The sequence below is a fragment of the Gopherus evgoodei genome, chromosome 14 (assembly GCF_007399415.2).
Source record: "Gopherus evgoodei ecotype Sinaloan lineage chromosome 14, rGopEvg1_v1.p, whole genome shotgun sequence".
In the NCBI taxonomy this organism is placed as follows: Eukaryota; Metazoa; Chordata; order Testudines; family Testudinidae; genus Gopherus; species Gopherus evgoodei.
This window is the reverse complement of record NC_044335.1, coordinates 16,727,843-16,872,021: the sequence shown is the minus strand read 5'-3', so window position 1 is coordinate 16,872,021 and position 144,179 is coordinate 16,727,843. Positions and strand designations below refer to the sequence as shown.

The 144,179-nt window shown below is 44.0% G+C and overlaps 3 protein-coding genes and 1 long non-coding RNA gene across 5 annotated transcripts; 1 reads left to right on the top strand and 3 right to left on the bottom strand.

Moving 5' to 3' along the window:
• Positions 1-37,180: 37,180 nt before the first annotated feature.
• LOC115634865 (ubiquitin-conjugating enzyme E2 variant 1) lies at positions 37,181-59,977 on the bottom strand. 2 transcript variants are annotated; one of them, XM_030532808.1, is made up of 5 exons: positions 59,871-59,910; positions 44,983-45,030; positions 43,201-43,349; positions 39,338-39,463; positions 37,181-38,961 (listed from the first exon to the last, which is right to left on the bottom strand). In XM_030532808.1, the coding sequence occupies exons 3-5, from the start codon at positions 43,243-43,245 to the stop codon at positions 38,815-38,817; spliced, it is 318 nt and encodes a 105-aa protein (XP_030388668.1). In that variant the 5' UTR covers positions 43,246-43,349; positions 44,983-45,030; positions 59,871-59,910; the 3' UTR covers positions 37,181-38,814. The 2 variants fall into 2 exon arrangements, with proteins under 2 accessions (XP_030388668.1, XP_030388667.1); XM_030532807.1 differs by lacking the exon at positions 44,983-45,030 and having other exon boundaries at positions 59,871-59,977.
• A 14,585-nt stretch (positions 59,978-74,562) lies between these two features.
• Positions 74,563-108,041, bottom strand: LOC115634864 (transmembrane protein 189-like). Its single transcript, XM_030532806.1, has 7 exons — positions 107,840-108,041; positions 105,773-105,858; positions 98,411-98,530; positions 79,068-79,159; positions 78,230-78,374; positions 77,216-77,428; positions 74,563-75,768 (listed from the first exon to the last, which is right to left on the bottom strand). Exons 1-7 carry the CDS (start codon positions 107,923-107,925, stop codon positions 75,647-75,649), a joined length of 864 nt encoding a protein of 287 aa, XP_030388666.1. The 5' UTR covers positions 107,926-108,041; the 3' UTR covers positions 74,563-75,646.
• LOC115634866 lies at positions 83,873-93,669 on the bottom strand. Its single transcript, XR_003996464.1, has 3 exons — positions 93,569-93,669; positions 93,145-93,151; positions 83,873-83,885 (listed from the first exon to the last, which is right to left on the bottom strand). It is a non-coding gene; the product is annotated as an uncharacterized LOC115634866 (long non-coding RNA).
• Positions 108,042-121,089: 13,048 nt separating the features above from the next.
• CEBPB (CCAAT enhancer binding protein beta) lies at positions 121,090-124,708 on the top strand. Its single transcript, XM_030533434.1, has one exon. It carries the CDS (start codon positions 123,086-123,088, stop codon positions 124,079-124,081), a length of 996 nt encoding a protein of 331 aa, XP_030389294.1. The 5' UTR covers positions 121,090-123,085; the 3' UTR covers positions 124,082-124,708.
• Positions 124,709-144,179: the final 19,471 nt, after the last annotated feature.

The following is a 144,179-nucleotide window of genomic DNA, read 5'->3' as shown; positions in this document are numbered from 1 at the left end:
TACATTTCCAGGGCTGAGAGGTGGAACTCAGCCTCCGTGGCACATCCACTCCTTCACTTCTCCATTGAGACAGCCAGCAAGGGTGCCCCATTAGTGCCATTAGTTTTGGTGGCTTTGTGATGTGGACACTTGTCCACCAGGAGCTGCTCTGAGATCTATCAGCCAGAGGGTAGGGGGTCTATTTCACGAGTCGGTGGGTGAGACTTTGTGGCCTGCAATGTGTAGGGGGTTAGATTAGATGATCATGATGGTCCCTTCTGGCTTTAAAGTCTACGAGCTCCTCCAGGACTGGGCTAGATTTGAACCATCAGTCCCAAATCCCAGCTCTCTGTCATTTTAGATTTTACAAAATTTACAGAAATTTTCAGATTTTGTCCTCCCCCCCTCCTCCAAATTTTGGACTATTCTGCTTTATTTTCCACCCTAGTTCTAGACTTTGAGCTTATGGCTCATGTGCCACTGAAAGGCAAATTAATCTCCTGCCAGTTGGGTGGAAGCTGACATTTGGTACTGGGGGCTCCACAAACTAGCTCCTTAATACTAGTCACAGCAGTAATCCAGTAGCAGGCAGCATAGGAAGTGCCTGTTAAACTGGGACATCAGGCTAATATCTGACATCTGGTGCAGTCCTGCTCTCTGAATCCATGTGCTCTGGCAAGTATCTTGGGGCCCTGTACTGTAAAGCCTCAGGGATTCAAATGCCAGGGAGTACACGGAATATGTTCCAATGGCAGCAGGTTTGTAAAGTTGTGAGATTTCCCCAGTAACTCAGATTGACTGGGTAACACAATCCCGTTTGGGTGTTTGGACAGTCGAGGTTATGCTGTACTGTCCTTTATCCACAGCATTGATCTCATGGCGCTGCTATAAACACATCAGGCCAGCTCCTCAGCTGGTGTGAAATAGCATGGCTCCATTCTGGCCAATGGAGCTACACCGATTTACATCAGCCGCAGATTGGCCCATCACATTCTGCAGCTCCAAGCAGAAAGATAGGAGTTGGGGGTTGTCTTAACAGATACCTGGAAAACCAGCGTTTTCTACGACACTCAGACTGAACTGCACTTCACAGACAGGGCTATTTCACATTCACCTTACAGTGAAAGAGGATCTATGGGCCAAATCCTCATACAGAGAAGGTGGAGTTTTGGCTACAGGTTATAAAATGCCTGTGGGTGTAAATTAGAAAGCATACATTATGCACTGTTGCATACCAAGCCAAGTACTTGCTCATGTATGCAGCTGCTCATTTTAGACATCTAACAGCAGCGAGAGTAGTTTACTCATGCAATCTCCTGGGGTGAGACTGCATAGGTACAAGGCTTGAATTAAAAGAAATAAACACGAGGCCTGCAATCATGCATAAAAAGCCTTCACCTAACATTTATCCCAACAGTACACATCCGTTCACAAGTAAATGTGTCTAATTAGCCAGCTGTGCTTTCTGTTGCCACAACTGTGGTCATTTCAGATGCAAAATGAGCATGCAAGACATGCACACACTTTTTGAGCTTCTGCTCTAAATAACTGGACTATGGTATCTGCTGGCTGAACACTAAGCAACTATAGTTGAAACATTCCTAAGGGGCCTCAGCCAGCCCTCCAAGGGAGATATTTTCGAAAGTACCTTGGGGAGTTAGGCACCCAGACCCATATCCTCACAGACATGTAACTAAATACCTGTGAAGATCTGGGCCCCAGTTCCTACTGATGTTCAGTAGGAGTTAGGCACCCAGTACCCTTAGGCACTTTTGAAAATCTGTTTTGGTGATTTGCCCTCATAGATCTTCATTTTCCAGAAGTAGGTTAAAGCTCAATTAATCAGGATATTTGCCCATTCTCAGCCCTAACACTAACCTCTTTCTACAGACTACAGATTTTTTCCATAGAAAATAGTCCCCTTACGCCTAAAACACACTGACTCAGAAGAATGTAAGTCCCCCACTGTTAATTACACAATCCCGGAGTAAATATATCTCTGTCCCTTCCCTGTAATTTGTATAAATTGCTCACAATGTTGCAATTTAGTATTTAAGTCCAATTTATTTTGTGTTGATTAATGGAAAAGAGGCTTCCTCCTGTGACCAATAAAAAGCACTTGCAGGCAAAGAACCCCATATAAGGAGCCTGCAAGGGGGCTCTGCTCTGTCAAACTGCACACAATCCCACAAGCATGTCCTTCAAGGGTCTGCCAGCTGCTCCCAAAAGACAGCCAGTTTACCCAGTGGTTTGTGTGACAGAAGAATTTCCTTGCCTGTTATCACACGGAAACCTCCACCAGTGCAACAGCAGCAAAAATGGGAACGAAACATTCATTACTGAATGTATGTTTTTGTATATGCAATTTTCATGAGGCAGGGCAGCAATTGCACATCTAGTTTGCATACATAATCACCATGATTGCATGCACAAATCCACCGCATGTATAGGCAAATGGCCATTTGGGTCAATTTGTGTAAGGAACATACCCATGGGGGTGGGGAATGTATGTGCGTGTGTGTGAGAGAGAGAGAAACAGGCACAAAATAGGTAAATAGATTCACTTCTGCCACAGCTACATCTACGCACACACACAAAACCCCAAACAAACAAAAAGCTCCACCACAGCAACCAAACACAGGAAATCTATCTTGTCTGCTTCATTCAGAAATCTAGGGAATTTAGAACCTTATACTTTGCATTTTTGACGATCTCCTAAAATGGAAATTGTGAATTGTTGTACTTTAGGGTCTGGAAAGCTTTACTCTGGGAGTTATGCAGGAGAGCAAATCTGGAAACTCTCGAAGCTGGTGTGTTAGCTGTGGTGGATTCCTCTCTCTCCTTTCCCCCCAGCCTTTCACTTGCATTATTGGTTGTTTAGGATCCCCACTAGTGCCATGTCTGAATAGGTCCCAATCCTGGGAACACTTACACGCCTAACTTTACTCATGTGAGCAACCCATTTAAATCAAGGGTCCTACTCACATAAGTACAACTACATGTGTGTGTAAGCATTTGCAGGATCCAGGGATTTAGGTTGCTAGTTCATCATGGCAGAGAACAGGTCTCTACTTCTTTCTGTGCAGTACGTAGCACACTCAGAATAATAAATAAATACTTTGCATTCATAGATTATCTTATCCTCTGAACTTAAAGCACTTTACACAAGTATGTAAGCAAGTGAGCCACAAAGAGGTTAAGTGACTTGGCCAAGGTCACCCAGTGATTCAGTGGCAGAGTAAGGAATAGCCCCAAAGGTTACTATGCCCAACCTCTAGCCCCTGGACAGTTGAGAGTATTAACAAATAAAATCAGAGTTTGGTTTGCAGAGGAAGGGGCTCTCCTGGCTCCCCACATCCCTTCCCCTTTACAATGGTCATTTTAATGATCTCGAACTTTTCCCTGGCATAGAGAAGTCAGCTCTTGGCTCTCCGCAGCAATGGTAGTTCCACCACCTATTTGGGCATCTTATTCCACTGCCACAACTTTCTAATGGAGCCATAGAACGTTAACTAATATTTTATTGATGGGCTCCCTGCTGCAGCTTAAACCCTTGTTCTCACTTTAGGGCCACATCCAGGCACCACAGAACTCAATGGCAAAACTCCCCTTGACTTCATAAAACTAGGGCTTGGCCTAGTGAGAATAAATGCTGATCCCTGATCTTGCCACACCTGTAGGCAGTGTGAGCTATAATATCTGTATAGTTTTTGTCAACACTTCTGAAGTGTGAGCAGCTGTTGCCCCACATTCCACAACGGGAGCCCATAATGATTTCTTCTGTTACTGGCACTCATAACTCTCTGGGTCTTAACACCCAGAAAACACTAGTCTCTGGCAAATGCTATGTTCAGGCATAAAGGAATTGTTCATATAAAATCAGAGCATTTCTTTGGAAAGGTTCTGAAGCTACATAAATCAAGCTTCCCACGCAGCCCACAGCCACCACCACAAGGAGCTATCGGAAATGACACGTGGTAGATCTTTCTCCGCAACTGTGTCGGGTGGAAATTGCATCACTTGTGCAGAATGGACAGGAAAGTGGGCTCCAGTTTTTACGAAGATGCTGAATAAAAAGAACCTCCCTCACTAGAAATAAATGTGTTTCAATGACAGGTGGCTCCAGTACCTGTTACAGTGCATGGTAGTTGTGTATGTTGATATGGCAAAACAAAATGTGACATTCTGGCCCCACTGAAGTCTATGGCAAAATTCCCATTAACGTCAGTGGGGACAGCATGTCAACTAAACTCTCAAGAAAATGACCCACTGTCTCCTTGTTACCTCATGAGCTATTGGGAACCTCACATCTAATATGGGTGTGTATGAATGGATGCAGCACCATGCTGTGATGCCCGGACAAGGTTTTCAAAAGTGACTAGTGATATTAGGTGGTTCAATTTTTAGGTGCTCATCTTGAGATGCCTTAAAAGAGACCTGATCTTCAGAAACTGCTGAGTGCCCCCTCTCTGAAAATCAGACCTCTTCATGGCACCTCTCATTGGGCTTTGAAAAACGGAGCCACTCAAAATCACAGTCACTTTTGGAAATCTTGGCCAGCAGGGTCCACCCACCAGCTTCCCTTTGGAGAGGTGGAAATTCAGCCACTTGCCTTGCTACCTGATAGCAGACGGGATTTAGTACCTACATTTAACCCTTGAAATTTGAGCTCATAGATCTGACGTTGAGACAGATACTGAGGGCTCCCCCCAGGGAATGCCACTGGGAGGGGGGTGGTATGAATGAAACCGCACATGCTCTGGCTGCTTCTTCACGGCGGGTAGCAATCGATTACTTGGGGATCGATATATCGCGTCTCATCTAGACGCGATATATCAATCCCCGAACGCGCTTATATTGATTCCGGAACTCCACCAAACCGAATGGAGTTGCGGAGTCCACATGGGGAGCCGCGGACATCGATCCCGCGCCGTGAGGACGGTGAGTAATTCGATCTTAGATACTTCGACTTCAGCTACGTTATTCAGTGAAGTTGCGTATCTGAGATCGATTTTCCCCCGTAGTGTAGACCAGCCCTCAGTCTCAGCATTTGCACTTGCAGTGAATACAGAACCCATTCCCCCAGCCTAGTGAGGAGTGGTTTAGTAAAACTGAGATCCTGTCCTGAACTGTTGCATAGCATTACTGTGCACTGGAAAGCCCTCATTCAGGAAAGTGGGAAATACGTGCTTCATTTTAAGCATATAAAATCCCACTGACTTCAATAGAATGTATGAGTGTGCTTTAATGCTTTCCAAAATGGATGCTTTAAAGAGCTGGGATGTTTCACTCCAGAAGTGCAATACCTGGACACAGACACTATTTGGGGATTCCTTGGGGGTGAATGGCACAGTCAGCAATGACATATTGATCATTATTTTCTGCTAAGTCAATACACTGTTGAACTGAACATTGGAAAATATAAACATTGCTATGGACCTGGGTTTCTGACACCCCTAGCTTGGGTGACTGCTGCCACCGCAGCGCCTCACACCTGGAAATGTTACCTCGGATCACCTCCTCACTCTGATCCCTTCTTTCAAGGACCCTGTCCCCAAGAATAGGGGGCTCACTGACAAATACGGTAGATGCTCTTTGAAGGCCACTGCACTAAAAGCCAGTCACCACAGCTCCACTCCAGACTGTATTAAGAACTCTTACTTTATTAATTACAAGTGAGCCCATGAATGACCAAATTTAGAGTCCTCTCCTGAAACCGTCAGCCAGGCCCTGGAACAGCCCACCTGTAACTGGCAAACCTCAACACTCTATGCAAAGAATTCTTTTATGTAATACAATTATTATCGGGATGTGTGTGTGTGTGTGTGTGTGTGTGTCTACACTTCCCATTCCTCTAAGCTTAGCACTGAGAGTGGGAGAAATAGAGGCTGTTTCTTTTATTAGACAAAAAAAAAAATAATGAAGGATGGACATAGGAAGCCCACACATTAAGCTACCCTCTTGGAATATTCTACCAAGCTCTGTTCCCATGCTGCTTCTAGAGACTCAGGCTAGCATCCCTTATTGGTTGCACCTGGCTGCTATTAACAATTCAATCAAAAAGGGATCACAAGCCAGATATAACTAATTCAGAGGAACTTTTTTACACAACAAACGCTGTTAGTTTTTTGGTGTCTTTTTTTAAAGCTAACTCTGGCCTTTGTTAAAACGAGTAAGGTTTTTCTCTGCTTCAAAAAGCAGAAGGTGATGCAAACACATTTATAACAGGCTGAGAGGAGCCAGTTACAATACTATTAAAAAAAGATTACAATACAAACTAGCATCAATTGCTATCCCTGGGAAAAATCAGGAGATTGTTGGTTCGGAGGGGGGACCCAGCTCACATGAAATATTAGAACCAATCTACAACCTTCACCCAAACTGAACTTCAACTAAAACTTGAGGGGAGAGGTGGAAGAATAATTATAAATATATAATTGCTAACAGTGCCATTCACTCCCAAATACTGTCTGTGTCTAGGTTTCTAAAAACTTGGGCTATATTTTTTTCTACCCCATTTCTTTTTAATGTCTTGGGGTTTGGGGTTTCCTGGTTCTGGATCAGATGACATAAGAATTGCCATATTGGGTCAGACCAATGGTCCATCTAGCCCAGTATTCTGTCTTCCGACAGTGGCCAATGTCAGGGGCTTCAGAGAGAATGAACAGAACAGTGGAATTTTGAGTAATCTGTCACCTGTTGTCCAGTCTGAACTTCTAGCACTCAGAGGCTTAGGGACATCCAGAGCATGGGGTTCTGTCCCTGACCATCTTGGCTAACAGCCATTGATGGATCTATCCTTCATGAACTTATTGATTTCTTTTTTGAACTTCATTATACTTTTGGCCTTAACATCCCATGGCAATGAGTTCCACAGGTTGACTGTGTACAGTGTGAATCATTATATGTTGTATGGCATAATGAGAAAGCTTAGTCTTGTGAAATTTCCAGCCTAGCTTGGGAGCCTTGGAAAGTTCAGAGCTGAGATAAGTAGCCATCTGTGGGGCACTTATCTGAACCAAATAGAATTGCTGAACCTTTTTAGGTTCAACCATAATTAAGGGCCATATCAGCCCACATGTGAGAAATACTTGCACAAGATACAGGCCAGTCCATGTGCTCCCACTCATGGAGCTTTCACTTCATCCTTGCATTGATGGAGGTTCTCCCTATCCCTAGAAGAATGGGCAAAGAGGTTCACTCTAAACCCCTGGATGTCCTGAGATCCATACGTATCTTGGGAGAACTCCAATAGGCTTGATGCTTCCTGCCCCTCCCATCCCTCACTTATTATTTTTTTTTAACATTTATATTGTGATGGTGCTCAGAGGCCTCAAAAAAGTTGGGGCCTCATTGTGGTAGGTGCAGTGCAGAAATGCAATAAGAGACAGTCCCGTAGCAGTGACACTTCCTTGTGAACAAGAGAAATACACTTTTTGAATGAAAATGCCCTAACATCCCCAACCCCAGGTGTCAGTCAGAAATGCTAATTATTCTCTTTGCTGGCCAAAAGACAGAAACATTGATATATCCGTCAGCTTAGCTATGAATAGGGTTGTTGGTTACCCACAGCACATCCCAAACCCAATTCAACCAAAGCTGTTGCTGGGTTGATGCCTGATCTCTGTATTGCAGGATGGATGATGAAGGAGTGGGAGAGGAACTGAAGAAGGAATGAGGATGGTAAAGATCCATTGGACTGACATGTTCAGGGGTTTCACATACGTTAGAAGACCAGGGGCAAAGAGTTGACTGCAAAGATGGACATGATGGAATCCTTGTGCCTGCATGAATCCACATTTGCACATGCCTCATGTTCAGCTCAGTCCGTGTGTGCACTTACCTGCTTTGCAACATGTTGTGTGTTTTTTAAGGTCTGAGACAGGCACACTCACCTTTATTTATCCATTTTTCAATGTTATGTTGTTTGGATTGTCACTACCTGTAATGAAGCAGTGCCCCCTCACCCTCCAACACTCCAGGAACCTTGATGATCTTTGAAGAACACTAATAAATAAACAGACCCATCAGTTCCCCCAGATCAAATACAATAAACCAGACACAATGTAAATACAACACAAATGAATGGAGCTCCCTACATAATCCCTGGAGTCCTGCCATCCCCTAACCCTACTCAACACCCATCTCTGCACAAAGAGAGGAAAGACGTGCCTTGAAGTGTGCCCGTTAGGCCAATGCACCTGGGCTGTTAAGGACCTGGAAAAGAAATAAGTTTCCAAAGATGAGGTCCTAGCAGAGAGCACCCTGCCAGCCACCCTCTCTATGTTACACTGCCCAGGTGCCTTCACTGACCACAGCTCAGGCAGAATGTCATGGGTGAGGGATGTCTCTTAGATAGGTCCCAGACCATTTAGTGCTTTATAGGTCTAAACCAACATCTTAAAATCAATCCAAATACCAAGAGGTGACCAGGGCCGGTAGAGAGAAAGAGACTCTGCTTAACAAGCCAGGTGCCAAATTCTGCATCGGCCACACCACCATGTGGGTGAACCCATACTCTCTGACCCCCAAGACTCATTCCATTCACATTAAACTTCTTATCATCAGCCAGTGACAACACGGAGCCGTCACCATCCTTGCTGCCCTTCTCAGTACCTTTTTCATGCCTTCGCTATGTCCTCTGTTACACAGTGTTCAAAGCTGAGACCAGCACTCCAGGTGTAATGTGGTGGTAGGGGGCTCTGACTTGCAAAATGTGGCCCTCGGTCTTGCATTAAGTTAAATGGAAAGCATAAAACAGAGAGAAAGGGCAGCCTGAGGATTTCGTAGATAGTAATAGACTTAGTAGACTGGAGATTTCATAAGTAAGATTAACTGGCTAGTAAGATAGCCAGACTAGATACATAAGAAAGACTAAGCAGATTTCATAGATTTACTTAGATTGTACATTTTTGGGGGCAGGGCCTGTCTTTTTGTTCTGTGCTGGTCCCCTGCCTATGGGTCCTGCTCCACAACTGAAGCTCCCAGGTGCTACTGCAATCAACTGTCATCATAAATAAAATAAAATAAATAAACAAACAAACAGAATAAATCCTGCAATGGAAAAGATGCGTGTGAATGTGAAACATGCAGTGCTCTTCCAAATGTCCCTCCCAGGGATGGCTGCTCTCCGGAACTGTTATTTTCCAGAAATAAAAAAGAAATGGAGGACATAAAAATAATAATACTTCGCATTTTTTTACCTCCTGGCTTCAAAGCACTTTCCAGACACTAATGAATTAACCCTCACAGTCCTCCCCCCCTCCCTGTGCTTGAAGTGAGCATTATTATCCCTGTTTCCTGATGGGGAAACTGAGGCACAGAGGGGTGCAGTGACTTGCCCCAGGCCACCCAGTGAATCAATGACTGAGAGGGGAGGACACAGGAGTTGTGGCTCAAAGTCACTGACTTTAACTAGAGGACCACACTAGCGCTTCTCTATGTGAGACTGTCACTTGGGGCCACTTCCTATGGTAAGAATTCTGGTTTGTCCTGCTCTCCCATCATGAAATAAGAGAATTATCATAATATTCTGAAAATTGCTGATCAATTCCTGGGACTGTTTTGATTTCATGCTCTCTAAGAGTATTAAATCACCAGTTTCCTCCTCATTTCTCTCAGAACAGGCCAGTCTGAGAAACCCATTGAGTGAGTGAATGGCCTTGTATTTACTCAAACAGTAAGCAGAAACCAAGGAATTTTCACAGATTAGATTCTTCCCGTTCCGTCGATCCCAAGGAATTCTTTTTAAATACTCATTTATAAGGACCATACGCAACACATTCCTCAATGCTTTTCTCCACGCATAGACATTTTCAGATGCCTCTGAAATATGCTTGGTTTTAAGAAGGCTCCAAGGAGGTTTTGCTTTATTATTGTTGATTATCATAAGGCGAATTTTCATGCTAGATAGGAAATAGTGAATTCACTCAAGCCGGGGAGAAATTAGGAGACAAGGGGAACACACAAGCCTTCCATCTTAGTACTGCTTGTTTCATACCTGTTGTTGTTTTCTGATATTTACCTCATAATCACTGACACTGTCTTTCCTGACAAAAACGTCAGATGTTTTAAACATTTGGCTAGACTTGATGTTTGATTTACAGTAGATTTTTAGCTCCCATCCTACCGAGCTTGTTGCTGATAAGAAGAGTCTAAAACCCTTCAGAATGGAATGCAATGGCTTATCTTCATTGCTTGGGGGTGGGGCCTAGGAGTTCTTCTACACAGCCTGTAAACATAAGGCCTGGTCCAATGCCCACTGAAGTCAATGGAAAGACTCCCAGTGATCACAGTGAGCTTCAGATTAGGTCCATCCACAGCAGGGGAGTCCCACTGGAAGGGCTAGGGGAACTGGGGGCTTGTCTTCACTAGACTTTTGTCTTGAGTGTTCCTGTGAACTCGCCCCCTGTTCAGATACAAAAGCCTCTCAGAGCAAGGCAGCAACCTCACTTGGAGGTACGGCGGCTGGTTTATATCTCAAGGTGTCCCTAGAGAGAACTCTGGCCAATGCCACCAGATAACAATCAAGTAATGCTGGTCTTCTAGTCCCTTCTCACAACCCCTCAGGGTACACCCAGCTGGTGTCCTGTCTTGTAACCTCCCTATTCTCTGCTCCCTACTCTGTATGATACTGCTCAGCCTTACCTCACCCACCTTGTCTCTAATATCCTGGGACCTCCATGAACTACACTTCATACAGCCTCCTCCGTCACACACTGCTCGCAGAACTCTGAGCTTTGCTCGGCTCTAGAGGTCTTGCACACACAAGTTTAACTAAGGGGTGTTTTTAAATGGATGTAGATAAATACCCTTACGCATGCACTCTCAAATTGATTTAGAAATGGATTGATGCATTTAGCTTACTGCTGTTTCTACACCAGCTAAATTCAACCAGTGCAACTTCAGCCCTGAGAGAACAGCTCTTGCCATCAAAAGCAATGTTGAATCGTCTCCCCATTCTGCTAGTTCTCTCCCTTCTGCTTGCCCTAACGTTTAATGGCTGGCCACGTATGAAAAGCAAATTCTGCTAGAAGCAAATCCCCAGGTCCATTCGATGATGGAATAGCCTCCTGAGGAAAATAGGGAAAGACCCATTTAGAACTGGCCAGTGCATGACACTGGAGGACATAGCGTAACTAGGGAACCACAGTGCATTTGGGAGTGGCTCACACAGCAGCTGAGTCTTCTTTAGCCTCTCTCATTTCTATCATTTCAATGGCTTTGAATGGTACCTCTAGTTTTGCAGCGTTGTTGCTCAAGCCATTACTTGGGCTTAGCAAATTGGCTGTGTTTCATAGCCACATGTTATAGTCTCTGCTAGATAAGATAAGATGCCTAGAAGAAAGGATTTCAGAGTCCCTGACTCACTAGAGAATCTTTTCCTATATCTCAGCTACAGAGGCCTACAATATACTTAACTATTTGATAGGCTTATCAATGAAATTTAAATGCCCATCTTTTCCTCTGGAAGAGAGACTCTTATCGGGAAATAAGGTCATCCCACTCAGGTGTTAAGCACGGAGGGCCCTAGCATTGCGCAATCGTCAGCATTCAAATGCAGGTTTTCCCACTCCTGTCTCTGCAGCCAGTTGGCCAGTCCTGCTCCGTGGATTCCCCTGGAACAAAAAGCCCCTTCTTTCTGGCAATAATTACTGTTTCTTTATCAGAGCTTTGTGGGAGCATAGGGAGGTACAGGTGTGCCAACCAGGACTGACTCCCACACAAACCCCTCACTGAAACATTCTTTCCCCACCAATCTGCTGATGAAACCTGCTCTGAACCCCTTTCTGCTAGTTCGAGAAACACTGTTGCCTAAGGAATACTCTGATTTGTAACTAACAGGTTTATTGTATTTTTTTGACGGAATCTCACTTCTGATCACTTATTGTATATATGAGCCTAGTCCAGCAGCCACTTGGCACCTGTTCCCATTAGTTTTCACGACCAGGTGATTTAGCTTAGATTACATTACATGATTATTTTAGATTGTAAGGCCCTTGCCTCCTCCTGTGTTTTGTACACACTGAGAACAATGATCATACTCTGGACTCCCCTTTGCAAATAGGGAAATATTGTGCCAGATTATCCATTACGCTCTGGTCCCTTGGTAGAGAGAAATACTCTGCTGGCATAAAGCTGCCAAAGCCAATTTCTGTGCCAACTGCCCTATGTTCCCCAGCACAGGGAGCTGGAGGTGTGCCAGAGACAGGAGCATGGCAGAGCTCCACCTCACTACACTATGCTATGCTGATCTTCCATTAGCATAAATTAGAGCAACCCCAACAGTGCTCTAACTCATGCCAGGGCCAGGCCAGCCAAGAATCAGGGAGCTGTATCCTCTCCACTCTGCTCTGAGATGAGCTCAGTTGTAGGAGGGAACTGAGCCAGTATTTTTCAGATAAAATAAATTCCTGGATTAAAAATCAGACGAGAGCTAAAAAATGTTGATGGCAAACAGTCAGAAAAGACATGATCATTATTATTTTTCATCCACATTTCACGCATGAGAAAAGTGAGGCAAAGGCCACAGTGTAGAGCAGATAAAAGCTGGGGCAGAACCCAGGTTTCTTGATTCCCTGACCAGTGCTCTATCCACTGAATCATACTGCCTCACATTGAGATGAATGGCCCCACTTGTGTGAATAGAGTTAGGGGATCAGGCCCCATTGTAGTAACACTGCAATGAAAGACCACAGCATAGCCAGGGCTGGCCCAGGTCAGCTGACTGGAGCTTGTGGGCTCAGGTTGCAGGGCTATAAAATTGCAGCATAGTTATTCAGGCTTGGGCTGGAGCCCAGACTCTGAGATCCCACAAAGGGGAAGGATCTCAGAGCCTGGGCTCCAGCGTGAGCCCAACCAGCTACACTGCAATTTTTTACCTCACAGCCCGAGCCCCATGAGCCTGAGTCACCTGACCTGGCCCCTGCGAATCGGAGCCACTGGCTTTTTGTCACAGTGTAGATGTACCCTAAGAGCCCTCACACCCTAAGGGTGACAGGATAGAGCTCTGCACTCTCGCAGGTCCTTGGTTCTTCTACCGACTGCTCAGGGGATGCAATTAGCAAAGCCTCTTATTTCATTAAAATATCGTTTCTCCCTCTCCTGTATGTTTCCTGTTAGTGTCGCTTTCCCAGTGTCACTGAGGCTGGAATATCCTGTTCAGCTTGGGGTCTAAATGGAGTGTTAAACACATACAGGTGGGCAACCAATGAACCCCCTTCCCCTCAGCCTAGCTGTGTGTGAGGTGCAGTAATATCCTGGAGAGGCAGCAATAATGAAAGGATTAGATCCAGGAAGGGAAAGCCTCCTCCTCTGGGGAGACAGAATTATAGAATATCAGGGTTGGAAGAGACCTCAGGATGTCATCCAATCCAACCCCCTGCTTAAAGTAAGACCAATTCCCAGACCCCTAAATAGCCCCCTCAAGGATTGAGCTCACAACCCTAGGTTTAGCAGGCCAAGACTCAAACCACTGAGCTTTAGGTAAGGATTTAGCATTGAAGGCTCTGTACCTGCTCTTGTATTCTCAGCCCTGCATTGTCCTGTCCATAAAGCAGCTTCAGAAAGGAGCACACTAATTATAGCAGGAATTTCAAGGGGCCAGATGGTGTAGCTCTTACACAGGCAAGACTACCACTGAAGCTAATGAGAATTTTGCCTGAGTAAGAACTGAGACCAATTCTGTGCTAGTTACACCGGTGTGAATCAGGAGTAACTCCACTGAAGATGGAATTACTCCTGATTTACTCCAGCGTAAAGGAGGACAGAATTTGGCACTAAACTCTTCATGAGTTAACACCAGGAGCCTGATTCTCCTACCATTTACTCTGGTGCTGGCCCTTCCTTGATGTCAGTGGAGTCACTCCAAATTCACATATAGGAAAGCAGACCCAGTCCTAAAGGCATGATCCAATGTGAGTCTTTACACTGACTCCAAAGGGAGCTTGATCAGCCTCAAAATGCTTGGTTTGATTTGACTGCATGAGAATTCACCATCTTACTCTCCAGCCTGTGTTTTTCTTTTCCAAGTATCACATTCAAATCTCCCCTGGCTGATCTGGGATCTGAGGCTTCTCTGATTATATCAGCAGGGTTTCAACAGTGGCCTAAAAGGGATTGGGGGAAATTCTTTTTCTCAGGCAGTAAACAAACGGTCAAGCTTTGGAGCAGTTTTCATCTGCACGTGGCTTTCTCCTAGTTCTGTGGCTCATTTCAGATCTTTGTGCTTTTCTCTCCTTACTTACGCTGACACAAAAATAGCTCTGAGAATAATTTCAATATTTGCAACCTTCCAATAGCACCTCAAACCTGGAGATGATATTGAAGACGCCAAGAGAATGTCGTCAGATTTGACGAGGGTTTTTCTGACCATGTGTATAGTTTACTTTTGGCCACACAGCATTGGGCTCCTGAGACAGCACAGAGCTAAGCGTGCCATTAACTTATGCTGAAAAGCATTTGTTATTTCAGTGCAGTGTAAAATATTGCTCTGCAAAACTGGGTTGACACATGCAAAAAATCCAGAGAAACGACACAGTGACCCAAAATAGATTTTAACCGTGGCATGAAATGTAAGAGAAGGGTAAAGCACTACAAACACACCTGGTCACCCTATATCTATATCTATATCTATATCTATATATTTTTTTTAACAAGAAAAAATTAAACAGGAAACTGCCATCTGGATAACACAGAAAGGCTGATCTTATGGTTAAGACACTTGCCCAGGACCTAGTTGATCAGAGGCCAGTTCCTACCTCTGCCACAGACTTTGTATGTGAACTTGGGCAAATCATTTAATTTCTCTATGCGTTCTCAGACTTACAGTGTGAACTTCATGTCCTTGTGGACTAGGCCAGCATCATTAGCCTCCTTTTTGACAAGACACAGATGGACTAACTTCCCCCTTGTAGAAGACTAGCACAAGGTCCTCTCCACCACTTCAGCCCTGTATGACCAGCAGGGCTTGTGCGTCACAGATAGGGAGCATGGGCAGAGTGGCTACTGCCTTGCCCTGTGCAACACAGAGGTGAACTTCATGCCTGTTCTGTGTGAATGGAAACACTAGGAACAGAGTGAGCCGTTGACTAGGAACCCCTGAATAGGGTTGAATTAGCAGCGAAAGAATTTCGTGAGTAGGCTTGCCCTCCCCCTGCAAAGTCCATTTATTCTGACTTTCTGAAATTCACTCAGTAAGCTCACGAGTTACCCTGCTCCAGCAAATCTCTGCCAGCACTGGAAGCCAAGTCTCCAGAGTCCCAGGTCTATGCTTTAACTACCAGATCATTCCTCTAATACAGAGAGAGTGGGACAGGGAGCTGGCGTGGGGGAGGGAGCAGTATAGGGACCTGAGCATAGTCTCTCTCTGCTCAAACCTCAGCCTATAGCAAACCTGCCGTGCTCAGAACACAACAGGTTAAAATAAGTGCAGGACAACCGCAACTGATCAAATAATGGCTGATTTTCCTTAGCTCTGGAGGCAATTGTCAGGCCTGTTTTTAAAGACACTCTTGTAGGCAGCCTGGCTATGCTTTTTTGCTTTAGAGGAATTCCTCTGAAACAATAATAGTGACATTGTTCCTCACTTTGCTGGCGGTTTTATAGGGCTGGCTTTGGAGAAAGGTGACCATGGAAGACTTTTGGCCACATGTGTTTACATAAGGAAATGCATGTGGGTTCTGGGGTGGCGCCTGGTGTCAGCAGCCGCTCTCTGTACTCCTGACCCTTACAGAGCTGCTTTCTTGCTTCTGGGTACGTTTACTGCACTCCAGATGTGTGCTGGCTCCAGCATGGCTGCTGAGCTTCAGGGATCTGGCATCCCCAGGCTCATCAGTCCGTGGGGTAGAATGCCATGGTGGTTGTTTTAAAAGCTGTAACGTGTCTTGGTAACACATCATGATTTATTCAGCCCTTGTTTGACAGAGTTGCTTTATCAAAAGCTCATGTGAAGGGCTTTCCAGAGAGGAAAGGAAAGCTCTGACTTCCCCAAACGCTCCCTACATATTCTGGCTTGAATTGTGCTGTCTGCCAGGGGAAGGTATGAGCAGGTTCTTTCTGATACTCCAGATCTGCACCTTCTCAAAAAAAATCTTTGTCTAGCTTTTAAGTTGCAATAGGTACAACAAATACATTAGATCACCCAGCATGTACAGTACGGTTCTCAGCCCTTCTATACTGCAGGGGGAAAGTCCCAGGGATGTTTTGCATTATTGCACAATTGTTGTGCGTCTCCCCAAAGATGGCTGCATTTCAGGATTCCTGCGTACCAGATGTGTTAAGTTTGAAAAGTCTTTATCTAACGGTAAGATATTATTAATATGTATGAATAAAAATCATGGCCTAATCAAATTAATAATTGCCCTTTTAAGCCTGTTTAGTGAAGCGCTTAGCACGTGTTTCAGTCTGTCCCTATTCCACAGCCATGTGCAGAGCTCTTTTGAAAATCTGGCCCTACTGCTTGTTACTATGAGCAATACCCTTAGCATCAAGGCATGAGTCCAAGAACTAAGCTTGATGGAGAAGCATTTGCAGGATTGGGGCAGTACACAAAATTGTTGCCACCCAAAGTCAAAGCTACTAGCTAACTCCTAAGTCCAGATTCACTCCTCAAACTTTGTGGTTTCATATGCTGGATTCCAGCATTATCTGGGTCACATCCCACTTTGGAAAGTTTCAGTAAAAGGAGCAGAAAGAATTTGAAAAAGTAAGTAAATAAGAACAAATAAATAGGGTAAAATCAGAGCCAAGAGTGGGCAAAGTGCAAAGCCAAAGAGGACAGAGAGAAAGGGGGGATAAGGGGAGCATAGGAGAAAGCGGCATGGTCTCTTGTAGAGCCTCTGCTCATTACATGGCACAGGCTGCTGTTTAGCTAGAAAATTTTTGTTTTGTTTTTTATTAAAACATCCTGAATAAATTAAAAGTTAAACAATATTCAAAAAAAAAAAAAAGGTTTGGAAGCTCAAACTAGTTTTGTGACTCCCCAAAATAGTTTGAAAGGAGCAAACCTCAGAGTGCCCTGGGTTTGCCTGTCCCTAGGGTTGGCTGATGATGCTCAGTACTAGAGTGAAAGTGAGTTTGTCCTTAAACAATAAATATTGGAGCATGAGCAGGGTGAACAAGGCAACCTAAAAGAGGGTTGTTTTAATCTCCTTAATATCTAAGGTGAGTAAATAACTAGCTTGTTTGACCAGCTGACATGGGTGGCAGCCGAATCTCTCCACCTTTCAAGCTATACCCCCACTAGATGCTCAAGAGAATATACCAGTGCAGGATCTGCCACCAGACTGTTCAATGAGAATAATGTTCTGCTTCATCTACTCTCATCTTTATGCTTTTTTACATTAAGCTGAAGCTGCACCTCTTAGACCCTGGTCCTCCAATATGGCATCATTGCACTGCTCTGCTCTAACTTGTGCCATGCTGGCATCTGTCAGCCTTTGGGACTGGAGAGCACAAAGACGTCATACAATCATCTTTGTGCCCTCACGTGCCCCCCAGGCTCTTGCACCAAGCACTGCTCAGCCAAGGATTGGGTGCAGGGAAGCAACAGTCAAGGACTGAAGTGAATTCATCTGCTGCGAGTTCTTTCTGTTGCCCTGGCATGGAGGCGGCTTATTATAGATGAGTCACAAAATTCTGCTCTGGATTTCAAACTTCACAAAGTTCAGGGGTGTCAGGTCCACTCATCACAGAGGTAATGGTTAAATAGCTGCAACTGAAGGTGTTCCAACCTCATCCTTCACTTCCCAAGTTTGAAGGTATTTGTGTCAGGTCCATAGAGTATGAAACTCCTGCTAGGAAATCTTTCCACCGAGAAGCAGTTGGGCATAACGGACAGATTCTGCTCTCTGTTACATTGGTGTAAATCCAGAGTAATTCCCCTGGAGTCACACTGTGACAGTGATTGGAATCTGACCCTGAGCCTCCATGAAGCTGACTAAATTTGCTCGACAGCCATGTTCAGCATTCGCCTTCCTGATATTATTTTCTTTATGACTTTAAAGTCATAGTCTCACTGGGGCAAAGGGATGGGGGGGGATATTTACCCCAGGCTTAGACATGAGCCTGCTGTAATTTTTTCTTCCTTTTATCACAATGGAAATAATAAAATAATACTGGAGCAGCAGATACAAAGGCAAGAAAAATCCTGTCTGGGTCAGGCTCTCACACTGGGTAGTTCACTTCACAGTTTAAGTAAATAGTTCTCATCCCCAGACCCTTCAGGGTCACATAAATGTGCCTCTTTGCATGGAAGGGACTATTTGGATAGTAACTGGGTGCCTGATGAATTTGCAGCTTTCCCAAACCGTGGGTGTCTAGAATGTGACTCGGGTTTTTTCCACAGCGAGATATAAAATCCTATCAATTAATCTAACTTTTATTGCACCTCTGGGGCATGAGTGTGATGTTATTTAAACAAATGGTTCCCATTACCTTCAATTATTTTATAAATGTTTTGCACTGATTTATAGGCTTCTATTAAATGGACAATCTACTTCTGTGCTCCTGGGGGGAGGGGGACACTAATCTAAGGGCTTGATTCCCTCCCTCACTTCCTTTGCACATGCATAAGTAACTCTGCCATTTAATTAAAGCGAAAGGGGGTAGGGTGAAGACAGCCAGACACTTCAGTTAAGGTCTTGCTTGAAGCTGGAGACTGACTTGACTGAAGCATTCAGCGGCGGATTCTCCAGATCCCTTTCTGTAACCCATTTGCCTTGTTTGTGGCAGGCTGCTACTGGGCCCACTAAGGGAATTCTTGCACATGGGCTCTGCCTACACCCCATTTCCCCAGGCACACGCTATCAACCAAGTTTCCAACACAGGAAACCTCTCCCGAACCTGCCCATTTGACTTCAATGGGAGCAGGAACAGGCCCATTGTCTCCAACATGAAAACACTGAAGCAATGAGAAAGCATTGGGCAGCGCTTTATGTACAACTGGTTTTGTAATCTAACCCCAGACTGTTACACACCAGCTGCTAGCACATTGAAGAGACCAGCAGTCAAAAGCCAGCTCTCCATTTCCTCCAGGGGTATTAATTTGCCTGGGATTACCTGAGCTTTAAGAGATTTTTCTGTTACATGCAAAGCCTGCAGTATTACTTTTATTTATTGGGGGATTTTTTTTTTCTTTTTGTTACTTGCAAACACAATTTAAAGGCAGTTCATGGGCACAAGCGCCGCTTCTTCAACTGGTAGGGGATGATCCCTTTTAACAGGCGCTGCAGGCAAAGCCCTAAGAGCTGGATGCTGGCCCATGTTTGTCTAAACAGCACATTGTGGGAAAGGACATGCTGGTGGTTTCTCACTTCTCACAAGCTGGGCAGCTTGTGGGACATGTCCCACAGCAGGGCATGGAACCAGCTCACAAGAACACAGCAAATGGCTATGGCCAAGTGCCCTCCATGCTAGAGGCAACTCATGGCTGGATAATGTGATAGCCATTTGCAGTACTAAATGCCCTCACCTCTGACTGATCTTGCCGGGAGTTGAAAGCGTCCACCATGCTGCAATAGGCACAGGAAGAAGCTCAAATGTTGGCAGCCTGGGCACTGGCTGAGCAAAATGGCTTACCCCCACCCATCGTACCATGAACAATGCACGTTGGGGGTTGCTCATTGGGTACTGGCTTCTACCAAAGACTGACATTATGCATGGATCTATAGATGGATCTGAGCTGCGCGGTCTCTGCCACAGCAGCTCTTAGGTTCTAACCCATTCATAATCGCTTCTATCACTTCTTCCTATGGTGCTTTAAAAGATAACACGCCTCCACTCTGACTGGAGGGGGTTTAAGTGTCTGCTGCTCAGAGCAGCTATTGGTCACATCATTCTGAACACAGCTCACTGGTCCTACTCCTCTGCTGTGACTGAAGTCAGTGGGAGCAGAGATCCTGATCCTGCAAAGTGCTGAGTGCCCTTAGTTCCTGTTAAGTCCAGCAGGGACTGATGGAGCTTAGCCACTCCACTCTCAGGCTCATGCTATTAGTGTGAGAGGCAGAATTAGCACTTGGTACATCGTGGTGACCAGCCCTGCCCAAACAGCTTGGCCCTCAATGTGAACATACAAGACCGATCTGCATTTTGTACAGGATTTTGCCATGAGATTTCAAATTAGTTTAGCCACTAAACATATCCCAGCTAAAGCCAATTGCCCTGATTGCTGAGCTGCACACAATGGCATGTGAGTAGGCACTGAGGGCACCAGTCGATTTTTGCAAATCAGGGCAGAAGACACTTTTCTCCCAACTCTTTCATTCGCAGCTCGAGGCCCAGACCATGCTGGATCTGACGGGGAGCAGGGGATGGGTTGTGAGCACTAGAAAGAGACAGTGATGTGGACTGAGTAGAGAACACATCTCACCAAGGGTCATTCAGGGACTTGGCTGTTAGAGCAGTGACCTCTGGTTGCCATCCCATCACAGGACCTCATCCATCTCCGGTGCCACAGCGTTAGCCTGTTAACCCTCAGCACTACACATGCTGACAGACAGGACAGCAATTAAGTACTTGGTGAGCTAATTCACTTGAGTCTGTCTACATTTCAAATGGGTTTGGAGATAGACTTCTGTTTACAGAGCCTGCTGCAGTTTATTATTTTTTGGAAAATTAGAAGAATAGCTTCCATTTCAATCTGGGAGTTAAATAAAGCATAAGATGCCATAAAGATGTATTTTTATACATGTTTAAGTGTTCCCTTTTGCGTAGACATACCTCCATTCTCCCCCACCCACCACACACATCTTGTTTACAACACACCTTCATGTTGCATTTTAATTTCTTGCAGACTGGTGGCTGATGGGGCCCTGGGTTGCTTTAGGTGTAAATCTCCCAGAAAGCGTAACTGTGTTACCTTTTGCAGTCACTGATTGGCTAATAGCCACTGAAAAGCTTTCTAACCCCAGTGTAACAATTGCTAGCCAAGATTTTCAAAAGTGACTAGCAATTTTGGGTGGCCAACACGCGATATCTTAAATGGACCTGACATTTAGAAGAGGGGTGCTCAGCACTTGCTGATTCAGGCCCTTTTAAAAGTGTCTGAAGTTGAGTTCCCAAAAACAGAGGCAGCACAAATCACTGGTCACTATGAAAATCTTAGTCCACAAATTTGGAGTACTCATTAATTAAGTACCCTGAGATAATACAACAATTGTCTGGTTATTCCTTTCATTTAAGACAGCAGAGCTGGTTGGAGAGACTGAAGGAAGGAACCACATTCCATTGGAACATGCCATTCGGTCACAATCTAAACACTTCACAAAATCGGGTTGATTTTACCAGAATGTTGTTTAGGAAGAAAACTGGGAAGAAAAAAAAAAAAAGTTCTGACCATGTTGAAACGTCCCGTTCTGATGTTTTCCAAACTGTTTCTATTTTTCATTTTGAAATGACTTTTCATGTCAATGTTTTTGATTTCGTAGCACAATGTATACTTTAACACGAAATTTAAAAAAAAATCAAAATTGAAATGAAGCGTTTCAATTGCAATCTTGAAATCTTTGCTGAAACAGAACTTCCATCCTCTACTTAGCTCTAAAAATAGCCAATATTTTTCAAAGAAATTTAGAGCAGAAACAAATGTGTAGCTTCATCTTGGGCCATGCTTCAACTCCAAATAGTTACCTTTTTGTGATGTTTTCACCAAAGGGCAGCTTTGGTCCACAAACATCAAATATGCAATACGTTTCGGTGCAAAACGTTATCTTTCTGAAAGCAGAACGCCAGCTTCAAACTACTGAAAGCGTTGCAGGGCTTTTGCTCAAAGACCAAAGCATCTTTGAATTGAAGTGGCAAAAACTTCAACATTTTCCACACAAAGTGGTCTTGGTTTGAGGAAAACACTGATATGTCACATCTTTGTTACTGTACATTCCTTGCATTGTGGCAGCACCTCAGGGCCTCACTAACAGTCCAGGACCCCACTGTACTAGAAGCTGTTCAAACAGAATGGGAAAAAAAAAAATCCCTGTCCCAAAGAGCTTGCAATCTAACTAAAGAAACTGCTGCCATGCTGAGAGACACTGACTTTATTGCACATATTTCACATAATCTGAGTTTAAACTGTTCTGGCCATAAAAGCAAGAGGTTCTGCCAATCCCATGGGAATTCTCCTTGGAAGCTCCTGAATTACTTTGCGCATAATCATCAAATAACCTACAAGATCATGTCAGTTTCATTACTTAAATCCATGCCTCGCGTAAGCCCCAAAGCCCCAAAACTAGGGAGTAACTATGGGCCCTACGGACTTGGTTCCACTGAAGTTGGGGCATGGCCCCACATTCTTACAGGTGCTACATAAGCTTTGTTTGATTTCGGCATGACCGCTACTTCAATACTTTGCTATATAACATTCCACCGGTAAGATCATCAGCCATTGGGAACTGGAGTTACAGCAGGATGCATCCGGCCCATTAATGATACCAACCAGGGTTTTTCTGAACCTGCAGTGAATCTGAATCCAGCAAAAGCAGTAACTTTTAGTAGACTCTGCTTCCAGCTTCACTGGTATAGATTCTGCTTAATTCCACTGACATCAATTACATCGCTCTGGATTCATGCCTATGAAACAGAGTCTTGCCCACAATTCCCAGCATAAAGTCTCTCTGCTGGCACCTTCAATTTTTCTTCTTGCCTTTGACTTTATTGCTGGACATTGTAGCAGGCAAGTGAAAGCAGGGGCAGTATGCAGGTGTGTCAGGGCTGGGGGGGATCATATGAACTGATGCCAGGCCTGATCGCCAGGTGCTGAGAACCCCTGCAAGCCACAGAGCACCACAACTCCCCTTGGGCCTGCACCTGCTTCCACTGAAGTTAATAGACACCGAGGAGATCAGCAGAAGTACTCTGCACCTCACAATATCAGGCCTTTAGCCTGCATCAGTTAGCACCTATGATACAGATTTCAGAGGTTTTATCGTCTATCCAAATCATTCCCTAGCCCTAATCAGAAGCATCTGGAAATACCTCACAAAGGATTGCTTGGGGGAAAAAAACAAACCCACAGTTGCTTGGATGTTACAGTTACATGAGAACCCCCAGTTGCCCACCCTACGAGCAAGTGGGACTTAGCTACTCCCAACATACAAGGTGCCTGATAGACATCGCCCAGATCTGATAACTGGCCACCTGCCCAGGGATTCGCAGTCTGTACCTATGGGCCCAGGTGGTGTGAAGGGACAGGGCTGCCGGGATGGTTGTGGTGGTAATTTATCAAAGTCCAGAACTAATGGAACAATCATTTTACACGCACTAGCTGCTACATGACAGTCGCTGGATGGAATAGAACTTTTATTTTCACACTACATTCCTGACAGGACTAAAAAATATTCTCTCTGGGCCCTTTTCAAAGAGCTGCTGCTAGTCTGGGGGTCTTGATAAAAGGCATTTTGTCCTTTAATTCACTGGAAGGTCTGTGACCCTTACACCAGCACAGTGGGAAAGCAGGAGCCCGGCTCCTGCTGACCAGACCTTTCACACTGTTTAACTCAGCTTGTGAAATCGGTCACACAGCAGGGGGCTAATCCATTCAGTATTGGGGAGGGGGGAAAGGAGGCGAGGCACAGGACTGAGCCCACCATCAGTTCAACTGCAGCCTTGTTTTCCCCCCATCATATACATATTGTTTTATATCCCATTGAATTTCAGTGCTTTCTAACCTTTGTTAAGATGGAGTTAAGGTTGCAAGTTTCTCACTCGACTTCAGGGTGTGAGAGATTCCAAGAGTGGCTGAGTTACAGCAGCAGCAAGTCTGGAAGCCAGGAAATGAGGACAACTCAAGTGAAGCGCTAATGCTAACCCAGATAACAACTGCAACCTTAACTCTGCCCCAGCAGAGACAACACAAGCAAAGTGACAGCTGAGCTCTAGAATCCCAATAAAGCTGCAGGTTAACACAACTCAGCTTTTCTGCATAGCAGCTCAACACAGAGAGACAGCTGTAGGCTGGGGAACTCCCAGCAGGGAGCCACTGAGGGCCACAGCTGGTGCAGAGGCACTGGGCATCCATGCAGATAGCTGTGGGATCTACCAGGCTTGGGAATGGACCTTTGCTGCAGGGGAGCACATTCTGCTTCCCTCCCTCCTTTTTAAATGAGGGGATCTTCATCTCCTAGCCCGTACACCCTGCAGTTTTCATGGTGAGAAGGGGTGAGCGATCCAGCTTTCACTTACGTTGGTCTGACAAAATTTAAGTCAGTGATGTCATGCTGGCATGAAACTGGTGTAAGTGAGAAAGTCAAGCTCCTGTTATCCAGAGGGCTGGTGGGGGGGGTCACAAAGTTATCGTAGGGGGGTTGTGGTATTGTCACCCTTACTTCTGCGCTGCTGCTGGTGGCGACGCTGCCTTCAGAGCTGGGTGGCTGGAGAGCAGCGGCTGCTGGCCGGGAGCCCAGCTCTGAGGGCAGGGCCACCGCCAGCAGCAGCGCAGAAGGAAGGATGGTATGGTATTGCCACCCTTACTTCTGTTCTGCTGCCTGAAGAGAGTCGGGCCCTTGCCAGCAGCTGCCAGGCAGCGGAGAAGTAAGGGTGGAAATACCATGATCTGCCCCCGCCCTCCATAACCTTGTGATCCCTCTGTGACTCCCTTTTTAGTTGGAACCTCAAGTTTTAAAAATGCTGGTCTCTCCCATGAACATCTGTATAGTATAGGGTAAAAGTACACAAAAGACCAGATTTCACAGTCTGTGACACGTTTTTCACAGCCATGAATCTGGTAGGTTTCAGAGTAGCAGCCGTGTTAGTTTGTATCTGCAAAAAGAACAGGAGTACTTGTGGCACCTTAGAGACTAACAAATTTATTTCAGCATAAGCTTTCGTGGGCTACAGCTCACTTCTTCGGATGCATAGAATGGAACAATTAATTTGGTAAGGTCCTAACTATAACCAAGACACTCAGGAACTCTCCCCAAGTGTTCTCTCAGGGTCAAATTCAGAGCTAATGTTAGCCATTGTGACTCCATGGGCCTACTTCTGCTCTCACATCAGTCAGAGTCAATGTATTATCATCATCATTCCCATCTTCCAGATGAAGAAACTCAAGAGGAAAGCAAAGGGACATTCCCAAGACAGCACAGCAAAGTCAGAATTAGAACTCAGGATGTGTCAACCCAAACACTGTCTTCAGTCTTCCAGACCACAGTGCCACCACCTCTAAACAGCACTGGATGGCAGCACCAGTTATAGTGCAACAATAGATTTCCCATAAAAAATGCTTGCATAGCCATAACATACAGGTTCAAACGCACCTGCAGCACATGCCCCACAATCCCTGTCTAAGACCCATCCTTTAATGCTTCCTGTTTATTTTGCCACAGCCTTTTAAATGTTTCATTTATTGAAACAAATATAACGTGTCTTCACTCGGTCCTTTGTTTCGTTAAACCAGGTTAAAGCTGGAAGACAAAAGTACTGTACTTGGAAATCTGAAGTGTGTGTGATACAATGAGGGGTCTTGTCTCAAAAGACTGGCCAGGAGTCAAAAGTAATGAAATGCTAACCATCTTGGGTGCATTTTCACAGCAGCAATTCTGAAATCATATTTCACGGCAGCAAAAGATAGTCTTCATCGTGTTTCACCAGATTTAGAAGGATTTGTTCTTTTTTTTGCTGCAAGGTTATTAAAAACACTTGAACCTGAAACAGTTTCATTGTGTCCATGCGTTTGCTATTTATTATTATAAGCAAGGGTGTCAGGGCCATTAAAAATAAATTGGAAGGGGTAAAAAGTGAACAAGTAGTACAAGGAAATGGGATGATTGAAAACATGCAGCTCAGCTTCCAGTGCAGAAAATTCCACTTTGGAATAATACCTTTTCTGTGATAGGCAGAGAAAAAGATATTTAATTTTATTTTCCAATTAAACTGCCTCCCCGCTTCGCCTCTAGGGAATCCAGCATTCCTGGATTGTAAAAAGAGTAGAGGCTATGATCAGTTAGACATAGAAATGAGCCCAGACACCCACATCCAACACACCTGAACTTTGCGGAAGTTCAGACCCTGCTCTGAATTTTATGATGCAGATTCATCTCTAGTAACAAGATCACATTGGTTCAAACTAAAAGGGGGTTGCATCAGCATTCCTAATGGGATATAGAGTCCCTCACCTGTAGGTCACTGAGTCCAAAACAAGCCCAATCTGACAGTAACTGAAAGCCATTGACATCTGAGGACTCTTGCGGGGGCCGATAGGTAATGAGCTCAGGACAATTCCCTGCAGATATTAACAGTTGGAGCTTATTGGCTTCTTTGTTGGCAGCCTTGCCCCAGGAAGGATTCTTCCAGCTCCAGGGGAAGGCAGAACAGCAGGGCAGTAGAGGAGGAAGCTTGCACTACAGTAGTCAATGCTGTATTTTCTACTGAGAAACAGAGCTTTTCAATTTCCTAGCATCAGTCCAGCATCTATCACATGGACAGACGTCAAATAAGGCAGCAGCTATCACAAGCATTTAAACTCACATTTCTCCCTCCCAAACAAAAAACTTGTAAAAGATTCAAGACACCAAGTGATTTCAGTGTAAGGGCTTTGAGGCAGAGAATTATTTGGCTTACTGACAAACGAGTAAAAACATCATTGTGAAAAATCACGTCATATTTAAAAGGGTTATTGACACAGCATCTCCACAGCTCTTGACTAATCAATAGGATTAAAAGGAACCCCAGGAACAAGTTCCAAGACGCTGTTTTCTCTTTCCCTCGCTGCAGGAGGCAGCTCCAAGATGCAGAGAGGCTAATCAGCACAGGAGGATGCAGGATTACAGAGAATGTTTGGGGAATGATTTTGAAGAATGAGGGTCAAAAATTCCTGTAGGTGACTGCAATCAATTAGGGAGAATGTAACCATAGGAGCTACAGAAATGAAACATTGGCTTGCCTAGCCAACAGCATGCAGGCCCTGGCACAAAAGCGGTTGGGAACGTTCCATCTTATTAAATCACTCTAAGTTAGCCAAATCTCAATTATCTGTCATCTTTATACACCTATATACATCTACAAATAATGTGCCAGATTTTGATCTCATTTACTAGTATCCTTTGAAGAGAGAGTTATTCCTGATGGACACTGAACCCAGAGTCTTGCTCACAGATTTTCAAAAGTAAAATTATCGATGATCCAAAAACCATGAGCGTTCAGTATCTGACAATTAAATGGAAAGAAACTAGAATGTCAGATATCTGCAATCAAATATTTGCCTGTGTGTATATCGTTATAAGCATATTTTATATGTTGAATTTTTAAGGCAAGATACTGTGATTAAAAATAATGAATTTGCTTGCAATGGTATTCTTGAAAAGTAACAGCGAATACTCACACACAGGCTTCTCAGAACTAAAATATTAAGCCACATTAAGGGTCAAATCCTTCTTGCTTTAATACAAATAATGAAAAAGGGACTGTTCTTATGAGCAGAGTTGCCCTATCAACATCAGGACTTCACTGTGCTAGCTGGTGTGTAGACACATGAGAGAGCCCCTGCCCGTAGGAGCTTACAATGTAAATAGTATCTAAGTGAGACAGATAAGAGCGGGGAGAAAGAGAGGTGAAGGAACTTGTCCAAGATCACACAGCAGGTCAGTGCAGAATTAGGAATGTAACTGAAACCCAGTTCTACTGAACTTAAAGGAACCAGACCAGGAATGAATTTGGTCCAAAGACACTTACTTAGGTGAGTAAAGCGAGTGAGACTTGGTGGTAAATATCCCCTACTGGTGTCAAGGGAGAACATCATACAGTTACAGGAAAGAGCTGTTACAATGCTGAAAATTTTCCACTGGATCCTTGTTGTTCATCATCACTTTTGACTGTGATTTGTGCAATGCTAAGTGCAGGGCTCACCAAGCCAATCGACTTGACAGCTGTTGAAGACACCACAGGAAAACGGTCCCCAGCCACAGAACCCCTTTTCGTCCAGAGACAACACATGCTTTGGTAGGCAATAGCAGGGCCGGCACCAGCCTTTGTGCTGGCCCAAATGGCAAAGGGAAAAAAAAAGAAAGCCGTGATCAGCAGCACTTTGGCGGCAGCTCTACCGCAGTGCTTCATTCTTTGGCGGCAATTCGGCAACGGGTCCTTCCCTCCGAGAGGGACCACCGCCAACTTGCTGCCGAAGACCCAGACCCTTTCCGCTGGCCTCCCCAAGCACCTGCTTCCTGCGCCGGTGCCAGCCCTAGGCAATAGGCATATGAATTGGTGGGGGGTAGGTAAGAGCCTGGGTATCTCTGCTCCATCAGACACCAACTTTCTTCTGCCATCGAATGCACAGTTCCATGGCAGAACTGGTCATGCAGTGGGATCTGAGTCTATTTTTCATTGGTCTTGAAAAGAAACAATTCACATTTGAACCTATAATCTGCAATACAGGACACATACTGAGTGGAGCTGGAGAAGACAGAATCTAGGCAAAAGGATGAGTCTGTTTCACAAGAATTACTCTAATGAGAACTGATATGTTTTACATGTACTTTGCAAATTTTATTCAAGGTGAAACTTTGCCATTGTATTCTCCCTTTCTGAATGAATTTTCATAAATGTGTCACACCAAATCAATGGAGAAATGTAACAAAAAGATTCAACAAAGTCCAAAAAAGAGAATGACAAAATAAACTTTGTAGCTTGATGATTTATAACTTGAAAGTCATGGGGAGAAGAGAAGCTTTGAAGGACTCTGCCTAGAAAGCAACAATTACACTGAAAACAATCTCAATATTGTACATCTTCATAGCCTCTTTGGAAACTTAGCTCCTACAAAAAGCAAAGGGATTCAAATAAAACAGGAAGGATAATTAACGTCTGAAGCCCTCTCCCCCAGTACACGCACCAAGAGGAAATGACTGGCCATCTCTGCTAACACCAGACTTGGCACTCACACAGCATGAATGAGGCGCACTGACAGGGCGGGGACAGGACCGGGATTAGAATAGCAACATGCGATTCAGGACACATCGAGGTGCATCTTGTGAGGTTGGTGAGGACTCAGGGTTGGAATCACAGAATGTAGCATGGGTCAGGATCATGAAACACTGGCATCTGCTGAGAAGGGGAAGCTTGCACAACACCTCACTGCACTAGGATGGCTCATACAGGAGCGATTAATCTTTCTTTTTCCTGACCGCTACATTCACTCACCCATTTTAAAAAGATAAAATCTCTGGGCCTGATCCAAAGCCAATTGAAGTCAATTCGTAATCTTTGACTGAGGCCCTCTGTTAGATGAGAAAAAGGAGAATATTATATACCCAACTCAGCTGTGTTAAAAGCAGACAAAGAAAACAACCCAAAACAAACTCTCCTTCCCGAACAGCAGGTAGTGCAAAGGTGTATAAGAGCAATCATTTTCCAATTGTGCATCAGGTTGATACACATACACTAAACAGGAGTGACTAGTGTTAACTGTATTTTATTCCAGTGCTCTAATTGTAACACACTTCAAAATACCAGGACGACAAATTAGGAGCAAAAATGAAGGTTGAATAAAAGCTAAGGAAAGCATAGACCAAAATCTATAACATCTACAGGCTTAAGTAAAATCCTAATCTGGTGGCAGGACAATTGTGAAGTACAAGTGTACTATGTAATCCAACACACAATTTTTTACTGCATATTCACTCCATCTCGACAACTGAAAACTTCAGAAAGGTTGTTAGGGAACAATTCTAATCCACAGGAAATAGCCTCCTTGTTTGTAAACAGAAATAACATTCAAACCTTGGCACTGATTCCCCCACAGTCCCCCTTTGAAAAGTTAGCTTTAAAAACCCATATTTCTTGAACTTTTTATTTTTTTAAAAGTAATTACAGTTTAACAGGAAATGTTCACCCCATGTAAAAATGTCACAAGGCTATCAAACTGATGGATTCAATCTGTGGATCAAGCACAGACTATGTAAACAGTATAAAATCTCTCAGCAATATGCAAGATTATACCCTCCACCCAAGAAGAGAATAAAAGCAGAGACCACTTAATAGAAAAACTCATTGAAGGGACACCTACCTGAGAGAAACATGTTTAATTAATTAAAACCCTCTTTCCTCACTGCACCACACAATGCTACTCAAGACAGTAACGTTTGAATGAGGATCTTACCACGTGAAGAGCAAAGACTTGCTTGTTACTCGGGGTTTTGTTGTGGCTTTTAGTAAATGAAATTGTGGACTTAAGTTTCAGTTGCTTTCCAGTTTGGTACCAAACAAGGCAGAAATTTGTCTTTAGTGCTGATATTTTAGATTTTAACACAACAGAAATGGAAGCGATTGTCAACCCAGAAGGAAAACTATGTTATTTTATTCAAATATTTTTGCTAGTTTCAGTCTATTCCATAGCAAGACGACATTTAGTGAAGACATCTCAAAAGAGACACTTTCAACCTAAGACTTATTTTAAAATAAAAATCTTTACCTTCTCATACTAGCACCACAGGTTAGCGTCTGCCAAGTTTTCCATCAGGTGAAATGCATTTGAATAAAGGATGTGATTCTACCACTTTGAGTAGCAACTTAGTTCAAGAGCAACAATCCCAAAGAAATGAGACTATTTGCAGAGCAAGATAATTTCCGCGCCTGTCCATTTGTGATCGCAACATCATCATGCCACTACGGCAACTGTTTACATGGAAAAGTCACATTAGAAAAGTATAAAATGTGCTTTTAACTGAGTTCACTATGATTCAGCGGCTTCAACTAAGGAGATCAGCAATGTGTCACAGCTCTACCCAGCACACTAGCAAGTGCTCCATGGACCAGAGTTTGGCAGCCACTTCCTAGATTCAGACTGGAATACACGAATTCACATTTAGTAGCGCCTTCCCTCCACATGTAGTTAGTCCCATGGACTCCAGTGGAACTGCTGCTGGTGTAAGGTACAAGCCAGCATGAGCCTGGGCCACAAATAAGTATTAAAAACTTGCTGTGTGGTGTTTAATTTTCACCTTTTTGCCAGGTTATTTTACTTTTGATTTCCCTGGAGTGAGAGTATTAAAAAAAAAAAAAAAAAAAAAAGGTCAATTTCACTTTCCATTCCTAGCGCACTTGCCCCAATGGTCTGGTTTGGCATTCACTACACTGCAGAACCCATTTTAATAAATAAATCCATTAACACAACCTTCTTCCCATTGGACTTGGTAAAAGCTTCATTTCTAGTGTTTCCCCCAAAATCTGACCCCCAGGCTTAACACTAGTCATAATGAACTCTTGAAAGGAGCAAAGTTGAAAATGTTTTTGTCGGGGAGGGCGGGCGAGGGAGGGCGAAGGGACACAGGCCCTGGGATTGTTTTTTGCTGGGAAGCATGACGACAGCCAGAGAATGAAGGGAGCACTCTAAGCCTTCTGGCCTAAATTATCTGCTAACACAAATAATCAAATTCCAGGGACCACACTGCTCTGGCGCCACTAAAACAAGGGGAGGCCTAGGCCAGGCTCCATATTAGCAGGTGGCAGCCCACGTCTGACCCACGCAGGATATTCAAGTGTGATATACAAAATACTGATGCTCTCTGAGGAAGTCAGCATCACTCATAGTATCGTGGGAAGTTTTTAATGGCTTGCTCAAGGCTAGGCCCCTAAAATGTTTACATTAATACTTACATGTTGACTAGCCACTCATTCGGTCTCATCTGGAAATCAGTCCAACAGCTGAGAAACATCTGGCAGCTAACCTTAGATGACACAATCTGGTAGCTCAGGGATTTCAGAGGTCTCTCTGGAGGGAATGCAGTTTGGCAAATTTCTTATGGAGATCCAACCACAGTTGTTCCTCAAGCCCCAGTCAAAGCTTCAGTATTACACTTGCCATATAGAAAGGTTGTTGGTGTAACAGAGGTCCTATTTATATTGCCTGTTCTGCCTTATTAGTGATTACAAAATATTTCATTAATTATACATCACAACCCCACTCCTCATCCCCCATGTTGCAGGAACGTTTCTGAAGTATGTGAATGGCTTGTGTCTCTCAGAGAAAGGAGAGAAAAAATAGCCTTTGCCAGTGTGAAGCCTTCTCTCCCCAGAAAGTCAGTGTGTGCGTTTGAGCATGTGCATACCCTTCAGCTCTCGATCCACCTCCTCTCGATTTATATCATAAGTCTATTGGCATTTTGCAAAACAAAACAAGAATCCCTACCCCAGAGAGCTTACAGTAGAAGGTAAACAAACTAGGCAACAGGCCTAGGATGTGGGGGGCCAAAGGATCTGCCAAATAAGCAGCTTTGAATGGTGACTTCTGAATGCGAAATCGGGTTGTCTCTCATGGAAAATTTTTCAGTGACAGGAGAACTAGTGAAATATATCCTAAGAGAATGAAAGTTGAGCAACTGATGGAAAAGGAATTTTAAACAGACCATTTGAAACTTACTTTTCCAGTTTATGATCATGCATTTAACTTCCCTATGTAGTAATCTTTTGAAATAAAAAGATTTTTGTTGAAGACTCAACCTTCAGTTAAGGCAGAGCTCATCATCAACGTGCTCTACCATACCCAATGGCCCTGTAGCAAAACCACCGACAATCACACCTGGAATGAAGAAAGATAGGACACAAACCCAATTTTCTGGAAAATATTTTGCAGATACATTTAAGGAGGAATACAGAGGATGGGCAAGGAGGTTCCTAGCAGAGAAGTTCATTTTACACCATGTCCCTCCATGCCCACACCTGCAAGTTCCCTTGCCTTAGTTCCCACCACCTCCTCCTACCACTTTGTGATTTCTTTGCTGTTCCAAACTTAGGGAATGGTGTGAAAATGCAAAGTCAAAAAACAGATGATGATGAAGAGAGCAGGAAGGAACGACGACTGGGAGGAGCATGGACAATAAATGTTCAATCCTGCAAGCTGCTGAGCACTCTGGCCCTGATTCAGCAAAGCACTTGAGCATGTGCCTACAATGATGATTTCAGGGGGACACTTTCAGAGGCTTAAAGTTGAGCATGTGCTCCAATGCTTTACTGGAGTAAGACCAGAGGAAAAATAGGGAGAAATGAAATTACCTGTACATGGGCCTGCTGAAAGGTAACTTCCCGTTGTTGAAAGTCAGTCCAACCAAAGATTAATACACAGACAATGTCTTCCATTGGCATTAGAGACAACTCTGCTAAGTAGTCAGAAGAGCTTTGCTTACAAAATAAAGTTTTGCAAGACAGCCACGACTGAAGTCTCTTGTCCCTCACTTGACTCAAGATAGTTAAACTTTGAAGCAGAAGCAGCCATTGCTGTGGCTATATGCTGAATTAGCAGATACTCTAGTGAGGATAGTGGTGTATTTGTGGTGGGTGTTTATGCCATTGCCCCTTGATGGAGAAAACATGGTCCCATAGTTAAAGCACTGGGCTCAAGTGATGTAAATTCCATTCTAAGGTAAGCTACAGACTTCCTGTGTGATCGCAGACAAGTCATTAAGGTTGAGATTTTCAAAAATTACTTAAATGCCATCGACTCCCGAGTCATTTAGGCACTCCTGAAAATCCCACCCCAGTTCCCTCAGCCCCTCAGTTAAATTTGGGATAAATAATACTCTTACTCCTACTGTGTGCATCTGCCTATTGCTACTACAATGAGGTCCTAGAACATGCAGGTGCCACTCTACTACAGACAACAGCTTCTGAGTAGCACACTCTTGGATAAAGCTGATCAGTCTCTCTCATCTTGCATATCACATTCGCTGCTAATGGGGGGGAAAAGCATGCTTAGTAAAGGCAAACACAGGACTATCACTGTCACCCTTGCATTCTCTGGCTCCTCTGCCACTGTCTGGTTGAGTGGCCATGGTAAAGTTACCTAAGCACTTCTATGCCTCAGTTTGACCATCTATATAAAATGGGGACAGAGCTTAATATTTATTTATACAGCACCCATGGGTATGCATGATAAATGGCAACAAACTTCAGCTGATCCTCAGCAAATCAGTGGCAGGGTCTGGCTTACAGCTCAGAATTGCCTGGCTGCTGGGCCTGTGCTCTATGCAATAGATGGCCATATCTGACTCATTAGGTTCAAAAGGCTTGTTCTTATTTCAAGCCTCAGGCCCAAGATGGGCACTACGTGGACCCTGAGCCAAGGGGGCTCTGTGCAGGCAGAGGAGTCTAGAGAACTGTTAACAATGCTCATTGCAGGATCTAGGCTCTTTAGAGTAGGAACTTTGTCCTTCTGTTTGTAGAGTGGTATTATGTTAATAAATTTACAAGTATGACGATGGCAACTTTGCAATCTAATAAGTAATGTGCTATTATGCAATTTCTTGATAAATAAGTAAAAATATAGCCTACCAATTCTCTGGCTAAGCATGTTTTAATAATTCACTTAAAATTTATTCACAGCAGATCAGAGATTGCCAAATGTTTATAAACAAGATACCATAAAAACTTTCCCCAGATGTGCATAAAGTCTGTTTGCCCCTCACCTTTTTTTAAATACAAATGAAACAAAACCCAAGATCCACGTATTTTAAACTCTGTTGGGAAAAGGTTCTCTCTCTTCTTTAAATCAGATCATTTCCAGGCAACTTTAATACTGCAGTTTTGTTCCAGTGCATGAGAATCAGAAACTGAAAGTGAATATTAAATTTGTCATTATCCAAGGTGAGATAAATGGATAAAGTAGCCACCTAAAAATATCAAATTAACATTTTTAATTAGCAAGTGTTCTCTGAAGCAGAAGCAAGATGTTTATTAAAAAAAAAGACGAGGCATATTTTTAAATCATCACTTAAGTGATAAATTTACATCTAAAAAGTTACAGCAGAAGCAAGAGATACAGAAAAAGCACAAATAAGTCCCGTAGCTTTGCTTAATTACAGAGGAAGATGACAGTTTTAATTAATAAAAATCTCATTGCAGCACTGATGTCCCCTCAAAAAATAATGTCAAACAGTGCCACATATAACTGTCCACTTCTGGACCGTGTGGAAGTCATCATGCTGAACAGGCTGCTAAAGTCTTAAATCAATACAAGAAATACAGGAGAAGTGGCTCCACAGAAAGATTTTAGCATTTAAATTAAACAGCGTCTGCACTTTGCTCAGAGAAAAGTGATGTAAAGCTAGCTAGCTCCCTCTACTGCCTGAATGCTATTTAAGTAACCGAGCGTATGTCTCCTAAGAAATCTCCAATTTTTACTGCTTGAGCAGCCACAGAAAGAGATGTTACCATACTAAGGCAGCGAGTCTCAGAATGGACACATGTTTTCAGGGCTCATACTACAGGTCTAAAAACAGCCGTGAAGAGGCTGCGGATCAGACTGAAGCTTGGCCTCTGAAGCCCACCCTTGTCCCCAGGTTTCAGAGCTTGAGCCTACACTGCTGTTTTTAGCACCAAAGCTGAGTCCGAGTCTGTAGACCTAGGCTATGAAATTCCCTGTTGTGGGTTATAAAATGCAGTGTATGCATGAGTATAACACCTCGTTCTAAGGCCACTCAAGAGTGGAAATGGGAAATTTCTTGGTAGGATTGTACTTGCTGAAAGTGATTAGATATAAAACATATAGAATGTTTAGTTGTGAAGTGCAGCTAAAAATTAAAGGGCTGTCAAGGGAAGCACTTTTAGGGTCAAATCCCACTCAGTCCTGCAGGCTGCTCCCACTGATCTCAGTTGAAGCTGCATGCATTCAAGACAAGTGATGGCCAACAGGGCCAAGTTCTGATTTCCAATTGATACCTGTTCTTATTCTCCCCTTCTCTCTCTAGAGCTTTCATTTAAGAGAAGACATGTTTCAGGACACAAATCAATTACCTGAAAGGGTCAAGCAGAAACCCCATGCTCCTTCCTTCCAAAAGGTGGTAAAATATACAACCAGGCAGATGTGATACAGAGTTGTTTCCTCTCCCTATCTCCTAGCTCTGAGGTATTTATACTAGGTTTGCTGTCTGACAACAGGCAATGGACTGTTGGGTCTGTTCCACCAGGGCAATTTATACATCTTCTGCAGTGGATGCACATCTCAGTGATTTGGGTTCAGATCATCTTTGACTTAGATTGGAATGCTGGTATGATGTTCTGTTGACCTCTCAAAAAAAAAGTCAAATACTCCCAATGAAGGTTTTAAACACACACTAAGTCCTTTCCTCAGCAACTTGTCTCCATGATAGTACCATTTAAGTTATGTTTAAGCATGACTGTTCCTAGCATAGTTTCAAAATTAGCGTGGACCAGGGTTCAGGATCCGGAATACCCTAACCTTTACATGCTACCTGTTGTCAGAAGTTTGTGGGATTTGAAAAGTTGATTACTCAAGGTATTAAGGCCCTCAACTAAGCCTTGTCCATGTTATACAGGATATTGCAAAGGTAATCTTAAAAAACAGTACTGGTGTCAAGAAGCACAATAATCAGCCACCCTTCTGCTTTCCATTTACAATAATTTCAGATGCCGAGGTCTTTGAAATAAACCTTACAAGCTGATGTAGCACTAGTCCCAATACTGTTTCCACATTTTACAAGATAATTTCTGCTTCACCATATGGCGAGTATTTCAAACCAAAACACATATGAACATAACCCCTTCCCCCGCACAATCCTACCTCCCCCCCACCAACACAAAGAGCCCAGTTCCCTAAGACTTTAAGGTGAATTCACAAGCAATATCTAATTTTTCCCGTTCAAAGAAGGCTCTCTTCATAGCCAGAAATACCAAATCACAGATAAAAATAGGGGATATGAAGTTCTGAACAGAAATCCAGCTTTGCAGAATACACTATTACAGAGAGAAGGACAAAATCTTAAGATGGGAATGAATCTGACTAATTGACTTTCCAGCTTTGAGTCCCCCTCACCTTTTCTTCCTTTTGTGACTACACAGACAGTAGAACAGAACAGGCTGCAATGCCTGGATTTCATTCTCTCAGAGAGACTGCAGCAAATGAGGCCATCGTGGTAGGCACAAGTGTAGAAGTTTTCTGTCTGAAGGAGTTTCTATTTCAGCAGTTTTTTAAGATCATCACAGGAAGGACCCTCCAATTATTTTGGGTCTGGCTTTAACTTAAACCATCACACTGATGCGACTCATGTAAAATCCTCCTTTACACAGTACTCTCAAGGAGGCAGCAGCACAACCAAATCAGGACAGTTGTTTCTTTCACCACACAACATTAAATTATACGCAAAAATTTTCACATTTTACTATTAAATCAGATCACCATATTATGATCTGTAACAAGATACTCCAAAACATTTCAAGATTTCCCTACGTGATCAAAATTCTAAACATAAATACAATTAAAGCCTTGTCATATTAATGCACACTTTTTATTATATTAAAATCAGGCAATGGTCTGATACAATAAAAAGGCTGCTTATGGAATACTGTTATGTTAAACTTTAATTACAGAGGATGTTAAATCCTTACAACTAATATTTTCCTCAAAAAGAGTTAATGGAAACATCAATTGTTCATTGATTTGATAGCCACTGCTTTAAACTGTGGTTTTTTACACAAACACTGAATTTGTCATAAAACTTAGGACACACTAGGTTGTTTGTATTTAAGCTTGCATCCACATATCAGCAGTTTGTGGTCCAAAACAGTAAGTCAGAAAAGGCAGTGATTTGCCAGGAAGCATTGCCAGTAAGGTGTCTCTCTAATCTGCTGTGCACACCATTTATCCCCAAATCTTCATGGAAGAGTTTCTCTCACAACACCTGAAGTGTCAAAACAAAGTCTACACTAAGCTGATTTGTCTCTAATTGTCAGGTCTTTAAAAAGGGCCAAAAGTAAGTGCACTGTTTATTAGTTAACAGCCTCAGGTCAATTTTGAAGCACTGAAATTTGACTGGTTGTATTGGAGTGTGTGTTTAGAATTTCTACATGCAGAGTTTTCCCATTAAAGTTTGGCAGCTAGCAAATCCAAGCAATCCTGGTAAATTACCACTCTTTTCACCATGTCAAAAGCCTACCTAATAACATCAGCCATGGCCAGCTTGGCGGTGTGGCAGCAGTGCCATGGGGGCAAGGGAGATCCAAGTTTGCGAGCAGAATAGATACTCTTGTTTCCCAGGCTGGTGAAGACTAAATTCATTGCAAAAACAAAATGACAAGCATGAGGGGACAGGTCAGGTGATTGCCCAAACACTTTCCCCTGCTGGCCACTGGCCAGGGGTAAGGAGAAAAGTCACAAAAGGGGCAAAAATAAAGCAGCACCCCCTCTAGGAAGATGGGAGAGAGGAAAGATTGAGAAAACCCTGAATCCCTCACCCAAGGCCCATGTTATTGGGGGAGGTGTGGGGGGGGGGCAGGAAGAGAAATACAATCTGTGCTTTGGCCAAAGGGAAGAAGAAAAGCCTGCCCTACATTACTAGGACATAAACAATAAAACCAACCACAGTCACATTCAGCCTTTACTAGAGATAGCACAAAGGGAGGGATGACTGAGGTTAGCATACATCCCCATTAGTAGTCCACAAAGCCCAGCATAGTCCTGGAAGCTAAAACCTTTGTGTCTATTCTAATAAATAGCCCTGAGCTTCAACTCTATTGCAAAAGACAGAGAAAGGGAAAAAAAAAACCCCAATAACCCAGGCCAAACACACAGCAAGGTGATTGTGTGATATATGTTTTCACAGTTGAATAAAATGTGCCACACTGGTCTTGACAGTAATAAATTTAAATAGACTTTTCTTGATACCAGAAGTTCAACTATGTGGATAGTGGTTACACATGACAGGATTATTTGTTATAGCACAACTTATATTTCAAATGAAAAATTAGTATCATTTACAGTATCTCAAGATAAACTTCCTTTGAATGGGAACTTCCTTTCCAGTACTTTGAGGTCTACAAGATGCATCTAGAAAATTTACTACTGTGGAAAATGAAGACAGCTTAAATTGAATAAAGGGGCATGATTTGTTTTTGTTTTTTAAATTAATTGCTGTAACATTGTCCTTCAGGTGGCTGAGGAAGTTTCATATTTTCTTTAGACATCATTAGACGCCGAAGCTCTTGCAGAACAACTTTGATACTATAAGAATTCTGCCATTTTGCTAGGACTGATATGGCTCTGGGATCCACCTAAAAATAGACAAAAAACACCACTCCTGTCAGTCCTCGGAGTCCAAAAAATATAGCTGCTTATCAGACACGGTGGTTTTTAATCAAGTTACTGCCAGCAAGTTTGAAAAAGTTAACACGTTTAGTTTCCTTTCAAGCTTAATAAATGCTCATACTGTGTAACAACCTGAGTGCTGCTAAGGCAAAAGAGAGGAGTTAGCAATATCTTTAAATTACTGAAACATATTTGATGACAATTACCTTACACCTCCCCTCTTCCACTACTCAAAAAGAAAGCAAAGTATTTGTTAAGAAACACCTGAGTAAAGATGTATGTTCAAATTAACGTTCAATGTTTTAACTACGTTAACATAAACAGAAAAAAAACAAAACTTACCACTCCATTAGAACTATTTACTCCATTCATATTAATTTTTGTTACAAATCTTACAAATGGAGGTGCTTCTGGATATTTAGGCCCACATTCTATTTTAAGGCTGTATATTCTGTTTTCATAAATTGTCTGGAAGAGAAGAACATCTGTGTCAGGCAGTATTAGAATCACTCAATTAAAATAGTCATCAGAGACACAAAGTTTAAGTGCGACACACATGGCAGATGTTTTCACATTTGCTAAGCTACACTCTGAAAATTGCCAGAAAAATTCAGTTAGTGCCCAACATAGACAAAGCGTGTCATGCTGCACACCAATAATTAAACTATCATCTATTTATCAGATTATGGAATATAATCGACATCCCTGCTTGGAGATTAATTTAGAGTAAAGTAATCCAGTATCTCTCCATAGACTTCAGTTTCATACTAGGCAATTCAAAGGCATATGCAGTTTTGAATTGTAGGTTCAATGGGTTAGACTACCTCAGAAATGAAACCAATGCTTTATATTAGCCAGCTATTTAAACCCAATTTTCTGTAAAAACTATAGCTAGACCTCGATTTTTGCACCGTATTCATAACTCGCCGAAGTGAGAGTTGTGGGGAGATAAGGAGAATGCTCCAAATCACAATACATTCATGGGTCACTCCCCATCCTCAGACCAGGAATCAAAGGATTATTATTTTTCACAGCAATTACACTGTGCTGGTGCCTTACGGACATAAGACAGTCTCTACCATGAGGCGCTTAAAATCTAACTAAATATGTGGAAAGGAGGACATAAATGTACAGGAACTGAAGAATATATCTTGTTCTTTTGCAATTTTTAAAGATGATTTAAGACAGTGGGGAGAGGAATTAGGACAACTAATGGGGGGAGGAGGGGAGCGTGAAGCTAACCAGAAACTACAAGAGTTTTAAGTGTTCACATGGTAGACTGGGTCAGGGAGGGATTCCAGCTGTAAAAGGTAACAATGAAGGGAGCATGACAGAAAGCCACAAAGGGGGGAGGCCTGGATAGATCAGAAAGTCTCCAGACTGGGAAATCTGAGCACAGATTCTTGTTGAGTCAACATGGCTCTGAATGCCAAAAGACGAGAATGGCTCAAAAACTACAAGTTCTGTCATCATGCAAGCATACGGGCACTCAGAAACATAATGCTGTGTGTTTTTACACAGAGAGCTCTCTATGTAAAATCCTACTGGAGATAAGCCACAGGCAGGTTTTACTTTAACACTGCTAACTAAAATCAACTGTATACCCTCAACCTGGGGAATAACTTTGGTGTACAAACAAATGGAAGAACTACTTCACACAATGCACAGTCTGGGGATGTTGTGAAGGCCAAAACTACAAATGGATTCAAAAAAATTAGGTAAGTTCACGGAGGACAGGTCCATCAATAGCCACTAGCCAAGATGGTAATGGATGCAACCCCATGCTCAGGGTGTCCCTAAGTCTGACTGCCAGATGCTGGGACAAGATAACAGGGTACAGATCACTTCATGATTGTCCTGTTCTGTTCATTCCCTTTGAATAATCTGGTATTGGCCACTGATGGAAGACAGGATACTGGGCTAGATGGACCATTGGTTTGACCCAGTATGGTCATTCTTGTGTAGGTACATTGAGGTAAAAAATACTTCTGCCTTGTCTCTGCTAGGATTTTACATTGAGAGAGCTCTCCTCAATGTAAACACACGCTTAAGTGTAATCTCTTCACAATTATGGCGCAATTTGACTAAAGACAGATTGAGAAAGAGGCCAGCAAGCACTGGGATATGATCTATTACAAGATTTAGAGTAAAGAGACAGACGCATATACATATCTATTACTAGTAAACTAGAACCTGCCAGTTTGAAACTCAAGTAAGAGTCACTGTATTCATAGACAGGTATACACACAAATGCATTTGCAGTGGTCTTTCTATGCAACAGTGACATCCAGTGGTCAGTTATGCAGAGCAGGATTTTCTAGTGGCTTTGGTAGGAGAGATCTTTTTAAAAGGTGTCAGACAGGAAAGGTGAAAAACAGAAGACAGTTGTGAACCGAGACAAAAAGTTGTCACCTCTAGACAGATTGGATTATCCTACACAATTCTGACATCAGAATCACTTCACTGTACTTTGCTCCCATGACAATACTTCTGTGGTAAAAGCACAGGTGTGTGCAGATTTCAGTCTCTTTTTAAATATTTGTTTAATACAAGACCGTTGAATGACAAGTACTAAAAGACAGGATCATGTAAGTGCCTATAGTCAATAAAAATATTTACAGCCAACATTGAGGTTGGCACCTCAAATCTTCATGGAAGACCTTCTCTCAGAACACCTGAAGTGTCAAAACAAAGTCTACATTAAGTTGATTTGTCTCTAATTGAACGGTAAACCTTCAGCTGCTGTATTATGTTCGGTCAAAGTCACCCTATCTCAGAAATGGCTACAAAGATAGGTGCAGATATAGGCAATGAGAGCATCTGAAGGCTTCCATATAATGATAGGTTGAAAAGACTGCGCGTACTTAGTATAGTGACGGTAACACGCACTCACATTTATCATTCCATAGCAAAAGAGCAAGGGGATAGATAGTCAGTGAAACTGGAAGGCCGCAATAGTGATGAGAAAGGGGTGTGTGTGTGTGTGTGTTTTTGTTTTAAGATACACATAATGCATAAATGACATGTGGAATTTACTACTGCAAAGTAGAGGCCAAGAGTTTAATAGGATTAAAAAAAGGATATGACATATGGATGAGAACATATAGTTACATTATCCTTCTACATCGTTAAAAAGTAGAGATACAGCCTCATGAGACACAGCAGAAACCAATCACTGACTGATAAGGAGTCACCTATGGGGACATTCCATAGATGGTAGGGCCTAGAGGCCTAAAGTGGCTCACCCCACTGTAGAGACATCAACAACATTCCTGCCCAAATAAATTAGTCCAATTTGTCCACTACAGCCAGAGTGTAGTCACATGGATCATAGCTCTGAAGAACCATCATAGCAGCCATGTTTTGGACTAGCTATGAGATACTAAGCTTGTCACCACTGTAGGTTTCAGACTGCAAGACCATGAGGTTAGTACATAAGGTACTTTGAAAATATCAAATGATATGGAAACACTAAGCCTAATTATTTGTCTCACACATAGTGATAACATAGCTGTACCACTATCATCAAGACGTCCTTTTTACTAACCTCTCTAAACAGGAGGACAGATACTCTCCAGCTGCAGCATTACTGTAAAGAGCATGGTAGCATTATAAAAAGCCACTCTGAGGCATATTAAATACACTGATTGGGAGACAAGTGATAAAGTCAAAAGCACAGTTTAGTTTATGGCTAGAATCTCAAATTCTAATAAGAGTTTTCTGAGTTAGCTGAAACTTTAAAGTTTTGCTACAATAGAAATACTACCCCCCCACTCCCAAATCCTCAAGAAACGCCCTAAAGCGATGACCAAAATAGAACTGAACTAAGGCAAAATATGTTAATATAGAAGGACTGGCTAGTGAGATATTACCAGTATTAGCTCCATATTTAACTCTTAAAGGCTTTGAGACTTTGCTGTAATTCAGGGCTACAGGGGACTAGAAGATTACTGTGTAAATTAATCTGTAAACGTGAATGTCACTTGTGTAACAGAGCTAATCAATTAAAAGGTATCAGCATTGTTTAAAGTCATAAGCAGAAAGATATACTGGCATATCAACCCCAATTTATATGCCAAGTGAATCTGGTTGCATACATGTACCCACTCAGATACATGCATGAGAATGTCTGCAAGGGAAAAAAGGGGAGAGGAAAGCAGAATTTTGAGTGACGCTGGAATTTAAATCTGAAAGTTGATGCTTACTCTTGGAGGCCCAATAATCATTCCTGTCCATCTTGTAAGTGTCATATCTTCATCATCTTCAAGACCCCAGCTAACTGTACCATCTCCTACTCCTTTCTGACCTTCTTCAAGTTCTTCCAACAGTCGAAAATTACGAGGAACTTTTACTCCTAAAAAGAATCAGAAAAACTTTGAACTGAGAGTATTTGGCAGTGATATAAGACTGGATAATTGGACTGCTACTTTTGATAATCCTATGTCAAAACATTTAGACCAAAACCTTGAGAAACAGCAATATTTCTGAGTGGCAGTATTTTCATGGTGTGAGGAAGATACAAGATCAGACATTAAATATAAAAATAAGTGGAAACAAGGAGTCGTCTTTTTTTTTTTTTTAGGTAAATACAAAAATCATGCTAGTGAGCCAAGGCAGCTAGGCTCTGCATTAGTGCATACAGCCAGAGGAGGAAGAGGACCTCTGTGTATTCAGAGATGTAAGCAGCATTATTTACTTCCTGCTTCCTTACAGTCTGTCTTCCTACTTTATGTCCATTTGATTTAGAAAATAAAAGGTAGAAGCTACAACATTTTGTACGAGCCTGGACATCTATGACTCTTTCCAGAGTATTTTTAAAAGTAGCAAATCAATCTGTTTTGTAACAAACAAGTTAATTTGAAATTAATTTTAGTGGACTTCAACAGTGCAAGATCTAGCTGAAGTACTTATGTGGGCCCCCAAAATTGTAATATCTGAGTACCTCATCATCTTTAACAAACTTATGCCACAACACCTCTGTGAGGTAGGGAACCATTATCAGTACCATTTCACAGGTAGGGAACTAAGACACAGAGAGGCTAAGTGACTTTCCCTTCAAGACCAAGCCACAGCCATTAAGAATCCTGAATAAATCCTATTCTCTGTCATGTTCTTTTTTTTGCTCACAGTACATGCTTAAGAACAGTCCTAAGAGAAACAAAGATGCATTGATAGGACAGAGAACGCTAATGGAGTTATTTTCCACTTGACCTTCTCAAGAAATTTTTGTTTACAGAAATACCAAAAGGTTAACTGTTGAATAGTTGCATAACATGCAAGATGACTGAAGAGAATGCCTAGTCCCCTTCTCTTGCCTCATCTGTTGGTTAGCATAGAAGACAGAAATTCTGTTTATGGGACTAAAATGTTCTCAGTGATGAATAAGCTCATCTAGTGCTCAAGAAACATCTCTAGTACATGACATGAGGGAAGAGGCAAAGCAAGAGCCTTGAAAATATCTCCTTTGACTGCTTGAGAACCTGGAAGGGTTGTCACATTGCATATGAGAGAGTTTAGAGAAGGACAACTTTAGTGTCTTTAAAGTCTCCCTCAAGTGTCTTAGAAACCTAAAAGGGACTAAATGGCAATTCTGGTTTTGTTGTGGAATCAAAGTCCTAATCCTCAAAGCTCTACAATATACATTAAAAAACAAAAAAATCGAAACCCTTGAACTGACATAAGAATGCCACGTAACCTGGACACACACACACACACAGATCAGTTGTCTCATATTGGGCATCTAAAATTATGACACTTGACAAATTTGGCCTTAATATCATTCCGCCTCAACTCTCCATTTGTAAAGCTAGGCTAATACCACCACCTCATCTCATTGGGAGCTATGAAAATAATTCATTAAGATATGTAGATACCACAGAAGAGCCCAAGATGAAGTTAGTTCTGTATTCAGTGCAAGGTTTGGATGGTTTGTGGTAAGGAATGGAGCCACATATTGACAAGGATAAAAGGAAATATTGAATAGCTACCCAGTCAGTGAGCACCATCAATTCTGTGCACTGAATAAGGCAGGAATCCTGTGGGAAGAAAGCAGTATGTGATCATTTGATTAAGGACTATAATAATGTAAATACACAGGAAAGTCAAACTAAAGTTCAAACGGCAACATTAACTCCATCATTTCCTAACCTGAATGTGCTGGACTTTGAAACCTTACTTTGGTGTGGGGGAGAGTGTATATAATATTAATATAAGTTCTTATGGAAACAGACGGCAACATTGTTTTAGGGCTCTTCCAAATATTCTGATTCAGAATGAGTCAGAGCAATGAATAGCAAGGGTCCTAGAAATAAAAGATTGTAGAGTAGCAATTAAACTAGTCTGTGGATCGCTGGTGGTCCAGAGAGAGCTGGCTAGTCATAGGGCTTCCTAACTGCTGTATCACATGAAGAAAGGAAAAAAAAAGGCTAAAAACAAACTGAGTATTACTGCTACAGAATTTGTTTTGTTGCTAGTGTCACAACTGCAAAGTGGTGAGTCCATGAGGCAACATCAAAATGTTGATTTCACACTATATAAAAAAAAACTGGAAAACCCCTGTTTGGGGCAGGGGAGGGGGAAAATCAGTGTCTTACCCTAGCACAGCCTGTACAAGGGCATCTTCTGTCTGCATACTAAAGCATACAGCATCTGTGGAAGTTTGGTCCTAACCTGGAACTTGAATGAAGTTCAAAAAAACCATACAAACTGATGAAGATGAATTTGTGAATTTAATGAGGGGATGAGGAAAGAGTAGGAAGGCAAGAAAACTTATTTTAGGATGTATGATTGGATAACTATGTTCTTATCTGTTCTGTGCACATTAAATATTTGCCAAGTTACTTTTGCAAGCTAAACCCGGGGCAAGTTCTATGACAGAAGAGTATTCCTACACCAGCTGACTCAAGAGTGAGTCATCTACATTTTCCACATATGGCAAATACCTGCATAATTTTTTTTATTAAGTGTAGTTATGGAGACTGACAACACAACAACAAAACAAACCTGTTTGCTTTAAAAGCCCTTCAATACAAAAACAGAATACAGAAGAAATAAGTAGTTTAGTCCAAGTTCTAATAACTACATCACCAAAACAGGCATCAGATTATAAATTTTAATTTAGCCAATTCTTTATGAACCAGAATACTCTGAGCAGCAGTTTCAAATTTCATTTAAATTATGACACAAAAGGTAGGAGAAAAATCTGCATCTGGACAAATTGGAGAAATGGTCTGAGGTAAACAGGATGAAGTTCAATAAAGATAAATGCAAAGTGCTCCACCTAGGAAGGAACAATCAGTTTCACACATACAGAATGGGAAGAGACTGTCTAGGAAGGAGTATGGCAGAAAGAGATCTAGGGGTCATAGTGGACCACAAGCTTAATATGAGTCAACAGTGTGATACTGTTGCAAAAAAAGCAAACATGATTCTGGGATGCATTAACAGGTGTGTTGTAAACAAGACACGATAAGTCATTCTTCTGCTTTACTCTGCGCTGGTTAGGCCTCAACTGGAGTATTGTGTCCAGTTCTGGGCACCGCATTTCAAGAAAGATGTGGAGAAATTGGAGAGGGTCCAGAGAAGAGCAACAAGAATGATTAAAGGTCTTGAGAACATGACCTATGAAGGAAGGCTGAAGGAATTGGGTTTGTTTAGTTTGGAAAAGAGAAGACTGAGAGGGGACATGATAGCAGTTTTCAGGTATCTAAAAGGGTATCATCAGGAGGAGGGAGAAAACTTGTTCACCTTAGCCTCCAATGATAGAACAAGAAGCAATGGGCTTAAACTGCAGCAAGGGAGATTTAGGTTGGACATTAGGAAAAAGTTCCTAACTGTCAGGGTAGTTAAACACTGGAATAGATTGCCTAGGGAAGTTGTGGAATCTCCATCTCTGGAGATATTTAAGAGTAGGTTAGATAAATGTCTATTAGGGATGATCTAGACAGTATTTGGTCCTGCCATGAGGGCAGGGGACTGGACTCGATGACCTCTCGAGGTCCCTTCCAGTCCTAGAGTCTATGAGTCTATCTTAGTTTACTGCCTGCAGACCTCATGGAAATAGTCCAAAGAGAAATATATATTATATTATAAACTTCAGAGCAAAAGGATAAAGATTACTACAGTGAACCTGCTAGAGACTTAACTATAGCAGCACTGAATGTTAAATCTCCAGTTTCAGTGGTTTATAAACTAGATATAAATTTTAAGTCTTGACTAAATTTGTACACATCTGGCCTCAATCTCAGACTTCTGTTTACTAGCTCTGACAAACCCCATGAAGAACATTTAGTTTTACAGTGGGGATTGGAGAAAAAAAAATCCACTTGCCTGCCATAAGTGGAGAAGCCTTATTTCTATAGATCTCAAGTTCCTAACGAAGAGTTGCTAGCCTTATGGTTATGAAGATAGCATTCCAAGTGCTAAGTGACACAGCACCCTCTTCATGAGCTTTGCTCCTCAGAATTCCACCAAGCAGCAGCAGACTAAAATTAATTCTTGGTAAGTAATTATCTATTAAGTCATCTCAGATTTTAAACTGCCTTCCAACAATGACTTGCCAGACCCAGGCACAACAGGATAAATTAAGGATGCAGAAGATTGATAAAGCAAAAAATCCTGTCAGACAGAATCTAAGATAATTTTTGTATTAAGAAAGAAAAATATGCTCCCAGGCAGATATATGAAAGTCCTAGTTTGACAAAGGGTCTCAAAACATTCCAAAGTTCAACTCCTATCAACCACTTAAGTACAAAAAAATTAACAGAGCATATGTTAATTCTTAGACCTCTTGCATCTTGTCAGTCTGAGGTACAGTATTACAAGTTAGAGCACAGAAAGCCTTGATATTTAAAGAGCTGGTCTACACTGGGGGGAGGGAATCGATCTAAGATATGCAACTTTGAAGTATCTTAGTTCGACTTATCTGGCCATCCGCACAGCGGCAGGTTGACTGCCGCGGCTCCCCTGTCGACTCCCCTTACTCCTCCTGCCGAGGTGGAGTACAGCCGTCAATTCGGGGATCAATTTATCGCATCTAGATGGGATGCAATAAATCGATCCCCGATAGTTCGATTACTACCCGCCGATCTAGCGGGTAGTGTAGACGTGGCTTAAGTGTTTTTAGTTTAATTAAAAACCACTTAAAGTAGTTCAAATAAGTCACACAAAGAAATGTATATTTGATGAAGCAAAAAAAGTAAAGTCTATTACTCTGCTTTTCTGAGCTTTTCCATCTTAAGAAATTTCAGTTATATAATTTAAATAATACCAGATTCAGACTTGTACAACCAAATTGAAGCACACAGTATGTTTTACAGAGGTAAAGACTTTTCAAAAACTGGGTCCATTTTGGAAGCACCAAAGTACTTTAGCAACGCTAGTAGGTTCTGATACAATGAAATGGTCAAAATACTTTGACGGACAGATGCTGCACCATGAAAGTTAAAAGGAGTTTTACCACTGATTTCAATATGCACAGAATCAAACCTTCAGAGTAAAGAGTTAGTTTTACATTGGCATGACAATGAAAGATTACATCTGTAGCTTTTCTTTCCACAGAGGAGTTAAGACACAAGCATTTATCGTTTGGCACATACGGATTTATCTCAACTGTAAGGGATTAAGCACAAGAATTTATGGCTAATACATTTCAGTAATTAGGAACTCTAACAAAAACAAGTCCTTGTTCTGTCAAGGATAATTTTACATAACTAATTTAAAGAGGAAACCTATCAGATTCTGATCTCTCATACCAATTTTAACTTTGACATCAGTAATTACTCCAGAACTAACTAGCTTAAGTGAAATCACATCTTTCAACCAAAACTTATCTTTTGTACCTAAATACACAAAACAGCTAGCAAAAAAATGTTTTAAAATACTTTCCATGTTACGTTTGATATTACAGCCTTAATTATATCTGCTCCAAGTATTCTTCTTTGGAACTATTTTAAACGCTAGATTTTCCAACAATCACACAATTAAGTACTCTTTTAGATGCAAAATTTTGTCCTCAGAATTCTTTTGAAGTGATGCGATATTTAGTGTTTGATTAAAGGCTTTTGGTTATGACACAAACTGTAAGAAGCCAAGAAATGTAAAGTTCATATGTTGCCCTTACATGTCATTGTACTCAAACAAGACAACAGAAACTGACTTGTTCTGAGATATTTAACCAGCCCCCAAACTCTATGAAATACTTCTGAATAACATTAAGTGCTAGTTGCATAATTTTATACTTAAGTGCATTCCTTGCAAATTAGACTAAGGGCTAGTCCACACTAGAAGTGCTAAAGCAGTGTAGCTGCGCCGCTGTAGTGTGTCTGGTGAAGACGCTCTCTGCTGACAGAAGACAGCTCTCCTGGACGCATAATAAAAGCACCTCCCTGAGAGTCACTAGCTGGCTGACGAAGGCCTGGTCTACGCCGGGTGGGAGGTGGGGGGGAAATCGATCTAAGATACACAACTTCAGCTATGAGTATAGCGTAGCTGAAGTTGACGCATCTTAGATCGACTTTGATTGACTTATTTCGTGCCCTCGTGGTGCAGGATCAATGGCCGCCGCTCCCCTGTCAACTCCGCTTCCGCCTCTCGCTCTGGTGGAGTTCCTGAGTCGACGGGGAGCACGTTCGGGGATCGATGTATCGCGTCTCATCTAGATATGATACATCGATCAGCGATAGATGGATCACTACCTGCCAATCCGGTAGGTAGTGTAGACATACCCATAGTGCTATTTACACCAGCACTTGGGTTGCTGTAGCTTACGTCATTCTGGGGGATGGCTTACTGACACCCCTGAGCAAGATAAGTTATATTGTAATAACCTGTAGCCCTAAAATTGCTTATAGAGACTTGCATTTCCATTAAAGAGGTCTCAAACTAAAGAAAACTTTGTAGTACAAATTAGACAGTTGCCATATCAACATTGTTTAGTTTTTCAGCTGTGAAACAAGCCATAATAGCTACATCAGCTACAATTTATTTTACTAAGGAAGTCATTCAAAACTAATATTTGGGGGAAAATATTTACACCAACTCTTATGAGACAAAAATATTTGCTTTTATATGTAACAAGAATATTGGTGATGTTGAGTTCTACATTCTCTCTCAAACTTCCACCTTCCAAAAAAAAAAAAAAAATTCCTTAAGTACTGCTAGAATTTCTGAAATTAATGCCTTTGATTAAAAAAAAGCTTCTAAATAGCTGATCCTTTTGTACTCAATTATAAAATAAAATGCAAGTGTTATCTGGATATTAAGATTAATTTAAAACAGCAGGAAATTCACACCAGCAGATTAGAGCAAATATGATACAAAACTTTATCTTTAGCTAAAATCCTGTGTCAGTTTAATATCAGGTTTCTTATAAGCACACAGGAACTGCCATACTGGATCAGCCCAAGGTCCATTTAGTTCAGTAACGAACACCAAATGCTTCTGAAGAAGTTATAAAAAAAACTTACTGTAGGCAGATGAGGGATAATTTGCTGTCCATGCTAGATCTCATCCTGCTTTCTAGTAGTTAGAGATTGGCTTAAACCACGAAGCTCAAAGCCACTTAGCATTAACTATCATAATTCTGGATATTCTCGTTATCCAGATACATGTCTAATCCTTTTTTGAATTTTACTAACTTCTTGGTACAAGCAATATCTAGTGACAATGAATTCCACAGGCCAGTTATGCATTGCACAAAAAACCTGCTCTCTTCCCAGTTTTAAATCTGCCATCTTTGGATTTAATTGAATGGACCTTAGTTCTTGTGTTATGAGACAAGAAGAAGAACAGAAGCTATCAATCTACCTTCTCCACACCCGCTTTTTTATGTACATTTATTGTGTCTACTCTTATTCATCTCCTTTCTTTTCAATCTCTTCATATGAATTTTTCCACATCCCGTATCACTTGTCATCTTTCACTAACTCTGCAAAATCCTTTTTTGAGATAGGAATACTATCACACAGTACTCCAGATGAGGCCACACTATTGATGTATACGATAGCATAGTATTTTCGATATTATTCTCCATCCTATTCTTTATGGATCCTAACACTTTAATTTTAACTATAGCTGTGCATTAGGCAGAGATATTAAATGCCTTAACTTATCTGCAACGAAGCCTTGAATCCCGAACTGCATTAACTCAGGAAAACCAGAACTTTGTAAGATGTATGAGTAATTTATTTTTTCCCCTCCAGTATGTATTATTTTGTATTTAGCAATGCTGAACTTCATATACAATCTTGGTGCCCAATAACCTAGTCTGGTTAGCTCCCTCTGAAGTGCTGTACAGTCCTCTCTGGTCTTGACTAGATTAAGTAACTCTCTATTATCCGCAGACTGTTACCGTTCTCATCTCATTAATAAGTTTACTACATGACACTGGACCTAAAAATGGAACCTTGAGGTACCCTGCTGTTAAATTTTTGCTATGATGAAAGTTGACCATTTAATCCCAGTGTTTTCTGTCTAATAGCTAGTTTTTGATCCATTATAACACTTTGCTTTTCTCCTCATGACTCCTTAGATTTTTCTGTAGTCTCTTATGAGGCACCTCGTCAGAGGCCTTTTGAAAGTCTAAAAATAAGAAGTTCAACTAGTTATTCTTTATTCACACATTAAAAAAAATCTGAGATATAAAAGTGTGTCTTCCTTTGCAGAAACCGTACTGGTTAGACCATATCATATCAAGATATTTCAGAAACATTATTATTCAATTTTTAATTATTGTTTCAACCTATTTCTTAGATGTAGATATAAGGCTCACTGGTCTGTAATTCTCTCAATCACTCCTGGAGCCTTTTTTTAAATATAGGTACAATTGCTACCATCCAATACTCTGGAACAGTGCTGTCTTTAGATGAGAAATTGGGTATTTTTGTTAAAGAGGAAGTGGCTGGTCTCTTAAGTTCTTTTACTGAAACACTATATGCTACAGATATCATTCAAAGATGTCCAAGTGCTTTACAAATAAACATGCATATCTCACAAGGATTTTGTGAAACAAGTACTAGTAAAGTAGATTTTGATAATAAGATATAGGTTGCTTGTCAAAAAGCCCCATGATAAATCAAAAGGAAAAAAAAAACAAAAAACAGAAAACCCCAAGAGACTAATTTCCCAGGTCCTTGTTGTACCCTTAAGACTATACTAATGAAGCTTCCGGTATCAACTGTGTACATTACCAACAGTATCACAGTGTCACTGTAACATTACCGAGAATGAGTCTAAAAACTGCATTGTTGGCCACATGGCAGGATCTATTACCAGCAACAGTTGCTTCATTTACCAACTGAACAAAGCCCAAAGTTGTATTTAAATTAAGTTGTTGGCCTCTATTCCAAGGTTCCACAATTAGAGGTTAGGGCAAAGTCTCAGAATTCCCATACCATGTTAACAAAGTTACATACCAATTTTAAGAGTTTTTGCCAAAAGTAGTTAAGGTACACAACATCCTATCAGCAGCAATTTAAACTTGAACATAACCATTAGCGCATGCTCTTTAGTAACATGCAGAGTTCCTGCACCATTTTTTTCCCCTCTAGCCATATATTACCTAAAGTACAAGCGCTCCACTTTCAATACTACAAGCGCCAATAAAGCAGAGCTTTTAGAACAAGGGTGAGCAAACTACAGCCCCCGGTCCCATCCGGCCCACCTGCCATTTTAATCTGGTCCTCAAGCTCCCGACGGGGAGCAGAGTCTGGGGCTTGCCCTGCTCCGGCACTCCAGCTAGGGAGCACAGTCGGAGGCCACTCCATATGACTCCCAGAAGCAGCAGTTATGTCCTGCTCCAGCTCCTATGCATAGGGGCAACCAGGGGACTCCACTCCGCACGCCGTCCCCACCTCAAGAGCCACCCCTGCAGCTCCCATTGGCCAGGAATCACAACTGAGAGCTGCAAGGGCAGCACCTGTGGATGGCACAGCGCACAGCAGCGCTGCCTGGCTGTGCCTCCGCGTAGGAGCCGGAGGGGGGACATGCTGCTGCTGCTTCCGGAAGCTGCTTGAGGTAAACACTGCTCAGAGCCTGCACCTCGAGCCACAGCCCCATGCCCCATCCCTGCCCTCCAAACTCCTTGGTCCCCGCCCAGAACACCCTCCTGCACCCTAAACCCTCCAGCCCCACCCCAGAGCCTGCACCCCCAGCCAGGGCCTACACTGCCCCGCCCCAGCCCCTCTCCCGCACCCTGAACTCCTCATTTCTGACCCCACCCCAGAGCCTGCACCCCACAGCCAGAGCCCTCACCCCATCCCACATCCCAACCCCAATTTTGTGAGCATTTATGACCCGCCATACAATTTTCATACACAGATATGGCTCTCGGGCCAAAAAGATACATAGAACGTGATCCAGAAGAAGCAACACACTCATTATCAAAACACATTTTACTGGTTAGTTAAGATTGTTCAGGTCTGGCATGCAATGCAGTGCCATGTCATGTGGAACCAGGTACCAATTAAAGTTTTAGACTTTGTCTCCACGAAATGTTGGTTGCATAGCTCCTACTGCATCTCTTCATGCACATCCCCCTCACGTCCACCCAGACAGTGAATTTATGGATCTGCACTGGCTTCAAAAGAAAGCCACTTGCCTTATTCTTCCAGATAAACAAACTGAAAAGTCAGCAGCTGCAAAGGATTATTGGGAAAATATAGCTGCCAGAATGAAGTGACATGAGAGAGCCTGATGAGGTCATATCACAGTTTCATGTTTTATACTGAGTGTTCCAACATGGTCTCCTGAAATATACAGCACATTTGTGGCAGAACACAGATGATATCAGGATTATGAGAACTTTTATATACAGATCCATAAAATACAAGCTTTATGGCAGCAGCTACTGCGCTGCTATAACATCAGGGTTTCTCCCCCTTTAAATCTTGATTCTCTACAACCATTGTTCTTATAAACTTTAAACTGTCTTTGGAAATAAGATCTTTCTCTTGGGATAGCCTAAGATTTGTTCATTTGCTACTTCAAAGGGGAATGTCCTATGATTAATGGATGGATATGTAATTTTACATTTCAACAGAGATTTTAAAACAACTATTCTCATGCAACATTTGAAATCGAACACTGGGGCAAGAACCTGAAAGTGAAACTGACTTTCTTATCCAACTTGAAGAAACTAAGCAGACAATGCCCGTAGAATCTGTAACTAGACTTTGAATATTCTTATAGTTTTAACGTAAGGCGTTTACTTACGGATGTAAATAAGTTTATTTACACTACGAGATAACGCTGGTAGAGTTCGTTTAGCCTTTCGAATTAGATTAACAACAAAATTAAAAGCCACAAAATCCTCAGTCTTTGAAATATATTAGGCCTGTAAAGGACATTATGTCAAGCCCTCCCTGTGAAGAGCTATGTGCTACAAAAGTGAATACAAAGACATCTAATTTCATCTAGACAATACTAGTTTTAGCCCAATAAGTGACCAAAATGATCTGGGGGTTTTCAGGTCTCATGACACAGCATTAGACAGAAAAAAAAAAGTGTTCAAGTATGTAGCACCTGCAAGTCATTGCTTCATCAACAAAGAAAAAGCAGGGCCCAACTCACATTGTTATTTTATCCAGTTGCCAGAGTCTGAAGCCTCATTTTAAACTTTTACCCCAGAACTGAGAAAATAAGTACCTGATAAGTGAGAACAGACAAAGGCTCAACCTTAGGAGAGATGCACTATTCTGGTAGGCATAACCAATGACAATATAGACAGCTTTTCCTTTATGAACTGCTAAAGAGATGTCTTCTTGAGTTTCCCAACAGAGATTTCAGCTGACTTAACATTCTCCCTCAAGTCAATTTATATAGCTTCTGTGAATCGAAGGGCTGAGTTACCTTAAAATGCTGCAGCACCAATATAGCACTTCAGTGAACATGCTACCTATGCCACATAGGTGGTACTCCTCCATGAGAAGTTGTAGCTATGTTGAGGGGAGAAGCTGTCTACACTGAGGGTTATGTCAGTTTAGCTGCATCACTCAAGTGTATGGATTTTTTAAACCCCTATGCAACGTAGTTATACCGACCTAACTTCCTAGTGTAGATCTGGTCTCGCTCATGGCTGTTCTTACTGCACACAGTTACACAGGGTTCAGTTCAATTCAGCCAATACAACTTTTGAAAACAGATTCTATCTCCCTTCCTCTATTTCTCCCACCCCCTCCCATGCTGTAATTTGTCATGTCTCAAAGTATATTTATACTTAAACCACTGTGGCTGCACTGCTGTAGAGCTTCAGGCCTAATCTACACAAAAACATTAGCTCGGTTTAGCTATGTCAGTCAGAGGTGGGAAAACTCCACACTGCTGAGTGGCATAGTTAAATCGACTTAAGTCCTCATATAGACAGTGCTAAGCTGATGGAAGAATTCTTCTGTTGATATAGCTACTGTCTCTTGGAAAGGTGAATTAACTCCACCGGTGGGAGAATCCCTCCCATCAGTGTAGGTAGTGTCTACACCAGGGGTCGGCAACCTATGGCACGCGAGCCAATTTTTAATGGCACGCGGCTGCCTGCTGGGACTCTGCATGCCATTAAAAATCCTGCCCCGTGGGGTCCGCGGTCCCAGGCCGGAGCACCAGCTGAGCGCAGCAAGCCGCTGACCCCTCCCCTGCCTTCCCCCAGAGCCCTGCCGCCGCATGCGCAGCGCTCTGGGGGCTGGGGCTGCGCGCTCCCATGGGGCAGCGTTTGGCTCCATGGAGAGGTAAAGATGCTCCCTGCTCATCCAGAGCCCTGCCACCGCGCGCATTACTCTGAGGGGCTGGGCTGGGCTGGGCTGGGCTGGGCTGCGCGTGGGAAGGAAGGCAGGGCTCCAGATGAGCGGGGAGCTTCATGGTAAGGGGGCCGGGGGGGGTGGGGCAGTCAAGGGACAGGGAGTAGGGTGGGTTGGATGGGGGAGTGGGATCCCAGGGGGGTGGTTAGGGGCGGGGGTCTCTGGAGGGGGCAATTAGGGAGCGGGGTGGTGGATGGGGCATGGGAGTCCTGGAGTCTCTTTGAGGGGTGGATAGAGGTCAGGGCAGTCAGGGGACAGGGAGCAAGAAAGTCCTGGAGGAGCAGTTAGGGTGGGGGGGGGTCCTCTGGAGGGGGTGGTCAAGGGACAAGGAGCTGGGGGGTTGGATGAGTCAGGAGTTCGGGGGGCTGTCAGGAGGCAGGGGTGTGCAGAGGGGTTGAGACAGGCAGGGAGCAGTGGGGCGTTTATGGGTCCAGAGTTCTGGGGGTCCTGTCAGGGGGTGAGGAGCAGTTAGATAGGCATGGGAGTCCAGGGGGTCTGTCTGGGTGTGGGGGTGTGGATAAGGGTTGGGGCAGTCAGGGGACAGGTAGGGGGCAGGATCCTAGGGGGGCAGTCAGGGGACAAGGGGCAGGGAAGCTTAGATGGGGGTGGGGTCCCAGGAGGGAGTAGTCGGGATAAGGAGCGGTGGGAGGTCCTAGGGGGGGCAGTCACCCAGCCCTCTGCCCTGAGCCCTGACGCCCGCCACACACACACACCCAGTCCTCTGCCCTGAGCCCTGCACCCCCACCGGCCCCTGTCCTGAGCCCTGTACCACCCAGCCCTCTGTTGACTCCTTCACCCCCCTCCCCATTAACCCAGCCCTGAGTCTGGCACCCCCACACATACCCAGCCCCCCTACCCTGACACCTGCACCCCCTCACATGCCCCCAGCCCTCTGCCCTGACTCTTGCACTCTCCACGTCCCCAGCCCCCCCACATCCCATGAACCCCGCACATCCCCACCCCCACCCTGAGCACAAAACGGGAGTCACATTCCCATCTGCACCCCTCACACCAAATGGGATCTGCCCAGGTAAGTGCCCCCACACCCAAACCTCCTGCCCCAACCCTGAGCCCCCTCCTTCATTCCAGCTCTTAGTCAGACCCTTCACCCCCGACCTGTGCTCAGTGCACTCCCACCTCAGCTCAGTGGAGAGAGAGGAAGAGAATGGGCCAGAACCAGGGAGAAGGCAGGTATCCACTGTATGTGGGCAGGGCTGGGACCCCAGACTGGCAGCGGGCTGAGCGAGTCCGGCAGCCAGGAGCCGGAGGATAGAAACCCTGAGCAGCAGTGGGCTGAGCCGCTCAGCCCACAGACAGTCTGGGGTCCCTGCCGCCAGCCCCGCACAGCCCACTGCCGGTCTGGGGTTCTTGCTGCCAGACCCTTCCCAGCCGGGGTCCCAGCCGCAGGCCCCACTCAGACCACTGCCGGCCTAGGTGAACAGAACCCCAGACCAGCAGCGGGCTGAGCGGGCCGGTGGCGTAAGATTAACATTTTAATTTAATTTTAAATGAAGCTTCTTAAACATTTTGAAACCTTTGTTTATTTTACAATACAACAATAGTTTGTTATATTATATATAGACTTGTAGAGAGAGACCTTCTAAAAAACATTAAAATGTATTACCGCCAAGCGAAACCTTAAATTAGAGTGAATAAATGAAGACTCGGCACACTACTTCTGAAAGGCTGTCGACCCCTGGTCTATGCTGAAGCACTATCGTGGCGCAGCTGTGCCATTGTAGCATCTTAAGTGTAGACAAGTCTCCAGTGTAGAAACTACCTATGCCAACAGGAGAGGTTCTCCTATGAGTGTAGGTAATCCACCTCCTCAAAAGATGGTAGCTAGGCTGACAGAAGATTTCTCCAGCCAACCTAGCACTGTCTACACAGGGGGTTTGGTCAGCATAGCTAGGTCTCTTGGGGATATGGATTTTTTTTTACATGTTGACCAATGTAGCTATGCCAATACAAATTCCCAATGTATACCCTCCCTTAGTAACTTCAGATTTACTCTAATAACCCTGTTAATCAGGGAACAATATCATACTCAGAAGTGATAAAAGAGTGGGACTGAATGCTTGAGAAAGGAATCATGGTGAGGATAAAGGAGAAGCAGCCAAGAACATCCTCATAACTTGGAACAAGGCATCTCCATTCTCCTCCAACCTGGTTTTATGAAGGGCATACCATCTTGACATTGCACAGCCTGGTACACCCAGAACTCTACTCCTCCAAAGACACCCACCCTGGTACACAAGGCACCCCTCCTCTAGCCTACTAAACCCAGAATGCCTCTCCTCTCAACAACACCCCATCCTGGCACACAAGGCAGCCCCTCCTCCAGCCCGGCACCCCCAGAACGCCCTTCCACTCCCCCCAGGACACACAGCCTGGCACACAAGGCAGCCCTCCTCCAGCCCGGCACCCCCAGAACGCCCTTCCCCCCTTCAGGGACACACAGCCCGGCACACAAGGCAGCCCCTCCTCCAGCCCGGCACCCCCAGAACGCCCTTCCACCCCAGGAACCACAGCCTGCCACACAAGGCAGCCCCTCCTCCAGCCCGGCACCCCCAGAATGCCCTTCCTCCCCAGGGACACACAGCCTAGCACACAAGGCAGCCCCTCCTCCAGCCCGGCACCCCCAGAATGCCCTTCCGAGCCAGGGACACACAGCCTGGAATACAAGGCAGCCCCTCCTCCAGCCCGGCACCCCCAGAACACCCTTCCCACCCCCCAGGGACCAACAGCCCGGCACACAAGGCAGCCCCTCCTCCAGCCCGGCACCCCCAGAACGCCCTTCCTCCCCAGGAACCACAGCCTGGCACACAAGGCAGCCCCTCCTCCAGCCCGGCACCCCCAGAATGCCCTTCCTCCCCAGGAACCACAGCCTGGCACACAAGGCAGCCCCTCCTCCAGCCCGGCACCCCCAAAACGCCCTTCCGAGCCAGGGACACACAGCCTGGCACACAAGGCAGCCCCTCCTCCAGCCCGGCACCCCCATAATGCCCTTCCTCCCCAGGAACCACAGCCTAGCACACAAGGCAGCCCCTCCTCCAGCCCAGCACCCCCAGAATGCCCTTCCGAGCCAGGGACACACAGCCTGGCACACAAGGCAGCCCCTCCTCCAGCCCAGCACCCCCAGAACACCCTTCCCACCCCCCAGGGACCAACAGCCAGGCACGCAAGGCAACCCCTCCGCCTGCCCGGCACCCTCAGAACGCCCTTCCACCCCAGGACACACAGCCCGGCACACAAGGCAGCCCCTCCTCCAGCCCGGCACCCCCAGAACGCCCTTCCCCCCCCAGGAACACACAGCCTGCCACACAAGGCAGCCCCTCCTCCAGCCCGACACCCCCAGAACGCCCTTCCTCCCCAGGGACACATAGACCAGCACACAAGGCAGCCCCCCCTCCAGCCCGGCACCCCCAGAATGCCCTTCCCCCCCAGGGACACACAGACCAGCACACAAGGCAGCCCCTCCTCCAGCCCGGCACCCCCAGAACACCCTTCCCCCCCCCAGGGACACACAGCCTGCCACACAAGGCAGCCCCTCCTCCAGCCCGGCACCCCCAGAATGCCCTTCCCCCCCAGGGACACACAGACCAGCACACAAGGCAGCCCCTCCTCCAGCCCGGCACCCCCAGAACACCCTTCCCCCCCCAGGGACACACAGCCTGCCACACAAGGCAGCCCCTCCTCCAGCCCGGCACCCCCAGAATGCCCTTCCCCCCCAGGGACACACAGCCTGGAATACAAGGCAGCCCCTCCTCCGGCCCGGCACCCCCAGAACGCCCTTTCCCCCCCGGGACACACAGCCCGGCACACCCCGATACCCCTCCACCCGCACAAGCGCCTTCTCCGCCTTAAACCCCTCCCCCCGGAACCTCGCCCGCCAGCGCTGGGGCCCCGGCCTAGCGCCCCCAGCCGCCGCCCCTCCAGCCCCAGACACGCCCCGCCGGCGAACCCGCGCTCACGGAGCCCGCTGGGCCGAAGCCGGGGAGCGCCGCGACCTCCGGTACAAGCTGCACCCCCCTCCCCTCCTGCGGCGGCGAGTCCCTCCCCCCCGGCCCGGCCGCCCGCTCCCCGCTTACCCGAGCCCGTGGTGGCCGCCATCTTGCGCCGCTGTCGCTCCGACTAGCCCGGCCCTGCCGGCCACGTCACCTTAACGCGGGAAGTGCGGCGGTAAGCGAGTCCGGGGGCTGCCGGGCGGGAAGCGGTGCGGCCGGGCGCAGTAAGAAAGGGCCTGGGAGCGGGGCGGGGCTGAGCAGGGGGACCTAGACAGAGAGATTTCTAGATGCAGATATCTTGTGTGGGAAATTAGACTCGCGGGCGGGCGGCCGGGCCGTCTGTGGGTTTCTGAACAACGGGCGTTAGACGAGGAAGCGGAGATGAGAGCAATAACAGTAACTCGTACGGAAAAAAACCAAAGGAGGAGTCCTTGTGGCACCTTAGAGACTAACACATTTATCTGGGCATAAGCTTTCGTGGGCTAGAGCTCACTTCGGTAGCTGTATGAAGTAAAAGATCCAGGAGCAGGTATCAATCCATGAAAGGCTGGGGGTTGCTTTACCAAGTGTTGTCAGTTAAGGAGATAAATCAATGAACAGCAGGATACCAAGGGAGGAGAAATAACTTCTGAAGTGGTAAGAGAGTGCATAGGGCTACGTTCAGTGCCTTGCATGGTGACAGGTTTCAGTGGTAGCCAGGAAGCTAGATAGGGGAGCAAGTATAGAATCTATAGGGGAGATGACAGTACCACAGCAGCATACCTGGGATGAAAATAGGACCCATAGTGGCATCTGTAGGCAGTGGTGCTGGAACTAGGGGTGCTGCTGCACCCCTGGCTTGAAGTAGTAACAAACACCATGGTTTCTGTCATAGGCACCCCCACTATAAAAATTATCGTACTCCTGTTTATAGGGTAGTGAAGCTGGCACATATAGAGGAACAAAGCCTGTATCTATAGGGCACACTAGATTATCACAATGCCAGTATCTCTATCAAGAGTTAATGATGGTTATACTATTGTTATGTATTATTTTGCAGCCCCCACAATGTGTCCTATATGTCTATACGAGGGATTAAAAACATAAGCTTCCTGTCTAAAAATGCTTACAACCGAATTTCAGACACGACACAGCACAGGAGGAAGTAACAAAATAATAGGATAGAAAACAGGTGGCAGCAATAAAAGGATTTGGTAGTCAGGTAAGCCATGTGCACATATATGATGCACTTATATGGGAACAGTGCTGGTATCTGGAAACCAAATATGAGAGATGTGCAGGCCACACATCTGTAGGGTAACAGTGACCATAGACGGCAAAAGAAGGAGAAGTTACAGCACCTCTGGAGGAGGAGCTAAAGCTGATCTATAGGAATAACACAGAGGGAACAATGTTAGCGTCTCTAATAACCATTCAGTATCTATCGGAGCATGTATTTTAGAGTTACACTATAGTCAACATTGCAAAACAATTTCCATTATAATGCCTGTTTCCTTACTTTCATAACTGCTGCAATATTGTGCCTTATGGGCAGATATTGTCCATGCTTGGTCTCTACCCCAAGGAGAATGGCTCTAAAAAATTTCAGCAAAATTGAACTTTAATGTCACACTCATCGACCCATGGCATCTTCAATACACATCTTTTCCAGCAGGGGCCACCACACATCTATGGAAATACACAGCTCCTTGTACGTTACATGATTCACATTCAGGACCAGTTTCCAGGGAAAGGGCAAAACACCTAGAGCAAATGCCAGGAAGATCCTATAAACATGACAGAGCATTACTCTGCACTGGTGTGGTCCTGTTGCTGCTTTCTTCATGGTCATTCTTGCCTTGTTCAGAGCAGCTTGAAGGCTGCTCTAACATACACTGGGCTGCAAAGGACACAAGGAACTGAAGACAGCTGAGGGTCAGCGTGATGCAGGGCAGTCCAGGCAGTGACCCCTTTTCCCAGTTATGTTATGCTAGTAGCAGGGAAGATGTATAGTGTTCTCAGACTCGCAGCAGGAAAGGGTTTGGGTGGGTGCAGAAAACTCTGACTTTAATTTGTTTATTATTTACATTATAAAAAATGCCTCTGGCTGGCTGGAATTTCCACCAGTGCTTGCTCCAACAGCCTTTCTGAGAGCCTGCAGCCACTGAGCAAGGCCTTCCAGTGATCTTCCAGCCACGAGGGCTTCAGCACGCAGGCCAGGGACACTGCCTTCTCCTCTGCCCTTACTGCTGCCCCCCTTCTGCCTTATCCAGCTTGCCTGGAGCTGCCAGCACCTATCTACATACTCACCTAAATGCCTTGATGGCATGGAGACGAGGATATGCTTGGACAGGGCACCATAGGGGTTGAGCTGAAGGCTGACCAGGGGCTCATAGTGGAACAGACTGAGGGGGACTGCAGACAGTAATGTGCTGGGCAGGGGTGGGGGGGAGGGAAACGAACAGGGAGCTCAAGGGGTAGAACACTGGGCTGGAAACATAAGACTGCTCCAGATTTCCCCAAACAAATATTCTCCAAGGCTCCAGTATCCCACGACCCAGCTGCCCCAAGCTCAGCCCCTTCACTGCAATGTGTCAGGGAAAGGTTACTTATACCCTCTCTCTAGCATTTTACTAGTATACATGAATATCGTCTCCAGCACACAGGAAACTGGGACCTGAGCTCGTTTGCCTTGATTATAAAAGTGGAGCATGATGGTAAAATACTTGAGAACCTCTGGCTCTATTCCACTGGGCAGACAAGCTCTGGTCTAACAGCCTGGGGTCAGTTATGCCCTCTCTATAGCTAGATTACCCTGCTGGTGTAGCACGGAGCAGCCAACACCAGTGGATGAGCTTGCCATCACTTACCAGGGGGATTCAGATGCAAACTGGACTCTGCTTTCTCTAGGGTTCACTGGCCAAAAGCCATCATTAGATTTTACATTAATCAGAAAACACTCTGATTTTAGAAGGGATGTGTGTGTTTTTCCATTCCAGAACATTCACACCTAGGTTTTCTCATCACCACATATCACACTTGTCCAGTCAGAAAAGCAAAGAGTGAAAATGTTTAAAAGTATATATTAGAAACTTGAAGTCTTTAAATCATGATTTGAAGACTTCAGTAACTCAGTCAGAGGTTAGGGGTCTATTACTAAGGCAGGTGAGTGAGGTTCTGTGGCCTGCAATGTGCAAGAAGTCAGACTAGATGCAGGGCTAGCTCCAGGCCACAGCACGCCAAGCGCGTGCGTGGGGCGGCATAATTGCTAGAGCCGGCCCAGACTAGATGATCACAGTGGTCCCTTCTGACTTTAAAGTCTGAGTCTAAACATACTTTTCCTCCAAGTGGTATACATGGCTGGATTATCTGAATTAATTTAATATCCAACCCACCCTTTCCTGAGGGCAATAATCACAGATGCTATAACAATTGATATTTCTGATTATAAAGTTATGATGCACGAATCCAAAATTTTCATTGAAATCTTAATTTCTAAGACCATGCAAATCCTGTTTAGGTAGATTACATTGATTTGCTTTGTTCTTTCACATTTTGTTGGGTCATTAGAACTCAGGAACATTGTCCATAATTTTTTGTTTGATTTAGGCTGAGGACTGTAAGATTTAAGGTAAAACAATACAAGCAAGAGTTAAACTGGGTTAAGTGGGTCTACATTATGGGCTTTCAACCGTTTAACAAGGTAGTTTTAAATCAATGTAGTTAAACCAGTGCATTTGTCTAAAATAGGCAAGAGCCGAAGTCTGTATGCTGATATGTAGGCATGAGTTACATCACTCTTGGGTTCCAGGCCTAGCCCTGCTACTGACACTTTGAGACCTTCTATAGGCCATTTAACCTTAATACACCTCACAAACTACTTGTAAACGTATGTAAACCTCACAAAGGTATTGTGGGGCTCAGTTCATTGGCTATAAACTGTTTTGAAATCATCAGATAGAAGTGCTATAGAAGATTGCAGTGTTGATGGAGCTGTAGCCTGTGTTGGTCCTAGGATACTAGAGAGGGTGGATGAGGTAATGTCTTTTATTAGACTAACTTCTGGTAGTGTAAAAGACAAACTTTTGAGCTACCCCAAGCTCTTCTTCAGGTCAGACCTTGTCTCACTGCTAGAGAAGTGAAAGGTACTAATAAATCCAGAGAGACCTAGGATTTCATTGTTGCCAGCACACTATACATCTTCACCACTTATAACCTCACAGTAACAAAAGTAGACATGAAACTTGGATCCAAATTACTCCAGGAGCACAGGCCTATGACACACAGCTGTAATTCCATCCTGTAGAGGGCAGCAGTATACAGGCCTTAGCCAGTTCAGACTACACAACACAACGGCTTGGGATTAAAGTACTCGAAGCAATGTGGAATGGTTTTAGGTTTGTGGCAGTAATTATCATTGATTTTAAGGTCTTGCTCCTATATTGTATAATGCAATTGAGGTGAATAGATGAGGAATTCACTATTGGACATGTCAAGAATAGGGAAGGTAATTATCCATTCCTCTGACCGCTACCCTCTATGCTGCTCATCCACATGGGCACGAATGATATAGCCAGTATGACCCTGAGCAGATCAGCAGTGACTACATGGCTCTGGGAGCAAGGGTAAAGGAGGCGATGGCACTGGTTGTGTTCCTATCCATCCTCCCAGTCAAGGGTAAAGGCCCAGACAGGGACACATCCTGGAAATGAATTCAGGGCTACACAGATGATGTAAATGAGAGGCCTTCTGCTTTCTCACTTGAGATTCTGTTCCAGTAAGGACAGCTGGGAAGAGGAGTATCTTTATTCATTGACTCCCCAGCCTCGTGAGAAAGGTTTTAAACTAGGCTCCAAGGGGGCAGGTGAAAAAAGCTCACGGTAAGCATAAAATAAAAGGTGACAGATGACTAGATGTTGGGGGTGGTGAGAGGTACATGGAAAATTACAATAGGATCATAGAAGCAGCAAGAGGAAAACCATTAGGCAAATCTGCTCAATATCTTAAATGTCTACACATAAATGCTAGGAATATAGGGAATAAATAGGAGGAATTAGAAGTAAACAATGAGCTAAATTATGATTTAACTGGCATTACAACTTGGAGGGATAAATCTCGTGACTGGAATATTGGTCCAGAGTGGCAAGGAAGAATATGCAAGGTGAAAAAAGGGAGGAGATGTTGCATTATCCATCAGTAGAATGTCTCTGAAAAGATAAAAGGGGGAAAAACAGGGGTGAACTCATTGTAAGGGGCTTACTGTAAACAAACAAGAAGAGGAGGGGAATGAGACATATCTAGAACAAACAACAGAAATAGCCAAAACCACAAGGCCTGATAGTAATAGGGGACTTCCAATACCCAGACAGCTGTTGGAAAAGTAAATATGGCAAAACACAAGATTTCCATAAGTTCTTGGAATGTATTGGGGATAATTTTTTGTTTCAGAAAATGGAGGACATAACCAGGAGGACAACTATTTAGACTTGATTCTGACTAACAGAAGTCTTAACGTGTGGAGGGCCATGTGGGTGAAAGATCATCAGATGACAGATTTCATTACTGTAAGAAAGGAAGGAGTCAGAGCAACAAAACAAGGACAGTGGAATTCAAAAAAGCTGAGAACTGGTAGGTACGGTCCCTTGGATAAAGGAAAGCTGGCAGTTGCTCAAGGTGAAGGCCCAACTGCAAACTATCCTGATGCGAAGGAAAAATAGGAAAAATTGTCAGAGGTCAATATGGCTCTATGTGGAGCTCTTCAGTGACCTGAAAAATCAAGAAGGAATTCTATAGAAAAAGGAAATATGGACAACTTGTTAAGGAGAAGCATAAAAGAATAGCAAAAGCAAAATCAGAAAGGTTTGTCATTTTGTGCCTTAGCCTATCAAGGGACATAAGGTAACAAGGTTCTTTATATACATCAGGAGCAAGAGAAGGATAAACAATGCAGGTCCGCTGCTAGGCAAAGAAAGTGAGCAAATAATTGGTGCTATCACAAAGGTTGAGGTATTCAATACCGGTTGTGCTTCAGTCTTCACTAAAAAGGTTAATGGTAACCAGACGCTCACTGTAAATATTGACAACAAGGGGGAAAGAAACACAAGCCAATGTAGAGAAAGAGCAGCTAAAGAATATTTAGATAAGTTACGTGTATTTAAGTCAGCGGGGCCAGATAAAATTCATCCTAGGGTATTTAGGGCTGTATTAATAGGAGTGTCAAATGTAAGACGCCGGAGGTAACTCTGCCACCCTACTTGGCATTGGTGAGGCTTCAGCTGCAGAACGATGTCCAATTTGGGGCCCTACACTTTAGGATGTGGAAAACTGGAGAATGTCCAGAGGAGAGCAACAAAAATTATGTTTAGAAAACTTGACCTAGGAGGAAAGGTTAAAAACACTGGGCATGTTTAGTCTTGAGACTAAAGGGGACCTGATAACAGCCTTCAAATATGTTTAGTGCTGATCTAAAGAGGATGATCAGTTGTTCTCCACATTCACTGAAGGTAGAACAAGAAGTAATGGGCTGAATCTGCAGCAAGGGAGATTTGGTTAGATATTAAGAAAAGCTAACTAGAAAGGTAGTTAAGTTCTGGAATAGGCTTCCAAGGGATGTTGTGGAATCAGTGTCACTGGAGAGTTTTAAAAATAGGTGAGACAAACACCTGTCTGGGATGGTAGGTTGACTTGGTTCTGCCTCAGCACAAGGGACTGGACTTCTTGAGTCCTACATTTTGAATGTGAGCATAAGATGGCAAATTTGATTGTGCTTTTTGTGATCTAAAAGTACCAACTAATTTCACAGAGGCAAGCAATTGCTAGGTGATACAGACAGTCATGACTGCTCTGTAAAGGCAGAAAAAATAGTTAGCAAAGCCCTTTAGTAGTTTTAGGGGTAAGATCCTCAGCTGGTGTAAACTGTCATAGCTCCACTGAAGTCATTTTTGTATTGGTTTCAATGGAGCTATGACAGTTTACACCAGCTGAGGAACTGCTCCCCAAGGTGCTGCTCCCTAGAAATTTTATCCTATTGTAACAGCAGAAGGATTTTGTTGTTGCCATCCCTATGAGCACATATATCCACAACACCACATACCAAAATAAAATCCCACAACTGTCTATGGGTTGTTTAATTCCACTGGGACTTGTTCACTTCCATTATTTTATTAGAGAGAGATTGTGTGCGGTTCCCAAGAGAGGGAGGAAATGGTATATTCCAGTCACGTCTAGCCAACCAGCAAAGTTTGTGTCTAAGTCTTGAAAGTTATCTGCAACTGTTAATTTGAACTACTTGGCTTCAAAAAAGGACAACAGGTTTTGTTCGTGTTACCCAGCTACTCAAGCCTATGAACATAAATACACCTCCCCCCCCCACACACTTATATTAAATTGCTGCAGAACAGAACATTTCTAGTTGGTAAAGATGAGTGAAAAAAGAACCTCAGTCTCACATTCGAACTGGGATTCGAATCCTTGCCTCATTCAAAGCCCCTTTTAGAGACTTGGTTCCATGTCAGATACAGAACTGGAAGAAGTTTGTTTTGCAGATTCTGTATGGATCCAGCCACTATATCATGAGAACAGATATCTACAGGCAAGATTTCTGCCCTAGGCGGCACACAACTGCCACCATCAGCAGCTGAAATAATGTGAGAAGAGCGAGAGATTTTGGTACCCAGGCCCAACTTAGTCTGGAACTGTTTCCAGGTTGTCCCCTCTTCAGGACCTCTCTATTAATAGAAAGCTTACTACTAGGACATAGCATGAGACCAAGATAACACTGCTTCCTGTACCAAAATGTCAAAGCAACGCTTACATTCTTAGGGAAAATAATTGCGGAGATGAACCCAAGACGTGTTCATACAAGTAATGCTTAGCATAGTGATTTTTATCTTCAAAAGTACTGTTCAAACATTAACCACCTCTGAAGCGGGAAAGCAATGGAGGTGCTCATTCTATTTGTTCTTTCAGATAGCCCAGTTTGTTCCTTCTATGAAGTGCCTACCACACGCAGCTCGTGATCTAGGGACTGAGGACTAGAGTCCTCTTGAGTTTTACCTTTTCCAACTGAAACACTTGGTTTTATGTAACTTCACGTTTAGAGAGGAGATGTTTTTAACTGAAGGAGCCTGTAAAAAACTTGTTAGTAAATAAACAGCCAGTATCAACTGGCAATCTGCCTGGCTGCAAACCTTTCATAAACTGTAATGATAAATACCTAGATTTAAAGTATTTCTGCTATAAGGCTAAATAGGTAGCAGAGTAATTATAGAGCTTCAGTTCTAAAGCAGCTAATTAATCTTGTTCTCGCAAGTCTGTTTACAGAGGAACGTGACTACATCAACCCATTTTTACGATATCCTAATGCACTAGTGGACAGTACAATCCTACATTTTAACTCACTACACAGGAAAGAGAAGAGAAAAAAAGGCAGGAAAACTTGGAAAAGTTTTAGGGCTCATTTCTGCTCACATGGTCATGTGTGGGAGCAGGACATGATTGAGATCCTGTCTGTACACACAAGTCTCTCTCAGGTTTAATTCAAATAGCTTTTTTATCTGATTTAATTAAACTGAAATAAGTGCATCTATACAAGGAGTTGTATTGATTTAAAGGGAGTGGCTTCTTCCAATTCAGCTTTATCCTGTCTCTAAACAATTTAAGATAAACGGCTAAGCTATTTATATCGATTTAGGAGCACCTACACAGCCGCATTTTGCACTGGTGAAACTAAATTGATTTTTAAACCCAAGTGTATTTAATCTGATGCAACCATATGCAGACAGGCCAAAAGGAAAGACTTGAACAGAACCCATTTAGTAACTGACATGTAGGGAGTGGCATACCACCAGACATCACTAGTTTACTCTGCACTTATTACTCCTGGGGGCATTCTGCACCAATCAAAAATTCTGCACACATTTTAAAATTCTGCAAATTTTGTGGGTCAGTCATTCCAGTTTCAATTATTTTGGTAATTTCTTTCAAAATATCTATCAGCAAGTATGCCTGTAACAATACAGACACACAAATTTTCCCCCAGGAGTAGAGTTAAAGAAACCCCTATAACAATCCAATATCTCCTGTCTGTGTGTTCCATTCTATGCATCCGAAGAAGTGAGCTGTAGCTCACGAAAGCTCATGCTGAAATAGATTTGTTAGTCTCTAAGTACTCCTGTTCTTTTTGCGGATACAGACTAACACGGCTGCTACTCTGAAACCCAATTCCTGTTTCTCTACCCCTTTCCTCTCCACCCCCTACCCAGAGCCAAACGGGGGGGGGGGGGGAGCAGACACTCATAACCCCTCCCTCAGGGCCTATCTGTGGGATTCTCCCAGCCAATACACCCAACCCCCTTCCTCCCCAGACTCTAGCCACACCCCTCCCAGCCCACATACCTGCATCCCTTCCCCTCTCAGTTCCTAGAGATCCAGAGGGAGAAACAGCCTGATCCTCGGTCCCAGGCTTGCAGAGAATTTCCTGCACAATGTGCTCTCCTTCCCTCAGGGCATGCTGGGAACTGCAGCTGCCTGGACCCAGGGCCGGTGCAAGCATATTTTGCGCCCTAGGCAAAACTTCCATCTTGGGCCCCCCCCCCCCCCCAAAATCACATACATTATAGACAATACACAGTCACAGAGTAACATGTTATAATTTAGAATTTATGTTTCTGCGCTTTAAGTTTAGCAAATTTAGAAACAAGTTCCTCCAAGTCAATGCTGTGAGCAATGTCATGTTTTAGTGACAAGGTAGATAGCCCAAGTCTTTGTTGCAACATTGATGTTCGCATGTATGTTTTTATCAATTTGAGAAGCTTTGCTCACCACTGGCCGCAGAAACTGGGAGAGTCAAGAGGATGCGAAGAGCAATAACTGTGTTAGGGACACTACCTGTCAGCTGGGGGTCAGGGCTGTGGGGGGGATGGGGTCGAGGGGGTTTCCAGCTCAGAGGGACTGGGCTCAGAGCTGGGGGTCAGGGCTGGGGGGGGGGGGTATGGGGTCAGGGGGTGCCTGGGGGCACCGAGGCAGCTCAGCTCTGCAGACTGCTGTTCTCTCCAGCCATCCAAGCACAAGGGGAGCAGCAGCAGGGACCAGCTAAGGACCAAGGGGACAGGAGCACAGGCACCTGAGGCCAAGCTGTGGGGAAGCACTTGCTTACCTTGCCCAACGCATGAGCATCGGGGTCCTCTTTCTTCCTCCACTCCACCAGACCACGGCTGAGGCTCTTTTCTTCTCCATGCCCCTCGCTGGGGCTGACGTGAAAGTTGAGCCAGGGGGCAGCCCTCACTTTCCTCAAGAAGCCCTGGTGTCGCGCTGCCCTCGCAGGGCTCCTGCCACATGCCCTAAGCAGAGCTGCGCAGCTCCGCCCAGCCAGGCGAGCCCCTGCTCTGGGAGGGAGAGGGATTCTGAGCCTCTGCCTGCAGCCCAGGGATTCCCCTGGGGCAGCGCGCTGCAGGCAGCCCGAACCTCTGGGCTGCCACGGCGGCACCCTGACCCAGGGGGGCCACTGGGCTGCCGGCTGCAGCGCCCTGACCCGGGGGGGAATCCCTGGACTGCCGGCTGCTGCGGCGGGGCCCTGACTCAGGGGACGCCCTGGGCTGCCAGTGGCTGCTGCCGCCGGCAGCTCAGACTCCCTCTCTGTCCCAGCAGCAGCGGCTGCTCAACCATTTTAAAAAAATTTGGGGGCATCGCTTTTTGGCACCCCCAAATCTTGGCGCCCTAGGCAACCGCCTAAATGGTTGCACCAGCCCTGCCTGGACCCCAGTAGCTCAGCGGTTTTCAAACTGCACGTAGTGACCCAGGACTGGGTCACGGAATGTAAGGCACTGGGTCGCGGTGGCTCTGGTTAGCACTGCTGACCAGGCTGTTAAAAGTCCCATCAGCGGTGCTACCTAGCTAAGGCAGGCTAGTCCCTACCTGTTCTGACGCTGCGCCCGGGAAGCAGCCAGCAGCAGGTTCAGCTCCTAGGTGGGGGGGCTACAGGTTCCACACACTACCCCTACCCCCAGGGCCGGCTTTATGACCCACGGGGCTTCATTAGAATACTCAGCAGCAGGGCATCCGCTCCGGGTTTTCTATGGCATGAAGGACCCCCTGCTGCCGAAGACCCCTGGAGTGGGGCCCAATTCCGGGGAATCGGGTTAAAGCCGGTCCTGCCTGCCCCAAGCACCAGCCAACAGGAGCTGGGGTGGTGGTGGTGCTTACAGGCAAGAGGCGCCGCGTACCTTTGCCTAGGAGCTGGACATGCTGCTGACCGTTCCACAGCACAGCATGGTCTGAGGTGCCAGGACAAGCGGGAAGCCTGCCTCTGCACTCCAGCTGCACCGCTGTCCAGGAGCTGCCGGAGGTAAGACTGTGCCCCAATCCTCAGCACTGAGCCCTCCCTGCACCCCTAACCCCTCATCCCCAGCCCCAAAGAACCTGCACCCCAGCCCAGAGCCCTGACCCCCTCCTGCACCCCAACCCCCTCCCCCAGCCGAGCCCCCTCCTACACCCTGGGCCCCTCATTCCTGGCCTCACCCTGCAGCCCTCACCCCTACACCCCAACCCTCTGCTCCAGCCTTGAGGGGTTTCAGGTGTGGGAGGGGCTCATCTCCAACTCCATTGGGTCATGGGCAGCAACAATTTTTTTCAACTGGGTCACCGGGGAGGGGGAGTTGAAAACCACTGCTCTAGCTCCCTCTTCCCAGCAAGATCTTCTATGTGCAAGCTGGACCCTGCTGAGTCCAGTGCCCCCTAATGGTGGCTAGCAGCACTGCAGCCCATTTTGGAGGGGGAAGGAAATTCTGCAAACCCATTAATTTCTGCAAAATTCTGCATTGCGCAGTGGTGCAGAATTCCCCCAGGAGTAACTTATGTTGTGCTTTTCACCCATTTATCCTGAGAGATTGGTAAGCATCCCCATTAACAAAGAGGTTAATAAACTTGTCCAAGATCACACAGCAATCAGGGGAGGAACAAGGACTACAACAACAAAAAGCTCAGGGCTCGTTGGCCATGCCTCCCACTTTTCCACACTGCCTCTTCCTCTGCAAGAGGAGTTATCATGGTCCTGCAAACATTCAGACATCAGTAACATTCCTCAAATATACTAGAGTGACACTTATCTGTGAGCTGCATCAACAATTGAACACAATTATAACCCAGGAATGTACGGTTTTGGAGTATGTCAAAAGGTGCTGCCTGGATGCTACAGCCAGAGCCTAACCTTGTCCCTCTATTTTTTTTACATTCTAAGCAGAAGGAAAGTGGAGGGTATGTAGTAACAGTAGTCCATGCTGCTCTTCTCTTAAAGACACACTGATTGTTTTTAAGTGGAATGTAAGTTGCTGAAATATAAGTGGGAGCAGGTGACAAGAGATGTTGCTGCAGTCAATACCAGCAACTTCTGCTCATTTATATAAGTCGGCCCAAATGCTCTTTTCATCTATTTTCAAGGTCCATTCTCAATAGAAGGAGTTTTCTGTTAGAGGCATCTGCTTCAAATGAGGTTTATTATTTCAGAGGCAAGGAGTGTTATGCAGTGGATAGAGCCTGGGAGTCAGGCTCCTGGGCTCTATAGCCAGCTCTGTCCCACAAGTTAGTGACCCTGGAAAAGTAAACTCATAAGCCACACAGTAGAAGGCAGCATGAGTCATGACGTTTGCAAAAGTTGAGAAATCCAGAAAAAAGATGCTATCAATGTGCAAAGTATCACACAGCTACTGGCTTCTATTCAGGAAGCAACAGTTGTATTCACATACCCGAGGCGTACACATTTAAACTCCAGGAAACTTCAGAGTGTCCTTTACTTTAACACAAGGACAACTTCAATTTCACTCCAATGTAAGTGTTCCTGTTTCAGTAGCTATTCAGCAGAACAGATGGAAGGAACTGATTTCCTGAAGGGTATTGCCCCCGGTACTATTAGAGTCAATAAAGGTAGAACCAGCAATCTAAGAGTAACACACACACTGCAGATTAATACTATTGTAGAGAAATCAGCCCTGTAGGCTCCTGGCATAACTTAAAACAGCACTGTGGGGCTGCTAAACTATGGCAATCTCCCCTGGCTGCCCAGCATCTCTCAGTATTGTGCTTAAGCCATGACCCTCCCCATCCCCTTCCCCATTCTTGTTCCCAGAACACCCTACACAGACTATGCTCATAATGCTGCCTTCTACAGTGCCTGTACTGGGGGAATCCCTCCCCTAGTCTGGATGCAGGGCCTTTTTACACTGCTCTGGCCCTTTTATTAGGAGTAAAGGCCCCAAAGTGAGGTGTGTTCCCACTCCAGTCTGTTTAAAAAGACCTAAAAACTTTTGCATGGTTACATTGACTGAAGAATTTGGAGCAAGCAGATAATCACATTATGCAGGGGGAAGAGACAAGTTTGGATTAGCTTGTTAAAATACAGGCCCTGAAATGCCTAAAAACAAGGCACCGACTGCAACATGAATTCCTAGGACCACATTTTCAAAATTCAGCCCTTCCATTCTCAGGGGGAGGTGAACTGCCACATCCTGAGCTATTCTGAAAAGTATAGCTCATTATATTCAAAAATTTAGACTCAATCAAAACATGGCCAGAATTCTCACACCAAGGCTATGCATGAGCCTCGATTTACACGTGACCTAATACTTGACTTTTAAAATGTACTTTCCTATTAACAAAGTGACAAACTTTAAAGCCAATGCAACTTATTTACCACCCCAAAATTAAGCGTACCCATTTTATATTGAGTTAGAGAGTTTACCACTGGGAAAGAAGAGAATCAAAACACTCAATCTATTTCACAGTGCTTCATTTCTTGGAAGAAAGGGAAAGAAAGAGCTACCCTGCTAATCCTCTTCAATTGAATGAGGGACTGCTAGCAACAGAAATGTAGCAACTTAAGGGCATTTCTCTCAGGCATTCAGCCCAGGGGTAGGGGTCCACCCTACATCAGGGTGAGCAAACTATAGCAGGGGCTGCATCCAGCCCTCGAACTCCTGCCGGAGAGTAGGGTCATGGGCTTACCCCACTCCACACAGCTCCTGGAAATAGTGGCATGTCCCCGGTCTGGCTTCTACGCATAGGACTCTGCACGCTGCCCCCACCTCAAGTGCTGCCCCTGCAGCTGCCATTGGCCAGGAACCATGGCCACTGGGAGCTGCAGGGGTGGCGCTTGCGGATGGGGCAGTGTGCAGAGCTGCCTGGCTGCACCTCCGAATAGGAGCCAGAGGTGGGACATGCTGCTGCTTCTGGGAGCTGCTTGAGGTAAGCACCTCCTGGAACCTGCACCCCTGACCTCCTCCCATGCCCCAACCCTCTGTCCCAGCCCTGATCCCCCTCCCACCCTCCAAACCCCTTGGTCCCAGCCCGGAACACCCTATTGCACCCCCAACCCCTCATCCCCATCCCCATCCCCACCCAAGAACCCACACCCCCTCCCACATCTCAACCCCCAATTACATGAGCATTCATGGTCCGTCATACAATTTGCATAGCCAGATGTGGCCCTTAAGCCAAAAAGTTTGCCCACTCCTGCCCTATGCTGAGCTCGCTGTAGGATCTGTGTGTAAAGCTTTTCTGTAGGGTGATAGAAACAGGAATAGTCCTTTGTTATAATATCAGATGCTTATATACTGAAAGAATAAAATACACTGTTATAGTATAAGCAAAGGAAATGCAAGGTTTACACACACACACACACACCCACCCACCCACCCACCCTACCTGGGGGACTCATGCATTAATCCTGCGAATGCTAGATATTTCAGACTAAGTGTTGAGGATGAAGTGTGATTTTATACCATCAAATAAATGAAGAACTGCAACAAGACTTAACCAACATGATTAGTATTATCCAACTGCTGTTATAAATTATATACATTCAGAACATCATGTTAAAATATTATTCCACATTACACCAGAATAGATTAAGGCTTTATATTATTTACAGAAACCAACAAGCACCTTAAAAACACCAACCAGTAACATTTGTGCTAAAGATACAAATTTGATGTCTTTTGAGAGCAAAAGACAACAATTTGCGGATGTGCCCAATGCTACACATACTTTAAACATTGATTATTGGAACAGGAAACACATACTGGCAAGATCCCATCAGTGAGCACTCCGAATCAATTAATGCAAGCATGTGGGATACACATATACAATGTGCCCTCCAGATACTCAGACATTTATTAATGTAAAGCTGAACGCTTATACAGAAATGGTTGGTTCAAATTCCTCAAAAATTTGAACAGATTTATTTTATTTTAAGAGAAACTGAAAACACTTAAGAATTCTTTGCCCATTGATAGCGTCAAGATTTCAAAGTCTGCTCCATACCACATTAACAAGACTTAATACAATAGCAAAGATGGAACTGACAGATTTATCAACCATTGAATGCACTGAAACGGTGACAATTTTACTGGCTTCGATTACTCTGACATGCTGTTTTCATGCGGCATATCTGGATAGGATTTCTTAAAATGCCGTGACAAGTTATCTTCACTATTCTCCATATTGGTCTTCGACAACAAGCTACTTTTAAAAGTTAAAGAATGTTGATACAACACACGTTTACTGTGCCACCAATGTATTAGAAGTGATGGTGCATCGTCTTCCTCTCTGGCTCACCAGATGGCTTTTATGAGACTCAGTGATGAAATATTTTCTAAGACATCAGCAGACATGGCTAAAGAAAGGTGCTCAATACAAATGGAAAAGTAACCATTCGCATTTCAAGTATTGTTTTAAGAAGAATGAGTTTTTAATTGCAGTCGATGTTAGCACTTTTTAGCTTGTGCTTTAGTCTGTTATTTCTTTGTAAGTCTTGCATTTGGCTGATGGCTTTTTTTTAAAAAAAAAAGGTTGGCAACAAAGATAAGAACTGTAGAAGGCTGGTAAGAGTTTTATTTAACTTTCTGAGCCCACTTCATGTCATCTGCTCTAGGCTTTTGCCCAGTCACTCCTTGGATAATATTCTCCAAGCATCTCCAAAATCCAATCTTCTCTAATGGATAGTTCAGCCAACCTGAAAGACCAGAGGTGGGAAGGGGGGGAGGGAATTAAGTATTGACATTAGCTTAAACCACAGCAGTAGAAACTCAAGTTTGCATTGCTTTTCTTCCCTCCTTAACAGTGTTATTCACTTTAGCTAGCAAACAAAAATGTGTTAGAGAAAAAGTTCAGTGGTAGTGCGCTATGGGCAAATAATGAAGAATGGTCACTACTCAAAGTGAAAGGAGACTATTAGGGTAAAAGAAACAAACAAAAGTAATTTGTAAATACAACACTTGAATTTAGATCTTTCTGTTTTAAAATTTCTAGCTAGTTATTTAGATTACAAATTGCCCTTCATTCAGACCAGTGAGTTTCACTTGTTCGGATGGTTTCCCTTTCTGGTTCCTGTGCACTAGCACATAGATGCAATGCCTCATTTGCAAGCAGTGCAAGAGAATATTCAAATCAAACAAGGTAACTGGTCACTGACATTTAGATAGATTTATTAACTCACCAGATTTTGTAAAATTTCAGACAAACCTAAACTTTGGGTCTACACTACTTATCTGAATTAGATCTACCAGCTATACAATATTTGAGAGAGGATCCTATTTAGAGTAGACTCTGTTTTCTGACAGATGACATGAACAAGTTATAAAGCTTTACATGGGGCACACAGTATTGCATGACTAATACAAATCTATAGTTTTTTATTTATTTCATGGTCCATTTGTCAGAGCAGGAAATGGAGTCAAGTATCTACAATTTTATTTCCAGCTGTGCCTTCCCTCACTATGTGACTGTGAGCAAGTTATTAGCACACTGGTTTAGCTTGCCCATCTGCAAAATGGACATAACCAGAATGACTTCAGTTGAGGTGAATATCATGATTTATAGATCCAAGGAGAATCAGAGGCCAAAAAAACCTTGATAAAGAAGTTACAACGGCCTTCAGAACATGTGTAAGTATTTGGAAATCCTCTCATTATGGCCATGAATTTCAGAAGTCTAAGAACTTGTTTTGGAAACTAACATTCAAGGAGAGATGCCAGTGTAGATTAAGAAAATGAAATAATTCCCTTTGTATGAGAACAGCAGCTTGCACAGAATTCACTGCACTGAATAAAGATGCACTAATTTGCATGCAAGATCGGACTGCTTGACCTTACTCAAGCCTCAGCATCACTGACCTGAAGTCAGCAATAGAAAGTTACTGATTTTCAGCCAATCACAAGCTTGATTTTTCTTTTTTTGGGATAGGGATTTTTCTTATTTATGTAACAATACCAAGTAAAGAGCCTCAACTGACTTACAGTAAAAGGACACATGTTGCATGCTACAACTTGCAGTATTTTCCACATTTTATAGATTGCATATATATTACATTACTGTTTAGCAATCAGACTATATTCTTGCCAGATGTATGCTTTCTGGCTCGGTGAAAAAAGCTCAGTCCAGGAACATGTAGTTTACTTTACCTGTGGTAATACAAAAATAAGTCTCATGGGGAGACACATGATGGATTCGGTGGTGTTTCCGTGGCAGGATAACATGCCAGTCCTGCAGAAAGATGACCCAGCGAGGAAGACCAAAGTACGTATGAGACCATTTGTGAATCTGGTTTGTCAAGGTTACAAAGATAGCCAGGGCAAAGACATAACATTCCCAAGGACATGTCTGGTATAACGCTTCTGCAAAAGATAAAAAAAAAAGCATTAAAAACTCAGACCTTTTCTTTCCTCTTTTATTGAAGAAGCAGATTCCTACCAGTTTCTAATAATGCCTGCCCCGTTTAGAAGTTGCCCCTCAATTCTGACACTATTCTAGCAGTTGCTGACACTTCAGATGTTAACAAGGCCCGTGACCAAATTGCTTCGGCAACAGACTGCGACAGCACAGCCGCTGAGTCATGAACTCCTCATCTCATATGACATTCTGAAATGCCACAAAGTAATAGGGTTGCAAGACTAGTATGCACCACACCAAATTAGTCAAAATAAATTCAGTCTAATGGATAGTGGGAACCTGAGCTATGGATTTACTGGCTATTGTAATTAAATAGGAGAATGTAATGCTGCAACACTAGTCTTTACATTTACTGAACTATTTCTGCAAAATAGCAAATTTCACTGTTTTTTAATCTTAAGCTTTCTTCCGTAATTGCCTGAGTTTAAAAGTCCTTTGTGAAAGAATGAGATGCTAGTTCTTCTGCAGAATTTATATTCTAAGGCTTCTTTACTGAACTCTTCAGTAGGACACTTTCCTGGAGATGGAAGATCCTTGGTACGGGAAAGGTTAATCGCCCATTATCAAAACAAACAGTGGAAATTTTTTCCCCCTCTCCTCCAAACATCTGCTTTCAACATAAATTAGACCTGCTGACATGGATCACAGATTCATTTTTTAATCCCTTCCCCACACAAGGACAAGCACTTATTCAATTTATCCAGTGATGAAGATTCTAAATACATATGTCACTGCTAATCGCTTACCTGGGGAAAGAGAAACAAACTTGTAGGCCATGTTTGCCAATGGCACTAGTGTTAGCATGCAGTTATCTCCATTGGTCTCTATAAAATCATGTCTAGTAATTGCTGTGGGGTCAATGTGATGTTCTCTAAAAGGTCTGATGAAAGCCTGAAAGAACAAAGCCAAAAGGCCATTACTTGTAAGAATGAATGGATCAGAAACAGAATGACAGCATCAAAGTGATAGAAGGGCTTCCATACTATCATGCATCTAGGAATTAAGGTTCAAGCTTTAGAAATAATGTTTGAAATGATTTCCAAGTGTAAAGCATCAGATGGTTGAATTTTCATACAATGCTTATATTTCAGCCCAGTTTTTGCATTTTTAAGCAATGCATTAATGTTAACACATACGTAGCACTTTTCATCTCAAAGTGCTTTAGAAAGGTGGATATGCATTATCACAATTTTAAGATGGGAGAGAAGCACAGAAGTTAGGTAACTTGTTAAAGGTCACATAGCTAGGCAACAGCAGATCTGGGAACAGATATTTATTCTACTGTTACTTCTGCTTGTTAATACTCCCAGTCGGAACAGGGCATATTAAAAAGTCACCTCAAACCTCCTGGCTTTTATCAGTCTAGAAGAAGATTAACACTGTATATCATAGCTCTACCGCCAATATACCAGCCCAATTAGCATGGGATAAAGAGAGGGTGAGGAGGCCAAGCAGGCCAAATCAGTAGGAGAGACAAGACAAGACAGAAACAAGTTCCTACATAGTGCATAGCACATTTAAGATGGTGGTAGCTTCCCCCAAAGTGATTTTTATTTGAAATTTTAAAAATTAAAAGTCTCAAACCTTTCCAACTATGGGCAGCTCCACAGATCCCCAGGTGTCCGCTCCCCAGTGCACTAATCCTGACAGAAAGTCAGCAGTAAAAACTCCTGCAACTTTAAGAAAACAGAGTTAGGAATCCAGAAGTATTGTTTCAATGTCCACAATCTCTCCCCCTGCACCCAAGGAAAAAAAAAATCACTACTACTATTTTCTGGACAGATACACACTCCCAAACACAAGAGCGATCTGGCCACTCTGAATGCACAAAAGTCAATTCTTCAGTGGAAGGTGGGTGATCATGACAGAGGCCATTAAAAGATTATGCCTTCTCTTAGCTAACAATAAGATCTTGGATCTGAACTACAATCCTATTGTTATCAAATAACTTCCATACCAGTAAATCTAGGTTTGTCAGAAATTAATTTATACTGGATAGTGAATCAGTGAAACTAATTACTTCTAAAATAGATCTCTACTCTGAATAGGATCCTCTCTCAAATACCTAGATGTATAGCTGGTAGATCTAATTCATATATTTAACAGCCAACGTAAAGGGACAGTTTGTTTTTACCTAGTATGTACTTGGTTTAGACCACTCGTGTCCAGATCTGCACAGATATTCATAGCATTGGTGGGTAGTACTACCCACAATGTGGTGGTTATTCTTTTTGCACTCAGCAGAGACCTCCTACCAGCAGACGCCCCCACTACCACCACACACTCTGGGACCTCGCCAAAGCTTTCTAAGCATGAAACAGAGAACTCTCTCAGCTTACTACTAAATAATATCAGCTACAGATGCACACTTTAATACCTGGAAGGGGCTTCCCAACATGGTTCTTTACAGCAAGGCTATTTACAAAGTAAGGTTGAAAGCCTAGCAGGCAGCTAGGGGGTGGAGCTATCTACAATAATGCAATGAGGAGCAGAGTCCATATTGATGATTCCCTGCAGAAAGTGTTCTATGCTGAAGAGTTATTACAGTGGCATGGTAGATGTAGAAGAATGTGTCTAAATCTGTAGACAACCATGGACAGTTTGTAAAGAAGAATATATATATTTTTAAACTGCCAGCCAGGTGCACTACGTTTTAAAATTTTAAATTTAAGCTGTGTTGTTCTGTTCCTGCAGATAAGTAGATTTATTTAAATTTTAGTTTTATACAAACTCTTCACCAAAAGCACCTGTTCAAAAGCTCAGGGTAACTTTGGGACATTTAAAGAGAAATAAAAATTGATTGAAGCAACAGCACATCTTCCCGCCAGACATCATCTGATCAGTTGTGTGACCAATGCATCTTAAGATGACCCTATCATACTTCCTCACTACACTGAAATTCTACCATCAGCTGCCTCAGCTCTTCACCAGACAGGATTTACAGCATGCCCAGAATGTCCACCTATTGGAGAGAGATAATTAGCAGGAAAGTCCTTAGAGAGAAAGCTCTGCCAGCGGCCACTTTATAGGGGCAAGATGGGGAGAGGGGGCAGTCAAGCTCAAAGGCCTCCGCTGATCACAGCTGTGGCACCATGGCACAGAGACAGACAGTCTCTCAAGTAGGCAAGTCCCAAGGCATTAAGAGTCTTATAGGTCAAAACCCAACACCACCTTAATCACATGGCCAGCAATAGGTACTAAAAAAAATTAGTAATAGATTCTACAGATCCAACTTTGCCCTTATTGCTCTGAATGGAATTTCAGAAGTGTCACCAAGGGCAGGATTTGGTTACAATTTTGTTGATACATAAGCAGGAATAGAATCCAAATCCCTTGTGGAGCTGTGTTTGCTCTGCAGGTATAATAGAATTACAGTCTCTGGGCATTTGAAGTCTTGTCTGCTGAATTCGGCCACAGAGAAGAACTCTACTGAGTAAAAAGGTGCGTTAGTTTCTCAGTGTATAATTGCACTTAAACTGTCAAGAACAGCAGTATGCTCCTCCCCCACACCCACTCCTTCTGCAGCTCTGTTTAAAGCCATTCAGTAGACACTCACCTAAATTTCAACATCTGCGAAGTGTAATATGCAAATAAAGTATACCTGGAAACTGATTAGGGGTTTTATCCTGGAAGGAGTCACATGGAAGCTATACACAACTCCTGCCAAGCTAAGCATCACACTGATCTTTCAATTCATTGTCAAAGGGCACCTTGGGATCAGAGAAGTAAATAAATGAGGGGTGTGTGTGTAACACATTTCAATAAAGGGATTGGCTAGCAACCAGTATAAAACCTAAATGAACCACACCATTCACATCTGACCCTTGGAATGCAATTCACAAAGCAGAAGCTCGTAGTCTAGCAATACGTGTACTAAAGGCAGGTGCATGCTTTATTTGAGGAGCTGGTTAACTGCTCATAGGAAGCCACATAATAGAACTAGCTGTATAGCCACGGTCAGAGTTTCTGGAAGTTTTTTTTAGTTCTCCACTTTTTTTACAGTCACATTAACATTTTAAAACTGGCTTGGTTACAAAAATCACAGATGTCAGACATATTCTGACTTTTTAACTCTAAAAACACCAGCTAGTTTTTAAAAACAAGGTAAGAACAGAGTTGCATTCTATTTTTGCTGTATATAACTGGAGGGTAATACCCAAACTGCCTCACTGATTCTTTCTGGTACCTTGGTCTGCCACTCCAAGAAAACGGGGCTCCTCGCTTTCTACTCAGCAGGCAAGCATCTTCTCTTCCAGATGCCTTAGGGTATGTCTACACTGCAATTAGATACCCACGGCAGGCCCAAGTCAGCTGACTTGGGTTCATAGGCTCAGGCAGGTTACCTGTGGTAACGACATTCCGGCTTGGGCTGCAGCCTGAGCTCTGGGACCCTCCCAACTCGCAGGTCTTAGAGCCTGGGCTTCAGTCTGAGACCAGAAGTCTACACTGCAATCAAACAGTCCCACAGCCCAAGCCAGCTGGCATGTGCCAGTCACGGGTGTCTAGTTGCAGTGTAGACATACCTTTAGACCTCCCCTCCACCTCAGCTCCCCAGAGGAGATGGTGCTTTTGTCATGTGGGTCTGCTAGGGTTTAGGCAAAGACAAGCAGACCCATGTCACTACTTGTGACCCAAACCAGAAGTTAATGGTTATATCGTTAGCTTGCCTGGCTATGCTATCCTGGCATCTCATTGCTGCTCTAAAGAGAGCCTCAAACACCTCCTTCTAGGATGCACCATTTTAATAAATTACCTTTGCATTTTTATCTAGCAGTGAGACAGGCTGGGTTTCTCCTAGTCATGAATTGATGTTGACATGCTTTTTACTTTGGGGTTATGGAGCCACACACCCTGTTGGAATCAGGATGCTTAGATCATCTGTCCTGGGACTGTTAGCAAGATTTTGTTTGACATTAGCAGGATTTCCAAAGTGCAGACACTTTATGAAACAAGGGAAGACTAGTCTTTCTTGTTAATACAATGAAGTACTGCAGGAATTCTCTTCGCCTGCGTGCGGTGCAGAGACAGTGCAGCTCACTCACTCCCCGCCTCACATAGTATATTCTGAAGGTCCCCCTCACCTCTTTGCCCTTCCCTTTGTCTTTGTTTAGCTAATCCCAGACACGTGTCTCTCTGCCCCCAACAACAATAATGGAACCAACAAGTTTTATTCTTTTTCTCTGTCCTTTGTCTTGCCTTGTCAATTTAGACTAAGCTCTTCAGAGAAGGAACTGTCCACTACTGTTCTTGTACGGTGCCTGTCACAATGAAGCCCGGATTTGGCTAGTCCCTAGGTACTACCATAAAAAATATAAACAAAAAAAAATCCACAAACAAGCCATGATTAATGCATTTTTAGAACAAGACTGTCTTGTTCTAAGATAGATTGATATGCTAGACATACAGCTAGCCAGTGTGGGACAGCATTCAGCCTCTGGAATCACCCCACATCATGAATCTGAAAGAATGTGTGGCTTCTACTTAAAGGGGAAAAGGAATAGGTGGAGTTTATTTTAAAAACCTGAGCTACGGCTACACTAGAGATCTTACAGCTGGCATCAATACAACTGCGGCACTATAAGCTCTCTGTGTAGCTGCTCTAAGCTGACAGGAGTGAGCTCTCTGGTTTGCTTAATTACTCCAGCCCGGCCATGAGTGGCGTAGCTATGTTGATGGGGAAAGCTCTCCCGCGACTTAGTGCTGTTCACACCAGCGCTTACACCAACATAAATTATGTTGCTCAAGGGGGTGGCTAATTCACCTGAGCAACGTAACTTCGTCAACTTAATCTGTAGTGTACACATAGCCTCAAATACTACGAATACGGAGACTGTAGCAGCCGTGTACCCAATTCTCTCTCACCTGACTTCACACAAACTGAAGTATGTTCTGTGAGGATCATGTGGCCTTGAAACTTTCAAGATAATTGAAAAAGGAAGAGAAGAAAAGCAGAAATAAGTCTCTGTGGAAGGATCTGAGAGAATATTTTTTTACACAGTGTTTCAGGAGTAGTCACTATCAAACACCAAGATCAGGGGAAGAGTGAAGAGTTTGGTAAGACATGTCTTATTCGAAGGCAGTTTGAAATCTCAGCAAGTGCTAGCAGCTTACTTTCTAGCAAACAGCATTGCTAGGTAGGTTTCATTTACAATCTAGCCAATGCGCAGGTGGGTAATTCTGGCAGAAAGGAGTATGGAAAAAGAGGATGTGGGATTATACCTGGCACTTGTGGTGGGGATAATACTTCGCACTTTACAACACTTGGATTCAAGGATCTCCAAGCATCTTACAAACATTAATGAAAGTAGCCTCGTTTTCCTCATGAGGCAGGCATTCTCCCATTTTAAATGAGGAAATGGAAGCATAGATGCTAAGTGACTTGTGTAAAGTCACACAGGAAGCCTATACCAACACATGGGATAGAACTAAGGTCTCTGGACTCCTATGTCTGTATGACTATAAAGAACGTTCTTCCTTTCTGAGTGAGATCTGGAGAGAAAAATATAGCCCAATTGTGAGTGATAACATTAGGGAGGGCCAGTCACATATCCAGTAAAGATGGAAGCCCAAAGTTTGTAATTCAGGGATGCACGAGTTTCATGTTGATCAGAAGCAAGGCCACTGTAGAACAGCAGAGAAAGGGACTTTTGCTGAACTTGATCTTATTCAATCCAATCAATAGGAACTCTGAACGTTTATTTTATGATGGATTAGAAAGATCTCAGAAAATATCACGGCCAAGAACAATGGACATTGACTACCATCATTGAATGTAATTAGAAATATATAATTTTGTTCTTAATTTTTTTAATGTTTTTTTTAATCCGTTCTGAACTACGTATCTAATGAAAGCTTTCATTTGCTGTTATTTGATATATAGACCAATGTGGTGTTAAAAAAACACTTCATTTCAACAAACAGAATCGGCTACTAGCCCAATAAAAATATTTGTCTAGTTTTGGGCTACTTTTAAAGCGATTTTAGACTATTAATGCAGAATGTCATTCCGCTGAAAAAAAGTGGAAACAGAGGCCTGGAACACACAGAAGGGCGTTTCTTTCAAAAGCAGCCTACTGATCATGAACTGAATAAAACTGACAGGCCTCAACAGTGAAACCAGATTTCACAGGCAGAGAGTTTAATCAGGCATTTTAACTAGAGCAAAGAACAGCAACAGAGGTGGTTTCAATATCCAGAGGCATAACCCTCACATCATTGGCATGCAAGGGAGGAAGTTTTATTAAAGTAAGAGGCTAGGCCTTGGTTTTTGCCAGAAAGGCTGTGGCTGGTTTTGCCCTCAGATACAAACAGTCTTGAAGTACAGAAACAAGAGGCTGCAAGGGACCTTGGCAGAGGCAAAGGCATGATGGCTAGTGGAGCAAGATCTTGAGCTGGCGGTTATTGTCACAAAATGAGCATCATTGTGGAGAACTCAGTAAAGAGTTTCTAGGTATACTGGTGAGATACAGCCAGTGAATGTGACTGACCCTTTAAAGAACTGAGATGTGCTAAGAAGCTTGGAACTTTTATACCATGCATCAAGAGAAGCAGAAGCCTAGGAAACAGCAGCTTCTGATGGTTTTGGGCTGTTTAGCAACAGATGGCAGGCAGGAGAGGACAGGGAAAACCAAAACTGCAACAGCCAGAGAACAGAATGTAACCAAGGACGTGGTATTAGAGCAAGTTACACAACACTGACAATTCTCTGGTGACCTGAGCTCCCAAACTCTATAGCGGGATTGGCAACCTTTCAGCAGTGCTGTGCCGAGCCTTTATTTATTCACTCTAATTTAAGGTTTTGTATGCCAGTAATACATTTTAACGTTTTTAGAAGGTCTCTTTCTATAAGTCTATAATAAAGAACTAAACTATTGTTGTATGTAAAGTAAATAAGGTTTTTAAAATGTTTAAGAAGCTTCATTTAAAAAATTAAATTAAAATGCAGAGCCCTCCAGACTGGTGTCCAAGACTTGGGCAGTGTAAGTGCCGCTGAAAAATCTGCTTGCGTGCCGCCTTCAGCATGCATGCCATAGGTTGCCTACCCTATAGAGCAGGGAAGGAGCTAGACAGCAGTGCACCACATATGCCTGGGAGTTCCACAGATAAAGTTCTTTTTGGATTTGTGACAAATCAGATACGTTAATGGGGATAACGCCAATGTCATGCTAAATATAACTGTACCTTCCCTTGGTTGTGATTTGCAAGTGAATTCCACCAACAGAGCAGTCTTATACTGGACTAAGTGAAGTTTCACTCTTAGGGTACATCTACACTACCCGCCAGATTGGTGGGTACCAAATCGATCTACCAGGGATCGATTTATCACGTGTAGTATAGACATGATAAAAATCGATTCCCAATCACTGTCGACTGCTGAACTCCAGCAGTGCGAGAGGCAGAAGCCAAGTCGATGGGGGAGCCGCTACCATCAATCCAGCGCCGCAAGGACGTGAAGTAATTTTAATTCGATCTAAGATATCTCTACTTCAGCTATGCTATTCTCATAGCTGAAGTTGCATACCTTAGATAGATTCCTACTCAGGAGATTTTTGGGAATAGGTGTGTTGGACTGAGGAGAGTCACATGTATTGAAGTGTTTTATTTTTCCCTAGGTTGTGTACTTAACCACAACTGCTGTTTAAAGTGAATGAAGAACATTTGCAAGTTGAGGGGGTTAGGAGGCAAAAGTTGGAAGGGAAAACACTCAAGACAAATTCCCCGAACAGATAGAAACATACATATGTTTACTGGTAACACATCTTTACACCTAGAAGCACTTGTTTTAGGTATTCCCATAACAGTAACACCCATCTACGTTCCACACTAATAGGTTCTTCTGGTTAAACTACCAAAGTGTGAGGGGAAGAGAGTTAGATGCAAAACAGCCGCAGCAATTCAAAGTGAACATGATAGGCTGTCTGAGAAGAGCCTGACACATTCTCTGTTAAACTAAAGACACAAATGACTCATCTGGCCTCTTGCAGTTCTGGGACACCTGTGCTGCGTAGCCTTACACATTGGGAGTCTCATTCAGTTCAGTCCAAAAGATTCAAAAAGCAAGTACTGGAAGGATGGAAACATCTCCTGAGATGCTCTCTATTCCCTTAGAGAGGAACTGACAGAAGTTGGCTGCATTAAAGTTTTGTCTCTTAAGGGGTTTCTAAATTCCCCAGTACACAAGAGAGAGTTACATCTAAGAAGGTACCAAAAGGTAAGAAGTGCCCAGAAAGATGGGAAAAAGCCTGTCAGACACTGTAGCTTGAGTTACAGTCAGAAGCTGCCAGCAAAATCAGCCGGGGAGCCAGACACTAAACACAAGGATAGGCCACAGGAATTGGCTTTTAAGCAAACATCTATCAGATAGAAAACTTGAGCAAAACAACCCATCCCCCAATTCAGCAACTAAAGAACCAAGGGGGGGGGGGGGGCACAACAACAACCAGCAACAAAACTAGCTTGCTTTGAATGCACACAGCTAGCTGGCGAGCCAGACGTTCTTCTATCACACTTACACATGCACTAGTGCAGAATTCTGTTTAGAACTGAAAACTGATGGTTATACAGAGGATACTGACATAGGAACTCTTCTGCTCTACTGTCTCTTCAGAAAAATGATGGCAGCATGCGGACCCCAGAGCAGGCTGGTATAGTAGAGGATGCAGCAGAAGAACCAAAAGGGAGGCTTCCCCATTTGCTAAAAAACCCCCTTCCCCCAGCAGTTCACCTCCTGAGGTGACTTAGTAAGCAAATCCTCTTGCCACACACGGACACTCTCTGAAGTCTCTGGTTCCAGTCAAGCAGGATCAATGCAGCCCTTTGCAGTACCACACAGTTTACTCTGGAGGTCCCTTTTGGAGGATAACGTAATACTCAAATATACCTCAAGGATCCTATGATGCACTTCGTACAAGGCCTGTGTCTGCCCCTAGTGTGGCTGTTGAACAGTTCCTCTGGCAGCACTAGCTAGCACCTCCACCCCAAAGGTGGCAGCATTTCAATAGTGCAGTATGTGTAGGGCTCAAGGTAAAGGGCCCAGTTTTATAAAATAACGTACATTTCACTTTGACGGATCCCAAAGCATTCAGCTACATACTTGTAAGAATCATTGCACCCTTCTGCAGTGCAGCTGCAGTAGTAGTGCATGTGGGATTTTCTAACCAAGACATCTATTCTTTCAGAACAGGCTACATACATATGTTTACACTGGTGCGATTCCCAGCTTGGGTTAGACACACTTGTGCTAGCTCTAATTGAGTTAGTGGGCTCACATGGATATGTACTCAAGGCAGCGTGGAATTCAATGCATCTACCTCAAAAAGACAAAGGGATAAATTTCCTATCTACCAAGATTTATACTGCGCTTGTCACTTAGCTATCCAATACACATCAAAGATATCAAATACCACAAGTCAGCCCTAAAGGTACAAAAGATTTTAAGTTTCATCTGCATTTGTTGTTTTTTGTGGGTTTTTTGGCTGCTTTATGACATTTACTGAAGGCCTGAAAAACAAGGGAGAAAACCCATTTAAAATGTCAAGACCGGCAAGTCTCATCTTGTCTAGTTTTGCAGTAAGGATTCTACATGGAGAATGGGTGGGGCGAGCAGGGGGTAGAGAGGGGAAGTACTGTTTCACAATGTAGCCCAAGGTCTCACTTTAACTGAGGGCCGGTCTACACTACACAGTTAGGTAGACCTAATGGAGCTTACATCGACCTAATAATGTCAGTTTCTACGATCTTCCTCCTGCGGATGTAATTGCCCTGCTACACCAACATAATAACTCCACCTCCATGAGAGGCATAAGTCTTACAAGGTCGTAGTTAAGACAGGTCCCTTTCATTGGCAGTTGGCTGTCTTGTCAATTCCACCGTAGGCCCCGCAACTAGAACTCAGCCCTCTCCTCTTCCTGGTTGACTTACTTTTCTAGTGTAGACATACTTAATACTCTCCCTGCCTGCAGGTATATGGGATCTTGGGGAGCAATTACCACACAGGTGGGGTGCCAATTAATTTCTTTATTAAAGGAAAAAGGAAGTGGTGGGAACAATGAAATACGATGGGATGGGTTGTATAGGGTGTTTACAATAGACAATGATGGGAGGGTTCTTATTGAACAGTGTAGGTAGTTCTACTGGGGTACAGTAAGTGGGGTTCAGCACAATGGGATACAGTACAGTCAATAAGCGTATCAAAAAGAAATGCAAACTAAAATGGTAGCTTCTATATAAAATGGTCAACAATCTTAGATAGAATGTATTAAGTGGTTAGTGGCCTTATACACAATGTAACACAATGGTATCAATGCAAATACAAAGTATATCAGAAAAGTGGAAGCAACCAATGGGTGTTATAATTACAAGTAAAATGTGAATCACAGTGCAATAATACAATATGGGTGATAAGTGAAATTATGTAATGTAACGATATAAAAGAAAATTAAGTCATTAATTTGTGAGGCTAGGATAGCAGATAATCTGCAAGAGTGTACCTAAAGGCTGGGTCAAGGAACAGGAGGGGGGAGGGAAGTGAATGATTAGTGGCAACTGATGAGAGGAGAGTGCGGCTGGAAGCAGCGAGAGACTCTGAAGCCCTGCAGGGTAAGGACAATGGAGCAGCGTGATAGTGATCTTCGGTAGGGGAGGGGCAGTGGAGAAGTGTAAAGAAGGGCTAGAGAGGTTTAAGCAACAAGCGGACACCAAAAACAAAGGAAAAAAGCGGCAAAGGGTTTGGGAAGTTTCACAGGGGGAGAAGCAGCAAGGGGTTTGGGAAGTTCGGAGGGAGTGCAGATGCGGGGGAAAAAGCAGCAAAGTGTTATAACAGGGAGACACGGAGAAGCACACAGAGGGGGAGATTGGAGCAGGGGAAAAACAGACACGGGAAAGTTCAGGGAGAGATCGGGACAGCGGGAAGACGAATTTAAGCAGCAAAAACCTTATCTTAACCAATGACTAGGCAAAACAACAAATATCACAATTCTAAGCAAAACTATAACAAGCAACTATACGGAGCAACAAAACAGTAAACTATAACAAGGCAGGTGAACCTTACAAGCTCTACAATCGTAACAAAATATGACTTATTAAACTAAAAAAACAAAACCTATGGTGCACCTTATGCTATGGAAAAGTTACAGAGGGCAGAGTGGTATGTGCCCAGGATCCAGCTCCCAAGGAAGCCAAGGGATGGTGGCTGCAGCAGTGGCTACAGCTGAAAGCAGAGAGTCCCGAGGCAAAGCCCACAGGAGCAGAGCTTAGCAGCGGCACAAACTTATTTTTAGCGGCAAAGCGCCGCGGAGTTTAAGAGAGGTTTTAAGACACAGACCAAAGTTTAGCTTGAGTCTGTGTGCTAGGGAAACAGAGCCAGCAGCTAAAGTAATGAAATAAAAGTATGGAAAGTTTCACAGAGGGATTCTTACCAGTCCCCAAGGCAGCAGCAAAGGCAGAAGCAGCAGTAACATCAGAAGCAAGGAGGGCTCGGTACAGTCTCAATAATCAGGACATCTCTCAGGTAGCAATTCGTTCTTTGTGGGGGGGTTCAAAAACCGGGGGTACGCTCAAAAATAAAACGAGCCCGGAGAAAGGACCCCCCCAAAACCCCTGGCTGATCAGACCAGGCAGCCATGCAGGAACCTTTCTGATGTTGGTTTCAAAAATGTCTGTTTTTAAAGGCAAACTTAGGCAGTTTCCCGCCAGTAATCCTGATAGGTTCCCTCTGTCACAGGGGAGGCGGCACAGGGAAAAACTGCAGGCGAGCACAGAGACATGTCTGGGCAGAGTCCTGTGCAATGGTGACTCAAAAGCACATGAGGCTTATAACTCATGCCCAAGATCTTAAAAACACAATAGGTCTTGCAGCTCTGGACATTGCCTGCCCTACACCGAGCCCAGGTTCAACGAGGTGATAACAGGACTAACCCTTTGAACAGGGCAGTGGTCCCATTTAGCATGCAGCACAAGTGGCCATCCCTTTGAGAAGGGCAATGGCTCTTGTTAAACAACTTAAGGGGCCCTCCCTTTGAGAAGGGCAGTGGCCCTGGTAAACAACTTAACAGCCAGGGAAGGGCGGCCACAGGAGGAGAACAAAAACAAAATGGAGTATGGGGACAGCTGTAAGAAACAAAATGGAATAGAGGGATAGCTGTAACAGACAAATACACCTGCCCTCTCTGGGTATTTGGCAAAGACATCCATGCCAGTATGCAATGAAGTGTTAAAAACTGCAGAGTTATAAACAATCTTAATATCACTTCCCCTTCAAACGGCTCAGCTTTGCCTCACAATGAGACTTTCCACAGCTCTCCAGTCACTAGAGAGATCCACAGCAAACAAGACCTGCTTGCTTTTATGTTAGAAGTTCAGAAGCCCACACACACAACCCCCACCCTTTAAAACAAAACAAAAATACAACCCTCTCAGGCCATCTGTGCACATCAGGAAAGGCCAGGATTAGGCACATTTTCAATTCTCCTTTCCTCTCCAGATCACCTTTGAGCAAACAAATACAGAATCTTTAATTCAGAAATCTGAAACCAAAACAAAGTTCTTGGCCAGCCTCTCTCCCTGCATGAGAGTCACATAGCATATGATTTAGCACAGCACATTACAACGTGCCAAGTCAGATGATATCTAATAAAAGAATCTTCTCACGTCACCCAGGCAAATTGTTAGCCAAATAGGCTCGTTTCCCCCTGGAGCTACTCAATTACCCCAAGGAGGCACGGAAGACAGGAAGACGGGTACCAAACCTTTATTCTCGGTCAGCTGAGCGGGTGCCTCTTTCTCGGCTAATGCCAAAGGAAGAGGACACACCTTACAAGCTAAGAGTCAGCCTTCTTATACTCTGTAACAAACAACTTAGCATGCATACATTCCATTAGCCTATACATCGTTTACATTCCTCTTTAGGGGTAATCAGGATGCATCTGCCTAGCGTCTATCCTGAGTAGGTGGGGAGGAAGCAGCCTAGATGATAAGCGAATAGTTCAGATAGTTAACCCTTGCTCTAACACTAGGTTACAAACATCCCTTTCATGCAGAGCTTCCATTTCTCAAGTTCCTTTTACAGACAAGTTGGTTCCACTTAACATCTTTCTCCTATGTATTTTGCCTACGTGCATTAAGTAGGGTTACATACATGCAAAGATTAGCTGGGAAGATACTGGGCGGATAAGCAGAAGTTGCCAAAAGCAAGCAATTGGCACTCCCTTTTGCTCCAACAAAATGACTGCCTTCATGACAGCCTGCACACACAGGATCCAGGCCCCTAAAGCTGGAAGTGTTTCCGGAGTCAGTGAATGTCACTAAATACATTTTAAGTAAATTCAACAGCAAAAAATAAAGGATTTTTTCCTATCCTGTAAGGCACTGACAGAGAGGGAGTGTAATGTGACCATGTCTGCACTGCAGCTGGGAGCATGCCCCCCAGCCTGGGGAGCCAGACACTTTCTAGCTGCACATGAGCTAGAGTGCCAAAGCATGGATGCTGTGTCTCAGTCTCGTCCTGAGCTTGGACCCAGGAGCTGAACAGGCTTGGACTTGAGTAGTCAGCCTGAACCACTGAAAGTGCTGCAACATACGTACTGTGATTTTTAGCATACTTTTTTAAGTAGAGTTAGCACATCTGTCTTATCTCCAGGCACTTTGAACCTCATGCTCAAAACACACACTTTGCAAAGGAGCCTGAAGAAGGGGCACCAGAAAACTAATGACAAGAAAACCATTAGTTACTACTGCAGCAGCTGTTCTGGATCTTTAATATTTTACAGTTGAACAGATTTTTGGTAGTTCCCCATGTTTTCACCTTCACACGGAGTAACTCCTCCCACTTCTTTTGTTTTTACATTGAAAAATGTAGCACTAGTGAATGGAATCTGCAGCCAGAACTCCAGTTTACCCATAGAACAGATACAGCACAGGCAGCAGCACTACCTGCTTCCCCACAGAGCTAATCAATTCACCTCACCCTTAAAAGACTCTTTCCCATCTCCAAAACCCATGCAATTTCACTAGCAAGAAAGGAGGCAAATAATTCTGTCAATGGATGTTGTAATGCAATGGCCATCCACTAGAAATGGACTGAAACCCCACAATTCATTTCACAGGCTAGATGGGTGGTAAGGAACAATTCTCTATAGATCAGTGCTGGATTCAAACAAATGACATGTACTATTGAATCTAGCTCAGGATTCTCAATTAAACATTCAAGACCTTCAGTGACACAGCAGTAATAATAATGGAGCTTTCCACTGTTACTAGTTGCTTCAATTGTTACAAAAAAAATTAGAGCTTTAAATTAAAATTTTTAAACACAACAGCAGATTCATAACATTAACACACACCAATCCATGCCACCTTTTGCAATAAGAGAATGAGAACTCCTGCTCTTGAGCTCAAAGCCCTTTGGGTTTTGCTAAAATGACCCCGGGGCAACCCTTTAGCAGGGACAGAGATCATCTAAAGCAGGGATTCAGGAACTCAGGAGGGTGTCAGACCAGTCATTTGTGCAGGGATGAATAATTCTCTACATTCCCATACTCAGAATGACATTTTTCAGAAACAGAACAACTATAAAAAAGTCAAAGAATCCTTGACTATGGAACAAAAGCAACCTCAGGATCAGCAGGTTCACTTATTTAAATCAATATAAGATACACCTGCTTACTGCAGGGCTGAATTTGGCCTTGTGTGTTTAATATATATTTTATTTTATTTTTTTTAAGGAAAGGTTAGGGAAAGCATATGAGGGAAAAGAAGTAACCCTGGATCAAATGAAACACTGGTATAATATTATTCCTCTGGAGAGGGAGATTAGAGCATAGCGTCTTGTTTGTTGCTGTGTGACATTTATATTACTTTATTGCACTCATTTTTGAATAGTTTATCAGCTATTTCCACACTACTATATTTACACAGAAACCAAATTCTGCTACTTTAATCATTCACTGCTATTTAAACACTATTATCAGTGAATTGGCTACCTTATCAGTTAAGCTCGTAACTGGGACAACCGAGGGCTCAATCTTTCATCACTGTTCCCTCTGAGAAGAAATCTGTTCCCAGCTGGCTACTACGGGTTAAACACAGACTGGATTTGATTTAAACCACTAGTCAAGAAGACTCGATTTAATCATGGATTTCTATATAAAAGTGTATTCTTGTTGGTTGTTATAACCTTAATACATATTCTGCACAACTCAGAGATAGATATAGGTTTCATTTTTAGAAGGTACACACTATACATTTAAGTGATTTTGAAAAAACGTTTCCAATTAGTTTTACAGCTATATCAGAAAATGAACGATTGTTTGGTTATTTCATTTAGCAAAGGTAATTGAAGCAGATATTTATGAAGTCAGTTCACTCCCAATATCTCCAATTCAACAGGTTAATCATTAATATTTGGAGGATTTTCTTGCCATGCTGTATTAGGAGGACATCACCAGACAGACATTTAAATTGTTTTAGTTAACTAAAACAACAGTATTATGTATTCTGGATTTTTTTCCTTCAACAGCAAACATATTTTAACAAAAGAATACAAATTTTTGAATTTAGTTAAACATTCAAGTTGTTTTTAAAGTCGGGTTTGTTTTTGTTAAAATTGTTTAACTAAAATAGTTAATGAAATATTAAAAAAATCAAATCAACATTAGCCCTGTCAATATGAGAAACTTAATACTGGCTTCTGCATCTAACTCAGTCATCTTCTCTTTCATTTTCCTGTTTGTTCATAATGTGGCAAAGAATAAACAAGCTTTCCTGCTTTTACAGGTCCCAAAAGATTTCTCAGTTTGGAATGAATTAGTCCAAAGAAAGAAAATATTCTTTCTACACCAGCAGAATCATAGATTATTAGGGTTGGAAGGGACCTCAGGTGGTCATCTAGTCCAACCCCCTGCTCAAAGCAGGGTCAATCCCCGACTAGATCCCCAAATGGCCCCCTCAAGGATTGAATTCACAACCCTGGGTTTAGAAGCTACTGCTGTTACAACTGAGATTAACACTTCAACAGTCTCTGAATCCAAGTGCTTAAGTGACTTCTACCAGTTCACTGATGTGACTTTCTTCAAAACATCATCAGCACACATTTCTTGAATGGTTCTTATTTCCAAACTGGGTGTCTTTTATGGCCTGCTGCCATTATAGGGTTTCCTTTCTAGTGAGAGAATGATATGGTAGATCTCAAATCAATGAAGGGTACACTCAGAAAGACCTCAAGACTTCTGGAATATGCCGCTCGAACAGTTTCACTTTTGTTTCTAATGCCTGTCCCTCCCTTTTCACATTTATCTCCAGACTTCTCCTTGCCCAGACCTATTCCGCCCCCAACACTCTTCTATTCATGAAACTTTGCCCTTTTAGAGAGAGGTGAGGGATTGACTTTGTGTACACAAATTTGAGGTCTGTTATTTCTCATCTATTATATACATAAACATTTTTGCTGTTAACAAGCATGTTATGTCTGGAGACACAAATCCACAGTTTGAGAACTGCAAAACTAAGCATCTCTGATGGTATCTTCTAGACTGAGCACTGAGTCCCATTGGGTAGATAGAAAGAGTAACCTAAATAATCTTTACAGAAGCCCCTGGAGCCCCATAAAATTGGGTCCCTAATCCATGAACTATTGGAACTCATTTACAAAATGTTTCTTAAACATTACACGAATATATTGTCTCATACTATAGAATTAGACTTTATAATCCCATTCCATGATGAGATCTCTGAGCTATAATGGATCTATCTTTAGATTGGATTTTCTTGATAAAATGCTTTTGAGGAAAAAACCTACTTAAATAAAAGCGTGGTTTTTTAAAAAATCATTGATTTTTAATCCACCCTAGTTAAAAATAAGCCGACTTCTTCCCCTATTGTCTCTTGATTATGGGATAATTCCCATGCAAGATGTCATTCTCTCTTCATCACCATCCCACACATGGGAAACAGAAGGGAAGAGGGGACAACATTCTAAAATTCAAGTAAATCAGGTGGAATAATTCATAGTGAAAGTGGGGGGGAGAAAACCACACACACCACACCCCGAAATGAGCAAAACACAAGTTTAAGAGCCACTGAGAACTGGCCAAGCAGTCTTCCTGCTCAGGTTCAAGGAGCAAGCTCAGGCAAGTGATATCCAATAGCTGTCATTGTCGTACTTGCTTGGTATCCTGTAATAAGTAACACTGCTCACACTGAACAGGGATTTAGATTCCTGTCCGCCACCCACAGCAACAATGTGAAACATACAGCTCACATTACATTTATTCAAGGCTCCTTCTCAGAGAACAAGCATATTAGAAAGCACAGCAGCTGAGAAGAGTTTAGGTCAATGGGTCTCAAACTTTTTTTTTTACTGGCAATCCCTTTCACATAGCAAGCCTCTGAGTGTGAACCCCCTAATAAATTAAACACACTTATTAATATATTTAACACCATTATAAATGCTGGAGGCAAGCAGGGTTTGGGGTGGAGGTTGACAGCTCGTGACCCCTCAATGTAATGACCTCACGACCCCCGAGGTGTCCCGACCCCCAGTTTGAGAACCCCTGGTTTAGGGTATTCATCTGCAAATATACTTTTTTCTATTAAATAAATAAAGCACTTACTGTAAAACCCATGTTTGTTTTTCCTTCCCATTCATCCTTACTACATGGTACAAAAGTCACATACACTAGAGGAGGCAGAAAGTTAGCATTTTAGGGACGTTTGTATGTTCCAACTATCTGACAAACTGTAGGTTAAATACTGGTTTCTCAACAAAGCATGATGCTAACAATCTAAGCCAAGCACTATGCCAAGCTAGCATGCTCTCTCTAATCCTCTCTGCCAATTCCCATTACAGTCTCCGTGCAACACGGAATCACAGTGGCGTTCTTTTGAAGCAATGTCATTCCACTAAAATGCTGACTCTTCAAAGCAGATATATTTGGCACCTGGGGATGCTTTTTGCCCTCTGTACATTGGGAAGCATTTCAAGTTGTTAAGAGTGCAACCTGTTACATGGAACCCAATTCTATTAATATACCAGAACCACTTTCCACTCAGTTTTGTGTTCTATTAAATCCACACAACATACATTCTATCTATGGGGTTAATATGGTATAATTTGGGATTGACTCGGTCCCTATAAATTGAGGGTTGCCATAAACAAGATTATGAGATTGAAATACTTGATTTCTTTTTCTCATTCACAATAGGCAGAATTACTATAGCAGGAGTTCACTACAAACAGCTTCCAACACCTCAGATATTAAAAATAACTGCTATTCAGATTCATAAATCCTGTACAAACCCCGGAAAGAGATAGTGAAGCAGCACAGCATATAACCTGTGTTGATAAGAACACAATTTTATAGCCTTCCATACTGTATTCGCTTTCCCTACCATTGTTAATAACTTATTTGATAGTTGTTTTTTTTTCCCAATTTGAGGACTCACACTTAGTGAGTTTTTCCATAATTTCTTCTCCCCTCTGAATCTCGCCACAATTTAATCAGTAAAATTGTATTGATGATTGTAACAGAAAATAAAACAAAGTGTACAAGTTTTGCAAGTAGATCTCAGAGCAGTTTAGTAAGGCGGATACGCATCACTGTCACTGGTGTAACATCATGTGATACAATGTGAATGAAGAAAGTCTAGAAAAAAGGCAAGTAGTATTTCCAAACACAAATTTTCCCCAGAAATTCCCAAACTAGTCCACAATAGATACAGAAAGTGATCAGGCCAGATTCTCTGCGGTGCTGCCTGTGGGAGGGGTACCCCAAAGGAGGAACAAATTTGGCTCCCTGATTCTCAGGCTGGCTCTTCATCAGCTCCTGTACAATTCAGAGCAGCCAAAGAACCCTCCATTCCTGCTAATATCAGGATGCAACAATGCTTTCAGCCACAAGCCTTCCCCTCCCAACACTTTCCCCCATTTCAGTGCAGGGACAAGGCCACAAAGTAGGAGCCTACTATTCATTCCCTTAAGCAGAAGCACCTCTCTGCTCAAGCAATCCAGTCAGCTTTCAACCCCTTTGTACCACCAGAGCGAGGCAAAAGGACTAGACTGCCCCTGACAATCTGGACACCCATAAATGCAAATTGGGAAGATAAAGTAAAGAGACCAGATTTTGCCAGGCAATCTGATCTGTTTATTTATCTTTCCAATTTGCATTTATGGGTTTCCAGTTCAACAGACTAGTAACTGATCAAAAGTCACTTATTTATAGATTACTCACAACAAGGAGATTGCAGGTCTTTTCTGCTACCTCAGTTAAATGATAGAGTTAACATTTTGATGGTGAAGGCCAGGTCTCAGATTCTGATACTCATGACGTCTTTATTTCCACATGTGTAATATAATCAGAGATACTAAAGAAGAGCATATATTCTTCAAAAGCCCAAATTTTACAGGTATCTTTCTTTGTACTCACCTTTATGGTGCAATGCTAAAGACTTTCTATAGCAAGCATTTATTTAATGGATAAATATCCATAATAATTTTGTAACTCAGTTATTTATCTTTTGAACAATTCTCATGTAATTATTTCAAAGAAATTAAAAAACAGGGAAAAATATCAGAACAATTAGTGATCCTTCTGACCTTCGTAAAATTCTTTGAGATCCACTGATGAAAAGCAGATACAGAGGTGAGCATTATTCTACAAGGCAAAACCATTTTATCTGGGACAAGGGCACAGAAATGGTTGAAACAACAGCTCGAGTAGTGATGAATTTCAATTTGAAGTGGCGCCCTACACTGAATATTTAGTTGCAGGATACTCCATTACCTATCTCCTCAAATTAGGAGACAAGCATCTGAACAAATGCTTATGATCATGCACATACTTCCAGCTTCACAAAATGCATTTCAGTGACCAGGGAAAGATGAACACTTATGTTATTACAATTCAATTACTATCTTGTGAATAGCTTCTACTTACATATCCCAACAATAACTGAGAGAGTATGGTCCAGGCTCAAGTAGGAAAGGAGACTGTAGAAGTTGAAAGAGATCAGACAGAAGCATAAGATGACACTGATCCATTCTTGCAGTCTTTTCCCTGTTGAACAAAACAGGGCACATTAATAGTAATATTTGAAACACTTTGTATTAAAAGCCAGGGTACTATAGTAATCTATTGCCTGTATGATTTGCTCAGTTTCTCCTCTTTCATGTTGTTTAGAAAAGATGAGGCAGAAACTTATTTAGTGGTGGGAACAGTATACTTTGTCTCATGTCACAGACACTCCTCCGCTATGCACCCTTATTTAATTAATTAAATAGTATTAGAAAACCCACCAAGGACAGAAAAAACATCTTTCCTCATAGTATCAGAGGGGCAGCCGTGTTAGTCTGGATCTGTAAAAGCAGCAAGGAGTCCTGTGGCACCTTATAGACTAACAGACGTTTTGGAGCATGAGCTTTCGTGGGTGAATACCCACTTCGTCAGATGCATGTAGTGGAAATTTCCAGGGGCAGGTATATATATGCAGGCAAGCTAGAGATAATGAGGTAGTTCAGTCAGGGAGGATGAGGCCCTGTTCTAGCAGTTGAGGTGTGAAAACCAAGGGAGGAGACACTGATTCTGTAATTGGCAAGCCATTCACAGTCTTTGTTTAATCCTGAGCTGATGGTGTCAAATTTGCAGATGAACTGAAGCTCAGCAGTTTCTCTTTGAAGTCTGGTCCTGAAGTTTTTTTGCTGCTGGATGGCCACCTTAAAGTCTGCTATACGTGGCCAGGGAGGTTGAAGTGTCCTCCTACAGGTTTTTGTATATTGTCATTCCTAATACCTGATTTGTGTCCGTTTATCCTTTTCCGTAGTGACTGTCCAGTTTGGCCTGTGGGTGAGGACTCCACTGGCCATCACATACAGTCCCCAGCTAAAACCTCTCCAACGCATCATCAGGGACCTACAACCCATCCTGGACAATGATCCCACACTTTCACAGGTCTTGGGTGGCAGGCCTGTCCTCACCCACGGCCAACCGGCCAACCTGAAACACATTCTCACCAGTAACTGCACACCGCACCATAGTAACTCTAGCTCAGGAACCAATCCATGCAACAAACCTCGATGCCAGCTCTGCCCACATATCTACACCAGCGACACCATCACAGGACCTAACCAGATCAGCCACACTATCACCGGTTCATTCACCTGCTCGTCCACCAATGTAATATACACCATCATATGCCAGCAATGCCCCTCTGCTATGTACATCGGCCAAACTGGACAGTCGCTACGGAAAAGGATAAACGGACACAAATCAGATATTAGGAATGACAATATACAAAAACCTGTAGGAGGACACTTCAACCTCCCTGGCCACGTATAGCAGACTTTAAGGTGGCCATCCAGCAGCAAAAAAACTTCAGGACCAGACTTCAAAGAGAAACTGCTGAGCTTCAGTTCATCTGCAAATTTGACACCATCAGCTCAGGATTAAACAAAGACTGTGAATGGCTTGCCAATTACAGAATCAGTTTCTCCTCCCTTGGTTTTCACACCTCAACTGCTAGAACAGGGCCTCATCCTCCCTGACTGAACTACCTCATTATCTCTAGCTTGCCTGCATATATATACCTGCCCCTGGAAATTTCCACTACATGCATCTGACGAAGTGGGTATTCACCCACAAAAGCTCATGCTCCAAAACGTCTGTTAGTCTATAAGGTGCCACAGGATTCCTTGCTGCTTTTCTGCATAGTTTTCAGTTTCCTTCTTGCAGTGTTCACTGTCAAGCCCGTCAGCAGCTTTGGTCTTGCTTTTGTAGCTGCCACACCTTTTCTATGCAGCAGCAGGAAGCAGCACACCACTTCACTGCAAATGGCATATTTTCGCTATTGATTTTTGCCCCATCAGCCACTGGTCTCTCAACCCAGAATTCTAAGGGGCGAGGGAGACTGCAGGAACTATAGGATAGCTATGGAATAGCTACCCACAGTGCAACGCTCCGGAAATTGACGCTAGCCTCAGACTATGGATGCACACCGCTGAATTAATGTGCTTAGTGTGGCCGCATGCACTCGACTTTATACAAGACGCGATATATCGATCCCCGAGCGCGCTTATATCTATTCCGGAACTCCATCAACCCCAACGGAGTTCCGGAATTGACAGGGAGAGCCGTGAACATCGATCCCGCGTGGTGTGGACGGGTGAGTAATCCGATCTTAGATATTCAACTTCAGCTACGTTATTCACGTAGCTGAAGTTGCGTATCTAAGATCGATTTCCCCCCTGTAGTGTGGACCAGCCCTCTGACATAGTGACTGAAATACCCTTTGTCCCCCATATCCATGTACAGAGGCTATTTTAGAACTGGTCATGAAAAGCTTCCATCATATTAGGGAAATTAACAGAAACTGTTTTTTATGTTTCATTTTCAAACAAGTACCTGAATGAACAGGAAAATGTGTTCTCTGGTATTCCTGTGCCCCATCAGAGCTGCTTTCACAGCATCTTTATATGTGGCTCTCAAAGCTCTTTAGGCATTAACACCCCAACCCCGAAAACCTTCATGGCCTAGGAAAAAAACTCTTAACTTGAGTTAGTTAAAACAAGGGTGTTTATTGTTTTCACACAAGTTAACAAGTAATATTAAAGACTAGCCTCCCTGACAGCCTATAATTGAGCCTGCTAACTTGTGTGAAAATGATAAAATCCTAGGAAAGATTAGGCAGTTTACCTCAAATTAGCCATCTCAAATTAAGAACACCTTTCCCCCCACAGGGAATGCCTGTGAGGCATGATAATTCTCAGGGTACGTCTACACTACGGGATTATTCCGATTTTACATTAACCAGTTTCATAAAACAGATTGTATAAAGTCGAGTGCATGCGGCCACACTAAGCACATTAATTCAGCGGTGTGCATCCATAGTCTGAGGCTAGCGTCAATTTCCGGAGCGTTGCACTGTGGGTAGCTATTCCATAGCTATCCTATAGTTCCTGCAGTCTCCCTCGCCCCTTAGAATTCTGGGTTGAGAGCCCAGTGGCTGATGGGGCAAAAATCATTGTAGCAGTTGGTTCTGGGTAAATGTCGTCAGTCATTCCTTTCTCCGGGAAAGCAACAGCAGACAATCATTTCGCACTCTTTTTCCCTGGATTGCCCTGGCAGACGCCACAGCACGGCAACCATGGAGCCCGTTCAGCTTTTTTTTTTTGTTTGTTTGTTTTTTTTGTTTACAGTCACCATATGTGTACTGGATGCTGTGGACAGAGAAGATATTCCAGAGCTACACAGCAGCATTCATTTGCTTTTGCATGATAGCAGAGATGGTTCCTAGTCGTTCTATACTGTCTGCTGCCAGGGTAATTTGGCAATGAGATGATGGTTATCTGTCCTTCTGTGCTGTCTGCTGCTATCATGGGTGCCCCTGGCTGAGATTGGCCGGGGGCGCAAAAGCAAAACTGAGAATGACTCCCAGAGTCAATCCCTCCTTTATGGTTTCTAAAAATAGAGTCAGTCCTGCCTAGAATACGGGGCAAATGTACTAGAGAAGCAGTGTATCAGAGAGCACAGCTGCTCTGTGTCAGATCCTGCAGAAATGATGAGCTACATGCCATTCACGGGGGGTGCCCCTGCAACAACCCCACCCGTTGCTTCCCTCCTCCCCCAGCCTTCCTGGGCTACCATGGCAGTGTCCCCCCCCCCCATTTGTGTCATGAAGTTATAAAGAATGCAGAAATAAGAAACAGTGACTTGTTAGTGAGATAAAATGAGGGGGAGGCAGCCTCCCGGTGCTATGACAGTCCAGGCAGGACATTAAGCGGTGCGGAGGAGAGGAGCCCAGCATCCCGCTGCTATGATAGTCCAGGCAGTGCAGAATCTTTTCTTTTCACATGAAAGGGAGAGGGCTGATTGAAGCTCAGCCCCCAGTTGCTATGATGAAGACGGTTACCAGCCATTCTGTACCATCTACTGGGAGTCATTCCTATTTTCACCCAGGCACCCCCAGCCAGCCTCACCTGAAGCCAGCCAGGAGCACTCACTGGTTCATACGAAGGACGGTTACCAGTCCTACTGCACCGTCTGCCACCACAGAGGGGAGAGGAGCGGATACTGCTCTTCACTGCTGCAGCATCACGTCTACCAGCAGCATTCAGTAGACACAGGGTGATGTTGAAAGAAGTCAAGAAATGATTTCTTTCCCTTTTCTTTCATGGGGGGGGGGGGAGTAAATTGACTAGCTATTCCCTGAAACACGCCGGACAATGTGTTTGAACATACAGGCATTGGGAGCTCAGCCAAGAATGCAAATACTTTTCAGAGACTGCTGGGGACTGTGGGATAGCTGGAGTCCTCAGTACCCCCTCCCTCCCTCCATGAGCGTCCATTTGAGTCTCTGGCTTCCCGTTACGCTTGTCACGCAGCACTGTGTAGCCTGTAGATTTTTTTTTCAAACGCTTTGGCATTTCGTTTTTTGTAATGGAGCTCCGATAGAACAGATTTGTCTCCCCATACAGTGGTCAGATCCAGTATCTCCCGTACGGTCCATGCTGGAGCTCTTTTTGGATTTGGGACTGCATCGCCACCCGTGCTGATCAGAGCTCCACGCTGGGCAAACAGGAAATGAAAATCAAAATTTTGCGGGGCTTTTCCTGTTTACCTGGCCACTGCATCCAAGCTGAGATTGCTGTCCAGAATGGTCACAGTGGTGCACTGTGGGATACTGCCTGGAGGCCAATACCGTCGATTTGCAGCCACACTAACCCTAATCCGATATGGTACTACTAATTTTAGCGCTACTCCTCTCTTCGGGGAGGAGTACAGAAACCGATTTAAAGAGCCCTTTATATCGATATAAAGGGCCTCATAGTGTGGACGGGTACAGCATTAAATCGGTTTAATGCTGCTAAAATCGGTTTAAAAGCGTAGTGTAGACCAGGCCTCAGAGTGTTAACCAGAGGCACAGACTGGTTAAATTGCTTAACCAAGGCAGGTCTGTGACAGACCTGGGAATAGAGCCCAGGAGTCTTGACTCCCAGTCACATGCAGAACTTTGTATATAGTAGAACCTCAGAGTTACAAACACTTGTCAATCACACACCTCATTTGGAGCTGGAAGTACACAATCAAGCAGCAGCAGAGACAGAAAAAACAGTACAAACTACTAAAAAAAAAAAAAGGAAAGCAATATTTTTCTTCTACATAGTAAAGTTTCAAAGTTGTATTAAGTCAATGTTCAGTTGTAAACTTTTGACAGAACAACCATATTATTTTGTTCAGAGTTACAAACATGTCAGTTCTGAACAACCTCCACTCAAGTTTTTCATAACTCTGAGGTTCTACTGTACTGTGAAATAACAGAGCATATAGCTATGACAAGATACTCGGAGATACTTGGGAAGACACAAGAAGGTGCGGTGTTAAGAATCAGTCATTTCAGCTGAATCTTGCTACAGTTCTTCACATTTCAACTAATGCGCTCACTCCTTACTTTTACAAAGAGGAAGCATGTGTTTCAGGATAGAATTACACTCTAGGAAGGTTCTGATTTGCAGGCAATCAGAGATGGATAGCATCCACTACTGTATAATCAAGAGATAGGACAGTGAGACTATCTGACATGCCTTTGCTTCCTTAGACAAAATAAAAAAATGAATTTACAATCTTTTAAAGTGGCCAGTAGAACAGTTGATGTAGTTACTGGTCATGAATATTCTGAATATTCTATCAGATGTGAGAAGTCCCAATCACTCCCCCTTCTTAGATCTCATCTGTTCTAGCAACTCTCTCACTGCTGACAACAGATGTCAGCAGCAACAGAGCTGATCTGGTGCTGAACACAGTTTAACTGTAAGCATTGTCAAGTACAAGTTATCAAAAGTTAACTCTTTCCTGAAAAGGTGCTGAACACAGTTAGCCACTACTTTTAGAGGTAAATCATGTTCAGCACCAATTCAAATGTTCCTGTTGCAGAAATCAACCATCAGTATGGGATACTTTTTGTAGTGTAGAAAACAATCATTGCCAACTTATGTTGAATACTTATTTCCAAGCATTAGTGAAAAACTTGCTGAGCTGTATAGGGAGGAACAAAAGAAAATCATGGTGATCAAGAGTCTGGTGTGATGAGCAGGGCATTCTGTTATTCTCCAGTATGCTGAGTAATATGGCATGCCCAGAAAGCATTGCTTTAGTAAGTCAGAAATAGAATTGGACAGGAATAAATCTTAAAAGGTAAACATGTCCTAATCTCACCACTGCAGAATTTTGTTCTCAGAAGGATGGACGTATCTAAATTTTATAGATAGATCCTGGGATAGCAGACGACTTTGTAAGAAGAGCAAAAGTGATTAAAGGAACACCAAAAAGAACAGGTTTTCAAAGAGGCAGAGGGTAACAATATGAGAGACTGCTCTAAAAAGGCCTCCAAGGTACCCAAAGTTAAAGTTAATTAACACCCACATTCCGCAAGGAGAAGCAGCACCCTGATTAGAAGAGTTAACTTGAGAGGTCCACAAGGAGCAATTAGTTGACAATGTGGGAAAGCCCAAGGCACTTCTTCACATGTCCCAAGGTGTGTGACTAGAGCCCTGGAACTCTGCGTATTAGGGATACTAAGACCACTTTCTTCATACTGACATCTGAAACCAGAAATATGGCCCCCAATCTTGGCCAGAATTGCAACTGATTGACCAGAGAGCAAGTCAGCACTAATTATCTGATATTTATGGAACATTTGAACTTTAACAGTTGCCAAACAGAGAGGATCAACAAAATACAAAATATTTTAAAAAAGGATTATGGAAATAAGCCAAAGTGGCATGAGCTGAAAGGGAAAAAGGCACTCTTATTCCAGAATGAAAATATCTACTTGTGAAGTTATAGCAGTATAGTTACGCCAGTACGTTTCTCCATGTAGACATTCTCGATGTACCTAGGAACTACCTGTCATTCCCCCACAAATTCATTACTCTAGCTTCATATTTGGACCTCCAAAGTATCAGAATATGCTTACTTACGGAACCTGCAGTGTGTTCCCATCAGTGCATAAAGGGTTTGCACATTTAATTCCTACTAGCATTAGTGAGTTACTGGTATAAAACTCCCTACAAAACCCACAATATGCACTGCTCCCTAATTTTTATCTGTAGCTGAAGGTAAAGGTAGTAGTCTAATACTTCAGAGAGTAAACAGACCACTAGAGAGAGCAAGGAAGAAGTTCTGCTGCTATAAACCATGACAAAGTCAGCAAGGTAAATTATTGGCCACCTTCCTTTGAAGTCTAGGCAGTCACTGCTGGGGTTAGGTTAGCATACTTGGATTAATGGTCTGACAAATATTACGTACCTGATTTTTCAGCACAGCTGTGGTGTGACCAACATAGAGAAACAAGTTCAAGTGGGTATGTCACTTGAAATAAACAATCCAGAAAACTGAAAAGCTAAGAAACTTAAATGCATTCACTGATATTCATGTTCTGCCTGTATGTTAAGTTTATTTTTCCTAATCACCTCAAATCTATGAGCTAAGCTGTTTTAGCTGAACTGCTGTTTATGGCTGTTTTGCTGGAAACAGCAATAGTAGACACAGTTTCACTGAGTGCTGAAATATGTATTTTTCCTCTTTCTGAAGATTTAAGCTCTCAGCTTAGGAGGAATCTGTTGGAAATAACAAAGGCATCAAAAATTACTCTCTACCCTTCATTCCAAAGAAAGAATATATTTTTCCACTCATAGAAAGGGATATTAGGATGAGTTTCTGCAGCTATTTCCACTGCATGATTGCACATTAACGGTTAGAACTAAAAAAATGACACGCAGCAGTTTGATAATGGGTATGAAAAAAATTAACCACCCTGCCCCAATCTCAGAGCACTGTATCACTAGTACATGCCAATGCCATGAATATTTCTGTTAATACTGCCTTGCCTGGACACAAAACTTGAACTGCAAGACTGGGGTGTGGGAAGGGAAACAGTTTATCGTACAAAGCAACAGGGAAGGCTGCATGCTCTAGGGGCTGGAACACTGGGTTGGAGTCAGGGGATCTGGATTCCAGTCTGACTCAACTACTTGGCCTAGAGAGCAAGTCATTTAGCTTCTCCACACCTCACTTTCCCCATCTGTAAAATAGGGATACAGCCAACTATCTTTTCTAAGTGCTTTGCAATCTCTTTTTGAAAACTGATATGCAAGTGCTGGGTATTACTGATAAAAATAATAAATTCAAACAATTAAAATTCATCTAAAGAGTACAGAAAAACCATGGAGTGCTTCGTATTAAGTGTATATTATTGCAGTTCTGCTTCAGGTGGAGTTCATTCCAGATATCTTCACAAGATACACATCACACTGAACAGAGATACCAAGTGTGGGACATTGCTGTTTGTGTTCCCAAGAAGGAGGACACTGATATGGGAAGGTCACAGTAACTTCCATGTCTAGATCTCGAAGGGTGGAGGTGGGGGTTGTATTTGTAGTCTGAAGAATAAAAAGCTCTCTCCTGTCAGCCTTTTCCCTCTGCAGACCTGCGAGAGACAACTAAGCTAGGCAGCTGAGTTGCCGCATGCTGCAGCCTTATGCCTCTCTTGGCATGCACAGGCCTTGCTGTCTAGAGCCAAGGAAGGCGGCATTTTGCCTTTCCAGGCAGTTAGGAAATTGCTTAAAGCTCACTTAGCTTTGGAAAGTGGATCTCTCAGGTTCCCAGCTTCACCCTGACTCTGCAGTCTTCTGTTGCCTCCCTTCCACTCGCTTTTTCTTCCCAAACCCTGTTAATTACTGAGCTTCCTAATAACTTTCCTTCCTGCCCATCTCCCTCTTGGTCTCCTCAAAGGGCCCTGTTGCTGTCACTGCACCTTCCTCAGACCGCCTCTCTACCCAAGCATCTGTTCTTCTCCCATCATGGGTCCCAGACTACTGCACTTACTGCCCCACACACCCAACTGTCCATTCCACAACCATTACAGACCTCCATCACTGGACTTTTCCTGGTCCAAATGCCCTAGCCTATGGTTTGACTTGACCAGTTGTGCCCTACATGGCCATGCCCCCTATGGAGCATACTTCCCTGCCTGTGGTGTGAATTACAAGAAAACTGACAGGTAGCAGCTTGGTTTCAGCACCACCCTCCACTCAGACACACTCCTCAGTCCTGACATGTTAAGTTCAGCTCAAATCGTCAACTGCTCCACAGAGACCATGAGGGTCCAGGCCAGGCCCAGCCCTCCTCCCACAGCCCATCCCCATGGGATTCACTTCAAGCAAAATTCCCTCTCTGGCTACACAGGCATCAAGGCCATGGGGCTTTCTCCTCAGGTCTCAAATTGAGGAGTCAGACCCGTTGGACAAGTCCCTTCAAACGAAAGCTAGCAGCCTGAGAGCTTATGCCCTAGCCCAAGGAAGGAAGGGTTCATACCTAGTTACCTGCTTGATCCAAGGGGGAAAAGAAACCCCACTCAACTCTGGAGGTGCAGGAACAACTGAGGCTGCTCCCTCCAACATCTGCCTGGCCTAGGGGAGGGGGCTTGAAGTTGTAGCTTAGTAACGGGGGGGGGGGGTAAGAGAAAAGAGGAGGAGAGGAAAGAGCGTATTTTCCTGCCTGGGCATCACTTAGGGAAAAACAGGATTGTCCCTCCACCCCCCGCAGAGCCCCCCCTCCACTTCTATAACCCCCAGAGCAGAGCCCCCTCATTCTCCACTCCCCGCACCCCCCCAGTTCCCCTTATGCCCCCCGAGCAGAGCCCCCTGTTCCCCCACCCCACCCACTCCCGGAGCAGAGCCCCCCCCTTCCCCCACCCACTCCCGGAGCAGAGCCCCCCGTTCCCCCACCCCACGGCGCCCCCCGCTCAGCGGGGCAGAGCCCCTGCCCGGTCCCCCGGCGCACCTGGGGAGTAGAGCTCCGCCAGCTCCCGGGCCCCGACGTGCTGGGCTCCCCAGCGCCGGCTGCTGCACTCGGACTCCTCCTGCGCGTAGACGGCCTCGGCCTCCAGCTCCGTGCCGGCCCCGTTCGCCTGGAGCCGGGCGCACTCGGCCCCGCCGCTCGCCATGGCCCGGTCTGTCCGCTCCGGGGCCCGGCCTGAGGCAGCGTGTCGGCTTCGGGCTGCGGCCTGGGCAACGGGGCTCCAGGGCCGCGGGAACCGCCCAGTGCGAGCGCTCGCGCCCCGGGCAGACACACTAGCGAGGGCCAGGCGCACGCACTCGCCGGCCAGAGAGAGGCGGGGGGAGCGGGCGGGTACGCCCCGGCACGGCTTGTCCAATCACCTCCGCTCCCGCACCGCCTTTCGGCCAATGGAAACCAGCGGTTGCTATGTCTCAGCCAATGGCAAGACAGCAGAGGCCTTCGCACCTGGAGCACATCCTCTGCTCGCTGCGTTTAAGAGGGGGCGGGGTATCACATCTGGAAAAGCGCCATTGCACGGATGGCCTTGATGGGGAGGCGTTCCAACATCTGCAGCAGCAGTAGCTCTGCCAACTGTATTAACGCTGTGAAAGAAGCACATCTGGAAAAGAACCATTGCATAGATGCATTAATGGGGAGCGGTTTCATATATGGAGCAGCATCTCTGCCACCTATATTAATGGGGGGGAGCACCACAGCTGGAGCAGAACTTCTGCCAGCTGTATTAGCAGGAGAGGGGCAGCACAGGGCCATAACTGGGGCCAGAGGGGCAGCTGCCCACGGTGCAGAGTGGGCGAGGATGCAAAAATGGGGGAGCACAGGATAGGGCCCAGTGGCATCACCGCACCCTCCCACAGGATTGGGCCCAGCAGCATCAGCTGGAGTCCATGGATGGGCATAGTTTGGGCAGGGGATGGCATTGTCCCCGCCCATAAAAAGGCCAGTGCTGGGAGTGGAGGGGGTGGTACAGAGTTACTTGTTCTCCCGCCAATACCTTTGCAGCTGGACACTGTCTCCTGGTGCCGAATGTCTTCCCCTTCTCTGTTTGCTGGGTACCCTATATGGCAGGGCTGGCCAAACTTACTGATCCTGCAAGCCGCATATGACAATCTTCAGAAGTTCGAGACCCAGGGCGCACCTGACAGGGTTTGGGCCTTCAACCCTGCTCTTGCTGAAGCCCTGAGCCGGGGCAGGTGCACCCCGCAGGGCTGAATTCCCGTGACCTCCCCTCCCCGCTGGGCAGAAGCCCTTACCCTGCTGCAAGGCAGAGGTCCCAAGCTCCCCCCACCCCATCTGGTAGGTAGGGAGGACATGGGGGGCTCTGCAAGGCACACTTTAATGGTAAAGGAGCCGCATGTGGCTCACGAGCCACAGTTTAGCAACCCCTGCTATATGGCCAGCATCCTGTTTCCTATACCAGTGTGAGTGCCCACGGGGGTAGGAGCTATAGGGGAAGGGGAGTGAGGTGGGGGAAAGAAGAAGTGGGGCTCCCCTGGCAAGCCAGCCCATCCTCCCCAGCACCGGCATCCCACCTCCAGTCAGTTCCCCTGCCGCAGGTATCCCCTCCAGTACCCTCCAAATATCCTCTCCAGCACTCCCCAAGTAACCCCCACAGTACACAGACACTCCTCTGACACCGCCCAAGTGCTCCTCTGGCTCCTCTTCCCCCTCTTCCCAGCAGTCCACCTCTGTCTGGGAACTTGAAATATGCCAACCCTAGGGGTTGCTCCATTCTCACAGCCTTTGTTTCCGGAGCTGACAGGAGCAAGTCCACCCTGCCAGCAGCTACCTGCCCCCAATGCCTGGTCTGGGCACTGGGCTAGCATGGTCAAGCTCAGAGCTCGGGGCTGTGTGACCACGAGCCCAGAAACCATGAAGCTGGGGAAGGGCAGCCAAGGGGAGCAAGGGGTGGTTCCGCTCTGTGCACAGGGAGTGTGGGGAGAGCGACCCAGCTGCAATGGCAGATCCCTGGGCAGTGACCAGGTGACCAGGCAGCTGAAAGGCAGGTGCCCAAGGGGAATGAGTACTGCAGGGCACACCTTGGGAAGCATCTCATGCCAGCCAGGCTCCATGATCAGGGGCTGGCTCCAGGGGGATGTCACTGGCTGGCACCAGGCACCTTCTGGGCAGAGGCAAGAACATGTCAGGGGCACAGCTCAAAGCTGTACTGCCCACCCTGCCTCGGGAGCACCCGGCTGTGCAAAAGCAGCCAGCTTGGGGAGCAGGGCAGGGAGGGCTGCCAGGTAGCCAGCCTGTGCCCTGGCTCCCATAGCACAGAGAACCACAGGGCCGAGCAGCTGCCACCAGCTTCCAATCTGCCAGCTCCTGGCAGGTGGCGTGCCCCACAGTTTGAAAACCTCTTGTGATAAATAGGCAGAAATCTGGAGGCGGGCACATGACACCTCACATCACGTCTAAGGGGCGCAGATATGATTGCTTGCCCCAGGTGCTAAAATGCTTATGTACGGCTCTGGGGCCAGATCTTGTAAGGAGGACAACCTCACAGTCAAAGACAAAAATCTCTTAAACTCAAAACCAGAGCTTCCTGCACACCTGTACCACCCTCATATTGCCAGGGACACTATCCACCGCAGCTCCATCTTGTGGCGCATTTGGGCTATGACAGTCCAAAGAGTGATTCACCCGTATTTCGTGGTTACCTAGCACATGAATATGAGTTCTCAATGGACCTATCTGATGCTCTGTAAAGCTCATTCTAACCAGGAAAAGTGTCATATGTGTTAAAAATAAAACCAGATTCTCAAGTGTGTTTTGTTTTGGTTCAGTATCAGAGGGGTAGCCGTGTTAGTCTGGATCTGTAAAAGCAGCAAAGAGTCCTGTGGCACCTTATAGACTAACAGGCATTTTGGAGCATGAGCTCACATGCATCTGATGAAATGGGTATTCACCCATGAAAGCTCATGCTCCAAAATGTCTGTTATTCTATAAGGTGCCACAGGACTCTTTGCTGCTTTTGTTTAGGTTGCATCTTATACAGAGTCTCACACAGGTTGTGGTGGCTGTAATAATTTTAAGGCCCAATTCTGCAACATAGTGAATAAGCAGCAGCTAAGGACACTCAGCATTTATTTAGCACCTTGCACGATTGGGCCCCACTACAAGACTTACTTCAGTTTTTCATTGCTAGGTCCCAGATCCCAGTGTTGAGAATTACATTATTTTAAGTTAAAGACACTTTTAACTTCTTAATAATACAAGGCCCTCTGCCTAAAAGATTTCTTTGTTTGTTTGTATGTTTCATAATGGTATCTGATGAATTGATGCTTAGGGACAGAGTTCTGACTTGTTTTTTGTTTGAGACTGATCCCAGAGGTTCCAACTAGAGCCAAGGGGTGTGTTGCTATTAACTTAAATGATAGCAGCATTAGGCCTTTGTTTGGTTTATAACAGAAAAGCCTCCATTTCAGTGCTGGAGAAAGGTGGTGATGGACAGCCTGGAGATTAAAGTCCTCTATTTATCCACAAGATGGGTACAGAACAGGGGCTAACAGTGCCCACTTCCTACACACACTGCCCAGCAAGTCACCTCAAATCTGACCCAAGAAACAGCCCAGTGGGTCTCAAACTGGGGGTCATGACCCGTCAGGGGGTCACAAGGTTATAATGTGAGGGGTCACCATCTGTCAGCCTTCAACCCAAGCCCCGCTTTGCCTCCAGCAGTTATAATAGGGTTAAATATTTTAAAAGTGTTTTTAACTTATAAGGAGGGGGTCACATTCAGAGGCTTGCTCTGTGAAAGGTGTCACCAGTACAAAAGTTTGAGAACCACTGGAATAGCCTTTAGTGATGAAAGGGGAGTTTAGTCTCCATGGCCTTTTCAGTACCTGGCCCGATGGCCTCTCTGCTGAGACTGATGACAAGTACCAGTTGTAATGTTGGGTTTTGTGATGTGATTTGCACTGGGAAATGGACAAAGAGCCACCAAATACAATTAACAGATGGATATTTTGGTAATCATTATCTCTGGTTTTGGAATTAATTAGGGCTCTTGAAGTCTCTATGTTTACTATATCAAACCTTGTGACAAATGGGGAATTTTGGTAAAGGTTTTACAATGCCTATACATGCCTCAGTTTCCCTCTGTGTATTGCATTGCTATGCACAGAGTGTAAAGGGTTAAAAAGCTGCTCTTGGGGCAGATCAGTTGACATGAGGTGTTTATGTCAAAAAACTGTCTGTTATGGTATGAATGAGTCGTTAAAGATTTGTCTGAAACCAACCCAGATCAATGGAGGTTCCAGAACTGACTGAACAATTGACACTTATCCATGAGAAATTCGAGTGAGAAGAACATGTGAACTCAGCATGGGTCTGCAGAACAATGGACCAAGAGGTGACAGGAGGCTGGGATAAGATCTGGCCCTTGGGCAGACATGTGGGCTCACCTGGGACTGGAAGACAAAGGGACAGGGACTCAGAGAGGAAACCAAGATGTTTTCTTGATGGCACCATGGCTCAAGGAAGTTCTGGCTTGTCCAAAATGGACTATGTTTTAACCTTTGCTTCTTGATGCAAGGACTTTCTGATGCTGCATTCCAGTTGACTAATTAAACCTACTGTGTTTAAAAACAGCTGCCAGGTGTCACTGCAAAAACTTGCTGAGGTGCACTGATCCCTGAAAAGCGTAAATGTCTCTGACCAGGCATCCATCTGAGTTGGACTTGCCAGGAAGAGCTCATGGTGTGGGAAACAGGAGTGCTAGAGCCCAGAGACTCAGTTTCAGAGGCATTGTAGGACTCGAGGCAGAAGCCTGACTCTTTTGGTCAGGGGATACTTTGACAGGAAGTACACAGACTTCAGCCACAATTGCAAGGGCCTCAGAAGAAGTCTGGCAAGCAACATCATGCATGTGCCTGCTGACAAGTGGCTCAGTAGCCGCAGACATGTGCACTCCATCATTGTCAGGTTTGAACTTTGGTGCTTTGCCAGCAACTGAATCCTACAGTGAGAGCTGACAGTCCTTTCAGTGATGTTTATCCAAATCTCAGAGGGCAGGTGTCTGAGTGTAAATTACCTACCAGCACTCCCCACACTCTTGTGGCTGGTGCCACATAGCAGGCTTTCCTCCTTTTGCACCCCCTGGTGATAGATGCGCCAGCCCTATGGTGGCTTGCTTCTTTTGCAACCCGGCCCTCCATCTGAGTCATATATAGTCCTCACACCTTTCAAAGTAAACCACAAGTCTCATAAACAGTACTCTGTCAATCTCACATAGTCCTTATCCCTGGTATCAGGGAATTTTAATAGTCTGTACCCCTTGTTAGGGAGTTTCCATTCCACCTTCCTTGGTGGGTCAGCACTTCAGAATCACTTGCCTGCTAGATGGCATACTGCAGAGGTTCTCAAACTGGGGGTCGGGACCCCTCAGGGGATCACGAGGTTATTACATGGGGGTTAGCGAGCTTTCAGCCTCCACCCCAAACCCCACTTTGCCTCCAGTAGTTATAATAGTGTTAAATATATTTTAAAGTGTTTTTAATTTATAAGAGGGGGTCGCACTCAGGGGCTTGCTATGTGAAAGGGGTCATCAGTAAGTTTGAGAACCACTGGCGTACTCGGTGAAGCTGGATTTTCTGCTGTCTGGACCTTGGAGTTCATTGCCTCAGGGATCTGAGGAGCCTTTCAAAGATTGCTCCAGGAGATAAAGCTTCAGCTGCATATCCCACAACATACGCATTCTTGTGGAGAATGAAAGGCACACAGAGCATCTGCTCAGTATGTGGGACTTTCCTAAACAGAAGAGGGTCCTGCTGCGTCCATCTTTCAATGCAACCAGCTTATCACAGGATCACTTGCAGGTTTCAAATCCACACTTGTTGAGAAGCCCTGTACAGGGATGTCTGTACAGGGGGCCTGACTATAAATAGTCCTGATGGGTTGACAGAGATCGTATGTCAGAGAATCAGAAAAGTTCTTGTGATTTTATGAAGAGTCTGAAGAAAATTAGTTAAATCTAAGGACTAGTAAGTAAGCCAGGCAGTCTCCAAGTTCCATCTTCCTGCCATGAGCAGTAAGAGGGACCTGAGGAAACGTTGCAGCCGCTCTGCGATTTATGTCCTTGAGGAGGCACAGAATGCATGTGTGGCCCCAACGGACACTGGTCTTCCAAGGAATCCAATTTTGCATGCATGAGGTGCATGCAAACCTGCAACAGGATCCACACTGATACATACATGAAGAAGAACTCTTAGAATTTTGGGCACAAATACTCATGATGACAAGTTTGAAATCCATTTCCCAAAAATATTCTATAACGGTCACTTCAAATTCACTCTTCCCGCAAACATTTCCACCAGTGAGCAGATTTGCTAGAGCAGTCATGTAAAACAAATACCAACAGGAAGTCAAACTGAGAAAATATTTGTTATGAATATCCCTTTGAGATATTCTCCTCGCTTTGGTTATATATATCCTCCTGTAATCATTGTCTCATCCTAGCTGCTAAGTTTGCAATAGCTTCCCACTACCCAGGCCCCAAATGCCCTCTCACTCTGCCTTCACATCCCTCTTTAAAACTCGCTTCTTTTGTGAAGCCCTTCCATGTAGATTTCCCTCTACGGACACAGGCCTGATTCTCCATTGTCCTGCACTGTGTGTCATTTACCACTGGGTAAAGTGCTTGAAACTTCTGCTGTTCTGATCTGGCAGATTTAACACCACTTTGCATTCACTTGACACAAATATATATGATGATCTCAGGGGCAAGGCTGTGGGGAGTCAGGCCTCATGCCTCCAAAGGCTTGAATCGGAATGGACATTCTCCAGGGCAATGATTTTGGGTGAAGTTCTGATTCTATTGACAATAATGGCAAAAATGATTTCAATGGGGCCAGGATTTCACTCTTTGGCTTTTTCATAAGTTTGCCAAGAGGCATGCTCACTTTATGAATGTGGTAGACTGTGCAGCTGGTGGTCAGGACAGTGCCTGGCATCCATCTTCCACCTGCATAATCTCAGCCTTCCATTTGGTTCAAGGCGAAGAACTAAATGCTGGTATCTGTAGTCTATGTAGGACACACATCCATTTTAAAGAGGAGACATGGCCCTTGGACTCCTGACAAGCTGCTATCATTTGGACAAAATTTGGGTACCCTTGCTCAAAACATGAATGTTGCTCTGAAGAGTAATAGCACACAGGCTAAAATATAGAAGGTCCTTCAACTCATGCCTGTGGAGTTTCTTCTTTTGAACAGATTCCTCTCCTCAAAATGTCCCGTTTTAATAAAGCAACCCACACAGCATGTGATATTCGGATTTAATTTGCCTTAAGGTGCATGTCAGGCAAAGTAGCTGTTGGGTTTATTTACCATCCACAAGATTTCTAGGAAACCTAGCTATATAAAGTCAATGAGTTAATGTGTGTACTGCACTTTGACGTGCTAAATAAGGACTGCATTTTCAGAAAATCCAGCCGTCCTTTTTTGAAAGCACATTTTGTGTCTGAATCCGTGATTCATTTTGCTAGCACAAATTCACACACCTATTTCATGAGTCCAAATGGGAACCCGGCCTTAGCCCTTTAGAAAAATTTAGTCATAAATGTTCTTTCTGCAGCTAGTCACTAGGTGGCAGTATGAGCTCATCCACTGCACTTTGAAGGCACATGCACTCAGTAAAAAAAAAAACAGTCGCTGAACCCTGCAGTTCACTAAGGGCTTGTTTACACAGGGACAGTGAGGAATGTTAAGGCGAATCAGCTAAAGGTGTGGAGTCAATTCAGCGACTTTGCTTGTGCTTAATGTGATTCTACTCCAAGAAGATTGTTCAGATTCCACCCAATCACAGCAGGAATATTAACTGGAAACCAACTTCTTCATTATAGGTATGCAAAGGTATAAAGTGTATATATTTCAGTAAAAAGGACATACCTTGCTAGACCTATGGGGACCAAAATCAGTCTTGGACTAAGTAAGAGGCAACTGCTCTGGGCTTCAACTGAAGTTGCACCCACTTACACGAGGGCATGAATTTCAGCAGCAAATTATAATTTTTTAGCCCAAATCTTACTTATTCTTTCAGTATAATTCTTTATATGTATTTCAGATCTATATATGGCTCTTTGAAAATGACAGCTCCATTCTGTCAGTCCTGATCAATGCCAAACCAGTTTGCACATAAAGTGGAGAGTAAAAAATTCAGTTAAAAAAAAACAGATTTCAGCTTCTAGCTTCTCTGTGGGTGTGAATTATTTATTATAAACATTGCCAAAATAACAGGATTTTAAACACTTTGTAGAATGCCTTGACAGCATCCTTTTAAAATACTTTATCTAGCCCTCTGCAGCTGTCTATTAACAACTGTGAAAGCACCAACAATGTGCTCACCTCTGCGTAAGGAACACCACCAAGAATGTCCCTACCCCAAAGACAATCTAAAAAGGATTATCTGATCTATCTATCTTCATAAAGCACCCAGTTATTATGGTATCATATCATTCAGCAGAGTGGCACCAGCTATAATACTGTCACTTTTCTCTTCCTTATGCACCTGTGCTGAGAGGTGAGCACTGGAAGGGTAAGAGAATTTCATCAGACTCCAGTCAGAATGAGCTTCATTGCTGACTTTTCATGATTATTGTGATGCGAAGGTGAACATGATGGCAGACATAGCTGTTTGCTGGTCAAGATGTGGAAGTGCTAGAGCTTGGAGGCCACTTTCTCTGGCTCATTCCACTCATTTGTACCATCTCTGTGGGCCTCTCAGTTTGTGTGGCACAAAGAGAGCCAAGACAGCCCCCAACTCCCTAGCTGGGGATATCCCGAGCCTGGGGGAGGCTCCAGAGGGTGTAGAAACAGTATAGGCAGCTCTTACACTTCCCTCCTCAAAGCAGGGCTGCTCAGAGGATTCAGGGGGCCTGGGGCAAAGCAATTTCAGGGGCCCCTTCCATAAAAAAAAAGTTGCAATACTATAGAATTAAAATTTTTTATTAAAGGAAATGTTTGAAATGAAATATACACAGGTTGAGAGGGAAGGTACTGTACATCTGGGGTCAGGCTTGGGTTATGGGGGGTTACAGATACCATTTGCAAGGATGAAGAGATACATACATATCTCATAACCAGCATAGACCCAGACTGGGGTGCAAGGGTTTTTTAAAGTGTCAGTAAATAAGTAGGCTCATATTCTCATGGGAGCCCCTGTGGGGCCCCAGTCCTGCCTCAAAGCCCAGTGCAGGGGGTGTACTGGGGATGGAGAAGGTCATGTCCAGGAAAGGGTTGGCTGGAGCACAATATGCTCTGGCTATCTCCAGATGGTGTATAGTCCATAAGGAACATTTGCCAGCTGATACCAGTTAGAACAGTCTGAAGGCTACCCTAACCTGCTGGGACAGACAATCGAATAGTTATAACTAGCTCCCTGACAGCCCACCCTCTCTGCTGCATTCAGCAGAAGTCAACAGCTGTTGAGAACCCAGCTCTAGATTTTCAGGTGAAAAAAAAAATGAATTGCAAAGGCAAGAGGATAGCACACCAGCTTCACCCGCAGCTCAGCTATTTGTTTGTAATGGGAAAACTGGGGAAAATCTCCAACTATTAATCTTCTGTGACTTTCTGGCCAAGGAATGGATTCCCCTCCCTTTTCCTCTCCCTCTGCCATCCTCGATATAGTTTTCCATGCTTTGTGCTATCACTTCCAGCGTCTATAGTGATGTACTATCTACCTGAGTCAGGAACTTCAAGGCCTTTGTGTGGCTTTCCTGTGTTAGGAATTTCCCAAACAAATCACTCCCAGAGTCCATTGATACCAGGAAGTGATACTTGCAGTGCTTTCCCACTGATATCAGCTTCCCATTCATCTGATTGGATCATTTCAGAACCAGCATAAAAGAGAGAGGAGTGTCAATATCGCACTGTCTGCATTTTCCAGGATCTAGGAGAAATTCACCAGTTTAGGAGACCAAAGGAAAGATGACAATTCCCTGAGCAGGAGTGACCTCAGATGGGTATAACTGTCAAGATCATAACCTCTAATGTAATACTGAGCTGGGACTTCTCAAGGATTGTCTTTGGCAAGCAATTAAATCTCTTTCAGTAATAACACATAAACATAAACAACCAGGCCAAATCCTGCAGTCTTCTTTGAGGGAAAATTGCCACTGGACTACATCCTGAGAGGTGCTGAGCACCCAACACACCCATTGACATCAACAGGAACTTTGCCTGTGATATAGGAGTGAAGACCGAATGAGTTGACTCATCATTGTTAGCTGGCCCCTTCCCTCTGTGCCTTTGTGCTCTCTCTCTTTTTCTTCCACAGAGGCCAGAGAGCAGCTGATCTGACCCTGGAGTTTCACTGGAAATTTTTCAGAGCCATCTGTGAGAAGAAGGTATTTTGGTCATGTTGTCCCACAGGCTATAGAGTCCAGGTATCATTTCTTCAGCACACTGTAGGGCAAAGAGCAACATGCAGACAGATAACGCAGTGATTGAGCAATCTAACACTGCAGAGGCTGGGTGTGCCAGGTCAGACGTTAGCAGAAAATAAGCGGGGGAGGGGGAAGGCCTAAAGAATACTTAAGCATCACCAGTTCACAAGGGAGAGAAGGGGTTGGCAACCAATCACTGATACATGCTCTATAATGAGAGAGTTGAATGAGGCCAGCTTCAGTGTGCAGTCAGCCTGTGAAACTCACTGCTACAGAAGACTACAAAGTTAAATATTGTAGCTGGGTTTTGAAAGGGGAAGGAAATTTTATGCCCAACAACAAGATTTTTAGCTTTGTATATTAGGGTAAGGATTGGAGGAGGGTAAGTTGGAATGGGATCCAACTCCCTCAAACTTCAGGTATTGACCACCCCCTGAAGCAGGAAGTTAGACACGTGCTGTTTGTAATGTGGCAGGTTATGAGTGCAAAACATTCCACTGCAGGTGTGTGATTTAAAACAATGTTAGTGGAGAGGTATGTGTACATAACTAAGGACCAGTATGCATGGTGAGGGAGCAAGGGCTACAGTAGGGGACAAAACAGAGTGAACATGCTGCACTGTATCCAGATATGATAAAGATACACTTACATTTTAGTTCAGTGTGTGGCAGCCTTTGTTACAATGATCCTCCAGCTAGCCTTACCAGAAAAGCTTACCTAGCTCCCATCCACCAGATGTTTTCAGAAACATTTTTGCAGTTTCTCCCATGCTGCACAATATACATAGAAAAAACTTCCCTATAGACTCTATATAGCCATTACCTTCTCTTCCTTCAGATGCCCCCTTAACTCACCTCTGTCATGCTGCTTACAAAACCCACCCGGCTGATCATGTTTAGGGAGGTGGCGAGCTAATGTTACAGCTACTGATTGGCTTAGTACATCTCCAAATTGTGGTAACAACTTGTTCCTGGCTCCTCCTCCTCCCCTCTCTCCTCCTGTTTGTTTGAAATTATGACTTGTCTTTGATACTGCAACTTTTTGCGACTGAACCTGTCCCTTACTATATGTCTGTACAGTGCCCAGCACAATGGAGATCATGCTGAGATCTCTAGTGACTAATTGCAATACAAATAATAAATAACAAGGTAACAATTTGCAGTGGGAAGTATTTTCAGTTTTTATCCAAATGCAGTCTGACTACAGAGCAGCTAACACTGTAATTTCAGTAGGCAGATCTTCTTATGAACACTTCACTCTTTGATCTGTTGGCATTTTACAGATGTCCTCTGCCCAAAGCTAACAACAGCTCTTTCTGGACTGTAGAAAGAGGTGGGTGCAGAATTGGAGATCCTGGAACCACTGAAAAAGAGGGAGAGCTTCTGCAATGCTTTGGTATAGGTCTGAGCCTGGGAAAAGAGCACATTGGGAAACAAGGTGCTACTGGGATGCTACCGGGGAGTTGGGAATCTGGGAGCAGAATCCAAGACATGATGGGAAAGCTGCAAGAGTGATTTCTGTAAAACAGATCTGAATAGGCTGTTCTCTTTGCCTTTTTCCTTTTACATTAATTTTGTTTCATTCTTTCCCTGTTCGCATCTTTCTTCTTGTTCAAGCAAAGCAGTAAGAATTTGTGTTTTATTGCATTAGAAATAGAGCTGGTTGGAAATTGGGGAATTTTTCCAATGAAAAAAAATTTTTTTTGAGAAAACGAAATGCTTTGAACAAAAACAAAACATAACAAAATTCAAGCCTCCCTCAACAACAAAAATATTCTAGAAAAGCAGACACTTTGTGCAAAAAATGTCATGTTGTCGATAACCCAATTGTCAAAATGTTTTGACAGAAAATTTTGGATCAGCATTAATAAAAAGTGCTGCTACTCTCAATTGCTTCTTGGAGAAAGAACCAGAGCTCAGCTCCCTTTAATAGGAATGTCTTGCATCTCAATACCTACATAGAGCAACTTTCCAAAGCAAAAACTCTTTAGGAGGATAAAGACACAGAAAGGGAGTGTAAATAGCCATAAGAGCAAGCCCTGTCTCACTGCAACTTACCAATATTTGCATTCTGTAGAGATGTTTGGATCTATAAAGATGTAGGCTCAAGCCACAACATTCTGGATCCAGAATTCTTTGTCCAAGCCCAACTCCACAACTAAATATCCTTATTAACAAATGTAATTCACCAAAGACTACTGAATAAAGACAGAAATATTAGAAGTCTACAAACCTGTTAGTGTACATTTGCTACTGAAGTTTAAAACTTTTGAAGAAAGAAAGAAAGAAAGAAAGAAAGAAAGAAAGAAAGAAAGAAAGAAAGAAAGAAAGAAAGAAAGAAAGAAAAAGAAAGAAAGAAAGCTTCATAAGCTGATTTTTTAATTCTTCCTCTTTTCGAAGTCTGAGGTTTGAACATTCATGAACAGTTGACTGTTGGAATCGTATAATGCAATACCTGTTCCTCTGGCTTAACGTTGCAATATTTCCCACACCGCAGGATTGCTTCACATTATTCTATGAGGCAGTGTCATTTTCTCTGCAGTGTTGGTCTTCTTTACTGAAACGAAGGACACTCCTACTTCCTTTAATTATATGTTTTGTTTTAAATTGATGTCTTTTATTCTGAGCATGAATCACCAGCTTGTAAACAGGTAAATGTGGGAGTAAAAGGGAAAACATAAGTTTGATTCCCAAGGTGGGTGTCTTTAATTAAAATGGACATAAGAATTTATTCTTATTTCCCAAATTTACCATGGCCCCTCCAAGTCAATTCTGCTTAATAAATTAATAAATCATAGCATTCCATACCTTTACGTATATATATCTCACTTTTTCCCATTAATTTAAAATACAACTCCCAGAGCACAAACTCCATAGCACTTGTGTACTCTGACAATTGCAACATACCATATAAGGCAAACATACCAGGTCAAACTTTAAGGCCATCGGCCCTGCACACAGAGGTGGGAAGGGGAGTTTTGGATTTGCCTGGCACTTCTAATCACGGCCAGATACAGAAAGGGTCTTCTGAGACAGTGCCTTATCCTGGTTTGAGCCCAACACAGTATGCTTTTTACACCCACGGTGGCAAGCTGGTTCTGAGTGCGTCTGTATGGGACAATTTTGCCTGCCAGCATGATAAAATTCATAGGGCACTGAATTGGTATTACGATCTGGCTTCTATTCCTAGCTCCAGGGCTGTCTCTAGGGGGGTACGGGCCCAGGGTGGAAGTAAGGAATCCGTCACTTCTGAGACTGACCCGTCACTTATGGGACTGACCACACCAGCCAATTGCATTGGCCTGCAGGGCCTACCAAAGCGTGGGGCCCGGAGTGGTCGACCCAATTCGCCGTACCCAAGGGATGGCTCTGCCTGGCTTTACCTCTGACTGGATGAGCTACCTTGGGTAAATCACTTAACCTCTGTGCCTTAATGTGTAAAATGAGAATATTGACACTCACCGGCCTTTGTACAACACTTTAAGAACTACAGATGAAATCTACAGACATCACAAGCCTCAGAGGCAATGGATCCAGCCCATACTTGTCTCTATTAGCCACATCTGGCCACTTGCTGTCCCCACAGCTGGACGCTGCTGAGTGGTTTGGGTTGGGGAAGGAGAAGAAAAGGGCTGAAATCTGGGGAAGAAGGACAAGGGTGGAGCTGGTGGCTCCTTTTTCCTCCTCTCTGAGTACAGATTGGATCGGGCAGGGGAGAGACTCAAGGGTTTATGCCCAGACTGGTACATGGGCAGACGCAGTGTCCCACTGTGCATGCATTTGTGTCCATGTCCTCGGGTCACACCAGGGTTGATTACCAATCCTGTGACATCTCCTGGAGATTTGACAACAGCTGGAGAGAAGAAAGGAGAAGGCTGCGCTCCCTTTCTCCGACTCAGATCTTTCCCTCCCTTTAATGATGGTGAGAATAAGTCCCCTCTGCTCAGAAGCCAGTCCTGTTTTTCTTATGAATGACTAGGTCAGAGTCACACACACCAAGTGCCTCCCGCGGAGCTAGAGGCGGTAGTTTACGATTACAACTGTACAAAGTGTGCACCAGGTGGCAGCCAGCCAGCCAGTGACGTTCCTGTTGCCATGGGATCCACCGCCCCTATAAATAACAGCAAAGGAACTTTCCTAAGTCAGAGACTTTAGGACTCGGGACCTAGAACCAGATGGTCCGGAGGAGAAGCAGCAGCCGTCGCCGCAGGAGGATCTGAGCCAGCCCAGGTGGGCAGCACAGCTGGGAAGCCGGACCCAGCACTAGAGACTGAGGCAGGAGTTGCAGGCCCCCCACGTCACCTTTGGCAGCTTGATCCTGTGGCTGGGGGGCCCCCCTGCGCTGTCTCCTCCTCCCTGCACCCCCCCTTTGCTTTCATGCAACGCCTGGTGGCCTGGGACCCAGCATGCCTCCCCATCCAGCCTCCCGCCTTTAAATCCATGGAAGTGGCTAATTTCTATTACGAGGCGGACTGTCTGGCTGCTCTGAGCAAGGTGCACCCGCGGGCGGCAGGGGGCCGCTCCATGACTGAGTTCACCGTAGGGGACCACGAGAGAACCATCGACATCAGCCATTACCTGGACCCCTTAGCATCCCAGCCGCCGCCGCCGCCGCAGCAGCAGCAGCCTCCTCCCGCAACAGCAGCAGCAGCAGCAGCAGCAGGGGGCAACTTTGAGCCTCCCTGCAGCAGCAGCCAAGATTTCCTCTCCGACCTCTTCTCCGAGGACTATAAAGGCGGCAGCAAGAAGCCCGACTACACCTACATCAGCCTGCCCAGGCACTGCCACCCGGGCGCCGGCCAGGGCCACAAGCCGGGGGGGCTGCTGACCTGCTTCCCGCCCCAGATCGTGGAGACCAAAGTGGAGCCAGTCTTCGAGTCCCTGGACTCTTGCAAAGGGCCCCGTAAGGAAGAAGGGGGCGCGGGGCCGGGGCCGGGGGGCATGTCCTCCCCCTACGGCAGCACCATGCGCTCCTACCTCGGTTACCAATCGGTGCCAAGCGGCAGCAGCGGCAACCTGTCCACGTCGTCCTCTTCCAGCCCCCCCGGGACCCCCAACCCGTCCGATTCCTCCAAATCCGGCGGCGGAGGCTACGCCGGGACCCCTGGGGGCAAGAACAAGTCCAAGAAGAGCGTGGACAAGCACAGCGACGAGTACAAGATCCGCCGGGAGAGGAACAACATCGCGGTGCGCAAGAGCCGGGACAAAGCCAAACTGCGCAACCTGGAGACGCAGCACAAAGTCTTGGAACTGACCGCCGAGAACGAGCGGCTGCAAAAGAAAGTGGAGCAGCTCTCCCGGGAGCTGAGCACCCTCAGGAACTTGTTCAAACAGCTGCCCGAGCCCCTGCTGGCCACATCTGGCCACTGCTAGCCCCACCGCTGGACACTGCTAGAGCCGCAGTGGTTGGGGTTGGGGGGGAGAGAGGGGGGAGAAAGGGCTTGAATTTGGGGAAGGATGGGGGGGGGAATTGGTGGCAGCTTTTCCCCTCCCCTATGAGGACAGATTGGATCGGGGCGGGGGAAGTAATGGGGAGAGACTCAAGGTTTTCGTTTTGTTGTTGTCTTTTATTTGCAATTTGGTGGAAGAAACTTCCGCCGCAGCCTGTTTGTCCTAGGAGAGGGACTCTCCTGGCGGGCGCCAGGGTCCTCAGCACCGTGTGGCGGAATGACAGTTGCTGATGGTAATGTTTTTTTTTAATGTTACAGTCCCACCGAGCCCCCCTTTCCCCGAAGCGGTCTCTCTGCAGAGTTTGTTGAATGTTCGTGTTATTTAAAACAGAGCGAGAGAGGGAGAGAAAAAGCAGAGAGTGATGCAATCCTTTAAACATGGCTGGGAATGCTGTGTACACATGATGCAATCTCGTGTAACTGTCAGTCATGAATTGAGTAATCTGTTAAAGATGTTCCTGCGGGTTTTTTTTTTATTATAAAGAATATTTCTATAAGAAAAACACATGTGTATATTTTGGGATCTATAAACGTTCTTGCTACATTTGAAGCATTAATGAAACAATTTTAATAAACTTTATGGCTAGGAAAAAAAGGAAACTTGTTTTATTTTAAAGGCACTTTAAAGCCAGAATGAAATCAGTTGAAATGCCAGCTCGATCTGGCTGTGTCAGGAATCAGGGCTTTCTGTTGGCCTTTTGAATTTCTCTGTGACTCAGCAAAAAACGGGAGAGAACCAGAGAAGAGCGGGGGTGGGAGCTTCAGCCAGTTCCCCCTTGCTGCCTCACTCTAATCCCTTGAGTTAAATGCTGCTTGGGATTTTTTGCAACACTCATAACTCTCAACATGCCAAGACCCAGATGTGCCATCCAAACCATGAAAAATGTTTGAGGGAGTCTCTCCAAGCGAGGGATGAGGTTAAAGCGTGGGATGGGGTGGGGAAAAGAAAAAGTAAAGGAGGAAGCTTGAAATGAGGAGGAATTCTTTCTTTAAAGCTCAAGTTTTTGCCTCCTCTCAGTTTCTGACTCAGCATTTCTGATGTCTGTGATTTACAGCAATGAATAGTGATAACATGGCTTTTTTTGTTGTTGGATGGTGGTAAATTTGGGCCAGCAATGAGGGACCTCCCTCTCACATAACTAGGCCCAGTGATAAATGTGTGAACAACTCTCTCTATAATTTCCTACTGAGCTTTCTTTTTAAAATGTTTCTCTAAAAGAAGCTGCTGAGATGGTTGAGTTTTTGAAAGGTGGGTGTCTGGTAATGGTGGTGGTATTGAACAGGGTCAGGTATGTGGTTTAGGGTAAAAGTTAGGGTATAGGAGGATGTTTGTATGGAGCCATAAGAACTTTGTGACAAAGATAATAGAGACTTTGCCAGCAGATGTACCATGTGGGATTTGTTAAAGCCTGTGAGTTACACCTGACTTTCTATAGTTTGCTCTTGTGTACGTGCCTGTAAAATGTTATGACAGCCTAGAGCCGATTACGTGCAGGAGTGGATACATGTTCGAGTCTTAGCATTTTCCAGCATACTAGGCCTCCTCTAAGCACATCCATCTTCTAAATCCAGATGTCGAAAACTACCAGGAAAGAATTTCCTTAACCCCTCTATACTGTGCTTTACAGTAGGGCACAAATGTCCTGTTTCTTTAAGGGTGTGGATTTGAACTTGCTGCCTGTTATATATTTTACTGTAAAGGACAGTGATTGGGAGTGGATGTGGAGCAGCCTTAAATTTGTGTGTTTGTTGATACTGATTTTACTCATAAAATATGTGGTTTAGGAGGGAGTTGTTTTTCATTTTCAGTCAGAGTGATCACATCCTCCTCAGGCAGGGAAAACTAGAGTCCACAGTGGAGTTGATCAAGTAACTCTCTGTTCATGCAAATCTCTCACAGCCCTCAGCAGGAGCTATGCAAGAGTAAGGAGTGTGGGGTTAGATTAGTGCAGCTGTATTTTCCTTTTGCTTTGCAGTTTATACAAAGTAATTAAGGGACTTTTCTGAGCCCTAGAATCAGACTTTTGGGGGTTATCTAGTCAACCCTCCTGCACTGTGGCAGGTTCGCTCCTTGCAGGCTGGATGGATGTAAGGTCTTGCCTTGAATCTACCTAGTGATGGTGATTTCCACAACCTCCCATTACCACTGGTTCCACTGTTGAACTGTTATCCTAGTTACAAAACTTATGCTAATATTTAGACCCTATTCTTTTCTCTGCAGTGAAGGCCCATTTGTTATCAAACTTGTAAGGGATAGCTCTGAGTTACATGGGAGGACTGCTGGCTTTAGAGTTGCTGAATGAAGGGCTGGAAATATTGCTAGGAACATTTCTTATTTCATTTATAAAGGACAAAATTTCCATCCAAATCTTTGTGTTGCGGGCAGATGTGAGGGGGAATGGAACTGAAAGAGAAGACATATTAAAGATCCTAATATTTGTTTAAAATAACATTATAAATCAGTGGGCCAGATTCCAGCAGTGGAGTTGCACCAGAGATGATCGATGGGCTAACCTGTTGCCTTAAGCCTGGACTTGCTATAATTTAACTGGGACCCACACCACTGTAATCAAGACAGATTGACAGGGGTACTGGAACAATTTTTATAGTGGGGGTGCTCAGACCCATTGAATCAAACTGTAAACACTGTATATAATGGAAACCACTTCAAGTCAGGGGGCGCAGGAGCACCCCCCCCAGCATCCCTATTTCCAGCATTTATGCAGATTGATATAAAGACTACTTGGATTATTGCTACAGAATCTAATGCCTCCCTTAATTTGGACCATGTGTAACTCAGCTGGGATGTATCAGTGCACCACTGAGCTTTGGTGAGGTAGGTTCAGTATTACTACCCCCAGTTTACAGATAAAAACTGAGGCAAAATGTTGTGATTTGCCATAGGCCTCAGAGGGCATCTGTGTCAAAGCCAGGATAAGAATTCTTGAATCCCTGGTTCTGTGTGTTTTATCCAGCCACCTACCTTACAACTGAGCAGCTTTGCAATGATTTTAGGTGTGTATGGGTCATGGAATATTAGTCTTCAGAAAAAATATCTCACAATTAAAAGATTTCGTAGTATAATATATGCAGGGACTGTTATCTGTGGGAAAACAGAAACAAACAAACAAACAAAGCAATCTGTGCAATTCATTGAAGTATGATCACAGCAGAGAAATGGGGACCATCCCTGTCCAAACCTAGCTCATTCTCAAATATTGATCTAGAGTCCCATTAAAAATAAATTTCTGCTGATTGAAAACAGAGCCTCATGCACCTCACATGTCACTTTGCTCTGTCTCTTCTGCTTCGCTGTGTTGAGGACACTCATTGAGGAGCCAAATATATTTTGGGGTGTGATCCTGGAGTCTATATGCAAGCAAAACTCCCATTGAAGTAAAGGATCAGGATGAAACCCGTGAGCACAATTTTGTCTCCTTTGAAATACGTGTGTACCATTCAGATTTCAGCCTTTTCCCCCCAAGTTATCATTAACACTTTTTTTTTCTACCAGTTCATGCTTGCTGACCCCAATGGGGTTTTGCTGGGGTAGGAGATAGCAGAATTTCCCCATCTTTAGAAATAAAATATTCCTAATGAGAACATACAATCCCTGCCATATACATTCTGTTTCTAAAGGATTCTAAATCCCACTTCTGAATCTGCTACACCAGTTGTTCTCAACAGGGGCCCAGAACCCCTGGGCGGCCACAGAAGGTTTCAGGGGGTCTGCCAAGCAGGACCAGCATTAGATTTGCTGGGGCCCAGGGCAGAAAGCTGAAGCTCGACCGCATGGCCTGAAGCCCGGGGCCTTGAGCCCCGCCCACCCAAAGCTGAAGCTGAAGCCTGAGTAACTTAGCTTCACAGGGCCCCATGTGGCATGGGGCCTGTGCAGTTGCCCTGCTTGCTACCCTCTAACACTGGCCCTGGCTTTCATATGCATAAAAACAGGTGTTGTGGCACAGGTGGGCTGTGAAGTTTTTATAGTATGTTGCGGAAGGCCTCAGAGAGAAAAAGGTTGAGAACCCCTGTGCTACACCATTTGGATTCAGTGGTATTTAATTCCACAACAGAAAATCCATTCCTCAAAATGTATTGTTTAAACAAACATAATTTAAAATATTAACAAGTTCTAACTTTTAAGCAAGTTATCTGTCAATCTGTCTACCTTGTACTACACTTGTCACCATGGCATCTGCGTGTCACAGATATTTTAGCAATAGTTTTCTGCATTGCTGATCATATATGCTGTTACTTCACATTCTAAAGATGCTTAACTTGCATTGCCCTCCATTAGTTACCCCTGGAATTTGCAGCAGTAGGAGTTATTGTTAAAAATTACCCTTGTTTGTGTCTGCATTCATTTTTTCCTGTGTCACATGAATAAATGCAATCTTACAAACATGCACAAAAAGATTATTGGAAGGGTCAGTCGTATATTAATTTAATAACAACAGGTTTGTCTTCTTGAAATCATGTGAGAGCCATCAAATATCTAAAAAAACAGCCCAAGGAAACTATAAATGAGGCCGTATAACTAAGTTTTGATGACTGAGATTTACCCTTGCAATCATAGTAGTTGTCAATTAGAAGGAAGGATGCTGCAACTCAAAATAATATCTGCTTTAAGAAACTGGGAAAAAAAAATTGGAAGCCAGATTATACCTCATCAGTTAGGTTTATACTCTAACTTCAGGATCCAATTATCTCCCTGCACCATGTGCAGTCAGTCACATACATACAAAGTGAATGTAGAACATGAATAAATCAAAAGGGTAGGATTTGCATCCAATTTCCCATGATATAACTACACAACATGTAGAGGACAGTGATGGCTTGGGCCCTAACTTCTTTTGCTACATAAAAGTCCTCCTAAACATTAGAGCTGGATGAAATAACGCAAACAAAATCCTATGAATTTTAAAATAAATTCTGTTTGCACCCTTTTATGTTTGCTTTGCGCAAATATTCGAGAGAGTTTTATCAGCACAAATTGATGTGTTTCAAATTTGCATGAACCAATGTGAACGGAAAGTAGAGTTAAATTCACACACAAACACAAGTATTTGGGCTGAAAATACTTATCATCCAATCAGGGAATAAGAACACTACCACAAACTTAACTGACCAATCACAACTAAACAAATCAGCTCAAGTTTTGAATATTTGTGATCGGTCCATAAAGGTAAAAAAGAAAAGTAAAATAAAATAAGTTGAGGAGATTGAACAGAAAATATATTTGAGGAAATTGTATCTCTGTTGGCAGATAGTCCCTGAATAGGAAAAGAGGCTCTATTAGTCGCTACATTTTCCTTTGCAAATTATTTGCGGCGCTCCAAAGATACTTCATAACTTGAGCAAATAGTGTTTGCAATAGAATGCGAAGCCATGCAAATTTCCTTGGCATTGAGACAAATTCAGATAACATCTCCCAAAATGTTTCCTGAGGTTCTTGAGTCTCTCAGGTGGAATTGGGCTACATTTCAATCCAGACTGGGTGGATGAGCACTGGGTTGCTATAGTGACCGGTGCCCTATGTAAACACATAGATTAGATTCCGTTTTGGATTGGCACCAAACTCATGTGAAACCCATGGTTCCATATGGTCCTAATGCAAAACTAGGTGAAGCTGCAATTGACTTTCACTTTGAATTTCTGGATATGTTTGAACCTGAAGTTCAAAAGATAATTTTAGGGAGGTGTAATCCCACATGGGCCAATGCCAAAGGAAATGTATTCATGAGTTCCTGTGAAGTGAAGCCGCCGAATTCATCCTAATTCTGACTCTCCATCAGTATGATTCATTCACAACCAAAGTGCCTTTTGGAAACTGTTACCACCTGCCTGCTCAGCTGTTTTCTATGTTATTTTATTGTATGGAAGCTTTTGGTCCCCCCTAGAAAAGTGGGTGATTTTATTCTGAGACAGGAGGGGTTAAATTCAGCTTGATTATAAATGATGTCACTGACATAAATGGAGGTGCCACCATTTACCCTAGAGCGGAATTCGGACCCAGACCTTCAACTAGCTGCCACCAATTTCACACAGAGCCACAATGTTCTGATCTTCATCTGCTTTCAATTTCCCCAAAGTTTGGAGTGTTTAGATCTAGTTTTGCTCAGTTCATTAAAGGGACAGACTCTAGATACAAATTTTGATCCACATGGGAGTCTTGGTCTTCATCCTGTCCTGTCCCTTCCTCTCCTATCTGTGATATTTTTGAGGCACCTATCAGTCACATGGATATCAAAGCACTTCCTCAAAGTTCAGGGGTGTTTGCATCTGGGGTTTTACTTAGGTCGCATGTTGTAACTTCATGCAATTAATACAATGAAAAAAAAATAGCCTCTACAAATCCAATATATTCCCTGTATGCAATTCTCTTTAAAAACACAGACCTTTTGTGAACAGACCTGTTTCTGATTGGCTCTAACACAGAACAAGTCTGCACACTGAGCTAATCAGAATGAAGTGAGGAAATAAAGTTGTTGATAGGGCCTACAGAGTTTAATGGTTTCTGTCCCCCCATTAAAACCAGCACCATCATGGCTTGTTTATTTTCTATAAATACTTTGGCTTATTAGTATATTGCGACAGCAGATAATGAAGCCTGTGGTAGGTATTTCATCAACGATGCCTCCAAATTACAGAAACAGTAAATAGGACTCTAAAAATAATGTAAAAATCTCTTTGATTTATAACCTATCAACTGCTCCCTCCTGCGCTGAGCTGCCTGTGATCTGGGTCTGCAGAAGCTCAGGGAGCCTGATTTATGTTATGTATCAGTGAGCCGAGGAACATTGGTTTCAGAAATGAATGTCACAGTGAGGTACTGGGAAAATATTTCTGTGCAACATGATGAAACAATTACTTGGCTGAAGTGAATCAGGAAGGGAATCACAGGAACAAGAGAAAGTGCCTGGAGCCCATTCAACAGGCAGAGGGGAAAAGCGCTGCTGGCCAGCTAATAGAAAAGCGCTAAATTCCCCAGCATCTTCCATAGACAATGGTTCTGGGGGTGGATTAGGGTGACCAGACAGCAAATGTGAAAAATCGGGATGGGAGTGCGGGGGATGGGGGTGGCGGTAGGAGTCTATATAAGATAAAGATCCAAAATTCAGGACCGTCCCTATAAAATTGGGACATCTGGTCACCCTAGAGTGGATGTTTCTGACACTGATTTGCTCCACTCCTAATTGTCTAGATGTCTTATTCAGTTAGGTGAAATATTGTCTCTGTCCTTATGGGCTTTTTAGAAAACAAAAAGCCAGAAAGCTAATGTAGAACGTGATTCAGCAAGGTCCTTAATACAGGCTTAACTGTAAGCACCTGAGTAGTCACAATGAAGTTGAGGGAACAGCTCACTATAGAATAATTAATGGAACTAAAGAAAGAAGGTCAAGTTCCAAGAGGGACTTAGTCCAGCAGTCGGTACCAGGGGGCCCAAAAGTGCAAGCTGGCCCAGTTCTCTTACACTTAAAACTCTAGAGCCTCAGCCTGTAACACAGGCCTATCTGCATACTCAGTAAAGATATTTGTCCTACAACTCTGCCTGCCACTTCAGCTATTGCTAATGAGCCATGGTGGCAGTGAACACTTCCTGTGCTTAAAGTTAAATGTGTGCTCAAGTAACTTGCTGCATCAGGTCCCTAGTTCTGAGAAACCAGAATGGAAGACAAAAGATTAACACTACAGCTGTATATGTACACAGTGTCCATCAAACACACTGGATTCCCAGACACTTAGAGAGCTAAATAACAACAGGTGTGCAAAGTTAAATAATTAACAAAGTTAAAACAGGGAGAAAAATGAAAAGGAATGGGGATCAATGAAATGGTTAGGCATAGGCCTGTGAATCAGAAGGCGAGGGTTCTAGGCTTGGCACTGCCACTGGTTAACTAAGACTTAGAAGTTCATTAGGCCTATATTCACAGGAAGATGTATGCACATATGTGTAGCTCCAATTGTGAATGCAGTTGCAGTAATGGCAGGTGCAAATGACCTGTTTCATATCTAACCAGCAATGCCCCTCTGCCATGTGCATTGGCCAAACTGGACAGTCTCTACATAAAAGAATAAATGGACACAAATCAGACATCAGGAATGGTAACATACAAAAGCCAATAAGAGAACACTTCAATCTCCCTGGACATTCAATAACAGATTTTAAAGTAGCCATACTTCAACAAAAAAACTTCAAAAACAGACTTCAAAGGGAAACTGCAGAGCTACAATTCATTTGCAAACTTAACACCATTAATTTGGGCTTGAATAGGGACTGGGAGTGGCTGGCTCACTACAAAAGCAATTTTCCCTCTCTTGGTATTGACACCTCCTCATCAGTTATTGGGAGCAGACCACATCCACCCTGACTGAATTGACCTTGTCATCACTGGTTCTCCACTTGTAAGGTAACTCCCTTCTCCTCATGTACCAGTATATTTATGGCCGTATCTGTAATTTTCATTTCATGCATCTGAAGACGTGTTTTTTTACCCACGAAAACTTATGCTCAAATAAATCTGTTAGTCTTTAAGGTGCCACCAGAGTCCTCGTTGTTTTTGTGGATACAGACTAACACGGCTACTCCACTGATACATATCTAACCAGTCATTTGTGTGTGCAGTTACCATGACTACACATAAATCATGGTTAAATAGGCACACAAAAGTGTGTACATTTTTGTACATACAATACATGAAGTTTTCTGAAGAATTAATTGTGCTTCATCTTAGTTTCCCTATTTGTAAAATGGAGAAAAATAAGATTTATTCTTCCTCATCAGGCTATTGAGTGGATAAATCTATTAATGGTCGTAAAGCATTTGAGATCCTCAAATGGAAAGGCTATAAAAGGGGAAATGAGAGATATGAAAATTGATGATGAGCCATTGCACTGGAAAGATCCAGAGCAGCTGTTTGGGATGGCAGGAGCTGCAGAGACGAAGGCTCTTGCACAAATAGTTTGGAAGGATGGAGAGAGGCTTGCTACACCAGAAAGAAAGGACACAGCACTAGAGATAAACTAGGTCAGGGAATTCAGTTGGAGGACTTTGAAAGCAGGGAGGGGAATTTTGAACTGGATCCTATTTGTCTAGTGTTTTTTATCTATCCACCATCTTCTTAGATCTGATCCCACAAAGACATGCTTAATTTTATGCATCCAAGCAGTCTTATTGGCTTCAGTGGACTATCTGTGAAAGAAGAGATAAGCACATACATAAATCGTTGCAGGATTGAGGCCTGTGATCGTACAGTCTTTGGGGAAGTGATTGTGTCCTCTGTTTGTACAGCACCTAGCATACACACAATCAATCAAAAGGAGGAATGTGGAGCTGTCTGAGGACGGGGTGATTTCGCAGGCTCTCTGTACAATGAGGGAGGGAAGTAGCATTTGGTACTATCCAGGGGAGGAACACATCACAGTTAGGGAGGAAATCAGATGCTACCTTCCACCTCTGCACCCTGGCAGCCAGCATTGGACCCCAGTTCAATAAAGTACGTAAGCCCATGACAAACTGGAGAAATGGTCTGAAGTAAATAGGATGAAATTCAATAAGAACAACTGCAAAGTACTCCATTTAGGAAGGAACAATCAGTTGCACACATACAAAATGGGAAATGACTGCCTCGGAAGGAGTAATGCGGAAAGGGATCTGGGGGTCATCAGCCAAATATGAGTCAACAGTGTAACACTGTTGCAAAAAAAGCGAACATCTTCCTGGGATGTATTAGCAAGAGTGTTGTAAGCAAGACATGAGAAGCAATTCTTCCACTCTACTCCATGCTGATTAGGCCTCAACCGGAGTATTGTGTCCAGTTCTTGGCACCACATTTCAGGAAAGATGTGCACAAATTGGAGAAAATCCAGAGAAGCGCAACAAAAATGATTAAAGGTCTAGAAAACATGACCTTTGAGGCATGATTGAAAAAATTGTGTTTGTTTAGTCTGGAGAAGAGAAGACTGAGAGGGGATGTGATCACAGTTTTCAAGTACATAAAAGGTTGTTACAAGGAGGAGGGAGAAGAATTGTTGTTCTTAACCTCTGAGGATAGGACAAGAAGTAATGGGCTTAAATTGCAGCAAGGGAGGTTTAGGCTGGACTTTAGGAAAAACTTCCTAACTGTCAGGGTGGTTAAGCACTGGAGTAAATTGCCTAGGGAGATTGTGGAATCTCCAGCACTGGAAATTTTTTAGAGCGGTGTTAGACAAACACGTGTCAAGGATGGTCCTAGGTAATACTTAGTCCTGCCACAAATGCAGGGGACTGGACTAGATGACCTCTCAAGGTCCCTTCCAGTCTATGATTCTATGATAAAGCTAAGCACATGTTTAAGTGCTTTGCTGAATAGAAGTGAACATAAACCTGTGGTTAAAGGTTACCATGTGCTTATATACTTTGTTGAATTGGGGCCTTTAGAGTTTCAAATACAGCTGACAAGCCTGTTGGCTATTGCTGTGATGTGGCAGTGGTTTACACATAGTCTGCAGGGAGGGAAATGTAACGCAGAGACTGGATGCTCAGAAAGGTGTTAAGTGAGATGTTGTAGATCAACTTGCACTCACACAGGCCAAAAGGAATCCTGATTTACTGTCAATGGTGTATCGAGAGCCCTTTATCATGTGTGCTAGCAAGGGCTGGGCTAGCTGATATTTCAGAGCAGAGTGTTAGAACCTGGCCGGTAATCAGAAGCTTCCTAAGCAATAATCTGTTCTAGATCAGCAAGAGCTGGTGCCATGATGTATGGGCGTCTGCGGCGTGGAAGGCAATGGATAAAGCAGGTACGGAGAGTGGCAGCGGTGCATTGACCAGTCTAATTGTTGCAAGTAATTCCTGAAAAGCATGATTATAATGATTACATTTCTACAGCACCAAAAGCATGATGCTGTACAGGTAAGCTAATAATGACAATTAGCATTCTGTAGGGCTTTGCATCCATGGCTCTCAAAGCACTTTATGCAGATGGGCAAGTCTATCCCCATTTTACAGCTGGAGAGATGGAATGAGTTGCCCAAGGCCACAGAGTGAAAGAAGCACTCTTGGGGCAGTGCAGCAGCATGCCGCCCCCTTAGTAGCATCTATGTCCTTGGGACACCATCTAACCTCTTGCTAGCTCTTTTTTGTTGTTACTAGATAAAGCCCAGCCAGGTCCCCCTGGCTCATGCCAGGTTGTACCTTCCTCTAGAAGTGATCCCATTGACTTCAGTGGAACTGCTGGTGAGGTTGCATTCAACACAAGGAAGGGGGACACAATCAGGCCCACGGTAGTGTGGAGAGAGGGCAGAGACAGGGGTTAGCACTGAAAGGGGGTTGGTCAATAGACCTGGGTTTAGAAGACAGAAGCGAGGCTAAAAGGCCCACAGGGCTGGGGAGCCTGTTCCAGGCCCAGGGAGAATGAAAAGAAGGGGTAAAGACCTGTTTGCGGCAGAAGGAAACAAGAAAGCATGAGCTGGGCTGAATTGGCAGGGCATTTTCCTCAATAGAAAGCCCAGCCCCAACCTCTTTCAGATGGGATTAGGGTGACCAGATGTCCCGATTATATAGGGACAGTCCCAATTTTTGGGTCTTTTTCTTATATAGGCTCCTATTACCCCTCACCCTCTGTCCTGATTTTTCACATCTGCTGGCTGGTCACCCTAGATGGGATGCCCCACTGCTGCTCCAGTCTTTCGTGCTGCGTTCTTAAAGACAAAACCACAGCAACGGGCTGCTGTGTTGTTCACACCTTCAGCACCATGCAGTTTTCACAGTGGCAGCAGGTGCCTTTCTGTTCAAGCCCTCTAAGAACTTTATTATTGGGCTCATCAGCTAGCAAGCAGCCATAAGATCGACTTGTTTACTGTACCATTCAGCCTTTTTATTGCACGTGAAGAGGGAACTCCCTTCTCAGCCCTCCAGGTGGCCCCTCCAGGGCAGGGTTGAGGCTCATTGGTGGGGAAGGGTGAGGCTGGGTGGGGGACGCTTGCATTGCTGTCCTACCTGTTCTGATCAGTCTTCAGGCCTGTCAATTAGGCACATTTTATTGGCCCTAGATTCACTTTATTACTGTAAACACAATGAAAATGTCTGGATTTAAACAAAAAAAAGAAAAGAAAAAGGTTTAGGACAAACTCCGGCTTTTACAAACCTTACAAAGGGGAGTCAGGGTAGCAGAGTGCACTGATGCAGCGTTGGAGCCTTGTACCATCTCAACACTGCACGGGCAGCCAGGGGAAATACATCATTCTGCAGCACACTGTCCTGCTGCTCCAAAATGAGTGTATGTGCCCATTAGCATTGGCTGCCATCACATCACATGTGCACTGGGGCTGGGGCTGAGGCTGGGCAGTGTCCAGTCAATAAGAAGTCAACAGACAAAGTCCACTTGTGGCCATGGAAGACCTATAGCCGCACTAATCATATTATCCAGTTAGTGCTCAAGGCAGTGGTCAGACTGGAAACAATAGTGGTGGTACTCTCCCAGCATCCACTCACAACCCAGGTTCCACTGCACTTGGGAGGCCAAAATGAGATACCACACACAATAGACAGTGAAATACCTAACAAAGGTGGCAGCTAAATGCTCACTGTCAAGCTTCAGAATCAACATGTTCTGAGATGAACAGGAGCAATTTGTACCTTTCAGAGCTGCTGCTTCAGGCCAGAAAAGGGGTACGCTTGCATTTCTCAGAGCTATGGTTTCAGGCTGCCAGTAGACTCAATTGGACATCATTGCAACTGTTCACACTGAGCTCACATTCTGAAGGTGAGCATGCTACCCAAAAAACAGAGTTCTTTTGTTTGGTTGATGAAAGGTCACATTGTGAAGCATCCACTGGGGACAACACCAAGACCAGCTCACTAAATTGCCATGAGTAGGGGCCTACCAAATTCATGGCCATGAAAAACACGTCATATTCCGCAAAATCTGTTTTTCCTCCTTGAAATCTGGGGGTTTTGTGTGCTTTTACCCTATACTATACAGATTTCAGTGGGGAGATCAGCATTTCTCAAATTGGAGGTCCTGACCCAAAAGAAAGTTGCAGGGGGTCGTGTATGTATGGTATTGCCACCCTTACATCTACGCTGCCTTCAGACCTGGGTGGCTGCAGAGTGGCAGCTGTTGGCTGGGTGCCCAGGTCTGAAGGCAGCACCCTGCTAGCAGCAGTGCAGAAGGATGGCGATACCATACCATGCCACCCTTTCTTCTGCGCTGCAGCCTTCAGAACTGGGAGGCTGGAGACTGGTGGCTGCTGATTGAGGACCCAGCTCTGCAGACAGCAGTGAAGAAGGGTGGCAATATACCATGGCATCCTTACTTCTGCTCTGCTGCTGGCGGTGGTTCTGCCTTCAGAGCTGGGCTCCCAGCCAGCAGCTGCTGCTCTCCAGCTGTCCAGCTCTGAAGGCAGTGCTGCCACCAGCAGCAGCGCAGAAATAAGGGTAGCAGTACTGAAAATCCAGGGCCAGCTCCAGGGTTTTTGCTGCCCAAGCAGCAAAAAAATAAAAATAAAAATCTGCAATCGAGATCTGCGGGAACTCTATCGCTGCCACGTCAGTCTTCAGCGGCAATTTGGCAGCAGGTCCTTTGCTCCGAGAGGGAGTGAGGGACCCGCCGCCAAATTGCCGCCGAAAAGCCGGACGTGCTGTCTCTTCCCTGTGGTCGCCCCAAGCACCTGTTTGCTGGGCTGGTGCCTGGAGCCAGCCCTGTGAAAACCCTCCCCTCCCCAATAACTTTGTAACCCCCCCCACAACTCCTTTTTGGGTCAGGACCTCTACAATTACAACACCATGAAATTTCAGATTTAAATAGCTGAAATCATGAAATTTATGATTTTTAAAATTCTATGACCATGAAATTGACCAAAAAGAACTGTGAATTTGGTAGGGCCCTCGCCATGAGGGAGTGCTTCCCTAGCTGCACTTTCTGGGGATGGAGATGGGGACTATCACCTTGGACCATCTTCCTCCTTTCCCATCATTCAGCCCCACCACACAGGGCAGGATTTTACCCTTTTTCGTTCAGCTGCTGCGGCTCATCTCCAAGCAAGCTATAGGTGCGTCTGGTCTTCGCCACACTAATCTGCCTCAAAGTGGAGTTTACCCAGTGAAGGATTTGTCATTGACAACGAGGCACATAGTAACTTCATTGAGGAAGTGAAGAGAGGCTGGAACAAATGGGGAAAAAAATGAATCACCTTCCCATGTCAAAACCATTTCATAATGCACAAAACCCCACCGGCAGCATGACCTGTAATGCTAACCCCATGAGTCAGACTTGCCAAAATCATGAGATTGTCTTAAAGATCATAAGATTTTAATAACACTCTGGGATCTTTTCATTAGCCTGATGGTGTTTTGAACTGTTCCTCACAACCACGAGGACTAGAAACTTACTCTGAGATTCTCACGGGTTCATACAATTCCCAGAAAAACTCCAAACATCACAGGATCGTGAGAGTCGACAACATCAATTCCTCTGGCTAAAATAAATTTGCAACTTTGAAAATTAACGTTATAGATTAAAATAATAACTACAGACAACATGCTTTAAAGCAGTCAGTTCTTACCGACAGTCAGCAAGGCCTAGGAATCACTTACATCCTACTAAAGCCTTATATTGAGAGCTAAGATCTTGTGCTAGTTCCCTGCACTGGGTGGAATTTTATTCCGAGTGATTTACTAGCTTCACAGATGTAGTTTGATTTCAGGCAATGGCTTAGCTGGAACAGGTCGTGTTTTTAACAAACCTAATTTGTAAAATGTGCTTTGAAATGACCCTCAAAGCTGAACTCTTTCTCTTCCTTCCCTGGATTTTTGAAATCGCTGATAGTCTAGTTCTACTGACTCCTCAGAATTTTCCCTTCAAATTTTCCTCCCCATACTGCATGACATTCCACATGTTGGTGGGAACTGGTACAGTTTTATTAAGTACCTAATAACACATTGTGCAGTGACAGTGTGTCATGGTAATAAACTAGCCATGTAATTCTGCCTGACTCATCAGACAATATGGGGCAATGCATATGCAGCTTTAAGAGGTACGTGGCAAGGGGAAGCTGGTTTAATGTTCCAAGAAATTAGCTGGGCAAAACGCAGTGTTTTATAGTGTTAAATATTTTGCAGGGCAGAAAATGAAGTGCAAGTGGAAGGAACACATTGTGTTCTAGGGCATCCATGTGATGCCAAATTCATTCTACCTTACTCATGTGAGTAGTCCCATTGATTTAAATGGCAGCAGGAGCAGGTCATTGACTTCAGTGGAAGCAGTCTCAAGTCCACCGCTGTATTCCCGTGAGTAAAGCATGAATGATCGCACATGAAATTCTCTCTTTTGCAGAGGACCAGTTCAAGGGCCAATGCAAAACTGACTACACTAGGTCTCAACATTTCTACTGAAACTCCTTTTCAATGGAAAATCGGGTTTTTGACATCAGGAAATTCTCCCCAGAAAAGGTTCTGATTTCTTACAGAAAATTCTGACTTTTCTTCAGATACCCCAAAACTTTTTAGTTGTTTCTCTCCCCTCCCCCTGTCCTTTTTGTCTTTTTGAATTAAAAGTTTTTTTGGGGAAAGAATATGTTTCCAATCAGTTGTACTTTGGATGCCCTATGTAAGTGCTATGTTGATGGCCTAAGGGAAATACACTTGGTGCACGGGCCTTGTTTTGGGCATCTGCACAAGGGGGAAATTTCATCTGTGATAAGACAGCACATTTTCAATCTCCAGGTGAAATAGAAACAAATAAGAAACTTTCTTTATTAAGAGTTTAATTTCACTTAGCTGAATGAAACTGCAGGAGCAAGCTGCAGGGACTAAATCCATATGGCTTCTCAATGAGATGTCACCCCCATAAACTAGGAATCAGGATATCAAGTGACAAGCATTGTTCCTAGATATTTGTGGAAGCAGTTTTCTTTTAGCAATTAAACTTCAGTGCTAGGGCTAGTCAGACCCTAAAATTAAAAAACAAACCAAAAATAACAACCACACTCTTAGCCCAGTTACTAAAGGCAGTGTTTGCTAGAGATCAGTGGGACTATGTAAGGATCTTGCAAAATATTTACTAATATGTTATTGCTAAACATCCGCAGAGTAAAGATTCAACACTGTATCAGATTGCCCTGTGACATTCTTAACTCTTTCCTATATCACTGGAGTGCCCAGAAGAACTCCTGATGGATTTGCCATGACACTGGCTGGTTTTAGCTCTGCAGGTTTTGGGGTGAAAGGCATTGCTGGCATATGCTGCCCACCCAAATGTTACAAAAGGCCTAATTTTGAGACATGTTAGACACATGATTGAATGAATTTTGTGCTTGAAATTACAATGCTTGCATATGCAAATCACAAATTAGACATATTTGCATATGCAGTTACTCAAACTATAGTCATGGCAATTGCTTATCAGAATGACACATGAAATCTCACACTCATTTTGCATATTTGCAGTTGTGAGCATCACCTTCCCAAGAAATACGTCCACAGTCTAGTCTAATTGTCAATTTTTTCCCCACACAGAAACTTCCATGAAGGACAAATGCAGGGTAAAACTGTCCTCAGTTATTCCCTCCCCACAGAGAGATCAGGAATTGTACAGAGCCATGCACTAATGTGACCAGCAGAACTAAAGAGGAGAACGGAAGGGGGAGTTTACATGTGTTCTTACTTTGTCTAATGCCCATCTTCATTATTACTTTAACCCTTAGAGCAGTGCATTTGCTCAGTTGCTAGTCAAGAGCACAGGCTTTGGCAGGGCTATGGACCATATTGTGATCTTATTTGCATTGGTGCAACTGAGATTAGCATCTGGCCCTGTGTGTGTACAGTTAGAGATAGCTATTATGTGGTTTGTAAGAGGTTAAAAGAAGGTGGAAACCATAACCATGAAAGTCATAAAGGCAACATATCCCAAGCCAAATAGTTTTGTTTCCAACTTCGGCTTTAATTATAACATGTCACATAATGATGACATAGTGTTATAACAAACACATATAATGCATTAATCTGATATTATGCCTTGGCTTTAACAATAGGCACAGTGAACCAGCCTTAGCTGCTAACTCATTCTGAATGTATCTGCACACTCCACCTAGATACTTATCTGTCTCTTTAATTAAGTGGAGAGAAACATCTGGAGGCCATACCCATAAAACCAGACTCTGATGATAGCAGAGTTACTCTAAAGCTTTGGTTAATCACTTACTCCCACATATTGTCGTGAGGTTCCAAATTCTCATCCTTTTCTTCTCACTTCGGTGCCACTTATTCTCCAGTGTGCTGGCAAAAGTAAAAAAAAGGGCACAAGACCATTAAGGTACCAAATAATGGGCCCATTCATGCATTCAGGAGCAGAGCCTCCATTGACTTCAGTAAGGACAGGATTGCAACTAATACTTGCTGGGATGGAAGAAAATGCTTCTGATAACCTGTCACTTATCCAGTGCCTTTGCTTAAATGGCCAGCTGCAGGCCTTGTCAATGGGTAGAGTATAGATGACATTTCATTTGCATCCTGCAAATCCCACTGATCAAACTGAGTCGCCTCCCATGACAATCAGTGGTATCACAGTGATCATCTTCACTGGGAGTAGGAAAAGGCCCTTATAGCCTAAAGTCAGCTTTTCTGATTCAGGGGGTCTCGTGCAGCTTTACCTGCATCTCAACAAGTACTCTTTATTTCTTCAAGTGCACTTACTTCCAAGAATGTGCGCAAGATAAAACGAAAACAGGAATGTAGTGCTCTGAGTCTCGGGTAACTTGGAGCAAGCATTTCCAGTGTGAGGGACAGCTGTTGTGTGTATTACCGATCTTTCAGACTCCCAGTTCTGTGCCATTTCATGTCCTGAGACCATGCATGCCAGCCCACCTGAATGGGATCCGGAAAAAGGAACCGTGTGAGGGAGACAAGCACCACATGAGGATAATTTTCTGCAGTGATTATGTCATCAGAACCAGAGACATAATGTGAGGTTTTTGTATTTCAGCACTAGTTAAGCAGCCCACATCAGGATGGGCAAAACCAATGAGACTCTGTCCACTAATCTCCTTCCCCTTTCCCTCTTTCTACCTCTTCCAACTTTCCCCAGTATAAAATGTTCTGCTAATGCCCTTTGAACTGATTGTGTTGGGACGGTGATGCCAGAGTTTCTTAATCTTACGGTGGTACCTAGCTATTGTGGGGATGGGTACGGAAATGCTGAAAAACAGACAGACAAGTAGATAGCTAGATAAGATTAGATGTACAACTAATTTAGCCAGTCATCATATAGAGCAACTGACAACTTAATCTATATACCACAAATCCTATTGATAAAACTGCTTTAAAAGACTTGCCTTTTAATTGTATTGAAAGCCCATCTTTTGATCTGAATTGCTTTAGCAACATGTTCATTATTTGAATGGCACCTCACCTGTCCAAATAATACTACGTTTGTAGTTCCTGGTATGTAAATGCATCAGAGTGCAGGGTACATGCATGCATGCATACATATAAATGGCTAAAGGACAGAGAAGATAACTGAATGTTATTGTACAGATACAGACTGAAAGCAAAATAATCTCCTTGTACTGATGTGTGAATATGAACAACAGTTCATAAAAAATACAAGCAGTCATTCATATTAATAAATATAAGCCTGACAATTGTTTACATTAAGAATATCCAGTATTTGAATTGCTTCACTAAGCAGAAAAAAAAGACATTTTCTTGCTCTATAATTAAGTAGATGAAACAAATAAACACTGCACTTCCCTGTTTTTTCTGGTAATATTTATGAATTTTCCAGAAGGAGAAAGAAAAAGCAGAATGAAAATAGACCTGTCAGTTTCACTATTGTTTATGGGTAGTTTTACAATCCAGCTCTTGAGCACTGGCATCCATGCTGAAATGTACGGGTTGCACGTGTTGTGGGGGAAATTTATTTGCTTTTTAACAAATTATTTTTAATTGGAATTTAAAAAATAGCCCGGGGAGTTTTCCAAGTGCTGTTAGGTGATGTACAAGGTTATTTGCAGAAAACCTAAATTCTGGGCCAAACTGACATGCTGCTGTTTCTTAAATGTGACAAGATCAAAACAGCTAACATGAAATGTACAGTTCATTAGTCCAGGTATTTCTGTGTGGGTGATATTTACCCCAGCCCAGAGGGCTAGCAACAGGGCTGTGCACCACTTGAGTTCCACTTAAGCAAAGACTGCTGGGTACAAAAACAAAACACAGATAAATAATTCTAGGTCTTAATTAGTGACGGATGACGCTTTCAGACAATTCTGTGGTTTTATCTGGATAAGCAACAAAAAAGTTCAAATGTTAATCCAAGCCTCTTTAGTTTATAAATCAAGAGGAAAATCTCACTTCAGAGTTGCCTCTCTCATGACATTTATAATATAATCAGATTCCAGCTGGGTTAGAAACTCTGGACCAATAGTACCGCTCATTGGATTTTAGTGCCTCCACTTCTCACCCTTCCAGAATCAAGAATTGCAGGGGTACACAGAAATGAAACCGATTAACACAGCTCTCTGGAGAGTGTACACTGTGATCTTGTAATCTTCAGTGATGTACACTTTACCCTTCTGTGTTTGTCTCTGAGAGTCTTGTCCAGCCTCTATTTGTCCGTTATGCTGCCCAGGGCCAGCCCCCAAGCAAAAAAAAAAAAAAAAAACTGAAAAACCCTCCCCCCCAAAAAACAGAGCGCTGCCCCTTGGAAAGTGCTACCCCAAAGCGCCAGAATGCCGCCCCTTGGAAAGTGCCGCCCCAAGCACATGCTTGGGACGCTGGTGCCTAGAGCCGGCCCTGATGCTACCTCTTTATATGGTCATGTTTCTGTGACCGTTGTCTTGTTCATCTGAAAGTGTTCATCACTGGATGTTTCACTTCAGCTTCACAGTACATGTAAGTGTTGTCTAACCTTTATAAATTGTGATTTTGAATGCCTGATTTTCAACCAAGATAAGTACGCTAGGGCACATATAAAATGTGTGCAATTACACACCTAATTTGGACACAGAGCCTGATTTGCTACTGCCTTGTATATTGCATA

Coding starts and splice junctions, on each gene's coding strand:
- LOC115634865 (XM_030532807.1), bottom strand. CDS start 59,892: ATGGCGGCCACCACGGGCTCGG. Junction 43,350..59,870: donor GGCGGCCACCACGGGCTCGG/GTAAGCGGGGAG, acceptor GATTCTTTTTAG/GAGTAAAAGTTCCTCGTAAT. Junction 38,962..39,337: donor TAAATAGTTCTAATGGAGTG/GTAAGTTTTGTT, acceptor GTCTATTTTTAG/GTGGATCCCAGAGCCATATC.
- LOC115634864 (XM_030532806.1), bottom strand. CDS start 107,925: ATGTTGGAGGGAGCAGCCTCAGTTGTTCCTGCACCTCCAGAGTTGAGT. Junction 98,531..105,772: donor CAGCTGTGCTGAAAAATCAG/GTACGTAATATT, acceptor TTTGTTCAACAG/GGAAAAGACTGCAAGAATGG. Junction 77,429..78,229: donor GTTTGTTTCTCTTTCCCCAG/GTAAGCGATTAG, acceptor TATCTTTTGCAG/AAGCGTTATACCAGACATGT.
- CEBPB (XM_030533434.1), top strand. CDS start 123,086: ATGCAACGCCTGGTGGCCTGGGACCCAGCATGCCTCCCCATCCAGCCT.